This window comes from Mustelus asterias, chromosome 17 (assembly GCF_964213995.1).
Source record: "Mustelus asterias chromosome 17, sMusAst1.hap1.1, whole genome shotgun sequence".
NCBI lineage: Eukaryota > Metazoa > Chordata > Chondrichthyes > Carcharhiniformes > Triakidae > Mustelus > Mustelus asterias.
In genome coordinates, this window is record NC_135817.1 from 27,896,824 (window position 1) to 28,041,002 (window position 144,179).

The following is a 144,179-nucleotide window of genomic DNA, read 5'->3' on the forward strand; positions in this document are numbered from 1 at the left end:
TTGAACTACATAGCTGAGAGCTGCGAAAGCAGTCTCTTTCTTGGTACACAATAAAAGATACTGGTGATGGGAAACTAGTGTTCAGCTGGAACGGTGATGAGCAAAAAAATTTTTTTTTACCCCATTGCCCTCCTCCGGACAACCTGCTTAAGTTAAGAACTTTCTCTGGTAAGAAGAAGCCATTATATGCCCCTTCTTGGGAAACTTGAATCCTATGACACCAGCAATGAAAGCTGGGCCCAGTATACTGAGTGCATGCATTACTTCTTCCGTGCTACTAATAGTAAAAGAGACAAAAAACAAAAAGCGATATTGTTGACGGCACGCATGATTAAAAAAAGTCTTACCTATCTGGATGCACCGATTCAAAAACATTTTATTAACGGGTAGACCTGGTTTAAAAAAAACACTACAACCCAAAGCCCTCTGTAAATCTCCAGAGGTACTAATTCAACATGATTGGGAGAATTCCTGGGAAACCTGTCACTGAGTTCTTGGAGAGGTTATAGAGTAATAGAGGTTTACAGCATGGAAACAGGCCTTTCGGCCCAACTTGTTCATGCCGCCCCTTTTTTAACCACTAAGCTAATCCCAATTGCTCGCACTTGGCCCATAGCCCTCTGTACCCATCTTACCCATGTAACTGTCTAAATGCTTTTTAAAAGACAAAATTGTACCCGCCTCTACTACTGCCTCTGGCAGCTTGTTCCAGACACTCACCACCCTCTGTGTGAAAAAATTGTTCCTCTGAATCCTTTTGTATCTCTCCTCTCTCTCCTTAAACCTATGCCCTCTAGTTTTAGATTCCCCTACCTTTGGGAAAATATATTGACTATCTAGCTGATCTATGCCCCTCATTATTTTACAGTTATTTGTAAGATCACCCCTAAGCCTCCTACGCTCCAGAGCATAAAATCCCAGTCTATCCAGCCTCTCCTTATAACTCAAACCATCAAGTCCTGGTAGCATCCTGGTAAATCTTTTCTGCACTCTTTCTAATTTAATAATATCCTTTCTATAATAGGATGAACAGACCTGTACACAGTATTCCAAGTGTGGCCTTACCAATGTCTTGTACAACTTCAACAAGATGTCCCAACTCCTGTATTCAATGTTCTGACCAATGAAACCAAGCATGCCGAATGCCTGTGACTCCACTTTCAAGGAACTATGACCTGTACCCCTAGATCTCTTTGTTCTATAACTCTCCGCAACACTCTACCATTAACTGAGTAAGTCCTGCTCTGGTTCGATCGGCCAAAATGTATCACCTCGCATTTATCTAAATTAAACTCCATCTGCCATTCGTCAGCCCACTGGCCCAATTGATCAAGGTCCCGTTGCAATCCTAGATAACCTTCTTCACTGTCCACTATGTCACCAATCTTGGTGTCATCTGCAAACTTACTAACCATGTCTCCTAAATTCTTATCCAAATCATTCATATAAATGACAAATAATAGTGGACCCAGCACCGATCCCTGAGGAAGTTGGTTAAAAATTGCCAAAGACCACAGATGTGTGGGTTAAATGGATTGGCCATGCTAAATTGCCCCATAGTGTCAGGGGGATTAGTGAGGTAATTACATGGAGTTACAGGGATAGGGCTTGGGTGGGATTGGTGTCAGTGCAGACTCAATGGGCCGATTGGCCTCTTTCTGCACTATAGGGATTCTATGGATTCCAAATTTGGACCACTTATTAAAGAAATGTTGCGAGACAGATTGGTATGCGGCATAAATGACCTAACCAGCCAAAAGAAGCTGTAAGCAGAAACCGATTTGAATTTAAAGAAACCATTGAAATAGCCTGATCATTTGAAAATGCTGAAAAAGGGGCTCAGGAACTACAGGGAGCATCAGGCAGCAATGTCTTCCAACTAGGGGAAGGGACCTTGTGGAATCAGCTGTCAAAGGAGAGTGCTTGTGTAAACCAGGTGATAAAGGGGCCCTGTCAATATAGGAACCCTAATGTCACCACCTGACAGTCAAGGAAAGGCAGTGACAACCCCAGGAGTATTAGAGAATATACCCCAGAAAGATGCAATTGCCAGATGGTGGATTGTTGCAAGCAGTGTCAAAGGAGGTGAAGTTTCAGGAACAGGTAAAATGCATACTGCCTCGGGATAAAGCCAAGGCCAGTACTTGCCTGTACCATGCAGGTAACCTCTCCTCCAGGGACAGGGACACTACAACTGAATCATATCATCACAACAAAAGTTGCTCTGATAATGGCAGAATTACGAGTGAATGGTCATCCTTTGAAGATGGAAGTGGACACGGGAACTGCAGTATCCATTATCAGGGAACAAACATACAAGCATCTCCAAGGTGGCATCCAACTCCTGAGTTTGGAAAAGACAAAGCCTCAACTAGCCACCTATACAGGGGGACCTTTACAAGTAAAATGCACAATGGCCCCAGTAACTTACAGGCAGCAATCGGCTTACCTCCGACTCATTGTTGTAGGGGACCGCAGGCCAAGCCTAATAGAGAAGAGATTGGCTCTAGCAGATCTAGCTGAACTGGTTGGAAATATCCAGGCTAGGCACGGGGGAAATTGCACAAAGTAATTAGTAGATATCCTGGAGTTTGGCACGAAGGCTTGGGAAAACTAAAAGGAGCAAAGCCAAGACCTACGTTGACCCTGACGCTACCCTAGGTATTTTGAGCAAGACCAGTCCCACACTCTATGCTCGAGAAGGTGGAAACTGAATTGGGGCACTTTGAAAGCCTAGATATAAGGCCCAAGCAATTTGCAGAATGGGCTGCCCCTGTTGTCCCTGTTCTTAAGCCCGACACATCAGTTAGTCTCTGTGGGGACCATAAACTAACAGTCAATTGGGCCTCCAAACTCAATAGGTATCCCTTGCCCTAAATCCAAGATTTGTGTGCCAAGTTATCAGGTAGCAAAATATTCTCCAAGTTGGACATGAGCCATGCCCATCTTCAGTTTGAGCTGGACGAGTCCTTCCAGGAATATGTGTCAGTCAACACACGTAAGAGACTCGCTTGTCTTTTGGGATCTTGTCAGCGTGTGGCATTTTTCAAAGAGTAATGGAGAAGATCCTCCAAGTTTGCAGTCAACGTCTTGGTCGGGGCGGGGTGGCTTCAGAACAGGAACAGCTGGCCAACTTAGAAGAAGGCTTGCAGAGATTTTCGGAGCAGGAGTTTGCTTAAAGAGGGAGAAATGCATTTTCCAAGTGGCTGAAGTAACCTATTTAGGCTACCGAATAGATGTCAAGGGGTTACATCCAGTAGAGCATAAGATAAAGGCCATCCTCACCTGGTCTGGCCTACATGCGACTCTCAAATGCCTTCTGAAATGGAGGGCAGTTAGGGATGTTGAAGTCCTGTAAACATGCATACTGGTTACTAACACTAGAGTCAAAACTACTACTCCCATGTTATATTGCTCTCAGATACAGAATTTATCAACCCAAGCTGGAATTCCACACCCCTGCTGAAACGATGTTTGTTATATTGTAATTCCACGGGGTGGCGAAGTACAAATACGTGATGTATCTATCCCCCAAAGTAGCAACAACTTTCCTCTCCAATTGCCCTGATTTCAAGTCTGGACTCAAATATGGTAGACTTTTTGGAAGTGTTTCCAACTTTATGGCTCTTTTTCTTTCCCAGGATTATGCCATTGACACGAAAATGTATTTGATGCCAAATGATGATTTTTAATCCACCGGCTGGAAAACCGAACTGAACTTTTAAAAATAAATACTCTTTAAAACACATACCACAGGCCAATGTATTTACTGTGCAATTTTTAAATATATATTTTTATTGAAGATTTTCCATTTTTACAAACAACGCAACACACCCTCAAGGATGGGTACAATACAGCAAAATCATTTTTCCACATATACGTACAGAACGAGACAAGAGAGCACCAATACAGTACAAAACTTACATTCCAGAGTTTTCAAAGTAGCTACTGCCACTGCGTATTCAGCCTATGAGAATATAGGATATTGACCCAGCATTGAAAAGGCTGATCAGCTGAAGATTTTCTAACTGTGCTTACGCACGCACATCTTCAGCAATATCAGGGGCACTATTGATACAAAACAATGTTATTCCCAGGTTATGTGCTCTGTCCATACCTTTACAGGAGTCCGTCAGAGATTCTTTGACCCAAAATAACAAATACAGAAACAAACTACATGGCACCAATGGTTCTAAGGGTGTTTGCCTCGCCAGCTGTGAGGACTAGTTGGGCCATATCCACAATCCCTACACCAAACCACCCATCCACCTCCGTGCAGTGGCTCTACTCTTATTAGCATGACAAGAGTAAAGGATGCCATATATTATATACCAGCATTATTAATGCAAGGATTGTGAGAAAAAAAACATTTAAATATTGCACAGCCATAGTGCCATGCAATCTACCCAGCATGCTCCCCAACACTCTCAAGCTCTTTAAGGTGATTAAATCACTAGGATTCAATTTTGATACAGTAATGCAGGTAGCCTTCCATACCACCTTGCACCCTTGGCACAATGAGGATACAGTAGAATCAAATCTGCATCTTAAGCTTGGAGTAATTAAAGAAACATGCTGATGGATGCATTCCACTATAAGCAAATGGCGCCTCTGGTTTCCAAAGAATAACAGCCAAAATCTGCCTCAGTACTCATATACTAGATCACCCTTGTCAACATGATAAATAATATCACAAAATCAAATAGGAGTGTAATATCAAGCGGTAAAGGCCAGGATCAGTGATGAACTGCAGATTATGACTCCAAATTATTGCCATCCACTGAGTTCAGAGAGGCCAAAGCCTTAGTAGAATCGTCAAAAAGCCTAAAAGATCCACCAGGTGTCACCCTCAGGATAGCAGGATAAAGCAAGGCAAACTGCATTCAAGTAGCTTTCACTTTCCAGCTTCATCAAAACTCTGCAACTGTAGCTCTGAAAACGCATAATTACCGGCTGGGGGGTCAGGCCTCAAAAGCAGAATAGAATGTGCCTCTTCCAAGATTAATAGGCCCAACTTTCATGTCAAGATTAAGAAAACATGGTAGTCAGTTACCAATAAATGTAGTTAGGAGCTCATCCTCAGCCCCTTCTGGAAAGCTGGTCACATGGACACTCCTCCTCCAGGCCCAGCTCTCCAGATTGATCAGGATATCTGACATACAATTTAGCTGATTTTCCAAGGTTTGAAAGCAGGCCTCAACTGAGGAAGCTGCATTCTCGACAATAAGGATTGTTTCCTCTGCTTCATCAAGCTTATCAGTACTCGGCAGTTCACTGAACACTGAAATAGTGTGCCAAAAAGTTGAGTTTATTTTCTATAATCTTAATCATATTGGCAGTCATCATCTACAATGCCTTTGACATCATTGGGTCGAGATCCCCGCTCACTGACCAAATTGTCACGTTGAGTGCTCAGCTCCACCCAGCTGCCTCCGACTGCTTCTTTCCATCTCGAATTTTCATGACTTTACTGAACACTTTGTCCAAATACTTAACCAGAAATTTTCCAAGGACATGGTATGGAATTTTCACTCCAGGATTAGGGACCTCTGGGTTACATCAGGATAAATGAAAGGTTTAAAAGATAAGCAGTGCCTGGGCTCAAAGAAACACAGCTGCTCCCATCATGTGACCCCCCCCCCCCCCCCCCCACCTACTGTGGTAGCTTAATTTTCATGTTTGTGAAGAAACATAGTTGCTGAAAGGATTTGAGGAGCATTGAACGATTTACTGGAATTCATTTTGCAGTACTTGCTGGCTGATTTACACCTGCTCAAACAAATCAGGAGCAGGCCACTCAAGCTTGCTCCACCATTCTATAAGATCATAGCTGTTTTGACTGGAACCTAAACCCCACATTCCTGCCTTCCCCGATAACCCACTGCTTATCAAGAACCTATCGAGCTCTGCCTTAAAATCTTTTAAAGATTCCACTTTCACTCTCTTTTTAGGGCGAGTTCCAGAGACTCCCAACCCTCAGAAAAAAATTCTCATCTCTGTCTTAAATGAGTGACCCCTTATTTTTAAAGTGATTTTGTGTTGAAAGCCAATTGTTGATTCCTAACTTTTCCTATTTGGCCTACTCATGATGGTCATTACCAAAAGTTAGGAAACAGGGTTCCAAATGGGATGCCCTGGACATCTCATCGATCGTAGAAAGTTTAATCTGTTGTGTAAAATTTTTTGATAAGGAAGATGTCAAGGTTAGCATTGGCAGCAAGGTTAGCATTGGCAGCATAAAGAGGTAGTGCTTGGTAGGCTAATGGGACTAAAGGTAGACAAGTCCCTGGGCCCGGATGGAATGCATCCCAGGGTACTGAAAAAAATGGCAGAAGTAATAGCAGATGCGTTGGTTGTAATTTATCAAAATTTGCTGGACTCTGGGGAAGTGCCGTCTGATTGGAAAACAGCTAATGTGACGCCACTGTTTAAAAAAGGAGGTAGACAAAAGGCGGGTAACTACAGGCCGGTTAGCTTAACGTCCGTAGTTGGGAAATTGCTGGAATCCATCATTAAAGAAGAAATAGCAGGACACCTGGAAAAAAATGATTCGATCAAGCAGACGCAGCATGGATTCATGAAGGGAAAGTCGTGTTTGACGAATTTACTGGATTTTTATGAAGATGTAACGAGTGCAGTTGACAGAGGGGAACCGGTGGATGTGGTGTTTTTGGATTTCCAGAAGGTGTCCGATAAGGTGCCTCACAAAAGGTTGCTGCAGAAGATTAAGGTACACGGAGTTGGGGGTAAAGTGATTGCGTGGATTGAGGATTGGCTATCTAACAGGATGTGGAGATGCCGGCGTTGGACGACGGTAAACATAGTAAGAAGTTTAACAACACCAGGTTAAAGTCCAACAGGTTTATTTGGTAGCAAAAGCCACAAGCTTTCGGAGCCTTAAGTTCCTTCTTCAGGTGAGTGGGAATTCTGTTCACAAACAGGGCATATAAAGACACAAACTCAATTTACAGAATAATGGTTGGAATGCGAAGCCTTACAGCTAATCAAGTCTTAAAGGTACAAACAATGTAAGTGGAGAGAGCATTAAGACAAGTTAAAGAAATGTGTATTGTCTCCAGACAGGACAGCCAGTGAGATTCTGCAAGTCCAGGCAAGCTGTGGGGGTTACAGATAGTGTGACATGAACCCAATATCCTGGTTGAGGCCGTCCTCATGTGTGCGGAACTTGGCTATCAGTTTCTGCTCAGCGACTCTGCACCATCATGTGTCGTGAAGGCCGCCTTGGAGAACGCTTACCCGAATATCAGAGGCTGAATGCCCGTAACCGCTGAAGTGCTCCCCAACAGGAACAGAAGTCTTCTCCAAGGCGGCCTTCACGACACACGACGGCGCAGAGTCGCTGAGCAGAAACTGATAGCCAAGTTCTGCACACATGAGGACAGGGCCTCAACCGGGATATTGGGTTCATGTCACACTATCTGTAACCCCCACAGCTTGCCTGGACTTGCAGAATCTCACTGGCTGTCCTGTCTGGAGACAATACACATCTCTTTAACCTGTCTTAATACTCTCTCCACTTACATTGTTTGTACCTTTAAGACTTGATTAGCTGTAAGGCTTCGCATTCCAACCATTATTCTGTAAATTGAGTTTGTGTCTTTATATGCCCTGTTTGTGAACAGAATTTCCACTCACCTGAAGAAGGAGCTTAAGGCTCCGAAAGCTTGTGGCTTTTGCTACCAAATAAACCTGTTGGGCTTTAACCTGGTGTTGTTAAACTTCTTACTGTATCTAACAGGAAGCAGAGAGTTGGAATAAATGGGTGCTTTTCTGGTTGGCAGTTGGTGACTAGTGGCGTGCTGCAGGGATCGGTGCTGGGGCCTCAACTGTTTACCATATACATAGACGATCTGGAGGAGGGGACCGAGTGTAGGGTAACAAAGTTTGCGGATGACACAAAGATGAGTGGGAAAGCGAATTGCGTGGAGGATGCAGGAAGTCTGCAGAGATTTGGATAGGCTAAGTGAGTGCGCGAGGACCTGGCAGATGGAGTATAACGTTGACAAGTGTGAGGTTATTCACTTTGGAAGGAATAATAGTAAAATGGACTATTATTTAAATGGTGAAAAATTACAACATGCTACTGTGCAGAGGGACCTGGGGGTCCTTGTGCATGAATCGCAAAAACTCTGTTTGCACGTGCAGCAGGTGATCAAGAAGGCAAATGGAATGTTGGCCTTTATCGCGAAGGGGATGGAGTATAAAAGCAGGGAGGTCTTGCTGCAATTGTACAAGGTACTGGTAAGGCCGCAACTAGAGTACTGTGTGCAATTTTGGTCCCCTTATTTGCGGAAGGATATATTGGCCTTGGAGTGAGTACAGAGGTTCACCAGGTTGATACCGGAGATGAAGGGGTTAGCTTATGAGGAGAGATTGAGTAGATTGGGCCTGTACTCGGAGTTTAGAAGGCTGAGGGGAGATCTTATAGAGACATATAAGATAATGAAGGAGCTAGACAGGGTAGAGGCAGAGAGATTCTTTCCACTTAGAAAGGAAACAAGAACTAGAGGACACAGCCTCAAAATAAGGGGGAGTCAGTTTAGAACAGAGTTGAAGAGGAACTTCTTCTCTCAGAGGGTAGTGAATCTCTGGAATTCTCTGCCCATTGAAGCAGTGGAGGCTATCTCATTAAATATGTTTAAGTCACAGGTAGATAGATTTCTGATCAATAAGGGAATTAAGGGTTATGGGGAGCGGGCAGGTAAGTGGAACTAAACCACTATCAGATCAGCCATGATCTTATTGAATGGCGGCCGGCAGGCCCGAGGGGCTAGATGGCCTACCCCAGCTCCTATTTCTTATGTTCTTATGTTCAGCTGAATCATAAGACAGCTTCATCCATCCCTACCCCCATCTTCCCAAGACTTGAGCACAGAATCACATCTGACACTACAGCATTACTAAGCAGTACTGAGAAAGTCTATGATATTAAGGGTACTATTGATTGAATATTGAACAGACCTGGTAGATGTTAAAGATTGCACGAATGAAAGACAAGCAAGCTTTACCAATATCATAGGAGAACATTCCTCACTCAAATTACCATAAACGCTGCTGAATACAAAGTGCCGACCAAATCTGCCAACGTAGTAGTTACAAACACATCAGAAGTAATTCTTTATTTCTCTGAAAATGTAGAACTTGTTAGGGAAAGGAACTCATGAGTAAAAAGTGGATAACAATGCTTTCTAGCTAAGTTTGCTCATGTTCTTGCAGTCGTAGTACAATGAGACTGATGCTGCCCAAAGGAAGAATACATGCTTGCGTTTATTTTTTTGTAATTGGACAGGTTCAGGTTCTTTGTTAGATAAAAGTTTAACTTTAAAAAAAATCAACAATCACAATTATTTAGTAGAATTTAGTTAGCTACATTTGACAAAAGAACACCTTAGGCTAAATACAATTCTGCATGGAATGAACATCCTTGAGCTACAAAATTACTCTAGGATTAACGATTTGTCAAACACCTCTATGAACAGTGCTCATATTCTCTACATTTAAATATATCCAAGATAATATGACCAGTGATAATTTCCATATTGGTCGCAGACAAATCTAAAATTTTGACCATAACTCAGGTTATGAGATATAATTATTCATAGTTCACTAAGACACAAAACAATTTCATTCTGATTAAATGTAACAACATTGTCATTTTTCATCTGTTTCCTTGTCAAAGAATGACTTGTGTGATAAGGCTCACCAAGGTAAACCATAAAAGCATCAGGACCATTCCAATGATTATATGTAGTCTATAAGATCATAAAAATTTGTATTCTGCTGGTATTAAACTGCTTACAATGAAGCAATGAACTTAATGCTGATTAGTCAGTTCATTTCAAATTCACATCAAGTTATACCATCAAATGTCCAAGGAAATTGAGAAATACAGAAAATGTTTTACACTTGCAAAGCTAGTGTGAAGCAATTTTTCCTTAGGAATTCTCACTGCTTTCAGACAAAAGTTGATGCTCCAATAATGAGAAGCAGCTGACAAGAAACTTTGCTTTATACATGCATTTTTTGCCTACAACCAATTAAGCAGCTACATAAATTCAATTTTGAGAAGATATGCAAGGTTCTGATTTATTCATTGTTTCAATTAGAAATTCCCAGCCAACTTGATTAGTTCGACATACTTTCACCCACCAATCTGGCTTTAGATTAGACCAGACAGACTGATATACTGAACAGAAGAGACACTCAATCTGAGGATTGTAAGTGAAACTGAGCATGGTAAATCATTTAATAAGAAATGCAAGTAGGCCATTTTGCCCATCAAGCCTGCTCCACCATTCAATAAGGCCATGGTTGATTTGATTGAGGCCTCAATTCCTCTTTTTTGCTGAAACTACATTAACCCTTCACTTCATGTCAATCAAAACTCTGTCCTACTCAACTCTGAATATATTTAATGGCAGCCGACACTGCTCTCTGTGGAAGAGAATTCCAAAGACGAAAGATCCTCCAAGAGAAGAAGTTCTTTCTTATCCCCACCTTTAACGGAAGTCCCCTTGGGCTTGATTCTCCAACCTCTTCAGACAGAAGGTGGGAATCCCGCCTTCCTGGTGAATGGGGCGTTGGCCAAAAATCAGGATTCCTGAAGGGCTTGAGGGCTCTTGGGATTTACCCGACCTGTCTCACTGGCCTCGATTGGATTCCCATCCAAAGTGGGCGGCAAGCCGATAATTATGTAAATCCACTAAATTGAATGTCATTAGTGAGTTTGACAAGCCATTCACCAGCCTTCCGCTATTCACCCAGCCCACCAGCTGGTACAGCACCAAGATTTACATCGTCTGCCCACAAGCAGAAATATGGCAGCTGGACCCCAAGAGTCCAGGGGAACACCACTAAGACCACCCACACAACCCCTTTCCCCGAGACCCCCCTACATACCCCCTTTCCCCAAGAACCCCCCACACATTCTCTTTCCCCCTCAGACCGCCCACACAGCCTCCCTCAGACCGCCCATACAACCCCCTTCCCCCTCAGACCGCCCACACAGCCCCTTCTCCGTCAGACTGCCCCACTCAACTTCCCTTCAGTCCACACACTTTGGCAGTGCCAACAGTGCACTGTCCCCTGGCACTGATACCCAGCCTGGTGCTTCTGGCCCCGAGGGGACTCAAGGAGGTCAGCAAGGGGCTACTTGCCCCTCTGCTGCTGCCAGGTTGCAGAGGAAAGGTCCCTCAAGGATCCTGGAGGTTGGGTGGGCTTGCGTTTGAGGCAATGGGTTGACTTCTTCATTCCCCGCCAGGATGGGAGTGCCATGGCTAGACTGCCCCTTCTGGACTTGCACTTCCTCCTTTGCAAACCACAATCGTTTTAAAGAAATCACAGGCTATCAATCAGGCTTAGACTCTGTCAACATTGCAGTCAGAGTCAATGAGGTACTTGAGATCCATTCAAGCATGAAGGGAAAGGAACAAAAACACAGGTAGCTGGAGGATGATAGAAATGCGTTGAGTTGGCAATCTCGCAGAGCAATGTTGAATTTTTAGAGATCAAAGGATTCCATTGGAATGGAATGGTTCAAAAATTTCAGCATCTTTCAGGTGTGTGAAAGACGTGGCCAGCGCCAGCGGAAAACACTCCCATTTTCCTGCTGGCATGGACACTTAGCTTCAAAACGGGAGAATTTGGCCCTTTATTTATAAACTGTCCTCCCAAGATCAAGATTCCACCACAAGGGGAAATATTTTTTCAGCGTCTTCCCTGTCAAGCCCCTCAGAATCTTATGTTTCAAGAAGATCAACTCTTTCTTCTAAACTGCAGTGAATACAGGCCCAACCTTCCCACATAAGGCAACCACTACATCCCAGGAATCAGCCTAGTCTCTGAACTGTTTCCAAAGCAAGTAAGTCTCTCTTTAAGTGAGACCAAAATTGTACACAACACTCTAAGTGCAGTCTTACTAATAACCTATACAATTGTAGCAAGACTCCCCTACTTTTGCACTCCAGTCCCTTGCAATAAAGGCCAATATACCTTTTGTTTTCCTAATAATATGCTGTACCTGCATACTAACTTTTAGTGATTCATTTACAAGGCCATCACGATCCCTTTGTACTGTAGCATTCTGCATTCTCTCTTCATTTAAATATTCAACTTTTCTTTCTGCCATAGTGGAGAAGTTCGCATTTTCCACATTATACTCCATCTGCCATTTTCTTGCATACTAGTTTCTCCATTTTTAAACATTTTGTATCCTCCTCACAACATTCTCTCCCATCTATCTTTGTATCATCAGCAAATTTGTAAACAATGCAGTTAGTCCTTTCATCCAGGTCATTAATATAGATTGTAAATAGTTGAGAGCCCATGGCACTCCCATCCTGGTGGAGAATGAAGAAGTCAACCCATTGCCTCAAACCCAAGCCCACCCAACCTCCAGGATCGTTGAGGGACTTTTCCTCTGCAACCTGGCAGCACTCCACTAGTTACAGTTTGCCAACCTGAAAATGACCCACTTATCCCGACTGTTTCCTGTTAGTTAGCCAATCCGCTATACATGTTGATATATTACCCCCAATCCCATGACTTTTACTTTGCATAGTAACCTTTTATGTGGAACCTTATCAAATGCCTTTTGGAATACACTACATGCACCGGTTCCCTTTTATCCATCCTGCTTGTTACATCCTCAAAGAACGCAAACACATTTATTGAAGCAACTTCTTTCACAAAACCATTTGACTCTGCCTGTTTTATTATGATTTTCTAAATGCTTTGCTTCTACTTTCTTAATAATGGGATTCTAGCTTTTCCCAATGACAGATGGCCTAAGATTTCCCAGTGTCTCCTTTCTTTAATAATAACATGACACTTAGTTTTCCCATCCACTGGGTTCTTTCCAAAATTTAGAGAATTTGGGAAGATTACAACCAATGCATCAATTATTTCTGCAACCATTTCTCAAGACCGTAGGATGCAAGCCATTAGATCCACATGACTTGTTAGCTTTTAGACCCATTAATTTTTCTAGCACTTTTTCTCTACTAATCGTGATTGTTTTGCGTTCCTTCCTCCCTCTCTTTTTCTCCCTGCTTTCCTATCATTCTACTAATCTCCACTGGGTAAAATTCAACAGTACAATTCTCTCACATGGGTACTCTCAGAGCTCACAAAGCTGGCACGAATATTAAACACCTAGAAATGTAGACATTGGTACAGTTATAAAATAATTACTAACTGCTTTCAAAAAAATCAAATGTTAACATTTGAACTATACAGCATAAAATGGTAATGGCTTTCCAGAGTTATCATTTTCTTCATTGTTTTCAAAGGTCAACCTTGGCATAAAAAAAATTTAACTGATAGCAGTTGGAAGAAAGAGTCAGCAGGAGCAGAATAACTTTTGGACTCATTCTTAAGTTACAACAGTATGTATGAAGCCAGAAGAGTGAGGAGAAAAGAAATTCGTATAGATGATAACTAGAGAACATCAGACTTAAAAAGAGTGTCTCACTTGCGTATCTTGCAGTATATGTTTTTCACAACTTGAGAGCCTATTATACTTAGGGGTTGAGGCCACAGAATGTAATTAATCTCTGACAGACATGGTTGAAGAATGTGATCAGAAATTTAAAAGCCACAAGCAATTGACACCATTTAGCCCAGCACCTCAGAACGGTTGCAAAATTACTTTATGATGCTAAATGACATAAAAAACAAAATAGGGCCTCAAATAAATGCTCCAAGCTTTTGGTCGGTTTTCCAAATATTTCTTTAGATGGACTGGTATCTAATTCAATCTGATATTGCTTCCTTGGGATATTTTTACTACGTTAAAGGCACTCTGTTGTAAGCTGAGCTTACGACCAGGCAAAGCTCTTGGTTTTCCAATATTTTACTGGTTATATATTAGTTTTCTTTTTTAAAAAAAATGCTCGTACCCCTAATTTTCAACTGCAGGTAGAGAAGGGAGGAGCTATCAGATTGAAGTTCAAATAAAGATGGAGAATAGGAAGACAAATAGGGTATAATCAGTGACCTCTACATCTAACCTGGTAAATTTAAAAATTGCACTCTTGACACATGGACTCCTAATTAACCTACACTTATGTGGCAGTGCATTGTGCTTTATCCAAATTTAACTGCTCCAGTACGACTATGTTAAGTAGGCAGCCAATAGATTTTTCTTCCCTGACCTAATGGCTTTGGGCATTGAGGATGGCAGACCCATTTATTACAATTCAAATCCATTTTCTATGTTCTATGTATATTTGTAATGATCATTCTTTTTTCTTTCTTTTGTTTCCCAGTACCTCAATAATCCAAATTTCAAATTAAAAGACCTTTACCTGGATTAATGCAGTTTTATTTACCTATTTTCCAGCTAAGAGATAAATTGAGGCAACAGACCACTGCTGAACTTGATCCAGAATTCTCTAACCACCCACTGATACCATTTTAAATTTGTTTAACTAAATACTACTCCTTAAAATAAAACAACAATGTTTTCGAAACAACTAAATATATTAAACTAAACAAAGTCGAACTGAGGATCAGGTTTCCTGCCAACTATTAAATATTAGTCTGAAATGGCAGTCTAAAATAGTGTAGTGTCATGCTGATGGATATGATGGTAGATGGAGGATTGTATCGCTGGCATATTTTGTTTCAAGAAAAACACTTTTCACTCTGCTAAAGCAACATACCTTCAAGTAATCATGCAGCCACACAAAAGAAACCCAGACTCTGTTCATTTTCCTGCCAATAAAGAAAACGTGACTCCAAAGTGTAAAGCAAAACTTCTACAAAACACAACTGTCTCAAGTGTTCAGTCCTAAAAGACTGCCAATACTATTCTATTGCATAAAATACCACTTACCGAAACATAATAGCATTCGACTTTGAACAGGCATAAACCATCAACATTAAAAAATATTACAATACAGAGAATTTATTTTCAAATGGGTAAGCAAGTACTACTGCAAATTATACAATGTATTTTTCTTCAACTTGCAACTATTCAGAACATCTCTGAAACATGGTTTTCCATTACTTTAATCTGAACATCCAAAAACACTTTGTACAGTATTAAGTCTTGTTTAATAAATGCAGTCTGCCTTTCAGAAGGCATTTAGTCTATTTGCAGAAGCGATTTTTGGTTGCATATAGTCAATGCTTTCATACTTGACACAACCACAGAAGAACAAAACGTGTGCACACAACATCAAGCAGAGTTGAAGGTGGAAACAGCAGAGTTCAACCAAAAAGTGGTCCATCTCCACAACAGATTTCCAACAGGCAGCATGACATAAGAGAACATTAGTGCTCTTTTGTTCTCAGCTGCTGAAGATTATTTACATGCCTTTGACGAACAACCACTGGGGTAATAGCAACAATGAGTCTGCAGCTCTGCTAATGCTTCAGTAGATAGCCTGAGGACGTTTGGTACAATAGTAAGCTTCAGATGCAGCTACATAAGCAGATTCTGGAAAAAAGTCCTCTTGGTATTCAGCCAAAAACCTGCAGATTTAAAGATACAAAATAAGCTGTAGTTCATTAAAATGTTGGTGGTGAAAATGGTTGGAACATATATCGAATACTGAAAAGATTTCTACCTTGCCTAGCAACCGATCACCTTCTTCAAATGCAGCTTTGTAACTAGCTGCTGGAAGACCATAACTTCAACCTTAGGAAAAGCGCAGCATGCATGCCCAGGCTAAGACTGGGAAATTACTACAAACATGATATATTAACATGCAATCACCAGATGCAATCTGGTTCATGAGGTGCAAAATACAAGGGATAATTTAATAACAAATTACATCAGGATTATTTTAAAATTGGTCATTTGAAAGGTGCAGTTTAATAACATACTCATTACGTCCTCCTTCATCAGAATAGAACTGAATGCACCAGCAGTTTGCTCAAATGAAGGACCTGCACCTAACAATTCAATCCTCACCCCACCATGAATAAGTAGAGCCATCCATCATAACCAACTGTGGTTGAAGAAAATGGGGGATATAGCCAAGGGGCCGAATTCTCCCATTTTGAGGTTGAGTCCACCTGAAATATGCTAATAAGCTAATTTTACGCAACCTGTCGGCTAGCCCAGCTTTTCCGAGACTGCATTTAGAGACAAGCCCCCCCCACTCCCCAAAAAATGAAATAGTGACCCCCTCCTCGGACCAGGGGAGCAGCATCAACCCATCACCAAACAGGGGCATCCTCCCCCCCCTTCCCTCCTCCAGCACAATGCATACATGAAGGTGACCCAACTCAACACCCCACTCAGGCTCCTCTCCTCCTCAGACCTCCTACTCAGCGCCCCATTCAGTCCACACGCCTTGTAGTGCCAATGATGCACTGCCACCCGGCACCCTGGCACTGACACCCTAGGCCCCGAGGAGGCGCTAGCAGGTCAGTCCAGTGCCTCTCTATTGCTTCCAGGTCCCTCAGGGGTCCTGGGGGTTGGGTGGATTTGAGCTGGAGGCAAGGTGTTGACCTCACCACTCTCCCTGGCCTAAAGATCACCCGTGGCATGATGATTTCCAACAAACCACCAGATGTGAAAAATAAAGAACAGTTGTTATATCAGGAAGTGAGAGTGTAAAGTTCTTTTCTTCAAATGATTATTAACCAGAAATGCGAGCAATTAATTCTTCATGTTGTCAATGCACAGCTAAATACACATTTGGTCTAAACATTTTGAGTTAATACTTTTTATTGCTCCCATAAGAGGCCAATGCATAAGGATAATTTCTTGACAAAGTGGTTAGTTATTTTTTTTTACTGCATTTGCACTGGCAGCAATAAAATCTGGCCTGTTATTGAATTGTATAAGTTGGCAAAGACCCAGCAAAGAGATTACAAACTAATTCAATTATTGTAAATAAATGTATACAATAAAGAACTACAAGAGCTGCTTTCTGGATGGTTCCGTCATATGTAAAATATTAAGTATTACTGACAACATTCAAGGACAGACCATGCTTCTTGTATGCAGAATTGAAGAGATTGAGAGCTGTTTGTGAAACTCATACATCAATAAACAGCTGGTCTGCCATAGTTTGTTTCTACCTCCCATATATGTTGATGGAGAGGCTCTGGAATATGTTGAGAACTTACCATACCTTGGCAGCCACCTCTCTCAAAAGGCCTACTGACAAGGAGGTCCAACACCTGATCAGCTGTGCCAGCTCAGCCTTCTACAAACTATGGCAGTGAGCATTTGGCAACAAATTTCCCTGCAAGTCATCAAAAGTTCTAGTGTACACACAATCATTATCACCAGACTACTGCACTGCCGTGAGACCTGGACTGTGTATCGCCAACATATAATAGTGTGAGAGAAATTCCATCAGCAATGCCTCTGCCGCATCTTCTGGATTCATCACCCTTCAAAGACAATCTAAAGCTCTACATGAACTGGAGTAGCATTGACATTAATAACTGGGAGAAGCAATTGTTCAAAATAGCGAAAACTCGGTTTTTCCATTCGTTCATGGGATATGGGCGACGTAGGCTAGGGCAGCATTTATTGCCCTAGAGAAAGTGGTGTTGCGCTGCCTTTTTAAATCCACACGTTGTAGAAACACCCACAGTGCTGTCAGGAAGAGTTCCAGGATTTTGACCCAGTGACAGTGAGGGAACGGTGATATACTTTAAAGTCAGGGATAGTTTGTAACGGAGAACTTGCAAATGTTGGTGTTCCCAAGCATCTGCGGCCCGTGTCCTTCTAGATGGTAGAGGGCTTAGAAAGTGCTGTCAAAGAAGTGAGTTGCTGCAGTGCACCTTGTAGCCGGTACACAATGCTGCTACTGTGCGTTGTTGGTGGAGGGAATGAACATTGAAGGTGGTGGATAAGGTGCCAATCAAGTGGGCTGCTTTGCCTTGGATGGTGTTAAGCTTCTTGAGTGTTGTCGGAGCTGTGCTCATTCAGGCAAGCGGAGAGTATTCCATCACACTCCTGACTTGTGCCTTGTAACATGCTTTGCGGAGCCAGGAAGTGAGTTACTCTCCACAGAATTCCCAGCCTCTGACTTGCTCACGTAGCCACAGTATTCATATAGTGATAGTGGGGAATTAAGTGATGGTAATGCCAGTGAATGTCATGGGGCGACAATTAGATCCTCTCTTGCCGGAGGTGGTCATTGCTGGCAATTGTGTTCATAGGATCCCCATAGTGCAGAATGAAGTCATTCAGCCCATCGAGTCTGCACCAACTCTTACCCAGGCTTACCCATAACCCCATGTATTTACCCCGTTAATCCCCCTAACCTATATACTTTTGGACACTAAGAGGAAATTTAACATGACCAATCCACTTAACCTGCACATCTTTGGACTGTGGGAGGGAACTGGAGCACCTGGAGGAAACTCACGCAAACATGGGAAGAATGTGCAAACTCCACAAGGCCGGAATTGAACTCTGGTCTCTGGCGCTGTGAGGCAGCAGTAGTAAGCACTGCCGTGTTGCACGAATGTTACTTGTTCACTTGTCAACCCAAGCCTGAATACTGTCCAGATCTTGTTGCATATGGACGTGGACTGCTTCAACATCTGAGGAGTCACGAATGGTGCTGAGCATTTTGTAATCAGCTTTGAACATCCCCACTTCCAACTCTTCAATATGAAGCCGTTGAAGATGACTGACCTTTGGACATTGCCCCGAGGAACTCTTGCAGAGGTGTCCTAGGACTGAGTTGACTGACCTACAAAAACTACAACCATCTTCCTTTGTGCTAGGTATGCTTCCAACTTGTGGAGACTGCCCTTGCCCTCGGTTCCATTTTTCAATTTTGCTAGGGTGCCTTGATGCCACATTCAGTGAAATGCTGCCTTGATGTAAGAGGCAGTTACTCTCACTCATCCATCAAGCTGTATTATGCTTTGAGTCCAAATGCCTTAATGATGAGGCAGAGCGGCAGCAGAGAAGGAAAAAATGGAAGCAAACTCTGCACTCCATGTCCTAACACTTCATGAGATATCTTGTCTCCTGTGCACAAATATTTGCGGGTTGAGAACTGGCCTATTCAGTCACATGTAGGCCCAAGAAGAAACTGAGTAGATGTCATCCTTGAGTTGAGGGACAAGCCCTGGACGACAATTAAGTTATTATTAAAGCTAACGTTGCAAGTTCCTCAGAAATAATTCCTTCTTCTTCTTTCCCAACAGAACTGTGGATAAGAAGTTTATTGATTACCAAGGCACTACCAGGGGCAATTGACATGATTCCCAAGGCTAGCGTGAATGACAATTGAATAAACTGGAGTAAAGCACAGAAGTTTCAGTTTATCTATTTAATACAGTCCTTTCCAATTCCACTTTATTTCTTCCATTATATGGATGCCTTTATCTATTGAAGAGGTTTAAGATTAAGGAAATTCCAGCTCAATTTGATTTGAGCTGATGAAGCAATTTAATTGCTCTACACATGAGTAAATAGTGAATGCAAAACTGCATGGTGAAAAGAGCGCAAGCTAAGGCATGTGCAGCAAGGCAGATGCTGGAAGCACAAAATTAACTTGGACCCAATGAGGAAGTCACAGATTTTGCATATCTAGAGCATGATTCACTGAATCTGGATAGTTAACTATATATTTAAAATTCAGTATAGAAGCAAATTTCAGCAAATAATGTTGTCTGGAAAGCAGCTCCAAAGACAGAAGTAGTGGGTTGTGCTTCATTGCTGTTTGTGATACACCTATTTGCTTAATACTTAATGTTAAAGTGTAGCTGCTAAGTTCTTGCACATTTGACATAACTAGGCAGCAACTCATAGTGTAAGTGAGTGGGCAAGGGTCTGTCAGATGGAGTACAATGTTGGTAAATGTGAGGTCATCCATTTTGGTAGGAATAACAGCAAAATGGACTATTATTTAAATGGTAAAAAATTGCAGCATGCTGCTGTACAGAGGGACCTGGTGTCCTTGTGCATGAATCACAAAATGTTGGTTTGCAGGTGCAGCAGGTAATTAAGAAAACAAATGGAATTTTGTCCTTCATTGCTGGAGGGATGGAGTTTAAAAACTGGGAGGTTATGTTGCAGCTGTATAAAGTGCTGGTGAGGCCACACCTGGAGCTTTGGTCCTTTACTTGAGAAAGGATATACTGGCACTGGAGGGGGAGCAAAGGAGATTCACTAGGTTGATTCTGGAGTTGAGAGTGTTGGCTTATGAGGAGACACTGAGTAGACTGGGACTATATTCATTGCAATTCAGAAGAATGAGGGGAGATCTTATAGAAACATACAAGATTATAAAGGGAATAAATAAGGTAGAAACAGGGAGCTTATTTCCACTGGCAGGTGAAACTAGAACTAGGGGGCATGGCTTCAAAATAAGGGGGAGCAGATTTAGGACTGAGTTGAAGAGGAACTTCTTCACCCAAAGGGTTGTGAACCTGTGGAATTCCCTGCCCAGTGAAGCAGTTGAGGCTGCCTCATTGAATGTTTTTAAGGCAAGGATAGATACATTTTTGAACAGTAAAGGAATTAAGGGTTATGATGAGCGGGCGGGTAAGTGGAGCTGAGTCCACGAAAAGATCAGCCATGATCTTACTGAATGGCAGAGCAGGCTCGAAGAGCCAGATGGCCTACTCCTGCTCCTAGTTCTTATGTTCTCATACGAATAGTCATATATTTCAGAAACTCAGACAAATTTCTTTAATGGTGAAGTGTTGATTCTGTCAGGAAATGGATCATCCTCTCAGATTTGCTTGGCATTTAGCCAAAAATCAAGGGAAGTAACACTCTGAGATAATAGGTAGGAACTGAGATTTGTCTGAAATGGCTTCCTTTAGTTGTTTTAAGTAAATGGTTTAACAGTGCTGCTTAAACAGCCGAGAAAAGCAATTACAGATGCACACACTCCTCATTTAAATCCATTATCTTACCACAGAATTTCAAAGCCAGAATTTGTAAAACACAGGTTGACAGATGTCAGCTTTTAGTTTTTACACCTAGCAATTAACATTTGCTTTTCCAGAGTAGATCAGAAAAGATCAAGAAAGAAGCTGAACAGAACTGAAGAAGTAGAAAATTAGAGTGGGAAAGTTAAAAAGCCTTTGTTTTAACATTATCTAATCAGTATTTTTAAAAAAACAATGGTCCATAACTTCTGATTTCCTGGGCCTCATAAATAGGGGGTACCCCAAAGATACCCTGAGGGACCACACTGTATCCCTGAAGTCTCCAGGTAAGGATTGCTTGGCAATCACCCAGGATGTTCAAACTTCCCTTGGGCAATTAGCTTGCCCTGAAAATCATCTGATGCTAATTATCCTGCCCCAAAAACTAGCTGATACTCTAATTTAAATCGCAGACTTCAGATAGTTCCCACCGTCTTATAGGAAGTTACCTAGGAAAGGTTAAAAGAATCAAAACCACATCTAACTCCTGGGCAACTATAGCACTAGCATCCCCCGACCAATCTCTTAATGGACCTCCCACCATCACTCCCCCATCCTATCCCCCAAACACCTGACAATCCGACTGCTCCCCCAACCACCCAAGTCCCCTGACCACCGACACCTCCTCATCCTATGCCTCCAACTTCCTCTATGCCCCCACCCTAATCATCCCACCCACTTACCCTACATATTTACCTTCTCCCTGACTTTGCAAAGTGGTTGGACTTTTAAATATACCTACCTTACTGCCGTCAGTGCTGTGTAAAAGGAGATGTGTCCTCCTTCCCCCAACTCCACTGGACTCGACAAAAGGGCTAAGGAGCCCACTGCACTGCACTATTCCCACTTAGCCTGAATTGGAAGGTTGGGCAGGAAAGGTGCAGATGCATTTTAGGAAAAAGAAGAGGAGTGGAAATCGAACTGTGAAGTTATGGTTCACGGAAGTCACGGTCCATTATTTGGCTGCTTGCTATCCAATAAATATCGGTTGCTGACATTTTTTATATTCTTGGACTTTATTTTAAAATGTATTTCCTGACATTTGATGGGTCTTCAATGAATCACTTGTAACATTTTGCATTTGGTAATGAAACAAGAGAGGGGAGTGGTCACCAGCAATAAATAATAGGCGAACAAATAAACATTTTAAAATTAACAAATTGAAAATAAGCATGGTTCATCTAATCTGTCCCATTTAGTGCATCAGAATACAGATTCTCCCCATCTGCCTGAAGCCTTGGGGGAATCAAATATAAACACAAAAAAGACAGGTCAATTCAGGGAAACTTATTCTTTGATCTCTTTAGGTGACTGAAATTAGTTTCGTATGAGTTGATCTCCACCCCAGGCAGAGGTAGATCCAAATCTCTCTTGGATTAATAGATGTTCACCTCATGAGCCAGCAACCTGTTTCACGGGTCCACTATTTTCTGTGGGGTGCTGGGGGGGGGGGGGGTTGTGTGTGGATAAAAATCCATGTTAAGTTGGACTAACAAAGAATCTAGTTCTGCACTGAAATAACTTGTGGACGTGATCCTGTTCAGTTGAAATAACTAGGCCACATTAACACAACCAAATCCCTTTATTATTTTAGAAACCTTGATTAAATGTCCAAATCTATGCTTTGCTAAAGTATGTAGATCTATGTATTAAATGGGAATTTATCACGTGCATGTGAAGGGACCAAAGGTAAACGGAATGGGGGCGATTCTCCCAGAAAAATTCTAAATGTTGAATTTGCATGAAAACTGGAGTAAATCATACTTTTTTTTCAGTGAGAGTTTGAAAATGAATTGACCACACTCTGTGCAGTGCAGAGTGCACTAGTGTAAATCATGTTGGAAATCAGTGGGCGGGGCCGATTCCTGAGAGGCCGGCAACATAGCACTGAGCGGTGCACTGTGCATGCGCTGATCTGTCAGTGCCAAAATCGTGTGAACGCAGTGGTCCCTGCCTGCTGGCCTCCCGATCGCTGGTCAGTCCTGCGACCCTGCATCCCACCCTGGCCCGATCGCTGGCTGCCCCCCCCGCCCCCCCCACCCAAATCGCTGGCTTCCCTCCCTCCCCCACCGATTCCAACTCCAGGGTGGCAGTAGGACCCCCGAACTCCACCGATCGCCCCCATGGCACTGCCCCATGCCCAATGGGCAGTGCCAAGGTGCCCCCTGGGCATTGGCACTTTGCCACTTGGGCAGTGCTAGGGTGCCCAGGCTGGCACTGTCAAGGTTCCAATGCTCAGGGGATACCCTCCCCCCCGCCATCGCCCGACCCTAATGGTGGGGCTTCGATTGCTCCCCACTTCACTCCAGCGGTAATCCGGCCCTGCTTAAATCTCCCATCCCTCTGTGCTAAAACGTCAGTGCAGCAGGATGGGAGAATCACCTCCAATATTTTTAACCCTAACCAAAATCTACAAGGACAAAATTGCATGCTTTATTTTACAATGAATTCCCCTATGAATACAACATAGAACATTACTTTAGCATTAACTTTAGCCAATTTTCAACCTACTGCAGCTGATTCCACTGATTTCATGAATACATTTCAATTTCTTACCGAAGGAACAATGCAAGGTGCTTTACCAAGACCTTCAGATTCCGGTCAGTAATTTGCATCTTTCCCAACAGCTCTGGTAGTTTCACTGCAAGAAATTGATAAAAGTAAAATACAATTCTGTTAAAAAAGACTTAGATGGGATCCTTTTGAAGCTCTTTTCATCACCCATTTTATACCTTGGTAACTAGGAGCATTTGACCATATTTTTGATACCATTTGTCTTTTCTGGAACTGGAAGAGCAAATGACCAAAGCCTCTTATTTATATTTCCCCCTCCGCACCCCAATATGCATTTGCAGCATTTACTGAGGATGCAAATCTGTATTTATTCTGTATTCTTCCCTGATCAAATCATTACACTGGGTTTCAATTTTCTTCTTGCATTCCATGGTGGTTTTACATTATTTCTCCTGCCAAAGGAATCCCAATCTCACTCATCCCTTGACGCTCCCAACATAACGAGTGTTCAATAATCAGCACAAGAACAGGCAAATATTTCCTGACTGGTGGTTGGCTGATCACTTGATAAACCTTGGCCACTATCCAAGGTCAGCACCAGAATTCCTCCGACACTTCCCTTTGATCTCACTGCAAACATTAACACACCTCAGCATTACAAAAACAACCTCTTGTTACAGCATTGCAATCAGAATTCTAATATAAATGGTTCAATCTGTATTAAAAGGTGAATCAAAATTCAATCTTAATATTTTACCTGCCACTTAAGCTTAGTTACATGTGCATTTTCAATATTGGTTACATATCAACAGAACAAATTCAAGACTATATCATAATGCAGTTGTGTCACTCTTGCAATTTTGGGGGATTTCTGCCCACACAGAAGAGCAGTCTGTTTCATGTGACATTACTTCATATTTCTACACAGCAAATAATGGTTAACTTCGACAGATATATTTTGCATTAATATTCAAAACCAATTAGATTAATTAAAACATTTCCCAGATAAATTATAAAATTATACTGCAAAGCCAGCAATCATTCGAACTATGATGCCTGTGCAAGCTCTTTGAAAGACCTATTCAATTAATTTTACTCACTTGCTGTTTCTCCATAACATTGCAAAATATGGTATGATAGGTTTAATCAGAGATTTAGCTGCCATCTTTGGAAATTCCTTACTAAGATTGAAACGTCATTTGATATTCAGATTTTGAATTGTTTTCCACTTAACAATTACATGGAACCTATATGATTCCTATAATTTCTTCTGTTTCTTCCACTGAAAATAAAAATGTGCAAAGACTTACCAAACAGTCGCAAAAGATGCTGAGCTCCATAGATATACGAGGGTGCAGGAGGCTGTTCAATCAGTGGGTAATTATCTGGCATCATTTTCCAAGATAAAACCTGTTAAACCAGCACCAAAATCAGTTTTCAGTGACATATATTTGCTATTAAAGTAGTCAGTGCAACAACATTTCAACAGTTGATTCCAATCCATTCCTGGATTCATAATCCAATCAACAGCACATTATTATATTTTATACTTAAATACCTCTCAATCTAATTAGTCCCGTTCAACATTCCGTTTGCTAAATCTTAATATATCAATCTACTGCCAAATCCATCTTAGTAGCAAACTTTTGGTCTCAATTGTTTTTGCAAAAGTGCATTTAAGTGAAATGTATTATGATAAGCTATCACGATTACACTTTTTTTAATGACAAGCCCATTTTATGCTAATACGAAGACATGTTCTCTTTCCTGTACAATTCCCAAGCTTAAAAAAGGAATCTTTTACTTAGAATTACATGGAAGTTCCAAAATAGTAAAAAGGGTATCTTGCTATTTCCTTTGACCCTCCAAATGATCTACTTAACCCTATTTTAACATAATCTGCAAATCAAGACACCATTCTCACTAGCCCGTTATCCAGGAGGAGCATAGTAAATAGAAATAATTACAGAATAAAACCTTATGGAACACCACAATTCTCCTCGATCGACACAGAACTTGTGCTTAAACCTTCTTGCCTTCCTTCTAACCGGTATTTAATTTACATTACTAATCTCTTAATTCTCTCTAATAGTCTACTGTATAGTACCTTATCATAGGCTTTCGCAAAGTGCCCAGTGCACTACACAAGCTACATTCTTATCAGGTATGGTAAGAGTGATCCTGTTGGCTGCTTCTAATGATCATCTCTTATTCTTCATATTTAGCAATTTCATCTTTATTTAAATATATCAACATTTTCCCTGTTACAGATGTTAATTAACTGAACTGTGAATACTGAGGTTCACTATGCTTCTCTTTTTGAAAATGATCATCACCTTGATCATTCTTCCCTCATTGGGCTTATATCCACTTTGAAGAGTCTGGCAATAAAATTCTTATGGTTTCTGCTATTGTATCACACAAGGTGCCAGCATTTTCATCCCTTTTCTTTAATAAATAAAAGAACAGTGAGAAATTTTGGTGTTTCATTTCTAATCAATTTCAGTGTTTACCTCCTTCCCAATACTGTTGTCTTTTAGTAAACCTGAAGCAATATACTTGTTAAATATGCTTAAAGTCCATTTATCCTCTACTAACGTAATGTCCAATCCTCTCAGGAGCCACACTGCATACTTACCAATTCTCTTTTTACTAATATATTTGTAAAATACTACATTTTTTGGATTCCCTCATCAGATTCCATTCTTGCTTTCTAACTCTTTTAACAATAACAAGTTGTATTTATATAGCACTTTTAACATAGGATTGTGCAATTGAGGGTAGAAGATAGAGACTAGAAATCAAACAACAAATGGGAATTGGGTGCAATTCAAATCAATGGAATATTTCAATCTGGTACTGATGTATATTCTAGCGAAAGGAAAGTATAAAGGGGGCAGCAGAGTGAAACAACACCATTAAATGATCAAGGTACTGATACATACTCCATAGAGAAACCGATTTCAAAACAACTGGGATAGAATTAAACAAACTGGTACCTGTCAAAAAGGAACAAATTATAGTGATGGGAACAATTAAGGGGCTAGTAGCAAGTAAACCTGCTGAAGAATATCCATAAAAGATGGATACAGATAAATGGAGAACTGGAAAATATTTTAAGTCCATGCATGATGTTATTTTGAATAAGATTGAGTGAGGTGATATGCAGGTGGGGAGAGTCGGGGAGAAAGAGCATCAATTTAATTATTCAAGAGATCACGTTCAAGTTAATATTAATGGAACTTAACATAAAATTTTGTGAAGAGGAAGCTAAAAATAAGGGAAGTGGATTTTCTTGTTGCACAGATTGCCCCTCTGAAGAGCTAAAGAGAAAGAAAATGATCAAGAATAATAATGAGAGAAGATGTGAAGGAGTAAGACAGCATAGTCCAAACAAAAAGTCAGAGACTGACAGGCAGTGCAGGATTTAGAGAGAGATGAGCAATTCAGCGAGAGGGTAAATGAAGGCGAGACCAAAGTGTATCGATCTCCAACCACAGTGGCATGGAGGTAATTATGACAGGTGGTATGTGAACACTCTTTGATACAAAGATGGGAAGTCAGTGGAAGCATTATAGTCAACTAACAATGGATGAGAACCCGAAGGGATCTAACAACCACCCGACTGGTGGGAATCAACATTAATGTTTTAACAGGTTCCTACTATTGTGGAATCGTGGGAGGCACCAACAGTGAAGGTGAGGAACAGCATATGCCTGCATTCATACAGTATGTTCAGCTACCAACTGGAGGAACAGGAGAATGGATCAAGAAACCTAATGTCTGGATCTTGGATCGAGTGACCAGTCATCGGATACAAGTATCAGGCCGTCAGGGGGAGGAATTAAGACAGAATGCAAGGTTGTGTCCTGTGAAAGACCAGGCATGCCAATTCGAATCACCGACGCAGGATGTGGAAGGGTTGAAAAGGGATGGGACAGAGTTTAGCTTGGAAACCCAGTACTATATACTCCCCCATAGGATGGCGATTTAAAAGGAGTTTAAGAAAGGGAAGCCTGTTCGTCAAACCCTCTGAGTTGGGACCACGAGTTGAGATAGACTCAGAGGGTAATTTACGTACGAAAGGGATGTATGATTCAAACACAGGACTGGATTTGTGGACATACTCCAGAAATGTCACTGAATCTCAAGTCATACTGGGTGGTTGGTCCTCAGTTAAATTCGATGACAGGCTGGACTCAATTATCCCCATTTGTGTGGGAACCAGGTCTTGATGGCCAGTACTGTCAAGAACTATGCAAACATGTAATAGATAGATTTTATTGTCGAGATGTTAGATGTTATAATCTTAGTACACGTGGCTATCAAAAACCTACCCAATGTCCAAAAAGAGTAGAATCTCCCCCAGATGGGTTATTTAGGATTGGGAAAGCTAAAATTCTATAACATGATGTGACAATGATATCCCCATGGGTAACCTATAATATTTCAGGTTTATTAACGAAATTACATTCAACGTGCCATGATCATCCCAATGCAATTAAATGGATTGAAGGCCAACTGCAGAGAATCATTGATGTTTATAGTTACAGAATAAAAGAAGTACTCTGGGAAATATCGGGGGATTATTTGGAAGTGCAAACTCGGTCTTCAATTCAGTACAACTATCGAAACTGAATAGCTAGTCCACCTGGGTTGTCACAGAAATTGGGAATGATCAGCACTATGGAGCTTATGGAATTGAATATGCATTAACTGCTGTAGACCTACAGAGTGAGGATCTTTGAAAAACAGTTAACCAAGTAGCTGTAGAGATAATTAAGACTATTGAGGCCCAAGTGAAAGGACAGGCGTGCGATAATCTCACCAGAGATCTGATAGAGGTTAGGTTTGACATTGAAGATTTGAAATTTGGAACCATTCCCCGTCATTCCTTGTGTAAACTTTCTTAATATTCACCGAGACAGACATGAATTAGCGATCACTCAACCAAATGGACGTCTAGTAAAGGGGGCTATAAAATTTATTATGACAGTCCCACAGGAGAATATATCCATGGGGTCTTTAAGGACAGTTACAGAATTTAGAATCACTAGGGACAGAGTAGGGGGCTGGGTACACCTTTACTTTGTAAAAGCAATCACAGCTTTTGTCTGTAAGTGACAGACTGTGGGAGAGTTCCACCTGCCTGGAAAATATCCAGATTACTTGTTGGTGGGATGACTCTTATACATTGACAGGACACTTGGGAAAGTGACTGACAGGTCATGTGGGAGGTCATGGAAATTGCCCATGTCAGGTGCTCCAAAGAACAGACCCACAAGGAGCGAATACAGGTGAACCTAGCTACCCAGACTGCCACCGGATTGAAACAATCGGGGACACATCATTGGTGAGACATATTTGTTCCAGGAACAGCAGGAAATCGCTTAATTGGCGAGTGGGAGATAATCAGGATGGAGATGACCAAAGGACGGGGGTAATATTATTATAGGCCATCATGATGTGCTGTTATCAAAGATCTGCCAAATTGCCAGATATGGCAGTGCCTCACTATGCTCCCATGGCAACCTGCATAAAAAGGAAGAAGGGGGAAAATTAGAAGATGAGATTTACAGCAGGATAGTTACATCTGGACGACTGGCCACCCAAAGGATTCGGAGAGGTATTCTCAACATCATATTTGCCTTTTTTTGGTTGTCACCTAATGGCCAAAGAAGGGAAATTGAAGGAGGCTAGTAACCATATTAATAATCATATTCACTGAAATGGTTAAAAGATTCAGCTTAGTGAAAAGTCATACACATTGCTAGCTGTAAGTACCCAAGGGTACAAACTGTAGGCTGTTAGTTCTCAGGCAGAAACATCACAGGTATCAACCCTCACAAGACTGTAAAACAACGTGGAGCTATTCTTCAATTTTAGACAATCAAATGATCCAAGGATAACATAGGGCCGCAACATTTGTTTACAGCTTGAACATAGGGTTTGTTCATCTATCGAACCTCCCTAGTAGGAGAGAATTCATCAAATACTAGAGGTCTTGGACATGGGCAAGATAACTGATATCTACAAGTCAGACACAAGTTGTTATGTTAAGGACAAATTGTCGCCAGTGGTAAATCAGACGAGATAGCATATTTGAATCTTTTCACTGATTGGATATTATAATCAAATAGATGTGCACGCATTGTGACTGGTTAGTAATCGTACCTTATGCATGATGGAAACCTAATCAATAATTGAGAGTGGGTATAGATATCTTCTATACAAATGTACATCTCTAATTGATATATGTTAATTACTTATAATCCAATCTGGAAGTATATCTATTTGTCTGACTCTGTATCCAGGGATCTGTACTGTGCTACCAGCTAGCATACCGGAGCCCTATCTATAGCTTGTTAAAAAAAGGCCGATTTTAAAACTCCAAAATTCTTCGCCTGGTCACTTGAATGGAACAAAGTCTCTTAGTAGCTGACCACCAGCAGTTCCACTATAATTACACAGGATGTTCTTTCAAAATTGCAATGCAGCTACGTATTTCTTGCCACAAACCTTCTGGAAAATTTGTACACATTTTAAGGAAGTGAATTCATGACACACACAATACTTTTATTTCTCTTCGTGTTCTAGGAATAACTGATATACCAATCTCTACTGAATTTTCAACCAAACAACTATTAGATCTTCTTGGAGGCACTAAGCATCTTCTCCTAAAGAATTTTATGTTAAATATTTGGGGTGGAAATCTCCCCCCAAAATTCTAAGTGTCAAATTTATGTGAAAACTGGAGAAATTCACGCTAGTTTTTTTCAGTGGGAGTTCAGACAAGAATCTCCCACACCCTGTGTACTGCAGAGGCCACCAGCGTGAATATCATTAACTTTCAGGGGCCGGGGCTATTCCTGCTGGAGAGGCTGAACTCAGTGTGCTGAGTGGGCCACTGTGCACGTGCCAATTGGTGCATGCTCAGTGGCCCCGCACTGACGGCCTCCCTCTTCGCTAGCCAGCTCAATCACCGGCCAGCTCCGCAATGCTGGACCTTTGCCCCCACATCAACCCAATCGTTGGCACCCCGACCATTCCTGGGCCCAGTCCCAACCCTCCTCCCCGATCTCCCCAGCCTCTCCCTCCCCGATCTCCCCAGCCCCCCCACCCAATAGTTAAACTCCCTTCGCAGTTCCGACCCCCCCCCATCCGTTGTTCTGGTCCCCCAGCAGGGTGATTCTTCCCCCCCCCCACCTCAGCCCGCCCTAATCACTGACCTTCCTCCTTCCCCAACTGATCCCTAGGCAGAGTTGCAGTGGGACCCTCACCACCACGTATCACCCCCTGGGCTCCGCCCCATCAGCTCCCACCCCTAACTCCCCAATGGGCACTGCCCCACGCCCAATCACTTTGCACGTTGTGTAGTGTCAGGGGGCACAGGCTGGCAATGCCAGGGTCCCCATGCCCAGGGAGCAACACCCCCCCACCACCTGACCCTCTGGGGGCCCCGATTGACCCCCTCACTCCAGCGGGGTGGGGCTGCTAGCTCCCAGAAAGAACATAAGAACATAAGAACTAGGAGCAAGAGTAGGCCATCTGGCTCCTCGAGCCTGCTCCGCCATTCAATGCGATCATGGCTGATCTTTTCATGGACTCAGCTCCACTTACCCGCCCGCTCACCATAATCTTTAATTCCTTTACTGTTCAAAAATTTATCTATCCTTGCCTTAAAAACATTCAGTGAGGTAGCCTCAACTGCTTCACTGGGCAGGGAATTCCACAGATTCACAACCCTGTGTGTGAAGAAGTTCCTCCTCAACTCAGTCCTAAATCTGCTTCCCCTTATTTTGAGGCTATGCTCCCTAGTTCTAGTTTCACCCGCCAGTGGAAACAATTTCCCTGCTTCTATCTTATCTATTCCCTTCATAATCTCATATGTTTCTATAAGATCTCCCCTCATTCTTCTGAATTCCAATGAGTATAGCCCCAGTTTACTCAGTCTCTCCTCATAAGCCAACCCTCTCAACTCCAGAATCAACCTAGTGAATCTCCTCTGCACCCACTCCAGTGCCAGTTTATCCTTTCTCAAGTAAGGAGACCAAAACTGTACACAGTACTCCAGGTGTGGCCTCACCAGCACCTTATACAGCTGCAACATAACCTCACTGTTTTTAAATTCCATCCCTCTAGCAATAAAGGACAAAATTCCATTTGCCTTCTTAATTACCTGCTGCACCTGCAAACCCACTCCTTGAGATTCCTGCACAAGGACACCTAGGTCCCTCTGCACAGCAGCATGATGCAATTTTTTTACCATTTAAAAATAGTCCATTTTGCTGTTATTCCTACCAAAAATGGATGACCTCACATTTACCAACATTGTACCCCATCTGCCAGACCCTAGCCCACTCACTTAGACTATCTATATCCCTTTGCAGACTTTCAGCGTCCTCTGCACACTTTGCTCTGCCACCCATCTTCGTGTCATCTGCGAATTTTGACACACTACATTTGGTCCCCAACTCCAAATCATCTATGTAAATGGTAAACAATTGCAGTCCCAACACTGATCCCTGAGGCACACCACAAGTCACTGATCGCCAACCAGAAAAACACCCATTTAACCCCACTCTGCTTTCTGTTAGTTAGCCAATCCTCTATCCATGCTAATACATTACCCGTAACACCGTGCATCTTGATCTTATGCAGCAGTCTTTGGTGTGGCACCTTGTCAAATGCCTTCTGGAAATCCAGATACACCACATCCACAGGTTCCCCATTGTCCACTGCGCATGTAATGTTCTCAAAGAATTCCACCAAATTAGTCAAACATGACCTTCCCTTCATGAACCCACGCTGCGTCTTACCAATGGGACAATTTATATCCAGATGTCTCGCTATTTCTTCCTTGATGATAGATTCAAGCATTTTCCCTACTACAGAAGTTAAGCTAACCGGCCTATAGTTACCTGCCTTTTGTCCACCTCTTTTTAAACAGTGGCGTCACATGTGCTTATTTCCAATCTGCGGGAACCACCCCAGAGTCCAGCGAATTTTGGTAAATTACCACTAGTGCATTTTCCATTTCTCCCACCATCTCTTTTAGTACCCTGGGATGCATTCCATCCGGACCAGGAGACTTGTCTACCTTTAGCCCCATTAACTTGCCGAACACTACCTCTTTCGTGGTAATTATAGTTTCTAGGTGCTCACCTGCCATAGCCTTCCTGTCATCAATTTTTGGAATGTTATTCCACTGTGAAGACTGACACAAAATACCTGTTCAATGCCTCAGCCATTTTCTCATTTCCAGTTATTACATCGGCCTTCTCGTCCTCTAAAGGACCAATGTTTACTTTAGCCACTCTTTTTCGTTTTATATATTTGTAGAAACATTTGCTATCTGTTTTTATATTCTGAGCTAGTTTACTCTCATAATCCATTTACTTTTCTTTATAGCTTTTTTCGTGGCTTTCTGCTGACCTTTAAAGATTTCCCAATCCTCTAGGTTCCCACTAATCTTTGCCACTTTATATGCATTTTCTTTCAATTTGATACCTTTATTCCCTTCGATATCCATGGCTGATTATTTCCTTTTCTTAGTCCTTTCTTATCACTGGTATATACTTTTGCTGAGCACTGTGAAAGATCGTTTTGAAAGTCCTCCACTGCTCCTCAAGTGTCCCACCATAAAGTTTTTGCTCCCAGTCTACCTTAACCTACTCCTCCCTCATCCCTTTGTAGTCTCCTTTGTTTAAGCACAAGACACTGGTATTGGATTTTACCTTCTCACGCTCCATCTGTATTTTAAATTCAACCATACTGTGATCACTTCTTCCAAGAGGATCCATAATGCAAGATCATTAATTATTCCCATCTCATTACACAGGACCAGATCTAGGATAGCTTGCTCCCTTGTCGGTTCCATTACATACTGTTCAAGGAAGCTATCGTGGATACATTCTATGAATTCCTCCTCAAGGCTGCCCTCATCGACCTGGTTTGACCAATTGATATGTAGATTAAAATCCCCCATGATAATTGCTGTACCATTTTTACATGCATCAGTTATTTCTTTGTTTATTTCTCGCCCCACCATGATATCATTATTTGGTGGCCTACAGACTACACCTATCAGTGACTTTTTCTCCTTACTATTTCTAATTTCCACCAAAATGGATTCAACCTTTTTTTCCCATAGAACCTATATCATCTCTCACTACTGCCCTGATGTCATCTTTAAATATCAGAGCTACACCACCTCCCTTACCTTCCTGTCTGTCCCTCCGAACAGTTTGATACCCCTGGATATTCAACTCCCAGTCGTGACCATCGTGCAACCATGTCTCTGTAGTGGCCACCAAATCATACTCATTCGCAATGATTTGTGCCATCAACTCATTTACCTTGTTTCGAATGCTACGAGCAATAAGATAAAGATCCCTTATGCTAATTTTTGTACCTTCTTTTTGAATTCTAACACTTCCATTAATAACATCTCCTGCGTTCCCCTTCCTTTTATAACTTTTTCCTCAGTTTTGATGTAGTTGGAACCTTCTCCCCACATTTTGTCCTTGCTCCCTCCTTCTTGGGACTCCTTACATAGGTTCCCACCCCCCTGGCATATTAGTTTAAACCCTCCTCAACCGCTCTAGCAAACACTCCCCCTAGGACATCAGTCCCAGTCCTGCGCAGGTGTAACCCGTCCAATTTGTACAGGTCCCACCTCCCCCAGAATCGGTCCCAATGCCCCAGGAATCTGAAACCCTCCCCCCGACACCATCTCTTCAGCCATGTATTTATTCGAAATATCCTCTCATTTCTACTCTGACTAGCACGTGGCACCGGTAGTAATCCTGAGATCACCACCTTTGCGCTCCGATTTCTTAACTTTCTTCCTAGTTCCCTGTATTCTGCTTTTAGGACCTCATCCCTTTTTTTATCTATGTCATTTGTACCAACGTGTACTACGACCACTGGCTGTTCGCCCTCCCCCTTCAGAATGTCCTGCAGCCACTCCGAGACATCCTCAACCCTAGCACCAGGGAGGCAACATACCATCCTGGAGTCTCGTTTGCGGCCACAGAAACGCCTGTCTATTCCCCTTACAATTGAATCCCCTGTAACTATTGCACTGGCACACTTTTTAGCCCTCCCTTCTGCAGCAGAACCAACCATGGTGCAACGGGTTTGGCTGCTGCTGCTTTCCCTAGAGAGGTAATTCCCCTCAGTATCCAAAGTGGTAAATCGGTTTTGCAGGGGAATGGTCACAGGAGATTCCTGCACGACCTGCCTATCTCTCTTGCTCTGTCTGGTGGTCACCCATTCCCTTCCTGCCTGCGGAGTCTGAGCCTGCGGTGTGACTAACTTTTTATACATGCTATCCACGATACTCTGACTCGTGGATGCTCCATAGTGTCTCCAGCCGCCACTCCAGTTCTGAAACTTGAGCTTCCAGGAGCTGTAGCTGGAGACACTTCCCGCATATCCTGACCCAGGGGATTGGAACTGTCCCCAGCCTGCCACATGGAGCAAGAGGAGCAAACCACAGCTTGGAGCTCTCCTGTCACGTCTTACCCCTTTAAATTAAACTTTTGAAAGATGTTTTGTTTCAGATATTTACAATTTTCTAGGGCCCTTCTTTCCTGCTCCTTGTTACTACTGAGTATAACCTTTTCAAACTATAAACCACAGAAATTACACAAAAACAGTATAGTAGTGTACAACAACAACTACAATGCCAAGAGCAAAAAGAAAAAATTACGCTTACCAATCAGCACTCTTGCTCGTAGCCTCTGCTGCCTAACTCCCTGTGTTTATCCAACTCCAAAAGCACTCTGGAAGCACTAAAATGGGGAGCTCTCTGCTAGAGTGAAACACTCTGGCTGGGTGGGAGAGGCAGCGGGCCCAGAGACTTCAGTCCTGGGCCCGCTAATCTCATTTAAATTGTAGGGAAATTATTATTTAAATCATTTCCGCGTCTCCCCGCCGATTTCCTGCGTGGAGCAGATGCCACCGGAAATCCAATGCTGGGAGGCGCAAGCAGGGCACGAACGCTAGCGCAAACCCCGCGAATCAGCCACCGCAGGATTCTCCCGGCCTGCTGTGCTAAAATATTAGCGTAGCGGAAGGGGAGAATCGCAGCCATGGTGTCCCAGAAACAAATTCATAGTATGGTTTACATAAAGTTTTCAAAGTAGTTCTGTCATTAAAGCAGTCTGTCTTCTTCATAAAGTAATTGAACCATGGCTTCAGAGTTTTTCACATTATTGTTCATTTTGCTATTTGACATTCAATCTACAACATTTTTGAAAAAGATTAGTTTGGAAATTGTAATTTGACCCGAGGTTAATGTAATATCTCCAGTACAAAAAACGATCAAACGAACATTCTAAAAATTATGCTGTTGATCTACAGTTCATCTTAAAGATGCAGATAAAACCATATCAACAAACTTAATAGATAGTTTGCTACAATCCCATCATAGTCCTATTAACTGCTGTGCTTCTCAACCTCCAGAGGCTTCCTACAAACCGTCCACAAATCCATTTCAAAATTCTTATCCCCATCTATAAATTGCTCCATTTCCTTGCCCCTCCTTACTTATATGACCTCATTTCATTCTTCTATGCACCCTCTACTCTTCTAACTCTGACCTCTTTCAGACACCACAACGCCCACTCCCCCCTTCTCTCTATTCCGCTATTGGCTCCAGAATCATAGGTCATCTCAGCCCACATTCCAGAATGCTCTGCATGATTTTCTCCATCTTCCAAGTTCTCTCCCCTAGTTTGTGGTGATAAGCCACGCTATCCAGCTGCACAATCAAAACTTTTAAGAGCAAGCCTCCATTCACTTTGAACAGAGTGTTCTTGTGAAGCGCCTGTCACCTTTAACCCATTGTGCAGTAGATTCAAGTTTGTAGGAAGGCTAAATGAATATAGATGGAACATAAAATAACAAATTTTAGATGCTTCTCATTATCTCCGAATCTCAATTTAAATGTATAAAATTGTTGACTTGGAATGAGGCATTTTATTAAAGGATGGATTGTTTATCTGGAAGAAAATACATGATCCACATTAAGAGAATGCCAAGTTAGCAACTTGTACAAGTGTTTTTAAATAATATTCACACATACTGAGCCCATAAAGGTAGAAACACGCACCTCATTCAATTCATTGCTCCTTCTGCGATCAAACACTGCAGCCCCTTCTTTACTGGGTGTGAGGGTGACAGGAGAGGAGGAGCCACTATGGACAGGTGTTTCTTTAAAAAAAAAATTTGAATGAAATGACTATTAACTTTCATTTTACAGTTACCAAAAGTAAAATGGAGAAAACATGATGGGCTACTATCAAGCACAATTCTTAAATGCCTTAACACCTTAAACAGCCTAAATGTGCCATTTATTTTCACATTTACTTGTTTGCCCACAAGAAAAACTAGGGGGGTGGGGGGAGAAAAAAGAAATCACACAATGCAATCTCCATAATATTGAAGAAAATCATTAAAACTTCACGTTATGAAAACAGAATTTGACATATTGATGATTTCCTTCAAGCAAAATTTCCCATGTAAGCATTTCCCAAGAATTTGGTGGAGTTCCTACTATACCTAATTTATATTAATGGCTAAGATACAGAAACCTATTTCTATCTGGTCAAGTTCACAGAGAAGACTATTCAACTGGACAAAACAATTAGCAACCTACAAAAGGAGTTAGATAAAATCTTCAATTGGGCAATTTGGTCACAGGTGAAGTTCAATACAGATACGTTTATGGTATAACACATTGTTGGAGAAATAGATTTCACAAATATATCATTTGGAAATAGCTAATGCAGAAAGGATCTGGGAGTCATTGTGGAGCAGCAATTAGCAAGCAATCAGAATACCAAACTCTTCAACTAACTTGAACATATCACAATAAAGTATTACAATGATGTGATCTGACCTTTCTCACATGAGGCATCTGAGTGAAATTGACAGTTTAATGCTATAGGACCATGACCAGTTGGAATTAAGTAGACAATCCAAATTTATAGGACACTACAGCAGACAAGGAAGATTTCCATTCTATCAGGCAGGACTGGATTTAAATTCAGGTTGTGGAGATGCCGGCGTTGGACTGGGGTAAACACAGCAAGAAGTCTAACAACACTAGGTTAAAGTCCAACAGGTTTATTTGGTAGCAAATGCTGCTAGCTTTCGGAGCACTGCCCCTTCGTCAGGTGGAGTGGGAGATGTGCTTGTAAGTTAGCATGATGTGCACGAGCACATCTCCCACTTCACCTGACGAAGGGGCAGCGCTCTGAAAGCTAGTGGCATTTGCTACCAAATAAACCTGTTGGACTTTAACCTGGTGTTGTTAGACTTCTTACTTTAAATTCAGGTCCCAGAGTTGCCAGGATATTAATAATTAACTCCACCAAGTCTTGTATACTTGGCCCGACCTGAAATGTTACTTCACTACATAGGTGAAAGTTTAAACCATTGTATCAAACAAATAGCAGTTTTCCATTATTAAGTTTTTATGTCACCACTTAGCTCCAATAATAAATATTTGACAATTAAAAAGGTGATCACCTCAAAAAGAATGTCAGAATGTGCAAACTTGGAATATAATTTTTGTCAATTAAGGTCATCACTAATTTACAACTAAAGTCTTAAACACCTACTTTTCTCCAAGTGTAAAAGTAATCTGGGCATTTGGGCAGCAGACTCATAAAACCGGCGCTTTGACTGGGGGGAGGCACTGCTTTCAGACAGTCTGTCACAGCCTGATGCATGCCGTGTAGATCGCCTCAATGACTGAACAGATTCAGGATCAATCTTTCGTCGCTTTGGTGTCGCGGGGTCTCCTGACAATGGCTGGCTGTCTGTGGATTGGGGTGTTGATGGGTTCAGAAGAGGAGGAGGACTTGGTGAATGCTCCTTTTGAGCTCTAAAGAAGTAAACAGAGTAAACACTTACGTGCAATTCTTCAGCATGAATAGATTTAGTAGTACACAGTCAGACATGCTAAAAACAGAAACACAAAACTAAAAGGCCCAAAGTTAACAACAATCCTTGTGAGGAGTATCAAAGTAATCTGGACAGGGATGACAATGGCCTGTCCATGTGTCTGAGTCACAATTTCCCAGAGGTTTCCCAGTCAGTCAATCTCCCCACCGAATAACACTTTAAGTTTTGATGAGTAGCAGGTTTTAAAGTACTCATGCCCTGATGCTGGAATGATATTAATTAGAACCAGGGGAAAACTCTCCGCTAATTGGAGTCGTACCGAGCACAAAGGTTGTAGCTGTTGGAAGCCAATCATCTCAGTTCCTGGATATCACCGCAGGAGTTCCTATGGACAATGTCATAGGCCCAATCATCTTCAGGTGTTTCAATAACCTTCCTTCCATTATGAAGTCAGAAGTGGGGACATTTGCTGATGATTACACAATGTTTGGCACCATTCATGATTCCTCAGATATGAAGCAGTCCACATCCAAAAGCAGCAAGACCTGGACAAAATCTAGGCTTGGGCTAACAAGTGGCAAGTCTGCACCACATAAATGCCCAGTCAATGACGAGCTTCAAAAGGAGGGAATCTAACCACAGCCCTTAGCATTCAATTGCATTACTATTGCTGAAACCTCCACTATCAACATCCTGGGGATTACCATTGTCCAGAACCTGAACTGGACTATCTATATAAACACTGTGGCTACTAGAGCAGGTTAAAGGCTAGGAATCCTATGGTGAGTAACTCACCTCCTGATTCTTCAAAACCTGTCCACCACTTACAAGGCACAAGTCAGGAGTGTGATGAAATACTCTCCACTTGCCTGGATGAGCTCAGCTCCAACAACACTCAACAAGTTTCATACCATCTGGAACAAAACAGCCCACTGGACAACCCATCCATAAACATTCACTCCCTTCACCACTGTAGCATGGTGGCAATAGTGTGTACCATCGACAAGATGCACTGCAGAAACTCACCAAGGCTCCTTCGAGTTATCGCAGAAGTGCAAGAATGATGCAACCATGTAAAATATACCTTCACCAAATAGAATTTTACTAACTAGATTGGTACTTAGAAAGCAAACATTGATCTATTTCATCAAGGTAGTAAAAGCCATTAAAATTTATATCCTTGGAAGTTACTTATACGAGCAAAATACTATTTGATTAGATAGAACATTTATCATCAGTTTCATTTACCCAATTCATTGATTTCTGTCAAAAGATATTTAATAATCCCTTATTCACTTATGTGAGTATATCAAAGCTAAGTTTGTGTCTGAGTTTGCAACTAAAAGATGTTTTAAGGTGAGGTTTTCAATAAGAATTTTTAAAAACTCCAATTCTGAAGCTGAATGTGGAATTAGCAAATCAGCGTTTTCTTAAAAGGGCAGTAATTAATGTTGTATTGGACTGTACGCATGCATTAAATCCTTGTTTGAAAGTTGAAAATTTTATCATGCAATATTTTGATACAGATGAAGAATAAATGACTACAGATTTTCAAATTAGAGATGCTTTTGTTAAAACCACAATCCTGGTTGTCCATACATTGGGGCCATCTACTTCAGTAGACTGTAAAGACTACCACAAAATATTAACTCATGTTCTGGTACGAAAGGCCAAATAGCCTCCTTCTGCACTGTAACATTTCTGTAAATTCTGTGATTCAGAGAAGTAACCCAGATTAAAGTATATTTTAGATTTTAAAATCTTCCTTAATTAGGGGCATTGCTTAGCACTGCTGCCTCACAATGCTAGGTACCTGGGTTCGATTCCAGCCTTGGGTGATTATGTGCAGTTTGCATGTTCTCCCCATGTCTGCATGGGTTTCCTCCGGGTGCTCTGGTTTCATCCCCAGTTGAAAGATGTGTAGGGTAGGTGGATTGGCCATGCTAAATTGCCCCTCAGTGTCCCAAGATGTGTAGGTTAGGGGATTAGTGGGTTAAATATGTGGGGTTACGGGGAAAGGTGGGCCTGGGTAAAGATACTCTGCCGGAGAGTCGGTGCAAGACCGGTGGGCTGAATGGCCTCCTTTTGCACTGTAAAGATTCAATGATTCCATAAGCAACATCTCCCGGTCACAAAATATGCATAACCTTTCAGGAAAAATAATAAAGACATGACGAAAAAAAGTGCAGAGCTGTACCTTCCTGCGCCATAAAGTGCTGTTGTCGAAATTAATAATGGTGTTCAGAAAGTAATGTTTTGAAGCAGTATAAATAATACAAACGATTAAAACTGCAATTCAACCACATCAACAGCATATAATGATACATCCGAGCATCTATTTAGGAGTATCACAAATGCAAATATAAACTTTCCAACAATACATACCCTTCCTGCTACATAATGTAATGCTGAAGTAGGAGTAGATGAAAGACAAAATCATAGGACCATAAGGACACAAATAGGCTATTTAGTCCCTCAAACTTGTTCTATTATTCAATGAATTTTTACAAGTACTTATAACATGGGCCATCTTGGCTCATCCAAGTCAGATGATTCCGGATTCCAACACATAAGCTAGTGTAGTAATGCTACAGTGAGTTGTCAGAGGTACTATTGTTGGGATGAAATGTTGAACAATTCAGGACAAAAATATTCCACAGCAGTATTTAAAGATCTCTGAAAAAATATCCATTGCTCAATTTACACCACCTAATTAGATGAATTCATTCTTTACCTTATTTGCTGCTTCTAGTATCTTGCTGGCCATTGCATTAGTCAACAAAAGTGATCACATCTCAAAAATAATTAATGAGATGTGAAGTGCATTGCCATTAATGATATGAAAGGTATGATAAAAATTTAAATATTTTTTCTGTAATGTATATATACATTTTTCAGATGGGGCTATGAAATATGACGACCATAAATATCATACTTTGATATAGGTACAAATGTAAATTATTTAAATCAGCCTTGAAATAAATAAAAGAGCATGGATTTTACATTGCCACAATTACATGACTTTTGATAATTTCATAACCTTAGGCAAGAGGCAACTTACCGAACATGTGACAATGTTTCCTTGATGGGAACAAAGAATTTAGATGAAGTAACTTTCTTGAACTGAGCATGTTCATATTGGTAGAGCAAAATCATGGGTAGTGTAAAATCAAACGTAATTCTTAAACCATCCACCATTTCTTTACAAAGCTCAACACTGCAGAAACAAAAAGGACGAAGTATTTCATTGCTCAAGTAGTGCCTGGTTTATTTGATGGACCCAAACTTTGCAGTAAAACATAATGGTGAAGCAATCAACTTTGAATATTTCTAAGGACTAAATTAGGACAACATTTTCTGGCTGTCTTCCTCCAGAAGCTTCACTCTAACAGTATCTTGAGAAAGACATAGTTTTGAAATATATGATGGGAGTGAATTTGGAGTATTTACATGAAATAGGCCAGAAAATATTAGGACTTATCTATTCAATTGTAATTAATTTTAATGGTTCAATAAGACTTAACAACTACCAAATCATTTCACTAGCACTGAAATTTAATTTTTACAAATACAAAGTCTCATTCTATTAGATTTTATTCATTGCTACAAAATTTAAAAACTGTTCAGATTCTACACGTCTCAGTAAAGATTCTTCACTCTGATTGTTTTTTGCATTGTTTGCACAGACCCTCATTCCCCTGGAGAGGGCAAGTTCCAATGCAAAAGCCCAAAGAAAGTCTGAGGGCAAATGTAATGAATGGCTAGTACCTTTTATTTGATGCTGAGCAACATCCTTTCCTATTGCCAAAAGTCATCAGGCACACTTACTTTTTCTCAGGTGGAATGTAGTGAGGATTCATTGGGATCTGCGAATTACTTTGATGATGTCGAGATCTTTCATTGGCTGAAAAGGCTGCATTAATTGCGAAATGTTTCACATAGGATTCCAAAATATTAATAATGTTCGTCTGGCACGGGAGCTTCACCAACTGAAAAAAAAAATCACCCTTTTTTTTACCTTGAACTGCAGGTTTTAAAATGATAAGCATTTGAAAATGTAGTTAAAGGCTAATTCAAGAAATTTATAACTTGAAAATATCATTAAGTAATAAGAACAAACGATAATACTGTAAACCAATTAAAATATTCAGGTAACTGCGGAATCCAAATTAGCATGTAGGAAAGAATGAAGTCAACGAAAATTGAAAGAGGTGTATCAGAGACTATCACCCAAAGTCAAAATTACACCAGTTTCAGGTTGTTATTGTTGCAACTGTAACGGTTGTCGCAACTTAGAACTGTGAATTTTTCTTTCACTGGGTGGCTTGCAACAATTAGGCATCTAATTGTCTCGTGTACTAGTGTCATTGCTAGCAATGCACATTATGAGACAAAATTATGTTTCATTATTAGCAAAAAACAGCATTAACTGGTGATTTTTTTTTACTGTTTGAGGGACACATCATAGAATGGATGCTATACTTGCCTACACATCAGCTCAATGCAATTAATAAGTAATGAATTATGAGGCAATTTGAGATGCTCCACAGTGTGACAAAGGTAATATTTAGTCAGATTTTTAGTCTACATGACCAACAGAAACTTAGAGCACTTAAGGTTTACGTGCCTGGGTTCATATCCAATTTAGATGATAAGGAATGCACAATGTGTTAACATAGAAAATAGGAGCAAGCCATTCGACCCTTTGAGTTGTTCTTCTATTTAACAAGATCATGTGATCATGGCTGTTCCTCGATCTCAATGTGAAACTCTTGCTCTCTCCCCATACCCCTTGACTCCTTTCATGTCTAGAAATCTATTTACTTCTTCAACATATTCAGTGACTTGGCCTCCATAACCTCTGTGGTAGGGAATTACACAGGTTCACCACCTCCTTAGGAAGAAATATTTCCTCATCTCAGTTCTAAATGGACTACTCTGTATCCTGAAAATGTGACCCCTTATTCGAGATCCCCCAGCTAGAGGAAACATCATCCCTGCATCCAGTCTGTCCAGTTCTGGCAGAATTTTTTGTGTTTCCAAATTCCAGTGAATACAAGTCTAGTCAACCCAATCTCTCCTCACATGACAATTTTTCATTCCCAGGAATCAGTCTGGTGAACCTTTGCTGCACTCTCTCTAAAACAAGTATATCATTTCTCAAGTAAGATGATCAAAACTGCAAGGGTCCTGTACAGTTACAGTAAAACATCCTTGCTCCAGCACTTAAATCCTCTTGCAATCAAGGTCAACATATCATTTGCCTTCCTAACTACTTGCTGCATCTACATGCTTGTTTTCCGTGACTGGTGTACAAGGACAACCAGGTTCCTTTGTACATCAACATTTCCCAATCTATCACTATTTAAATAACACTACCATTCCGTTTTTCACGCTTATCCAAATTATACTGCATCTCCTATGCATATGCCCACTCATTCAACTTGTCTAAATTGTCTTGAAGCTCATTTAACATCCTCCTAAACATAAACATAGTAATACAAATTGAGTAAATTATAGTATACATTCCACCAAGCATAGGTCATATAGATATGATTTGCAGAAATGTCTGTCAGATTTAGTATTTTTTAAAAAAGGTTTGGGACGTGAACTATATTAAAATTTGCCTGTTATTCAAAAGCTTACTGCTATACAAGTTGGCATAGGACACTGGGAGACAACTTCTGTAAGAAGGCACTTCGATTGCTTAATCACAGAAAGTGCTTACAGCAGCTTCCTTTGTAGCACAAGTCCTTTCATTATTGGCAAACATGCTTAACAGATGAAAACCCTTAAAAAAAAAGCTCTCTAATAGTGCAACAGAATTTATACCTTTTTTCTTTTGTTGATGTAATAGCAATCATCCTCAAGTTTCTTCTTCAGAATTTCTGGAATTTCTATGTTTATGCTTTTCTCTTCCATTTCCTTTTTAGAGCAAGTCTCTTGATCATCCTTCTAGATTGTGAAGAAAATTGGTCATCTGGGAGCATTTAAACACAAGATACTAACTAACGTTGTTAAATCCTCTTTTTTTTTGCATTTTCCTGGTGCTGTTATGCCTGCTGGGGTGGAAGTGTTTAGTCATGATGGTCCAGCAATAGTAATGTTGAGGGGGAGGGTTGATGGGCTTTTCCCATCATCAATTCTGTATATTTGTAACATTTTATAGAAAGCTTATCGTTGGAAAATCTAAATGCAAGGGCAATAACAGATGCAAATCTTTATGGATAAATTTAAAGTAACTAGGATAGTGTTACAGATGCCAGACTTCATAAAACGGTTAAGTTTAAAACTGCCTCCTGTAATTTAAGGCAAGGTTGAGTAGCAAAAACAGAAAATGTGGGAAAATCTCAGCAGGTCTGACAGCATCTGTGGGGAGAGAATAGAGCCAACAAATAGAGCTCTGACGAAGGGTCATCCAGACTCGAAACATTGGCTCTATTCTCTCCTCACAGATGCGGTCAGACCTGCTGAGATTTTCCAACATTTTCTATTTTTGTTTCAGATTCCAACATCCGCAGTATTTTGCTTTTATTTTATGATCGGAAAGTTGAGTAGTTTGGAGAGGGGAATGGGACTTCCTATGGAAATTGTCTGGAGACAAGTCGATGTGACCTCGTACTAAGTCTGCCTGGTGACAAACCGGTGTGACCTGCTTGTTATGGAGACAGAAGCTCAAACAGAAGCTTATTGAAAGTCAAGTTCAAGTTTTAACACCTGGCCACAATAGAGGAGGCAGCTGGCCATAATGAAGCCCATTACCTCAGAGACAGTTTAGAATGGAAATTTGGGGGAAGATCAAAAGCCAGACAGAAGGGAAGCAATGCTTTTGGGTTAACTGAATGGAGTACTGATGAGATGGAACCCCTGTTCAAAGTTAAAAGGATTGTGCAGAGTTAACAACCAAGGAAATTGCCAGGGAATTCATTCTTAAGTCAATTATGCTCAGGAGATTAAGTGAAAGGAACTTTGTTTAGAAAGACATTCGTAAATTCACCCTGGATAGGACAGGGAGAAGCGACCTTAAGCAAGCCGGGGGAAGCATGGGAATTTTAAACATAAGTCTACATTTTTCTCGAGAGTGTACCACATGACATGTGGTTTTCGGTTTTGTTATGAAGTTAAGGAACACTTTTTCTTTATTTTAATATATTACCATAGATCACGGCGTGGAAGTCAAACTTTGAATCCTCCAAAGGTCCTTCCAAAAACAGATGTCAACTTTAAAATATGAACTGCTAATTAGGGTTGCCTAGTAGCTATTTAGAAATGTGGAAAAAAGCGCTGGTAATTCATACTAAATTGGTGTGTCATGGTTTGCTGAATGAATGAATTGTGTAAACATACCTTTTACTACAACCAAACCACCAAATTCATTCTCTTCAGCATCCAACAAAAAGAGTTAATCAAATTCACTCTGAGTTACTTTGACAATGAGTCATAATAAGGATTCCACTTTGGATTAGACGGAGCATTTTCACTTTAAGAATCATCCTTCTGCAACAAACCATCTTCATTGCATCCACGGAATTGGATTTTTGAATGATCTGATGACACTTGGTCTGCAAATAACAATGATTTGATAATGAAACCCCACAAACATCAAGTGGGGCAGCATGCATATGTCCCTTCTTTACGATGGTTTTCCTTTATTAACCATCTACCTATTCCATTTGGCACAAACATGCTCCTTGAATGAATTGCTGAGGCACATATCCAAAAACTGAACTATGGACATTAGATTCCCTGGTATAACTACAATGTGATGTTATTTCTTTGCAGGCATCTTTTGGTCTCATTGGTTCTATGAGGTCTGAACATGTCTCACACTAATAAGCTGCATTCTTTACATGTGCCATCTGGATACCTATTCTGCACATTACTTATCAATGACATCATTCCATCCTTATTCACCCAATCCTCATCATAGGCACACACAAAAACTCTTGCAGGAAACTTAATATCCAACATTACCATGTGTACATTACCAAAGGCTTTAATTTCCTTCCTTCAGCCATACAGGCTGGTATCACTGTGAATCTTTTCTTCTTATGTCTTGTCGTTTTCATTAAAATGGTTTTAAATCTTTCTGTTTCCGTTTGGTTGCTGGGCATATTGAAATTCAGGGGCATATTGTCAAGTGAGTTAATGGAGTCCTCATGTTTTTGCCACTGATGATGAATTGCTGGAAACTGGTCATTTTGGCAGTCTCTGAGCAACCTTAGTCTTCGGCTACAAAATTAGACATTTTCATTCCATAAAGCTTTTGGCCTAAAATCTTTGCTGGACTCACAATTTAATTTGGCCCATTAAAGTGCATTTTTACACATTATGGATGAACTCTTACCAAAAAATGGCAGTGTTGCTTCTGGTGAGAAAACCTGTGTTTCTCTCCAGAGAAACTGGTAGGTTTTGTCTCCAGGTTCTATCACACACTGCCAGAAAAAAAAACCAAGGCGGCACGATTCATATCATCATACCGGGGGCTGGGGCTTAAACACACCGGCAAAACCCAGCTGCTCAAAGATTGGAGTGACATCTTTAAAGGGCGCTCTGATCAGAACTGCAATAAACTTCCCCCCACCCCACCACTGGGGCCTCATGGGCGTGAACCTGACGATGTCACCGGCGGTGGGCAGGGATGATCCAAAGTCACGTTCCCGCTGCTAAAACTGGGACTTTGAAATCTTGAGACCCCGCCAGGCACCTCGCAGATGGCGAACACAGGCTCAAGATTTTGCCTGCTATTTCTTGTGACGGGATAACCATTCCAATGATCAAGGACCTATTCTAATACATGCTTCTCAAGATCAGACCAGTGGTTAGTCTCTGTTCCAATGGCACATTTGGTCTTGGGCTTCTTCTTCCGGGCAGATTCCTTCTTCCATTCTTGGACCAGTTTTCATTAACACCAAATTCCCTCATGGCAGCAGTTATTGACAAGTTAGCAAACATTATGACTTTTAGCTTGAAAGTAGCTTCATATCTCATTCTTTTTACTGGAGAACCTATTTCCATTCATCAATCACCATGCTACACACAGGTTGCTGTGTGGATGTGTCTTCAGCTCCCACTCATCATCTTCACAACACAGCCTGTATAGCCTGCCTGATCCTATGTGGTGACTTACAGTATAACACGCATTTCTGGGGGTGGAATATCAAGGCTGACTACTCACGCGTGTATAGCATTCCACAGCTGAAAGGGGGATGGGGTGGGTCGATTTATGTGCAGTATATGCAAAAGCATGATTTTTTTATTGCCAAAAAAAAGGGTTGACTTATACGCCGTGATCGGTGGTAGTTGCCCGCTAAGTAATGTTTAGTATGTTACAGTAAAAGTCTTAAAACACGAATCCCATCATATGACTCTGTGTTACTGGGAAATTCACATGTCTTTAAACACTTTCCGTCTCTACAGGGATCGTAATAGGCAATTAGGAACCAAAAGAGAGGTGATGTGTTAAATGGAACAATACTTGAGTGCAGACTAGGAAAGAAACTTGTGTTTTCAGCAAATAAGTTCTAAAAAATCAGCACAGTGCTATAAACATGCAAATGAGGGTATTCTGCCTTAGCAAACAGATAAATTACACTGAGACTGTATGATGTTGAATAGTATGTTTGTCAGACCTTGACTGCAGCACTATGTAGTGCTAGGCAGCTAATTTGCTAGAATATTCTCGGCCTTGTGCAGGTACAGAAGTGAGCCAAGATTATTCTGGAGATCAGAAATTTAAACTGTGAGCTAAAATGAAGTATATCAGGCTCATTTTCTTGAGAGAAAAGGGCAACTACTCAAGGCAATCTAAATTAAAATTCTTATCATATACAGACCTTACAAATGGAAGGAAAGAGAAGCTCAAACGTTGATAATTTGAAAAGAATAACATTTCTCTTAGTCAATGGACAATAGAGTTGAGGAATAAATTACAAGGGAAAACCAGTGAAACAGATAATATAAATGACATCACGAAACAAACTGGTGTGTTCCTGGAAAAAGGAGGGATTGAGAAAACGTGATTTAAAAACAAACTGGTAGGTAGTTGTCCTTTTCTTGTATATTTAAATTCTTATGTTCTATCATGCATTTTTCCTTTGTATTATGCTTTCAAATTATTGATACTGCAGTTCGGATCAGTATTGCATCCATATTAAGAACTATTTCTAAACATCTGAATCAGCATTGCTGTGATGTCATCATGCACAACAGGGAGGTTTGGTATAACACACAGTCACCAGGCTTTTAAGATATAAATAACATATTTTTAACCATTTACATTTCAATTTTTTTGGTTTTATTTTAGTTTTATTTGTTCTTAGAATGTGCATGTCACCAACAAGGCTGAATGTATTATCAATCTAGTACCATAATCACGACACAGATATCTACCTTTCCTCGGGTCCAAATCCCTCAAACTTTGGGATGACATGTGAGTGCCACAAGTGTCAGCAGGGAGATTCAGAGAGCAATTTTGAGGGAGATGGCCAATTAGCTGGTTGTCTCCATGAGATCTGTCCAATTGAGGTCGATGAACAGGGTCTAGAGGGTCAATAGGAGACTATCCAGCACTAACAGATTAGCAGTCTCACAATCAAAAGTGCTACTGAAATAGAAAGGGGGGTATGAGGGCACTTCCATTCCCAATTACTAACCACAAATTAGGTACAGTGATAGCCAACAAGATTAGGGCCTTCAGAGACGCCTGGGGAAAGCCCCCAAACCCCTAGTGGTTGCTGTCAATATTCGAAGTGGCGCCATCCAAATAGATTGAAGCTTCTAGCTCCATTGTCTACCAACGCTGCAGCTGGGAGTCCGCCATGGTTTCATTGACAGCCTAGAGGCTTGCCAGTTACCTTCAAGGGACTTCATTGATTGTCTGCCACATTTCAACAAGTAGCCGGTGTACAACACCTACCACGTCGGTTTAGGAACAGGACCTTGTTGGAAAGCCAGCATGTCTCTTGGGAACGCACAACTGAAAGTGTCCCCCACCCCCCAACTTCAATCCGACCACCTCAGCCAAGCAAACATTAATCCCAATACTTATGTGGCTCAGTGTCATATTTTGTTTGATAATGCTCCTGTGAACCACCTTGGGACATTTTACTACATTAAAGGAATTATACATTTGCTGCTGTGCTGCTTGTGATAGTGAGTGAGAGGTAGTGGTTGCATTTAAGGAATTTTAAGTTTAACTGTTTTAAACAAAAGAAAATCTATAAATTCTTAATATGCTGTATCATCTGTGGGAGCAGCTAAAATAAACCAATCCACAAACAAGAGAAATTATGCTTAGATCATGGTGGATTTGGCAAATTATCCTGGGAAGGTTTGGGATAATTAATTTGGTTGCATTCACTTAAACTTTAAATTTGACTTACGATGGATATAGAAATGAGGTGTACCAAATAGCCTACAACTGCATGTGGAGAAATATATTTGTAACTTTGAGAAAGTTTACACAAAATATATTTTCATTTTGGCAATTTGTCTTATTGGAGTAGATGGTCGTCAGGAACTATCATGCTCACAGAAAGCATTTAATTGGCATCAATCTTGCTTGAGGATAATATTCAAGCATTTTCAAACAGGATGTTTTCAGCCAAAGGAAAATTTACCATTTCTCGACCAGTTCTGATGAAAAATCATTGATCTGAGGGAGAAGGGAGGGCGATGGCACGAAGCAATTTGCTAATTCGGAGAGCTGGTACAGACACAATGGGTCAAATGGCCTCCTTCTGCGCCAAAACAATTCTGTGATTCTGTGAAACTTTCTCTCTTGGCATGTGGTGCCTGACCTGCTTTACAACATTTTCTGTTTTATTTACCATTTCGATTATTTCTTCTGGTTCACTGTCATCTTCACACTCTAATGATTCTTCATCTGTACCATCTATATCGTTGTCTTCGTCATCATCATCATCCACCTCATCATTAGAAGTAGCACTTAAAGCTTCAAAAAGGGAAGAAAAGGGAAAAGGTTCTTAATATTACTGCTGAAAATGTGATTCATTCACAATCTCAGGAGTAAACAGAATTTTAAATTCTGAAATCTAACAAAGAAGCACCATTTACAGTATTCAAAATTTTCAACATTGCTTTTTAAGAGCTTTCCCCTCATTAATTGTTATAGTCTATTTTTGTGAGGAAAACATCCTTCACTAGTCATACAGGCATCACACCAGTTTTCCTTTGGTTTTCAAGAACTTCAGATCTTCAAGTGTTTCGATTCAAACTTCAATCTTGGGAAATATCTTTAGTTTGCGTAAAGCAACTCGAGTTTCTGCCACTAACCTTAGTCCATTGAAGATGATTCTGGCCCATTATGTTTAACTTAGGTGCAGCAAGCAATTAGGAAGGCAAATGGTTGGCCTTTATTGCAAGAGAATTTGAAAACAGGGGTAAAGACATTTTGCTGCAATTGTATTGAGCTATGGTGAGATTACACCTGAAGTATGATGTACAGCTTTGGTCTCCTTACAAATGAAGGATGTACTTGCCATAGAGGGAGTGCAATAAAGGTTCACTAGACTAATTCTTGGGATGGCGGGATTGTCCCATTAGGGGAGATTGAGGAGACTGGGACTGTATTCTTGAGAGTTTCAAAGAATGAGAGATGATCTCATTGAAACATACAAAATCCTTACAGGATTTGATAGGGTAGATGCAGGATGAATGCTTCTCCTGGCTGAGGGGTCTCTAGAATCAGGGGACATGGTCTTAAAACAAGCAGTACTAGGGGATTTTCACAGTAAGTACATTGCAGTGTTAATGTAAGCCTACTTGTGACACTAATAAATAAGGTTTAAACTTCGGTCATCTTAGAACTACAATGAGGAGGAATTTCTTCATTCAGAGGATGAAGAATCTTTGAAATTCTCTACCGCAGAGAGCCATGGAGCTTCAATCTTTGAATATGCTCAAGGCAGAGTTCGGTAGATTTCTAGATATTAAAGACATCAAGGGGATAGTACAGGAAAATGCCATTGAGATATATCATCAGCCATGATCTGGTTGAATGTCAGAGCAGGTCCCGCCTACCTCTGCTCCTATATCTTACATTTATGAAGAAATAGTAAATAAAGGTAATGGTAAATAAAGGATGATGGTCCATAATCAGTATATACAAAATGAACTTTCAGGAGCAAACACCATTGAAATTAAGTGATACTTAAATCATGAGCAAGATCTCTATTCGGGAATTGAACGAACGCAGTCAAAACAAAAATAGCTTCATTGGTGTTTTTGAAGGAGGTTAAATGCTTAGTACAATATCAACTCGGTTAAATCTTTTTAAAACTAAAAATACAAAGCCATCTATATTTTTCTTTAGTTACACCAATATTCCCATTTTTGTCGAAACAAAGTAATTAAGAGTTAGGCAGTAATCTTCGCACTCCCTCCATCCACCAGAAACAAAATAATGCTAGCAGCGTAATTTATTCAATGTAATACAGTATATTAACATTAAAAAGCACATTGTTTTCCATAACCTAATGCAAAGAGCAGTGGACCACACTATAAATTATAACATACGGAGACATTTGACCCATTCTGTTGTGTTCTCCTTGCACAAGTCAGTACCTATATGGTATATCCATTAGATGATTACTTGAATAGAAATAATGTGAAGGGGCACAGGGAAAAGGCAGGGGAATGGCACTCAGTCATGTTGCTCGTTTGGAGAGCCGGTACAGACACAATGGGCCAAATGGCCTCTTTCTGCGCTGCATTAATTCCATGATTCTGTGATTTTTAATCCGTTTGCTATATGGATTTTAAAACATGAATACTTAGATAAAGGCACAATATGTAACTTTTGCATGATAAATTTTTGCAAAACTATGTCAGAAAATGTCAGGAGAAATGTTTTCTCAAAGAGTCTTAAGTCTTTGCAACACTTCCTGATAAGGCAGTGGAAGCAGAATCTTTGAATATTTTTAAGGCAGAGGTGGACTGATTCTTGGTAAGCAAAGGGGTGATAGGTTATCAAGGATAGGCAGGTTGCAGATTTGAGTTTACCATCAGAACAACCATGATCTTATTAAATGGCAGCGCAGGCTCAAAGGGCTGAATGGCCTACTCTTGCCCCTTGTTTGTATATCGCCTGGACTTTTTCCCTCTGACATTTTCTGATAATATTACATTTTTCAGGTTGCTGTGGGAGGGGAAGAATGTGTCTTTCTTCTTGTAACATCAAAACAATTTTGGAAACAAAAGCACCAACAGCATTTTGTACCAGACTATCTCATCTGTGTTTTGTTCATAATTTTAAAACAAGGGTCAATATTAATGGCTTGTAATTGGGGCACAAGATTCCAATTTTTAAATCCATAACATGAAACTCCAGGACCTCTACATGAGTGCAACAAAAGCTGAGGACCATTCCACATGAAAATGTCATTCATATAGATTTTCTTTGAATAGTTGTGGATTTCTGTTCCCAAAGCGCCAGTAGAAATCCCACATGGAATTACAGATAAAATAGGAGCAGAAGTAGACCACTTGGCCCCTAAAACCTGTCATTCAACTCACTCATTCCAGGTATTGACCTAGTAAACATCCTTTGCATGGCTTCTAACACATTTATATCCTTCCTTAAATATGGAGACCAAAACTGCACATTATATTCGAGATGCCAGTCTCACCAATGCCCTATATAAGTGAAACTTAACATCCTTACTTTAATTTTCAATTCCTCCCATAATAAAAGGATAGCATTCCATTAGCCTGCTTGATTATATGCTACACCTGCACACAAACTTGTGTCTCATGCACAAGAACACCTAGATCTCTGCACCGTGGCATTCTGTAGTTAAATTCCATTCAAGTAGTACTTTCTTTTATTCTTCCTGCCAAAGTGAACAACTTCGCACTTTCGCACTTTATTCTCCATCTGTCAGATTTTTGCCCACTCACTCAACCTATCTTCATCCATCTGCAAATTGTGCACGTCTTTTTCGCAACATACTTCCCTACCCATCTTTGCGTTGTGCAAATTTAGCTACCAGGTCTTTGCTCTCTTCATCTAAGTCACTGATGTAAATTGTAAAATGTTGAAGGCTCAGCACAGATTCCTTGGGACTCCACTTGTCACATCCTGCCCATGACAAAGACCCATGACCCTTCTGTAAAAGGATTATTTGGACTCGAAACATTAACTCTGTTTCTCTCCACAGATGCAGCCATACCTGCTGGGTTTATCCAGAATTTTATGTTTTTATTTCAGATTTCCAGCATCTGAAGTTTTTTGCTTTTATCCCATTATGTATACTCTGTTTTCTGCCAGCTATTCTTCAGTCCAAGCTAATGCGTTACCCAATACACCATGAGCTTCTATTTATTGCAATAATCTTTGCTGTGGCACCTTATCAAATGTTTTTTATAAATCCAAGCGCAGTATGTCTACAGGCTCTCCTCTATCCACAGGACGTTGTTCCTTCAAAGGCCTCAAGTAAATTGGTTTAACAGGATTTCCTTTTCATAAACCATGCTGACCATGCCCACCCCTCCCCCGCCATCTACCCTTTTTGAATAGAAAAGTTATATCTGCCACTTTCCAGCTGATGGAACCGTTCTAGAATCTAACAAATTTTGGAAAATTAACACCAACCATCTAATCAGCCACCTTTTTTGTGACCCTAAGATGAAGTCCATCAGGACATGGAGACTTGTCAGCCCGCATCTCCATTAGTTTTCTCAGTATGGTTTCCCCATGATTGTAATTTCACCAAGTTCCTCTCTCCTCTCCACATTCTGATTTACAGCTGTTACTGGAATGTTTATATCTTCTAGTGAATACAGAAGCAAAACATCTGCCATTTTTCTATTATCTACTATCAACTCTCCATTCTCACTCTCAAGAGGACCAACAATCTACTTACTCTCCTCCTGTTTAAATATCTGCAGACTCTTGCTATCCATTTTTAAATTTATAGCTAGCTTTCTCTTATACTCGAATTTCTTCCTCCTAATTAGTCATTCCTTGTTGTTCTTTATATTCTGACCAATCATCTGACGTGCTACTCATCTTTGCGAAGTTATAAGTTTTTTTCCCTTAAGTTTGATGCCTCCCTTAACTTCTTTAGTTAACCATGGATAATGGCCCTCCCCTTATAAGTTTTCTTTACAGTAGGAATATACCTACATCCCCTTAAATGTCTGCCACTGCTTCTCTGTTATATCTCCTAGCTTAGTGTCCCAGTTCTCTTCTGCTAGCTCAGTTTCCATGTCCACATAGTTGTACTTATTTAAGTTTGAAACACTAGTCTTAGATCCATATTTTCCCTTTCAAACTGGACGTAAAATTCAATCATGTTGTGGTCACTGTTAGCTAGGAGTGCCTTCAATCTGAGGTCATTAATTAATTAATCTTGTCACATTACTCAATAGTAAGTCTAATGTAGCCTGCTCTCTGGCTAGTGCTTTAAGAAATTATCTCAAAAGCATTCTATAAACTCCTCATCCAGGCTATGACAGCCAATCTGATTTTTCCAGTGTATACTTAGATTAAAGGCAGCCATGATAATTGCTGTTCTTTTATCACAAGCACCCAATATTTCTTCTTGTATACTTTGTCCTACATTGTGGTTAGGGGACTGTAGATCACTCTTACTAATGACTTCTTTTCTTTACTATTCTTCAGCTCCACCCAAACTGATTCTACATCCTAATCGTCTGAAACAAGCATTTTTAACAATTGCAACAATACCATCATTGATCAACAGTGTACCCCTTCACCTTTACCTAGCTTCCTACTCTTCTTGAATGTCACATACCCCTCAATAATCAGGACCTAAATCCTTGTCCTCCTGCAATCTTCAGAATAACCATCAGATATTAATTTACTCAATCTGTGCTATTAATTTGTTTACTTTACAAATGCTGTGTGCATTTAGATAGAGCCTTTAGTTTAATCTTTTTTCTATATTTGTAACTTGTACCCTAGATTTTTTGTGCATTCTTATGTTTATTTGCTCGCTCTCTTCCTTCCTGCCATTCTTTAAACCTTATTTCCCATATTACAATTTTCCTCTTGAATAAACCACATCATTCCACATTTGATCTCTTGACACCTCTATTTAGTTTAAAGCTCTCTCTACCTCCCTAGATACGCAGTTGGCAAGAACACTATACCCAGCATGGTTCAGGTGTGGACCGTTCCAACGGCACAGCCCCACATTCTCCAATACTGGGGCCAGTCTCTCACAAACTGGAACCCACTTCTCCAACACCAGTCTTTGAACTATTATTCACCTCTAACTTTACGTACCCTATACCAATTTGCACATAGATTTGGTCACCGTAAACCTGCATCTGACGTAATTTACATGACATCAATATTGCCAATATTTAAGAATCTGAATCATTTTTAGTCTCCGTTTGCACTCAATTCAGAACATCTCCAAAGCTCCTCAGCAAAAGGGATGGGAATTCTATTTCTAATATCACTAAAAACGTTGGGCCTGTATGCATCTAGATAGATTATGATTGTCAAAAAAAGACATGGGACACGATCTTACGACCTCGTCCCACCTGACTTTCAGCGAAGAAAAGTGGTAACATCGGAGGAGGCGAAAGGTCAGGTTAGCAACCAGTTTTTACCTCATCGGATCGTACTGGCCTTGTTTTGCCAGTGAAATCCCAGAAAGGGCACAAAGCCGATTTAGATATTAATGACATAGTTTACAGGTGTATGGTCACCATTAGCAGGAACCAGGCATGATGGTCTCACCAGGGGGATCGGAGGCCATTGAAGCTCCCAGATGATCAGGGGCAAGGGCAGACAGTACCCATGGGGCAGTGCCAGTCTGGCAGTCCTGGCGCCAGAGTGGGATGGAGTTATGACCTATGACAGGATGGGAGGGAAGGGAGGGGGGGGAAACTCTGCCAGGGTTTTTGCGGGTGGGAGGGGGGGGGGGGGGTGGATTAGCAGGGGTGGGAGGAAACTCTTCAAGGGTTCAATCGGCAGGGTGCGGGTGGCAGCAGATCTCCCAGTGTACTGGGAAAATCGGGGCACCTGTGCAATGGCACCCCTACAGCTCAGCAGCCGGCTTCTCGGTTGAGCTGAGGCTCCACCCCCGCCCCTTCCATTGCTGGCGAGATTTGCATCCTGTCTCTTTTTATGCACTAATTGCCATAAGACTGCATTTTCAAACTCTTCCAAAAAATGAGTCTGAAACTCTCCCGTTTTCTCACTCATTCACCGCTTAGAATTTTCTTCATAGAATTCCGCAAATGATTTAAACAGTACCGTTGGTTAGTCCAATCTCCCAATTTAGTTTGAGAGTTTAAGAAGCAATGGCTTGCTTTATCAAGATTTCATAAATTTTTTCATGATTAATTTACATTTATCTTCACTAATTTACAAGATGATGTAACCTTACTTTACAATAATGGAATTGTTTAGCACATGGTGGTATTGTGACATAGCTTAGACAATTGCAAAAGGCTACACAAGCACTCTAATAGTTATGGGACTGTATCTATTTCTAATACCTTTCTCCAAATTAATCATGCAAAAACTAAGAAAGAATATTAGCGGCGGAAAAAAATAAAAGTTGTGACATTACAGGTTCAGTGTCTCAACACTGGCAACCTCGGGACAAAATCTGTGCCATGTATGTCGTTCATGTAGGGATTGTAAAGTGGAGTTTTGAAAGAAAAAGAAACAATGCTGCTTGATAAGCCAAGGAAATTCTTTGGAGTTGCTTCAGATCTGTCAGCATTACTTTGCCAGAAGCTCTACTCATGCATGTAAATTGGGTCCCTGCTGCACATCAACGAAGTAGGAGCAGTTCCAAGCATGTTCCCAGCCATACAGTTAGACCAAAGATGTCAGACTGTAAAAAAAAAGCCTACTTTTCAGATAGCCGGATCTTTTTACTTCACATGACTCATGGCTTCTGCAGACTTGTTTAGGTGCTAACCTATAAACTTAAAACACTTTTTCATCATCAAAAGCACAAGGGAGAGTTTAAAGAAACTAATTTTATGCATAGGGTTCTCAGAATATTGAATGGGTAAGAAAGGAAAATTTCTGAATGTGTTCAGCAGAACTTCCTAGACTAGCGTGTTCTGGGTCCAACTTGGAAGGAGGTATTGCTGGACCTGGTGCTGGAAATCAGTGAGAAAAGTAAACTATGTATCTGTGGGGGAACACTTGGATAAATGTCATAAGATTTAGATTATCAATGGAGAAGAACAAGGAAGAATCTAAATTAGAACTTTGAATCTAACCATCTTCTACATTCAATGTGATGAATGGGGATCCAGCCAAGGAATTGACAGGCAAAATTGTAATGGAACAACCAGTGATCTTTTAAAAAGTTTTGTTTCAGGTTTAAGCTAGTAAGGTAACCAGAATTAGGGCTCCTTAGGTGGCTTGGCAAGTAGAAAGTATGATGAAACAAGTGGGCATAGAATGCATGCCAGGTGAATTCTTCATGAGAACCAGACCAAGTACAATGGCCCAGATGCATCCACCACTGACTTAAGTGTGCAGATTAAATTGCAGTGAGTGCTGGATGCACCCTCTCTGTTGCTAAATGGCTGATCTGGGCCATTGTACTTGGTCTGGTTCTCATTGAAGAATTCACCTGGCATGCAACCTAAGCCCACTTGTTTCATTTTACACTGGAACTGTTGCATCTTCCAGTGTGAGCTTTAACGGGGATGCAGTGACTAAGCATCAGGAGACCAAATGGCAAGTGTAATTCCAGTAAAGCCACAACCCCTTTTTCGAAATGATGAGGCATCCCTTAGGGTCAGTCTTTAGTTTTATTTGGTTTTATGTTTCTAGCCAACTTTTTTCTCGTACTCTAATTTTTCCCTTTTTTTAACGTCAGTCTTTGCTGGTCCTTAAAATCTGCCCAATCATCTCACCTACCATTAATGTTCACAGACTTGTACAGTTTTTTTCCCCAACTTGATATTATCCTTAACTTCCTTATTCAGCCACAGATGATGCATCCTTTTCAAAAAAGTCTTTCATTCTCACTGGGATAAATCTTTGCTGAGAACTATTCAATATCTCCTCAAATGTCTATTATCGCATTTCTATTGTCATACCTTTTAACCTAATCTCCCAGTTCACTTTGGCCAACTCTGCCTTCATACAGTTATAATTAAATTTAGTTAGGTTTAAAACACTAGTCTTAGACCCACTCATTTCACTTTCAAACTGAACATGAAATATTATGATCGCTGTCATTCAGGGGCTCCTCTGCTTTGAGGATATTGATTAATCCATTTTATTGCAAGTTAGTGGGGCTAGAAAAGCCTGCTCCCGAGCTTACATTAGAACATACTGCTAAGAAATTATCCCAAATACACTCCATGAGCTTGTAGGCTATTTTTTGAACTGGAGGGTGATAGTAGTCTGTCTATTGCCAAGGGGCTGGGACACTACCTTTTTTTGCTATGTATGAATGTCTTGGATCTTACAATACAAGAGTAAAATTTCAAAATTTGCTGATGATACCAAACTTGGAGTTGTGGTTGACAGTGAGCATGATTCCATTCGACTGCAAAAGGACAGAGATAAGCAGGCCATCAGAATAAGCAGACAAGTGGCAAATAAAATTTAACACAGAGAGATGTGAGGTGATGCACTTTGGCAGAAGAAATGGAAAAGGCAATATAGTCTAAATGATACAGTTCGAAAAAGAGTACAATGATAGAAGAACCTGGAGGTTCACATCTTTGAAGGTCAGCGGACGTAATGAGAGAGTAGTTAGCAAAGCATGTGGGATCTTGGCTTCATAACTAGAGATACTGAGTAAAGAGCAGGTTAGCAAAGCATATGAGATTTTGGACTTCATTAAATAAAACACCGGGAGGGTGGGGGGGTGGGAGGGGGGTGGGGGGGGGGAGAGAGAGAGAGATGACGTCAATAGCATAGTGGTAATGGCCACTGGACTAGTAATCCAGAGACCCAGGATAATGCCCTAGGGACCTACATTTGAATCATACCACAGTAGATGATGAAATTTGAATTCAATTAAAATCTGGAATTAAAAATCCAATGATGACCATGAAACCATTTTTTGATTGTCATAAAAACCATCTGATTCAGTACTGACCTATAGGGAAGGAAATCTGCCATCCTTACTGGTTTGGCCTCCATGTGATTCCAGACCACAGCAATGTGATTTACTCTTAAATGTCTCTACATTCAAGAGCAATTAGGTATGGGCAACAAATGCTGGCCCAGCCAGCAACACCCATACCCCATTAATGATTTTTTAAAAAGAGGTACTAAGTACAAAAGCAAGTTTGCAATGATGGAATTTTGGGCCTTATTACGAGATATTGAGTAAAAAAACAGGAAAATGTTAAAAGCTCTGGTAAGGCCATGATAGAGTATTGTATCCAGTTTTAGTCATCACATCTTTGAAAGGATGAGAACAGGTGCAGATGTGATTTGCCAGGTCATTCCCCTGGAACAAAGAAGATTGAAGGGAGATTTAACAGAGGTGTAGAAGCTTATTGCAGGTTTAGAGAAGGTAGTCAAAGAAAAGCTGTTTCCATTAGCTGATTGGTACATGCATTAGGGGACACAGGTTTAAGGTTTTGGGCAAGAGGTACAGGGGAATGTGAGGAACAGTTTTTTTTTTAAACAGTGAGTGGTAATGACCTGGAATTCACTATCCAAGGGGGTGGCAGAAGCGTTGATAATAAGAGATTTGATGAGTGCTTGAGCTAAATAACCTTACAGGCCTAAGGAAATACAACTCAGAAATGGGACTGATTGAGTTCCAGTTTCTATCTAGATCAAACCAATGAGACGATAGCCTTCCTCAGCGCCATAGTTTCTCTATGACCCAATAAAAATACTCACAGTTTTCATCCTTCTCTTCCTTTTCATCCACAGGAAGACTTTTTAGCACCGAGTCAACACCTGGTAGCCGACAACGACGCTTCTTTTTCCCTTTGTTTTTCCTAATCACATGAAAGTTAGTATGAAACCAATCAATCCTTTGTGAATTTATTCCACGAGATAAGAGTTTGAATAATTTCCAAAAAATATATTTGCTACAACACTGTCCCAAGACATGAAATACACAGGTTTGAAGTAATAAAAAAGTTCAGCTACTGAAATCGTCACTTCAGAAGTTAAGAAAACAGTAAAACATTTATCAGTATACATATAGTAATGAAACAGTAACTTTTAAACCCTTAAACTGCATATACCATTTTGCGTTAATATTTATTTATTTACCAACCGGCCAGTAATATTATTCAATAGTTTTCACAATTTAAGTTTCATTGAACCTATTTATTTTTAATCCAGCTAGGAACACTTCAGCACCAGCACAAAGAAAACTACAGAAATGAAGTGAACACTTGTACATGTGTTGCTGGATTTGGTTTTAAATTGGGTAAGTTGCAAGTGGTCCATGGTACTCCTTTCACAACACTGCAGATAGGAAGCTCTGAGGCAACTTCAATCAATGGACCTTTGTGGAGTTCCTGCCCGACATTGCACTGCTTGCGATTTCTGCAATTTTACTCTTATTTGGGACACAAATGGTACTTCATAGTCAATCACAGCATTTTTTGCATGAAGGCAACTCATATTGAACATTTTGGAAGACTCCTGTTGTGACTTTGCACTTTGACTCCAGCCACTACAAGAGAATGTTTACTCACCTTTTAAACCTGTTCCTATTGGGACCCCATTCCATTTGTGCATTAGCTATGCCCTGGCAGCATATTGTATTGAAAATAAACACAACTCATTTGTTTCTCAAACTTCAGTTCATCAGTCCTGAAGAACGTCTTTCTTGCCAGATTTCAGATAAAAGATTTATGCATTTATCTGACCAAGCTGCCAAGCATTTTTATATAATTATTATTTTGTAAATACTTTGGGGTATGTAATGATGCTTACATCACGTAAATTATTCTTACATGCGAGCCACAGCTTTCTTGGCCAATTTACGCTGTAATCTGCGATTTTCATCCGTGTCACGAAGTACATGATCTTCTGCTGCCCATCTATCCCAGCTGGAGATAGGAGGATAAAGACAGGTAAAAATAAAGGGCAACAAAAAAAAAAAGAACTCAAAAATAAAGCTTACAAACCAAAAATAAAGCCATTAACCCATTCAATAGCACAAATCCACTTTTTCAAAATGAAATTCTAATTAATTTGTCAGTGAAAGGGTTAAAAGTGTGTTTAGGGAAAGGACTGACCCACTAAAATCAAAAGCTTAAAAACACCACAATATAGCAATATTTGAAGAAATAAAATTTTTTGCAATATAGAAATACGTATTCACCACGGTGTACATACTAAGCACAGAAAAACGGAATCCGAAAAGCTGACGAGTATAAGGTTTAAAGTGAATCAGGTCCTCGAATTTTCATTTTGAAAAGCAGCACGGGCTCAATTCAAAATACCAGGTGATGCCAAAATTAACATTCTAATATCATAAATCGTGGCCTTTATTTCAGAGTGTGCTTTTCACAAAAAGAGTCTTGTGTCATTAGCTCTTCCCAGTTGTGCAACATAATTGTCAGACTTTAAAGCAACTTTTGCAATATTGTCCTAGAATTTATTAATTTTAATCGCATTTTGTGTCTAATTATTCAAAGTCACTTTCAAAGATATCATTCAAAAATATACAAGAGCATAACAATGGTGCTACAATATAAAATGATTAGCAGCCACAATCATTGTTTATTAAAGACAGCAAATTGTATTGAGGCGGTTGACAAATATGATACTACCACGTTGTATTAGTGACACAAATATAAAACATTTCAATTTCCATCACACAAAGTCCATTAATTGCCAAAGTTTACTTCAGAGGGAACATTTTAAAAGTCTAATCAATAAAATGGATCGATATACGAGTGAACATTGTTACAAATAATTGAAAATCTACTATTTTCATCAATAGCTCCTAAATTCTTTGAAAAGTAACATGCTACATGGAATTGTAAATGGTGGAATCAAGACTCCTTGTTTTACTGAAGTATTGAAATTAAACTGTTACAGGTTTAGAGACTGCTCTTTATCAATCTTCTAAAAGGCATAAGGACTGGTAAAATCCTACATTCTTATAACTGATGGCAGCAATTCAACAAATCACAACCAAACATCAATGTGGCGATTCTCCCAGGAGACTCAAGTGGAGGCCGTGTAGTGGGCTTCCGCTGGGTGCCCTGGCCTCTGTGCATCACCAGCCGCCGGATTTCTGGCATTGTCAACTCAGTGCGGAACTGAATAAATTATTAAAATGAGCATTAACATATTATTAGAGGGACCGGGACTGAAGTCTCCAGGCCTGCTAGCCTCTCCTCCCACCCCGTCAGGAGTGTTTCACTGAAGTGGGGTTTACAACAGTTCCTCACTAGCGGGGAGCTGTCAGCATGACCCTGCTGGCGTGAAGGGGGGGCCATGGATGCCACTCAGGAGGTTGGGGGGAGGTGCCTGCTGGGCACTGCCAGCTTGGCAGTGCCAGCCTGGCCCCCGGCACTGTCCAAGGGGCAAAGTGGCAATGCCAAGAGGCACCTTGACACCACCCACCAGACACTGGGCTGTGCCAAGGAGATGGGGCTAGATGGGGCCAGGATCGGTGGAGGTGGGGGGGGTCCCACTGCCACTCTGCAGCTGGGCTTGGTAACACAGGGAGGGAGGCCTGTGGTCGGGGCGTTGGTGGGGGGGTGGTTTTGCACAAGAGTGTGGGAGGTTCATTTTGAAAAGCCCGTTGAAAAAAAAACAACAGGATTTACTCCAGTTTTTACGCAAATTCGACACTTTGCATTTTTTTGGGAGAACCGCCCCCCAAATATTTGCTAGGGTAACACCAAAAACATTACTGAAGAAACATAAATTGGACTTTACAACCAATGTATTAAACTATCAGAAATCACGGAAATGTTTGTTCCTTTATTTATAACTCTTGTTCAAGACAGAAGTTAGAGGACATGATAATCAAAAGATGGAGTAGATTCCAGAAAGGCCTGATTCTTAAAACAACCTCAAATGTCAACCATCTGTTAGTAAACCATTCTTTTTGATTAATATTCGCATTTACCTAAAACAATGGCTGGAATTGCCTCAAGCTGAGAATAGGAATGAGCTTGCAATTAGAACTAAATATATGATGCTGGTTGTACATTGCATCTGGCAGCTCAGATTTTAAACATGCAAAATATGTGTCTTTTCCCTAACGTACACGATATACAACTTTTAAAATTAAAGCAATGTAGTTCAGAATTAAATAAATGAAATAACATCAACCAGAACTTCACAACAATCAGATTTATTTGGGATAATTGCCCTTGGATGGTACTGTAACAAAGTTGTACATAAGAACACGACGACTTATCAGGACTGTGTCTAAACAAATGAAGGCTAATTAACAAAAGCAGCATAAGGTTAAATAATAAAGAGAGTGCATGCCCATAAACCTACAAGCATATAAATATTCAGTAAGACAAATCATATACTAAACAATGTGAAGATCAAAACAGCAAGTAGTTGGTTTGTTTTCAATTGACATTATTATTACGATCAAATCATGGTTTCTGCACCTGGATGGACTAATATTACAACCTCAACAAAGATTTTTTGAGGCTTTCAATAAAGTGAAATAGAAGTCAATAAATGTAAAACTGCTAAAATAAAAAAAAACAATGAACTCAAACAGTAGCAGTGAATTTGTCAATTCAAATGGGATGCCAAGGGAGGTGATTAACTGGCAGATGTTACAAGTACCTCAAAAGGACTCTTTAGTTAAGTTTGAAAATACAGTGTTCAGATAACCTACACATATAAATGGTGGTTGAATGTATATTTAGTGCCAAAAACCCATCTGTTTGCATACTTTCAGTGATTTGCCCTTCAATTCACCTGTAGCATTAGTAAAGATGTGCCAATCAGAGTTTGTATAGGTCTTGGTTGTTTTGATATCTGCAAATTCTGATCTGAACTCCCCACCATCAGAGTGGATAGGGGAAAGTGAAAAGTATTTGCATCTGTACGATGCACACACAACATTTTTTTTTATTTTGGATAATCCAGGTGCAATATATGTGATGCATGAAATATGGCAAGATTCAGGTTACATGCATCTCTGATTATGCAATTCCAAAGACACAGGGACACTTGAAAGGGTACAAAGATACAAGGACAATTTCACATTGTTGAGTTATGAGCAGAAAATGAAAATAACTCATTATTTTCAATGGGAAAGATGACAAGGCAAGAATCATGAATCAAGATAGAAACGTCTTTATGAAGAATCAGAAACAAAGATCCAGCAGAAATAACACCAGCTAAATGGAAATAAAATTTCTTCACAACAAGTTAAAACTTGCTGACTAAATAGGTAAATACACAATGTAAATTTGTCGAATCAGCCCAGCACAGGAAACTGAATGGATTCGAAGATAATGAAGGAGTGTTGGAATACAGACTTGGATTAAAATACAAAGATAGGACACTATTAAGGTGTGTTTTACTTGCCTAGTCCTCTTATGCACAGTATACAGATGCCTTCCCTATTCAGAAGACAATCTGACCAACACAAAAGTATTCTGCATCCATCAATGTGCAAAACGTCATGCAATAACAGCACAAGTGCTCAGGGAAATAATCTTAGCAATCAATGTGTGGCCTAGCAACTTTTACCAATGCATAACCATACAAAGCAGTTTGGAGATAATGGGGATTTCCTGCCAGGAAAATTATGCATTGTTTTTCCACAAAACACAAATCTTGGAATTGGTAAATACTAGACAAATATAACGAGAAATGAACAGAAGCTGGTGAAAATGTGATCAAATTCAATACATGGCAACTGATTTGGTTGAGTTTGTTTGGTGGTGCATACTGCATTCTTGCCCAAAATATCTGGAACTTAAAAAAAAAGACAAAACTAGACAGCCACATTCCACTAGAAATTTCATATCTTCCAATATTAGAACATAGAACATAGAAAGCCACAGCACAAACAGGCCCTTCGGCCCACAGGTTGCGCCGATCACATCCCCACCTCTAGGCCTATCTATAGCCCTCAATCCCATTAAATCCCATGTACTCATCCAGAAGTCTCTTAAAAGACCCCAACGGGTTTGCCTCCACCACCACCGACGTCAGCCGATTCCACTCACCCACCACCCTCTGAGTGAAAAACTTACCCCTGACATCTCCTCTGTACCTACCCCCCAGCACCTTAAACCTGTGTCCTCTCGTAGCAACCATTTCAGCCCTTGGAAATAGCCTCTGAGAGTCTACCCTATCCAGACCTCTCAACATCTTGTAAACCTCTATCAGGTCACCTCTTATCCTTCGTCTCTCCAGGGAGAAGAGACCAAGCTCCCTCAACCTATCCTCATAAGGCATGCCCCCCAATCCAGGCAACATCCTTGTAAATCTCCTCTGCACCCTTTCAATGGCTTCAACATCTTTCCTGTAATGAGGTGACCAGAACTGCGCGCAGTACTCCAAGTGGGGTCTAACCAGGGTCCTATAAAGCTGCAGCATTATCTCCCGACTCCTAAACTCAATCCCTCGATTAATGAAGGCCAGTACGCCGTACGCCTTCTTGACCGCATCCTCCACCTGCGAGGCCGATTTAAGAGTCCTATGGACCCGGACCCCAAGGTCCTTCTGATCCTCTACACTGCTAAGAATGGTACCCTTCATATTATATTGCTGCTTCATCCCATTGGATTTGCCAGAATGGATCACCACACACTTATCCGGGTTGAAGTCCATCTGCCACTTCTCCGCCCAGTCTTGCATTCTATCTATGTCTCGCTGCAACTTCTGACATCCCTCCAAACTATCCACAACACCACCTACCTTGGTGTCGTCAGCAAACTTACCAACCCATCCCTCCACTTCCTCATCCAGGTCATTTATGAAAATGACAAACAGCAAGGGTCCCAGAACAGATCCCTGGGGCACTCCACTGGTCACTGACCGCCATGCAGAGAAAGACCCCTCCACAGCCACTCTCTGCCTTCTGCAGGCAAGCCAGTTCTGGATCCACAAGGCAACAGCCCCTTGGATCCCATGCCCTCTCACTTTCTCAAGAAGTCTTGCATGGGGGACCTTATCGAACGCCTTGCTGAAGTCCATATAGACCACATCCACCGCTCTTCCTTCGTCAATGTGTTTGGTCACATTTTCAAAGAACTCAACCAGGCTCGTAAGGCACGACCTGCCCTTGACAAAGCCGTGCTGACTACTTTTGATCATACTAAACTTCTCTAGATGATCATAAATCCTGTCTCTCAGGATCCTCTCCATCAACTTACCAACCACTGAGGTTAGACTCACCGGTCGGTAATTTCCCGGGCTGTCCCTCTTCCCTTTCTTGAATATAGGGACCACATCTGCAATCCTCCAATCCTCCGGAACCTCTCCCGTCTCCATCGACGATGCAAAGATCATCGCCAAAGGCTCCGCAATCTCCTCCCTCGCCTCCCACAGTAACCTGGGGTACATCCCATCCGGTCCCGGCGACTTACCAACCTTGATGCCATTCAATAGTTCCAACACATCCTCTTTCTTTATGTCCACATGCTCGATCCTTTCTGTCCACCGCAAACCAGCAGTACAACCACCCAGATCCCTTTCCACCGTGAATACCGAGGTAAAGTATTCATTAAGCAGCTCCGCCATTTCTAACGGTTCCGCACAAACTTTTCCCCCTTCACCTTTTAAGGGTCCTATGCCTTCACATCTCATCCTTTTACTCTTGACATATTTGTAGAAAGCCTTGGGGTTCTCCTTAATCTTACCCGCCAAGGCCTTCTCATGACCCCTTCTCGCTCTCCTAATTTCCTTCTTAAGCTCCTTCCTACATCCCGTATACTCCTCTAAATCCTTAACACCTCCTAGCTCTCTGAACCTTCTGTACGCCTCTCTTTTCTTATTCACCAGGTTCATCACAACCTTCGTGCACCACGGTTCCCGTACCCTACCAACACCCCCCTGTCTCATCGGAACGTTGTCATGCAGAGCTCCAGACAAATATTCCTTGAAAATCCTCCACTTTCCTTCGGTACTTTTCCCCAAGAATGCCTCCTTCCAATTTACCCGTCTAATTTCCTCCCTGATGACACTGCATTTCCCTTTACTCCAGAGAAACACTTTCCTAGCCTGCCTGATCCTATCTCTTTCCAATGCTATCGTGAAGGAGATAGAATTATGATCGCTATCCCCAAGATGCTCACCCACCGAGAGATCCTCCACCTGTCCAGGTTCATTAGCCAGCACCAGATCAAGTACAGCCTCTCCTCTAGTAGGCTTATCCACATACTGTGTCAGGAAACTCTCCTGGACACACCTAACAAACTCCTCTCCATCCAAACCCCTAGCCCTAGGGATATTCCAATCTATGTTTGGGAAATTAAAATCTCCCATCACGACAACTCTGTTATTCCTACATCTCTCCAGGATCTGTTTCCCCATCTGCTCCTCAACATCTCTGTTACTATTGGGCGGCCTATAGAAAACACCCAGCAACGTTACCGACCCCTTCCTGTTCCTAACCTCCACCCACAGAGACTCCGTCGTCAATCCCTCCACGGCGTCCACCTTCTCTACAGCCGTGACACTATCCCTGATCAACAGTGCCACTCCCCCCCCTCTCTTGCCTCCCTCCCTGTCCTTCCTGAAACATCTAAAACCCGGCACCTGAAGCACCCAGTCCTGTCCCTGAGACATCCAAGTCTCCGTAATGGCCACCACATCACAATTCGAAGCAGCAATCCACGCTCTAAGCTCATCCACTTTATTCACTACACTCCTGGCATTAAAATAGACACATCTCAGACCTTCAGCCTGAGCACTTCCCTTCTCCATCACTCGTCTAACCTCCCTCCTACCCTGTTTACATTCCTTATCTATTTGCGAGCTAACCTCCTCACTCTCAGTCCCCTCATTTCGATTCCCTCCCCCCAACCTTTCTAGTTTAAAGTCTCTCCAGTAGCCTTAGCCAACCTTCCCGCCAGGATATTGGTCCCCCTGGGATTCAAGTGCCACCCGTCTTTTTTAAACAGGTCACACCTGCCCCAAAAGAGGTCCCAATGATCCAAGTACCCAAATCCTTGTCCCTTGCTCCAGTCCCTCAGCCACGCATTCATTCTCCACCGATTCCTGTTCTCACTCTCCCGCGGCACAGGCAGCAATCCCGAGATTACTACCTTTGCATTCCTCTTTCTCAGCTGTCTACCTAACTCCCTATATTCTCTTTTCATGACCCCTTCCCTCTTCCTACCTATGTCAGCAGTACCTATATGCATCACGACCTTCGGCTCCTCTCCCTCCCCCTTCAGGATTTCTGGGACTCGACCAGAGACATCCCGGACCCCTGCACCAGGGAGGCAAACCACCATCCGAGAGCCCCGTCTTTGTCCGCAAAAACGCCTATCTGACCCCCTCACCGTAGAGTCCCCAATTAGCACTATTGATGCAGAAACCAAATTGAGTTATGATTGGAATTAGTGAAAAAACTGGTTCAATCTGAACGATACTTAATTTTCTTGTTGCTACTTCAATAGCTGTCCTTTTCTGTTTTCCCACATCTTATGTCTTTTCTCCATTCAATGCTCCTTTTTACATGTTAATACATTACAATGCAAGAACAAATTCTATGCACCAAATCTACACTTTTCTCGACAAGACTTCTAGTTTAATTCTACTTTCTGCTTTTATGAAGCAACTAATTCCTTTTCAAAATAATTTATGGACTCTACTTCAACAATAGTTTGTCTCAGGTTGAGGTTGTCAAGTCCAAGAGGCAAATATTGACCATAAGATTTCGGTGCAGAATTAGGCCATTTAGCCCATCGAGTCTGCTCCGCCATTCAATCACAGCTGATTGATCTCAACCCCATTCTCCTGTCTTTTCCCCATAACCTTTGATCCCCTTTCCAATCAAGAACCTATCTATCTTTGTCTGAAATATACTCAATGACCTGGCCTCCACCGCCTTCTGTGGCAATGAATTCCATAGATTCACCACCCTCCGGCTGAAGAAATTCCTCCTCATCTCGGTTCTAAAGGGTCTTCCCTTTATTCTGAGGCTGTGCCCTTGAATATTAATCTCTCCTATTAATGGAAACATCTTCCCCACAGTGCGGCACAGTGGTTAGCACTGCTGCCTCACATCTCCAGGGACCTGGGTCACTGTCTGTGTGGAGTTTGCACATTCTTCCCATGTCTGCGTGGGCTTTATCCGGGTGCTCCGGTTTCCTCCCACAGTCCAAAGATGTGCGGGTTAGGTGCAATGGCCATGCTAAATTGCCCCTTAGTGTCCTGGGATGCTTAGGTTAGAGGGATTAGCGGGGTAAATATGTGAGACTATGGGGATAGGGCCTGGGTGGGATTATTGTTGATACAGAGTCGATGGGCCGAATGGTCTCCTCCTGGATTGTAGGGATTCTATGATTCTACATCCAGTCTATCCAGGCCATTAGGTATTCTCTAAGTTTCAATGAGATCCCCCCTCATCCTTCCAACCTCCATCGAGTACAGACGCAGAGTCCTCAAATGCACCTCATACATCAAGCTTTTCATTCCTGGGATCATTCTCATAAATGCGTTAGACACCAACGCATTTGCATGCAACTGATTTAGATGGACATCATTAGGTCCAGCTAATTCACATCACTCACAATCTGCCCTCAATCTACTGCCAAAAGTCTCACTATTCCAGAATAATTAGAAAAGCAAAACACCTCCTTAAATTCCTCTCCTTGACCTCCTTCATCTTCACTTCTAAAAATTGTGAGCAGCTGATCAGTCGATTGAAGCTCTGTTCAGCCACCATGCTACTTCCTCAATGTTCCTTTGCCAGGTGAGCAAATTCTGCATTTGCACCAATCCTGCATCCTTCTTGAGTTTCTCTCTCATCTCTCCTGACACTGCCTTCAAGTTCAATTTGTCCATGAAATCCAAACCATGCTACTTTCACCGCATTCCCACTTAACTTTTGAGCACCTAAGTTTCCTTTCTGCTCCTCAGTGCAAATTGATGTTGCAAATCCAGTGTCTTCTGCAAGACTTTCCTTAAAACTTTTATTAAAGAAACAATCAGTAAATCAAGTTGTTGTTTTCTGCAGTCCTAATTCAATAAAGCCATTTATTTGCCAGTATGTTTTTCCAATCTCCCACTCTAATTTTGGTGAAAGATTGGTAGAATCATAGATTAACTGCATAAACATTTATGCCATTTCTCTGGAATTTCCAAATTAAACTGAGGGATCGATAAACCGCTGTAGAAATTCCTGTAATGCTGTCCTGGAATCAGAATGGAGTATTGGACCTTTTCAGGTCCTTGGTTGAAGTACTCTGCTCTCTGCTTGTTATCAAGTTCATTGTGGTTTGATCATTTTATTTCATTTAAACTTGCCAGGACTAATTATACACTCACAGAGATACACAGTAGAGGATTAACTTCTGAGAAATTCTTACCTTCTGTTCCAACCGTTAAAATGAATCAGATATTCTGGGATCTTTCGACCTTTTTCATCTCTACCGACCTCTACATCAACAATCTATTCGAAGAGAAGACCACATACTCAAAAAATAATGCCACAGTGTACATTTATAAATGAAATAATTATATTTTTACACATCTAACTTCAAAAAGTCATTAGAAGTAACATTTTTTAAATCATTAATACATCCACATCTCTCATTTAGAGAAAAAGTGCCAAAAAAAAGGGCAATTTTCTTGTCTGCAAGGTTACTTTCTAGTGAATCAAATCATTTAACCATATTATGCTTGGAATAAATTGAATCCAAATTACAGCAAAGAAGGCCATCTAGCCCATCAAACCTACACTGTCTCTCAAAAAGCTATCCAATTAGTCTCCTTCACTGAACCATATTTTTCATTTTTAAAAATATTTATCCACTTACTTTTGAAAGGGAGAATTTGGTTTATTATTGTCACATGTATTAGTACACAGTGAAAAGCATTGTTTCTTGCATGCTATACAAAGCATACCGTACATAGAGAAGGAAAGGAGAGAGTGCAGAAAGTAGTGCTACAGTCATAGCTGGGGTGTAGAGAAAGATCAACTTAATGTGAGATAGGCCCATTCAAAAGTCTGATTGCAGCAGGGAAGAAGCTGTTCTTGAGTAATTGGTACGTGTCCTCAGACTTTTGTATCTTTTTCCTGACAGGTGGTGGTGGGAGAGAGTATGTCCAGGATACGTGGGGGTCCTTAATTATGCTGGCTGCTTTTCGGAGGCAGCATAAAATGTCGACAGAGTCAATGGGTGGGTGGCTGGTTTGAGTGATGGACTGGGCTTCGTAGTTTCTTGCGGTCCTGGACAGAGCAGGAGCCATGCCAAGCTGTGACACAACCAGAAGAAATGCTTTCTGTGGTGCATCTGTAAAAGTTGGTGAGAGTCGTAGCCGACATGCCAAATTTCCTGAGTCTGCTGAAAAAGTAGAGGCGTTGGTGGGCTTTCTTAACTATAGTGTCGGCATGGAGGGACCAGGACAGGTTGTTGGTGATCTGGACACCTAAAAACTTGAAGCTCTCGACCATTTACTTACAATTTTGTCATATTTCATTGGTGTAAATGCTGTTAACCATCTTTCTGAGATTCAGTAATTAGGCAAATGTCAAAATATTATCAGCCATTTTGACTGTGGCATCAAATTCAGGAACAAAAATAAGCCATGATTTTTATTTTGTTGCCATACATTTTTTTTTGGTGACCTGGTCACCAGAAAATAATATTCTGGTTTTGTCACATAGGATAAAATATAGCTCTATACAAAACCAGAGAACATAATACTTCGTGGAAATTCCTCTGCTGCTGAACTGCTTAATAACTATTAATGAACTGTAAGTGCAGGAACTCCTGGAGCTCAGTGTGAGGAGCATTTCCTTGCCATGCGACCTTTACCACCATTTCATCAATTTTAATAAGGTTTGTAACCCAGTCCTTTATGATGCATGCCCAAAACTCTTTTATCTAAATTTCAAAATAAGTATAAAATGTCATTGATACACTCATTAGAATTAATTTTCAACAGAAGAGCAAAGCAACAACATCTGCTGCCATCTAACCTATCTGATAGCTCTGATGCTAACTGATCCACCATTGCATTCATAGAATATCTATTCCAAACTTAAGAAAGAATGTACTGGCTCATTTTCATATCTGTTATTGTGTGATTGACAGAGTGCCCAAGATCTAATGGCCTCCCTATCCATCTTGAACAAAGAGCTCATCTCTTTGGAAGAAGGAACAGGACAAAGGCGTATTTAATGAATGGCAGGACACTAGGAAGCTCAGAGGAACAGATCTATCTTGGTGCACTTATTCATATAATCCCTGAAGGCAGCAGAGCAAATGAACAGGGTATTTGAGAAGGCAGATGGAACACTTGCTTTTCTCAGTTGTGGCATAGAGTATAGGAGTAGGGAGGTTATTTTGGAGCTGTACAGGACATGCTAGGCCACAGCTGGAATATTGTATACAGCTCTGGTCACCTCACTATAGGAAGGATGTGATTACACTAGAGGGGTTACAGACGCAATTCACCAGAATGTTGCCTGGGATAGAGCATTTGAGCTACAAGGAGAGACCAGATAGGCTTGGATTGTTTTCTTTAGAGCAGAGAGAGCTGAGTGGGACATGATTGAGGCGTATAAGGTTATGAGGGGTTTGGACAGGGTGAATAGGGAACAGCTGTTCCCCTTGGTTCAGGGATCAATCACGAAGGGCATAGTTTCAGGGTGAGGGGCAGGCGACTGAGAGAGGAATTGAGAAAAAAAAAATTCACTCAGAGGGTAGTGAGAATCTGGAATGCACCGTCTGGGAAGGTAGTGGAGGCTGGATACCTTACAACCTTTAAAAAATATTTGGATGAGCACCTGAAATATAACATTCAAGAATATGGGACAAGTGCTAGAAAATGGGATTAGCGTGACTTTAGTGGTCATTATGGTCAGTGCAGACTTGATGGGCCAAAGGGCCTTTCTTGCGCTATATGACTCTATTATGGTGCACATGTCCAAATCAAGCTGGCACACGACTTGAAGGGGAACCTGTAGGTGATGCTATGATACTGCTCCTGTCCCTCACGATAGTAAAAGTTGTGAGACAAGAAGGTGTGCCTCAAACTAAGTCCCAGGAGTTGCTGCACAAGGGGTGGAATGGTGGCACAGTGATTAGCACTGTTGCTTCATAGCGCCGGAGACTTGTGTTCAATTCCAGCCTTGGGTGACTATGTGGAGTTTGCACATTCTCCTCGTGTCTGCGTGGGTTTCATAGAACAGAAGAATCTCTACAGTGCAGGAGTAGGCCATTCGGCCCATTGAGTCTGTACCAACCACAATCCCACCCAGGCCCTATTCCCGTAACCCCATGCATTTACCCTAGCTAGTCCCCCTGACACTAAGGGGCATTTTGCATGGCCAATCCACCGAATCCGCACATCTTTGGACTGTGGGAGGAAACCGGAGCACCCGGAGGAAACCCACGCAGACACGGGGAGAACGTGCAAACTCCACACAGACAGTGACCTAAGCTGGGAATTGAACCCGGGTCCTTGGTGCTGTGAGGCCATGATGTGGAGATGCCGGCGTTGGACCGGGGTAAACACAGTAAGAAGTCTCACAACACCAGGTTAAAGTCCAACAGGTTTATTTGGTAGCACAAGCCACTAGCACTGCTCCTTCATCAGGTAAGTGGGAGTTCTGTTCACAAACAGGGCATATAAAGATTGTGAGGCAACAGTGCTAACCACTGTGCCACCGTGCTGTTTCGTCCGGAAGCTCTGGTTTTCTAGCACATCCAAAGATATACAGGTTAGGTGGATTGGCTATGCTAAATTACCCCTTAGTGTCCAAAGATGGGTAGATCAGGGGGATTAGAGGGGTAATTGTGTGGGTTAAGGTGGATGTATAGGTTAGGGGGAAGAGTGTATGGTGGCTAAAATGCTCTTTTGGAGAGTCAGTGCAGACTTGATGGGCCAATCTGTAGGAATTCTACAATGATATTAATGTAGTGCATTGATGGTTAATACACAGGCCAGCAGCAAAGAAATGAATCGCTTTGTCCAAGGTGGTATTGAGTTTCTTGAGCACAGCTATGGTTTCACCGTGAGCTGAAATTCTTCCCACATCCAGATAATTCTGCAAGCTAATATTTAAAGGGAGGTTGGTCCTGAATAGATAAGTGACTGGACCCTCACCAGTGTTATGTGGTATTAGTTAGAACGTCTGCAGTAACGCTGCAGGGCTCTCCAAGTCATACCTATAATACATAGGTAAGTGGGACCTGTCCTTATTAGGAGTGAAATTATTCCATAATGGGCAAATGGAAGTCATGCTTGTGTCAAGCTCCCAGTAGTTTGGTTTGGGACTCCTGATCATGGTGATGAGTTCCCTCATGTATTAAAAACTTAAGACAAATAGTGGACTAAAATACATCAATGCAATTTCCCTTCTTGTCGTAGCAAATTTCACATTCTGATCACCCTTGGGATAAAATAACTTTTTCCTGAATTCTCTTTTGGGTTTATTAGTCACTATCTTATATTTATGGCTCCTCATTACAGTCTCAACAGCAATTGGAAAAAGCTGCTCTACATCTAATCTATCAAACCCTTTCATATTATTGAAATTCTCCATTAGGTCTGCCCTCAAATTTAGAAATCCTGCTTGTCCAATCTTTTCCTGAAAAGTGCAAACTCTCAATTCTGCTGCATATTCCACATGTGTTTTGTAGCTAACCTTTGGCCTAACAAAATGTAAAGAAGTAATTCAAGCATTATTCTGCCAGGGGCATCCTACAAATCAACCATTCAGTATCCTGTTGTAAAGCAGGATCAGGGCACAAAATGAGGCAAGTTGGGTAAGCAGTTAAATGCTGCGGGTACTGGAAATAAAAACAGAAAATGTTGATAGATTAGATGTCCAAGGTGGTATTGAGTTTCTTGAGCATTGCTATGGCTTCACCGTGAGCTGAAATTCTTCCCACTTGGTACCAGATAATTCTGCAAGCCAATGTTTAAAGGGAGGTAGGTTCTGAATAGATAAGCGGCTGGACCCGCTTGTTGAAGAAGGGCTTCACCCAAAACATTTATGGCCCAGAATTTTCTGAACAACACATTGTTATTAATGTGCAGGAGTAGAGTTAAAAGAGAAATCAGGAGGGCAAAAAGGGGTGTGGTAATATAATCAGGGCCTAGTTTTAAGGCTGATTACATTGGATATCCTAAATTAAAGAATTGGGCATATTAAAATCAAACAGTCAAACCTCAGGCAGGCCAGACTTGATGGAAGTCAAATATACAAAGACACAGGAACATGCCTGGGCCTGGCCTACCAATCACCCATCAAGGATCACTGCACTCTACTGAGATCCAGTAGGAGATCATCGCACCCCATTGAAATGCACTGGTCTATTGTTAGAAGCCCAGATCGGGCCAGACTTTCTGTCACCTAAAGTTACCTTATCTGGCAACAAGTTGCATGAAAGCAACACCATGGAGATGGACACCTGGGCGTGGGCCCCAGTGTCCTGTCAGGCAGACATCAAGAAACCCACTGGCTATTGGGACTCCCTCCCAGGATCTCATTGGCCAGAAACCAGAAAAGTTTCTGGAAAGGCAGGCAGGGGGATAAAGTTACGCATCTCAGACACACCAGCAACGAAGACTTGACAAGGAAGGCGACCTTGACCATCCCCTGATTATATTACCACACTCCCTCCTCTTGCTCCAGTGAGTGTCAGCAAACCGGATCACACAATCCTTACCAAACCATCTCAACAAGCAAGTACCCCGAATCCAGGGTTGACGGTATCATCCCTAACCCACAATAGTAACAACAAATTTAAATGAAGTAAAATAATAGAAGTCCTTCGTGGAGAAATGTTTTCAGAAACACACATTTGACCACATGGCGATCAAGCAGTGGTCAGCGCGTAATGTCTTTGAGGCCCTGAGAGAAAAGGAGATGGGTGATCGTGTCGGATGGTTCCCTGAGCAGACTGTCAGTGTCATCTGGCAGAATGCCTCATCACCAGAGCTTACAAACAAGCACCAAGACCTGGCTTGGCTGGTGGTGAGGAGGACACCACCTCCCGTCAGATCCTTCAGCACGTTCGAGGTCTCAACACCGCCGCACGCTGCCCTCGAAGCGGCTGCAGTGTTGATGAGACAGTCGCACACCTCCTTGTGGAATGTGCCTTTGCAAAGAAGATCTGGAGTGAGATGCAATGGTATTTGTCGAGGTTTATCCCTAGCAGCTCAGTGATGCAGGACTCTGTGCTCTACGGGCTGTTTCCAGGGGCGCACACCGAGAGAAATATCAACGGCTGCTGGAGGGTCATCAACTCGATGAAAGACTGACTTTGGTCCGCCCAAAACTTGCTGATCTTCCAGGGCAAAGATTTGTCCTCAACTGAGTGTTGCAGACTGGCACATTCCAAGGCCCAGGACTACGCGCTGAGAGACGCTCTCAAGCTTGGGGCAGCCGCCGCAAAAGCACAATGGGGAAAGGCCACCATTTAAAGCCTTTCAATCAAGACAGACCGAGGGGCCAGTAACTGTAAAAAACCCTTGAACTGCGTAACTGTGTGCAACTCTGTAAAAACAACAGGACACAGTGAAATATGATGAATGTATATAGTTTTTGTTGAAGAACTGAACTGTAATGAATGTAACATCTTGGAACTGAGCATCATTAAGTATTGTAAATATGACTGATTTTTTTTGCACTGTTTGTAATTATTGGAAATGTTGTTTTGCAATGGTTTATTTCAGAGTATTTATGAATAAAGTATATTTTTGAAATAAAAAAAACTGACCCAAGAAGGAAGGAAGGAAGAAGCTTTCATCGAGACTCACCTTTGTGACGACGGACCAGAGGGACTCAGAGAATCAGGCCTGCAGTTTAACCAAACCATCTTTGCGGGTAGTATACTTGAATCTCTTGTTTTATGTGGGTAATTTAAGGGTTAATAGTATTATTATTAATAAACTTATTGAACCTTTACTTGTGTTTGTCCTTTGTCCATCTTGCAAATAAGGGCACCGGGGTAAAACCTTTGACTAAGCAAACTGGTCGAGAGTATCTAAGAATTACAGGTACAACAGGGGACACGAGATTGTTTTGGCAGATAAGGCAAAAGAGAATCCAAAGAGCTTCTATAAATGCATAAAGGCCAGAAGAGTAACTAGGGAGAGAGTAGGGCCTCTTAAGGATCAATAAGGTCATCATTTTGCGGATCCACAAGAGGTGAGTGAGATCCTAAATGAATATTTTTCATCAGTATTTACTGTTGAGAACAGCATGGATGTTAGGGAACTTGGGGAAATAAATAGTGATGTCTTGAGGAGTGTAGATATTACAGAGAAAGAGGTGCTGGAAGTCTTAAAGCGCATCAAGGTAGATAAATCCCCGGGACCTGATGAGTTGTATCCCAGGACATTGAGAGGCTAGGGAGGAAATTGCGGGTCCCCGAGCAGAGATATTTGGATCATCGCTAGTCACAGGTGAGGTGCCTGAAGATTGGTGGCAAATGTTGTGTCTTTGTTTAAAAACGGGGCTGCAAGGAAAAGCCTGGGAACTAAAGGCAGTGAGCCTCAGGTCAGTGGTAGGTATGTTATTGGAAGGTATTTTGAGAGACAGGAACTACAGGCATTTAGAGATGCAAGGATTGATTAGGGACAGTCAGCATGGCTTTGTGAGTGGAAAATCATATCTCACAAATTTGATTGAGTTTTCTGAAGGGGTAACCAAGAAGGTAGATGAGGGCAGTGCAGTTGATGTTGTCTACATGGACTTTAGCAAGGCCTTTAACAAGGTGCCGCATGGTAGGTTGTTGCATAAGGTTAAATTTCACAGGATCCAAGATGAGGTAGCCAAATGGATAGAAAATTGGCTTGATAACATAAGCCAGAGGGTGGTTGTAGAGGGCTGTTTTTCAAACTGGAGGCCTGTGACTAGCGGTGTGCCTCAGGAATCAGTGCTTGGTCCACTGTTATTTGTCATTTATATGAATGATTTGGATGAGAATATAGGAGGCATGGTTAGTAAGTTGCAGATGACATTACGATTGGTGGCATAGTGGACAGTGAAGAAGGTTATCTCGGATTGCAACGGGATCTTGATCAATTAGGCCAGTAGGCTGACGAATGGCAGATGGAGTTTAATTTAGATAAATGCGAGGTGATGCATTTTGGTAGATTGAACCAGGGCAGGACTTACTCAGTTAATGGTAGGGCGTTGGGGAGAGTTACAGAACAAAGAGATCTAGGGGTACAGGTTCATAGCTCTTTGAAAGTGGAGTCACAGGTGGACAGAGTGGTGAAGAAGGCATTCAGCATGCTTGGTTTCATTGGTCAGATCATTGAATACAGGAGTTGTATTCTTGTTGAAGTTATAAGAACATAAGAAATAGGAGCAGGAGGAGGCCATCTAGCCCCTCAAGCCTGCCCCGCCATTCAATAAGATCATGGCTGATCTGATAGTGGTTTAGTTCCACTTACCCACCCGCTCCCCATAACCCTTAATTCCCTTATTGATCAGAAATCTATCTACCTGTGACTTAAACATATTTAACGAGGTAGCCTCCACTGCTTCAATGCGCAGAGAATTCCAGAGATTCACTACCCTCTGAGAGAAGAAGTTCCTCCTCAACTCTGTTCTAAACTGACTCCCCCTTATTTTGAGGCTGTGTCCTCTAGTTCTTGTTTCCTTTCTAAGTGGAAAGAATCTCTCTGCCTCTACCCTGTCTAGCCCCTTCATTATCTTATATGTCTCTATAAGATCTCCCCATAGCCTTCTAAACTCCAACGAGTATAGGCCCAATCTACTCAATCTCTCCTCATAAGCCAATCCCCTCATCTCCGGTATCAACCTGGTGAACCTTCTCTGTACTCCCTCCAAGGCCAATATGTCCTTTCGCAAATATATCCTTTCGCAAGTTGTACCAGACATTGGTACAGCCACACTTGGAATACTGTGTACAGTTCTGGTTACCCTATTAGCGAAAGGATATTATTAAACTAGAAAAAGAGTGCAGAAAAGATTTACTAGGGTGCTACCGGGACTTGATGATTTGAGTTATAAGGAGATACTGGATAGACTGGGACTTTTTTCTCTGGGGCATAAAAGGTTGAGGGGTGATTTTAGAGGTCTATAAAATAATGAGGGGCATAGATCAGCTAGATGGTCAATATGTTTTCCCAAAGGTAGGGGAGTCTAAATCTAGAGGGCATAGGTTTCAGGCGAGAGGAGAGAGATACAAAAGTGTCCAGAGGTTCAATTATTTCACCCAGAGGGTGGTGTCTGGAACAAGCTGCCAGAGGTAGTAGTAGAGGCAGGTACAATTTTGTCTTTTAAAAAGCATTTAGACAGTTACATGGGTAAGATGGCATAGACGGATATGGGCCAAATGCAGGCAATTGGGACTAGCTTAGGGGTTTAAAAAAAAGGGCACCATCGACAAGTTGTGCCGAAGGGCCTGTTTCCATGCTGTAAACCTCTATGACTCTATTTAAGTCAGTCAGTAACTTGTGGCAAGGAAGTGATATCCCGTGAATTGTGACATTCAAGTGAGCTTCGTGAAAACAGCATCTCGCCTTCAATGTCCCTGTGAGTTACGTGATATTGGGCATTTAAACATTAATTGCCCATTAAACTCACCAGAGAAAATTTAGTAATTAATCTCACAAAGTACCCTTCCAATGAATTATATTATATGTCAATCAACCACCACTGCCCAGAAACTGAACAATTAAAAGCATGGAATCTTATTCCTTCAGTTCAGGTTGTGGATTGTTTCAAGAGATTGCAAAATTGTAATGTATTTTTTTAAAAATCTTATCTTTTGCCCCTTTTAAAAAAAATCTCTCTTTTACTCAAACCTTCATTTCCCTCTATTTCAGTACCCGATTTGACATTGAATTCACCAACCTATTCACCACTCACCTTTTTCCTGTTTGTCGCTCAATCCTTCAATCACATCAGTTAACAATATACTCGTTGGCTGCCCCATTCATCCAGATCAAAAATGCCCTATTTCCATTTCTGTACCAATTTAACCTCTCTTTTCCAGCAACCTTATGGACAAAATTTGGTAAATTGCATCCTTCAGGGCAAACATTAGAACATCCTGCTTCAGCAAATTTTAGCTGATCCAAAACTTGCCATTTCCCTCTACAGATGCTAAGTGACTTGCTATTTATTTCCAGCAATTTCCAATTTTTGCTCCTGGAGGCGGTGGGAGAAGGAGAGTCTCAGTTTCAAAGAGAACCAGCCCAGAAATCAAATGTCCAAAATTCTTGAACAGATGTTTTAGTATGCGTATTATACATTGTGACACAAGATGAAATAGAACAGCAAAAATGATCTTGGTTTCTTGGGAATGGTGATTGCAGACAGTACACCCAGGCAAAGACGACTTGCTTGGAACCTCCACAAGATCTCAACGTCACTCCCCTGTTACCAAGATTTCACAGTAACTTCATTGCAGTATGACTAGTCTTGTGACTAATAAATAATCTTTAAAAATTTAAAGATGTCAACATCCTACGAGACCTCACCTACTCCACTCAGGTTCTTGCCCCCAATCCCAAAACTCGAATCTCTCCCCCCGCCCCCCCCAACACGCCCACATCCCAGGATCTCACCCCAATCCCCCCCTCATTCTGGGATCTCACCATCAAACACCAACTCCTCCTCCCTTCATGACAGGATCACGCTCCCAATTTGCAACCCTCCACCCAGGGATTTTGACCTAATTCCTCCACCCAGGATATCGCGAGCAATCAACACCCCCCCCTCCCCCCAGGATCTCACTCCCAATCTGCTCCACCCCAGGATCTCACTCCAATCCACTCCACCCCAGGATTTCACCCCAAATCCACAGCCCCCCTACCCCAGGATCGCACTCCCCATCGTATCCTGGGATCACAGCTTCAATCCCCCCGCCCCGCCCTGGGATTTCACCCCCAAATCCCATCCAAGGATCCCATGCTCAATCCCCACACACCCCACCCCCGGCGATCTCGCCCCCAATCCCCCTCCCACCCCGGGTATCTCGCACTTAATTCCCCACTGGGGAACTTGCCCCCAATTCCCCCTTCCGGGATCTCAACCCCAATCCTCCCCCCCCGGGATCTCACCCCCAAGGATCCCAACCAATTTTCCGCCCGGGTTCTCACCCCCAATTCTCCCCCCCAGGAACTCACCCCCCCCCCCCCCCACAGGATCTCACCCCCAATTCTCCTTCCCCTCCCCTCCCGGGGATCTCACCCCCAATTCTTCCTCCCCTTCTGGGGATCTCACCCCCAATTCTTCCTCCCCTCCTGGGGATCTCACCCCCAATTCTCCTCCCCCTCCCCTCCCGGGGATCTCACCCCCAATTCTTCCTCCCCTTCTGGGGATCTCACCCCCAATTCTCCCCCCCCCCCTCCCAGGGATCTCACCCCAATTCTTCCCCCTCCCGGGGATCTAACCCCAATTCTTCCCCCTCCCGGGGATCTAACCCCAATTCTCCCCCCCCCCGCCCCCCTTCTGGGGATCTCACCCCAAATTGTCTTCCCCCCCCCCCCCCTCGGAGATCTCCCCCCCAATTCCTCCCCCCCAATTCCTCCCCCTCCTGCCCCAGGGGGCTGATTTTCGGCGAGATCGGGAGAAGGGCGCGGGCGCTGAGCCCATGACAAAGGAAGAGGGAGCCGGTACCTTGGCATCGTATAAAACCTTGGCCTTTGTCGGGTCTGGCTCGAAGCAGAGGACTCGTTCTCCTTTCCGAAATTTAAATTTCATTCCCCGAGTGTTCATTTGGTCATGATGGAGCAGGAGGAGGGGAAGGGGGAGGGGGGGGGGGCGTGTGGGAGAAGCCGAAACCGTTAACCCTTTCACTGCCGCTGGCTCGGTCGCACAAAGCGTTTCCACTCGGCAGCGGACACCGGCACCTGCCGGGACAGCTATTTAAACACAGGACCCCGACATGTCAGGCACCGGCCTGGACAGCCCAGTTAGGGGTCTTCGCATGACTGTTAGCGCAGGATTCAAATTGCCAGCGTCTCTTATCGAGTGTGTTAATATATCTATAGGGCCGAGTGTGAGTGAGCAGGAACAGCTTTCCTCCCTCGGAGAAACAATGTTCATTGACCTCAGAGAGAGATAATGTAGTGACGGGTTTCGGGAGTTGTAGTTATCAGGCATCTCAAGCTCGAACCCCCTCCGGACAACAACTCCCAGAAACCCGTGCGCAGAGGCAACTCGGTGGTGATCAGAGTGTCTGGCGTGCAGAGCAATTGTCTTTGTTACTAAAGCTGTTCATTGGCAGAAAAGAACAGACTATTCAGTTTTTCCCTTCTTGCGTGCCACCGAGCCAGCCCCGTTACACAACTGAGGGTCATGATGTGGGGATGCCAGCGTTGGACTGGGGTAAACACAGTAAGAAGTCTCACAACACCAGGTTAAAGTTCAACAGGTTTATTTGGTAGCAAAAGCCACTGGCTTTCGGAGCGCTGCTCCTTCGTCAGGTAAGTAGGAGTTCTGTTCACAAACTGGACATATAAAACACACGAACTCAATTTACAAAATAATGGTTGGAATGTGAGTCTTTACAGGTAATCAAGTCTTAAAGGTACAGACAATGTGAGTGGAGAGAGTGTTAAGCACAGGTTAAAGAGATGTGTATTGTCTCCAGCCAGGACAGTTAGTGAGATTTTGCAAGTCATGGGGGTTACAGGTAGTGTGACATGAACCCAAGATCCCAGTTGAGGCCGTCCTCATGTGTGCGGAACTTGGCTTTTACCCGGGTCGCAAGAATGGGAATCTTGCATGATACCACTACACCAGCCAAGTTCCGAACAAAGAACAGTACAGCAGAGGAAACAGGCCCTTCGGCCCTCCAAGCCTGTGCCGCTCCTTGGTCCAACCAGACCAATCGTTTGTATCGTTCCATTCCCAGGCTGCTCATGTGACTATCTAGGTAAGTCTTAAACGATGTCACCGTGCCTGCCTCCACCACCCTACTTGGCAGCGCATTCCAGGCCCCCACCACCCTCTGTGTAAAAAACATCCCTCTAATATCTGAGTTATACTTTGCGCCTCTCACCTTGAGCCCGTGACCCCTCGTGAACGTCACTTCTGATCTGGGAAAAAGCTTCCCACCGTTCACCCTATCTATCCCCTTCATAATCTTGTACACCTCTATTAGATCTCCCCTCATTCTCCGTCTTTCCAGGGAGAACAACCCCAGTTTACCCAATCTCTCCTCATAGCTTAGACCCTCCATACCAGGCAACATCCTGGTAAACCTTCTCTGCACTCTAACGCCTCCACGTCCTTCTGGTAGTGTGGCGACCAGAACTGGACGCAGTACTCCAAATGTGGCCTAACCAGCGTTCTATACAGCTGCATCATCAGACTCCAGCTTTTATACTCTATACCCCGTCCTATAAAGGCAAGCATACCATATGCCTTCTTCACCACCTTCTCCACCTGTGTTGCCACCTTCAAGGATTTGTGGACTTGCATACCTAGGTCCCTCTGTGTTTCTATACTCCTGATGACTCTGCCATTTATTGTATAACTCCTCCCTACATTATTTCTTCCAAAATGCATCACTTCGCATTTATCCGGATTAAACTCCATCTGCCACCTCTCCGCCCAATTTTCCAGCCTATCTATATCCTGCTGTATTGCCCGACAATGCTCTTCGCTATCCGCAAGTCCAGTCATCTTCGTGTCATCCGCAAACTTGCTGATTACACCAGTTACACCTTCTTCCAAATCATTTATATATATCACAAATAGCAGAGGTCCCAGTACAGAGCCCTGCGGAACACCACTGGTCACAGACCTCCAGCCGGAAAAAGACCCTTCGACCACTACCCTCTGTCTCCTATGGCCAAGCCAGTTCTCCACCCATCTAGCCACTTCTCCTTGTATCCCATGAGCCTTAACCTTCTTAACCAACCTGCCATGTGGGACTTTGTCAAATGCCTTACTGAAATCCATATAGACGACATCCACGGCCCTTCCTTCATCAACCGTTTTTGTCACTTCCTCAAAAAACTCCACCAAATTTGTAAGGCACGACCTCCCTCTTACAAAACCATGCTGTCTGTCACTAATGAGATTGTTCCCTTCTAAATGCACATACATCCTGTCTCTAAGAATCCTCTCCAACAACTTCCTTACCACGGACGTCAAGCTCACCGGCCTATAATTTCCTGGATTATCCCTGCTACCCTTCTTAAACAACGGGACCACATTCGCTATCCTCCAATCCTCCGGGTCCTCACCCGTGTCCAAAGAAGCGACAAAGATTTCCGTCAGAGGCCCAGCAATTTCATCTCTCGTCTCCCTGAGCAGTCGAGGATAGATGCCATCAGGCCCTGGGGCTTTGTCAGTTTTAATGTTCCCTAAAAAACCTAACACTTCCTCTCTTGTAATGGAGATTTTCTCTAACGGGTCAACACCTCCCTCCGAGACACTCCCGGTTAACACGCCCCTCTCCTTCGTGAATACCGATGCAAAGTATTCATTTAGGATCTCCCCTATTCCCTTGGGTTCTAAGCATAATTCCCCTCCTTTGTCCCCGAGAGGTCCGATTTTCTCCCTGACAACTCTTTTGTTCCTAACATATGAATAGAATGCCTTAGGATTCTCCTTAATCCTGCCTGCCAAGAACATCTCGTGACCTCTTTTTGCCCTTCTAACTCCCCGTTTGAGTTCTTTCCTACTCTCTCTGTATTCCTCCAGAGCTCCATCTGTTTTCAGTTGCCTGGACTTAACGTACGCCTCCCTTTTCATTTTAATCAGATCCTCAATTTCCCTGGTTATCCACGGCTCTCGAATCCTACCTTTCCTATCTTTCCTTTTTACAGGCACATGCCTATCCTGCAGCCTTATCAATAGTTCCTTAAAAGACTCCCACATGCCAGACGCGGACTTACCCTCGAACATCCTCTCCCAATCAACATCCACCAATTCCTGCCTAATCCGGCTATAGTTAGCCTTCCCCCAATTTAGCACCCTGCCCGTAGGACAGCACTCATCCTTGTCCATTACTATCCTAAAGTTAACAGAGTTGTGGTCACTATTTGCCACATGTTCCCCTACCGAAACTTTGACGACCTGACCGGGCTCATTTCCCAGAACTAGGTCCAGTATAGCCCCCTCTCTAGTCGAACTATCTACATACTGTTCCAAAGAACCTTCCAGTATACATTTTACAAATTCCTCCCCGGCCGGACCCCCAGCTCTAAGCACTTTCCAGTCTGTGCCAGGGAAATTAAAGTCCCCCACTACAACAATCCTATTTTTTCTGCACCTATCCAGAATCTCCTGACATATCCTTTCCTCCACTTCCCGTGGGCTGTTGGGTGGTCTGTAGTACACCCCCAGCATAGTGACTGCACCCTTCCTGTTTCTGAGTTCCACCCACAGCGACTCAGTACATGACCCCTCTAAGTTGTCTACCCTCTGCACCGCGGTAATATGCTCCTTAACTAATATCGCTACTCCCCCACCTTTTTTAGCCCCTCCTCTGTCTCGCCTAAAACACTTATACCCCGGAATATTCAGCTGCCAGTCCTGTCCTTTTAACCAAGTTTCCGTCACCGCAACCACATCCAAATTCCGCATAAGCATTAAGGCCCCAAGTTCGTCTGTTTTACCCGTTACGCTCCTCTCATTGAAGCAGATGCACTCCAGACCTCCAGGCCCAATCAGGTCATCCTCCTCCAGAGTGCTCCTCTTCTTAGCTAGCCTTGCCCTGGCCCCCAGCTCAACCCCAGCCTCAGTATTTACTGACCTACTGTTTTGTTCCCCACCCCCCTGCCACACGAGTTTAAATCCTGCCGAAACACTCTAGCAAAACTCCCAGCCAGGATATTTGCTCCCTTCCAGTTAAGGTGTAACCCATCCTTTCTGTACAGTTGCCATCCTAACTTGAAGATTTCCCAGTTATCTATGAATTTAAAACCCTCCCTCTTGCACCAGTCCTTTAGCCACGCGTTCAACTGTAGAATCTCCCTGTTCCGAGCCTCACTTGCACTAGACACCGGGAGCAGTCCAGAGATTGCTACCCTGGAGGCCTTACTTTTTAGCCTAGCACTCAACTCCCTGAATTTCTCTCTTCCTACCTACATCATTTTCACCAATGTGTATAATCACATCCTTTTGACTACCTTCCTTTTAAAATATGCTTCCTACCCTCTCGGAGACATCCAGTACCCCGGCACCAGGGAGGCAGACTACCATCCTGGATTCTCGTTCACTCCCACAGAACCGCCTGTCCGTGCCTCTAACCATTGTTTCCCTCACAACTATCGCTCTCCTAAACCCCTTCTTTCCCTTCCAGACCCCTGAGCCTGTCTCCGTGGAGGCGATCTGGTCCTCGTGGCTTACCCCTGGAGGGTCATCCCCCTCCACAGAATCCAAAACAATATACCTATTTTGGAGGGGGACAACCACAGGGGATCCCTCCACAGACTGCTCACTCCCTTCCCTTCTCCCATCTGTTGCCCATCCCTTTCTTTTATGGAGACTGCCACTGGGGTACTTTCTGGCACATCACCCTTCTGACTATTACCCCTCCTAACTGTGACCCATGTGTCTTCCTTCCGAGACCCTGGTGTCACTACCTGACTATAACTTTTATCTATTAATCTCTCATTTTCCCTAACTAAACTGAGTTCATCGAGCCTCAGCTCCAGCTCCCTTACATGATCCTTCACGAGTTGCAGTTCCACGCATCTGGGACAGATATGGACTTCCGGGAGGCAAGTTGTCTCCAGGAACTCCCACATCCCACACCGAATGCAGTATACTGGCCTCCCACTCATACCAGCCATGTCCTTTTTAGTTTTTGGGAGATAAAACAAAAAAGGGGGTGTAACAGAAGAAAAACAAACAACCTTCCTCGCCTTCGCCGAAGCCCTGTGAGCCAAAGCCCTTACAGCTCACACTCTGCTCCCTGCTCACTCCGCTGCCCGCTCAAAAGTGCGGCCTGCTTTTAAACCCTCCAAAAAACCTCCCCAGGCTGCTCCTGGGCCTACTTCCTGTTTTGAAAAAAAACCTCCGATTTTTAAGCCAAATTTAACTGAAAAATAAATAAATAAATTGCAGACACAATCTCTCTTACCCTCAGCCTGCTTCTGTGGAATAATGAGGCTGAAACCTCCAAGGTAAGCCCTTTTTAAACCTTCCCCAGGCTGCTCCTGGGCCTACTTCCTGTTTTGAAAAAAACCTTTTAAAATTAGCCCTTTTTAAACCTTCCCCAGGCTGCTCCTGGGCCTACTTCCTGTTTTGAAAAAAAACCTCCTTTTTAAATTAGCCCTTTTTAAACCTTCCCCAGGCTGCTCCTGGGCCTATTTCCTGTTTTGAAAAAAAACCTCCTTTTTAAATTAGCCCTTTTTAAACCTTCCCCAGGCTGCTCCTGGGCCTACTTCCTGTTTTGAAAAAAAACCTCCTTTTTAAATTAGCCCTTTTTAAACCTTCCTCAGGCTGCTCCTGGGCCTACTTCCTGTTTTGAAAAAAAACCTCCTTTTTAAATTAGCCCTTTTTAAACCTTCCTCAGGCTGCTCCTGGGCCTACTTCCTGTTTTGAAAAAAAACCTACTTTTTAAATTAGCCCTTTTTAAACCTTCCCCAGGCTGCTCCTGGGCCTACTTCCTGTTTTGAAAAAAAACCTCCTTTTTAAATTAGCCCTTTTTAAACCTTCCTCAGGCTGCTCCTGGGCCTACTTCCTGTTTTGAAAAAAACCTCCAATTTTTAAGCCAAATGTAACTGAAAAATAAATAAATAAAATGCAGACACAATCTCTCTTACCCTCAGCCTGCTCCTGTGGAACAATGAGGACGGCCTCAACCGGGATCTTGGGTTCATGTCACACTATCTGTAACCCCCACGACTTGTCTGGGCTTGCAAAATCTCACTAACTCTCCTGTCTGGAGACAATACACATCTCTTTAACCTGTGCTTAATGCTCTCTCCACTCACATTGTCTGTATCTTTAAGACTTGATTACCTGTAAAGACTTGCATTCCAACCATTATTTTGTAAATTGAGTTTGTGTCTTTATATGCCCTGCTTGTGAACAGAACTCCCACTTACCTGACGAAGGAGCAGTGCTCCGAAAGCTAGTGGCTTTTGCTACCAAATAAACCTGTTGGACTTTAACCTGGTGTTGTGAGACTTCTTACGTAACTGAGGGGGTATTGAATTTGATTTATTATTGTCATATGTATTGGTATTCAGTGAAATGTATTGTTTCTTGTGCCCTACAGACAACGCATACTGTTTGTGGAGTGCATAGGGGAGAAGGAAAGGATAGGGTGCCAAATATGGTTTTAGTTACAGGTAGGTGGAGAGAAAGATCAGCCTAATATATATGATGGCCATTCAAAAGTCAGATGGCAGCAGGGAAGAAGCTGTTTTTGAGTCAGTTAGTGCGTGTTTTCAGAAGATTTCCAAATCACATTAGGAAATTGAAGCATGCAGTCAGATTAGACATGAGGAGGAAGAACAAAGTCATTGTTGCAGATTTTAATTGTACTGTTTACCAGGACAGGTAAGGAAGAAGTTCATGGAATGTTTGCTTGCAAATTTTTTAAAAGTTTATTTATGTCACAAGTAGACTTGCATTAACACTGCAATGAAGTTACTATGAAAGTCCCTCCAGTCACCATAGACTGGTGACTATTCGGGTACAGTAAGGGAGAATTTAGCATAGCCAATGCACTTAACCAGCATGCCTTTCAGACTGGGAGGAAACTAGAGCACCCGGAGGAAACCCATGCAGACATGGTGAGAATGTGCAGGCTCCATACAGGCTGGGAATTGAACTCAGGTCCCTGATGCTGTGAGACAGCAGTGCTAACCACTTTGCCACCGTGCTGCATTACATCTTACTGCATAGATGATCACAAGGGTCACACTGATTAGCACTGCTGTCTCACAGCGGTGGGGACCCAGGTTTGACTCTGGCCTTGGGTGACTGGGTGCATGTCCTTCCCATGTCTGTGTGGGTTTCCTCCAGGTGTTCCAGTTTCCTTCCACACTGCAAAGGTGTGCTGGTTAGGCAGATTGGCAATGCTAACTTACCTCCTAATGTCCAAAGATGTGTAGGTTAGGTAGATTAGCCATGGTAAATCAAGTAGATATTATGGTATCCTATCAAGTAATTTTGAAGTAGTCAATGTGGCAGCCAATCTACCCACAGAAAACCTCTACAAACAGCAGTTTGACCATATCCTAATGACCATATCCTAATGGTGTTGATTGACCAGTATGCTGTGCATAATTCCTGTGCTCTTTGGAACCTACCTGAGAACAGAAGGGACCTCGGTTTAATGCCTTATCTGAGAAATGGCATCTACAACAGTGGAACACTCCCTCAGTGCTGTGTTGCATTGTGAGCCCAGATATTTATGCTCAAATGTGGAGTGTAAGTAGACCTCACAATCTACTGGCTCAGAGGTGAGAGCATTACCTACTGAGACAGGGGCTACTGCTGCAAGGCAGCCGACGGTCACAAACCTGTACATAGTTTCTCTTAATCAATAAATACCTTTTGTTCCTAATGAAGCCTGAAGCATCTTGACGATGCCTGAAGTGCCACTCCTGGTCAAGCTACCATTGTTTCAGTATTTTTCAGACATGAAAAACAGGCATTTTTCATTAAAACATGGAGTGATGTGATAGAAGTGTTCAAAATCATGAAGTTTAGGCAGGATTAAAAAGCGGCAGCATGGTGGCATAGTGGTGAGCACTGCTGCCTCAGAGCGTCAGGGACCTGGGTTCAAATCCAGCCTTGGGTCACTGTCTTTGGAGTTTGCATGTTCTCCCTGTGTCTCTGGGTTTCCTCCCACAGTCCAAAGATGTCTGGGTTAAGTTGATTGGCCATGCTAAATTGCCCCTCAGTGGGGTAAATACGTGGGTTTGCAGGGATAGAGCCTGGGTGAAATTGTGGTTGCCGCAGACTCGATGGGCCAAATGGTCTCCTTCTGTACTGTCAGGATTGTATTGGGGGCAACACGGTGGCATAGTGGTTAGCACTGCTGCCTCACAGCGCCAGGGACCCGGATTCAATTCTGGCCTCGGGTTGCTGTCTGTGCAGAGTTTTCATGTTCTCCCTGTGTCTGCGTGGGTTTCCTCTGGGTGCTCCGATTTCCCCTCTCACTCAAAAGATGTGCGGGTTAGGTTGATTGGCCATGCTAAATTGACCATTAGTATCAGGGCGATTAGCAGAGTAAATATGTGGGGTTACAGGGATAGGGTCTGGGTGGGATTGTGGTCGGTGCTGACTTGATGGGCCGAATGACCTCTTTCTGCACTGTATGATTCTCTGATTCAATAATTAATAGCAGACTCTTTCCAATGGCAGAGAAGTCAAGAATGAGGAACCAGATACAAGATTAATTACAAACAATATGGGTCAGTAAAGATGGGGGTGATGGGTGAGCTGGGTATGATCCTGGATAAGAATTTTGGAAGAGCTGGAGAGTGTAAGATGGGAGATCAGAAGAACAGTATCAGCGTAATCACTGCTCAATATGGCAAACACAGTAAGAAGTCTCACAACAGCAGGTTAAAGTTCAACAGGTTTATTTGGTAGCAAAAGCCACTAGCTTTCGGAGCGCTGCTCCTTCGTCAGGTAAGTGGGAGTTCTGTTCACAAGCAGGGCATATAAAGACACAAACTCAATTTACAAAATAATGGTTGGAATGCAAGTCTTTACAGGTAATCAAGTCTTAAAGATACAGACAATGTGAGTGGAGAGAGCGTTAAGCACAGGTTAAAGAGATGTGTATTGTCTCCAGACAGGACAGTTAGTGAGATTTTGCAAGCCCAGGGCAAATCGTGGGGGTTACAGATAGTGTGACATCAACCCAAGATCCCGGTTGAGGACGACCTCATGTGTGCAGAACTTGGCTATCAGTCTCTGCTCAGCGACTCTGCGTTGTCATGTGTCGTGAAGGCCGCCTTGGAGAACACTTACCCGAAGATCAGAGGCTGAATGCCCGTGACCGCTCAAGTGTTCCCCAACACTTCAACTACCCAGCCTTCAGGAGAACAGTGACCACGACATCACACAACCCTGCCACAGCAACCTCTGCAAGACGTGCCGGATCATCGACACGGATGCCATCATCTCACGTGAGAATACCATCCACCAGGTACACGGTACATACTCTTGCAACTCGGCCAACGTTGTCTACCTAATACGCTGCAGGAAAGGATGTCCCAAGGCATGGTACATTGGGGAGACCATGCAGATGCTACGACAACGGATGAATGAACACCGCTCGACAATCACCAGGCAAGAGTGTTCCCTTCCTGTTGGGGAACACTTCAGCGGTCACGAGCATTCAGCCTCTGATCTTCAGGTAAGCGTTCTCCAAGGCGGCCTTCACGACAACGCAGAGTCGCTGAACAGAGACTGATAGCCAAGTTCCGCACACATGAGGACGGCCTCAACCGGGATCTTGGGTTCATGTCACACTATCTGTAACCCCCACTCTTTGTCTGGGCTTGCAAAATCTCACTAAATCTCCTGTCTGGAGACAATACACATCTCTTTAACCTGTGCCTAATGCTCTCTCCATTCACATTGTCTGTACCTTTTAAGACTTGACTACCTGGAAAGACTCATTCCAACCATTATTTTGTAAATTGAGTTTGTGTCTTTATATGCCCTGTTTGTGAACAGAACTCCCACTTACCTGACGAAGGAGCAGCGCTCCGAAAGCTTGTGGCTTTTGCTACCAAATAAACCTGTTGAACTTTAACCTGGTGTTGTGAGACTTCTTACTGTGTTTACCCCAGTCCAACGCCGGCATCTCCACAATATGGCAAAGGCTGGGATGAGCCAGAGGCAGGCCATGTGGGTAATTGTAACATGTTATGGGATCAAATAGGACACCAAGATTGCAAACAATCTAAGACACTGGCGAGGAGGGGGTAGAATTGATGGGAAGGATAGGTAGTGGGATGGCAATGGGTAACACAATGGTTTCACAACTGTGGACTCAGTCTGTCCCACCAGTAGGCAATTTCTGTTTGTCTTTGTGTTGAAATGCTCATTTGTTAGGATGTAAATGCACTGAGTATAAACCTGACTCAACAGTAACCTTTTGTTCTCTCAGACTAGCTGGCATTATGCTGTTGACCTTTAAAGGCAAAATGGAAGCACCTAAGGAGTAATCCAGCAATTTATTTCTGCTGTCTTGGTAAGGTGCTAATTACAAATGAGCCAAACAAGCTGATTTGACGTCTAACGGTAACCATGGTAATGGGCTTTGACTCAGTTAATAATGTAAGAAGGACTGCTCATTGGTTGTCTTTCTGATAAAGGTTGATGACACAGAAAGGTGCAACTTCCAGTCTGTGGGTGAAAAGTCAATCATGGTCACAGTGGAGAAAGTGATGAAATAGCCTTTTTGTTGCTCGGCAAATTCTCATTTGTCCACTTCCTCTTTGTTTCTTGTTCTGTCGCTGAAACCATTTGATAGGACAACATCATGTTTTCAAGTCTGGGAGGCAGTTTGACAATTGACACATCAATACTGAGCCTCGCAAACTGCTATTTCTCCTGAATACTTATTATGATACATAAAGTTAAAATATTTACATGACTCATATAGCTTTGCAAGACTGTAAATGAAAAGCAGCTCGTAAAAACCCTGGCTATATTTACAATCTACTCCTGATAATTCAGTTATTTCCCACACTAAGTATATTTGATTATTCCAGATACTTGAATTAAATAATATAAATGATGGTAAAATGGGAATGTAGTGCTTAGAAAATCAAATTACTGGATAATTTGAATTAAGCAACATTGAATTGAGAGTAGAATATTCATGAAAAAATGTTAAGCATGATTGAACTGACTCATTTGCAGCTGCCATATATTATGCCAGCTTGGCATAAACTGATCATTTGTTTCTTATGCTTACCAATACCCTGGCTTTCTTATCAATTACCAAATGCTAGCATTTTTAAATGTACTTTACTCACTGATGTAAATGGAAAAGTCCTCCATTGAACTGTGGAAGCAGCCTGTTATAACATCCATTTCTAATATATTTTTAAAATTTCAGCTGCGCAAATCTCATGTCTATTCTGCTTGACCTTTTCAGAAGCCATAAACTTGAATCCAGGGAAAAGTTTGCTATTATGATCATGCTTTATTTTGCACTGCCTTTGACACTATAATTCCAGAATCGGTCAATACCACAATTGTGCTGGGATGATCAATGGTACTGAGAGACTAGATTACTATTTATACTAATAATGGCTTTATAATAATGATAACCATCATTTATGCCTTCAGACCTTGAGACCCCATAGAGACTGAAAATTTAGAAATATGTTCAAATTTCTAATGACTGACTGGAAGGATCACATAATAAGATTTCAAGTTTTAAGACTTGAAATAATCGTAATAGCAATATTGAATAAACACTTCACGAGGCAACGTATATTCTAAGCTACAGAACGAACCTCCCCCATTTAACTTCACAGATCTGAAAATCTGATGTTACTGTTGTATTTTTACATAATCTCTTCAGTCCGAAGTGATTTGTAGCTCCTGATGTCTTACTTTCTTTTTTGTCCAGATAATTTTCAGCCCCTGAACTGACATTCGCAGTGAGGGTTAGCCTGGAGATTCCTCACTCCAGCTAAAGCTCGATTAATCTTCCAGCATCCTTCACATCCTAATGATTTTGATTGGTTCAATCCAAGCACAGGTTCCCACAAGCATTCTGTGTGATGAACAAGAGACCAGCTGGCTCTATCTCTCTGCTCTTTCTCTCATATTATTGTAGACTGATGTTTCTGTCAGGTTCAGTGATACCTTAGAAAATCCAATACTGCAGTGGCTTGCTATGGCCTGTTCCTCTCTCAAAGCCCAGCCCCATGGCGACATGAATCATATTGGTCTTCATATTTGTATCCAGGGAGAAATGCTCATTAGCTATCCTTTAGGCCCCCAACTCCATTCTATCTTGAAATTAAATAGACAATTAAAAGTATAACTGTTCATAAAACCTGACATGCCCAAAACCACCTTCTGTGACTTGGAAACTAAGTCTATCCATCAGCAGTGCAGCTCCTCAGGTCATTGTTTACAGATGTGAACATCTTGCACATTCTTCCCAGTAAAATAATCTGCCCCTCCCCCATCCCTTTTGAACCTTAACAACCAAGTGACCCAAGCTTGTTGTCAGGCATGATTCAGAGCTGTTCATATGACTCAATTCCTCCATTTTACCCTAAAGGGACCATGTCAAAACATTACAAACTTATAAGCTTTGTGTTTGTAACATTGTTAATGGTGCAGCACTTACATTAGAAGTAATGTGCTTGAAGAGCTATCAGTGCATGCTCAACAAACCTGGCTTTGATATGGAAGACAGGGCTCCGTATGTGTACTCTGGCACCCAAATGGAATGCTGTTCACCATCTCCAATTCTAATTGAACTGATTAATGCCAGCTTTGGAAGGTGGTTCACTGTATCACAAGAGTTTTACAAAGATATTAAAGATAATACATTAAAGTTAAAAATGGTATCTTTATAATAAGGTCAACAGTAGGTAGATTCCAGTTCCTAGTGGTTTGTATGGAGACATCAATCTTGACCATAGTGATGGTGAAGTACTACTTGGTGGCTACATTGATCCCAGTGTGGAGAACAAAAATAAATGAAAATACTTTTGAAGACGATCCAATGACCTCTGTTAGAATTATGTTTGTGTTGGCTTTGAGGAGGAGCTTGCTCATCAATTATGGCACATTATAGATGAATATTGCATTCGTATATGATCTCCAGGCTACAGGATCAGATACTCCAGAGCCAGACACGCTATGGAGGTGTATGACGTGTCACATATTCATATTCTCTTCCTTTCTTCCTATGTTATCAAATGTGATAATGTCAAAAGCAGGTTGCAGAACTGCTGCTCTAGCACACTCAGCTTATTTTGTCCGTAAGACCCACCTCTTGCACCCTGGACCTTATTCCCATTAAATTGCTGACCATCCAACTTGCCTTTCTGGCCCCCATGATAGATGATAATTGTTAACATTTGCCTCTCCTCGGGCATTGTCACTTGCCACTTTAACCTGGTGTTATAACCTCCTCCACAGATAAACCTACCTACAGCTCCTCTGATTTTGCAAACTACCATCCCATCCTCACTTTACTCTCCTAAGTCCCTGTTTCCACCTCCCAAAAACATGCCTATCTTTGCCACAGCTTCATGCTCAAACTCTTCCAATTGGCCCTTTATATAAAGTCACAAATGCCACTCTATGCTGCTGTGACCATAATAAAATATCCTTCTTGTCCTTTGACATGGTTAAACATACAGTCCTCATTCAACACCGCTCCTTCATTATCAAACTAGATGGGACTGCCTTGGTCAGATTCCATATCTAGTCATAATCAGAGAATCATCTTGTGATGGTTTCTTTTCCCACTCCAGCAACATTACCCTTGGGATCTCCAAGAATCTTTGGCACCTCCCTTTTTCATCTACATGCTTCCCCTCAGCGATATCATTTAATGTGGTAACTTGGCCCCTTTGAGAGTCACTAAGGGTCATATGGTCGGGTCGGACTCTAAAGAGTGTCTAGGTGCGAAGCTGAGCCAATTAAGTGCGAGGGCGCGTATCCTGGGTCGGGGACGGATTTGTAGTGGGAGCCAGGAAGGAGTAATGTACAATTGTATAGTTATTCTGTCTGACCCTGTTGAAAACATTTTGCTCTTTAGCCTCATCGAGCCGCCCTTGATTTGTTACACTGATTACATGCAGCTCTACTTCAGCGCAACATCGGTGAAATCTTTCACTGTCAATGATTTTCAAGCTAGCTGTCTGACATCCAGTATCGGATCAACGGAAATTTCCTCAAACTAAATTTTGGGAAGATTGAAGCTATTGTCTCAGTCCCCGTCACATTCTTTAGCTAAGTCCTCTTCCGTGGCAAATGTCTGAAGTGAGCTAGATTGTTCGCTAGCTTGGCATTTTACTTGAACCTGAGCGGATCTTTCAACCTCATTTTCATTTCATCACCAACACGACCACCTTTCATCTCCATAAGGTTGCTCATAGTTGACTCTCTAGGACACAACTCTTTGTCTCAGCTCATCTGCTCTTAAAATCCTCATCTATGCCTTTATTAGAACTGGATTTAATTATTCCACCCTCCATCAGCTTGAGCTCATTGAAAACACCGTTACTTGCATCCTAACTTGCAACAAATCTTATTCAAATACTGCTGTGTTCAAGGACCAACACCAGCTCTTAGTCTTTAAAATTCTCATCCCTGTTTTAAAATTTATCTTTTGAAATTTGCATAATCCAGGTTTTGCAGCATAAATTGAGCCAGAAAGTACAATGTTTTCTGTGTAGGTTGATCTGCTTATGTGACTTAATGTCAAAGTTTATTTGATAAGCTCCTGTCAAATATCTTGGAACATTTTACAACATTAAGCGTGCTAAAAAAATGCAAGTTGCTGCTGTGTGACAGGAAGCAAAACCAAATCTTAACATTGTGCTGGTGTAACTCAATGGTCATGTATGCCACTTTGATAATAGTGTTGATACAGCTCTCGTTTCAACGATGCAGAATAAAAACAGCATGAAATGTGCAACTCAGTTGGCTATATGTTAAAATATTTTCCACAATATTCCTAGATACTTTGAGAGCAAGTTTCTTGTGGCTAAAATAATTCCATAGATCTCGGATAGTAGATATTTCCTTATGATTATACTTCAAAATTAAACTTCAATGATTTTCTCATATTCCTCTATTAATTAGTGCTTTTTGAAAATAATTGAGTTTTTCAATTGAAAACTAAAACATTAATCAGCCTCTAATTCCTTGGTTCTCAAAGTTATTTTGGTTGAAAGAGTCCTTTTCAAATACTCACGGCCACCCAATCAAATTATGTTACTATACTACAGAATAGACCTAGGAGCTCAAAAATGTACATCCATGAGGCACTGTGGACAAACAGCAGCAGAATTATATTCAACCACAATCTTACCTCATGGCTAGGCAATCCCTCATTTTATGATTACCATCAAGTCAGGGGATCAACCCTGGTTCAATGAAGAATGCAGGAGAGCATGCCAGGAATAGCACCAGGAATACCTAGAATGAGGTGTCAACATGGTGGTGACAGTACATGACTACTTGCACGCTAAACAGCAGGAGCAGCACACAATAGGCAGAACTAAGTGATTCTACAACCAACAGATAAGATCAGAGCTCTGCGGTCCTGCCACATTCAATTAATAGTGGTGGACGATTAAAGTAACAAGAGGAGGATGCTCCACTAAAATCTCCAAACCCAAAGGGGAAGTCCAGCACATTAGTTGAAAAGACAAGGGTGAAGCACTTGCAACCATCTTCAGTCAAAAGTGCTGAGTTGTTGACCCCAGTCCCCAGCATCACATATGTTAGTCTTCAGCCAATTTGATTGACTCCACATAATATCAAGAAATGGCTGAAAGCACTGGATTCTGCAAAGGGTATGGGCTCTGACAACACTCCAACAATCATATTGAAGATGTGCTCCAAAACTAGCCATGTCCTATTCCAGTATAGCTACAACACTGGCATCTACCCACCAATGTGGACAATTGCCCAGGTATGTCCTTTCTACAAAAAAACAGGACAAATCCAACCTGGCCAAATACTGCTTCACCAGCCTCCACTTGATCAATAGCAAAGTGGCAGAAGGTATTGTCAAAGTACAATCAAACAGCACTTATAGAGCTGCTCCCTGAATCTCAGTTTGGGTTGTGCCAGGGTCACTGAACTCCTGGATCAATAATGGACAAAAGAGCTGAACTCGAGAGGAGAAATGAAAATGACTACCTTTGACATGTGATGGGAATAAGGGAGAAAATGGGTGGGAGTCATATTGAGCACAAAGGTAGATAGTTGTGTTTGTCGGAGGCCAACCATTTCAGTCCCAGCACATTGCTGCAGGAGATCCTCAGGACAATGTCATGGGCCCAACCATCTTCAACTGCTTCATCAATGATCTTCCTCCATCTTAATGGTCAGAAGTTGGGATATTCACTGACGATTGCACAATGTTTAGTTTGCAACTCCTCAGATACTGCGCCAATATGAAGAAGACACAGTCAACATTCAGGTTTAGGCTGATAAGTAACATTCACACTACATAGATGCCAGACAATGATCATCTCCAACAGGAGAGAATCTAACCATCTCTCCTGGAAATTTAATGTCATTACCATTGCTGAAAACCCCACTAGCAACTTCCTGGAGGTTAATATTGATCAGAAACTGAACTGGACCAGTCATATAAATACTGTGACTCTGAAGAATGAAGTGGGTCAGACACTGGGAATTCTGCAGAAACTACCTCATCTCCTAATTCCCCAACATCTGTCCACCATCTGCAAAGCATAAATTAGGAATATGAGGAATATTCTCCACTTCCCCAGATGACTGTAGCTCCAACACTCGAAGCTTGACACCGTACAGGACAAATCAACCCACTTGATTGGCACCTCATCCACCAATGTAAACATTCACTCCTTCCACCACCAATACGCAGCAGTATGTGCTAGATACAAGATGCACTGACTCAATTCCCCAAGCATCCTTTGACAGCACCTTCCGAACTCATGACCTCTACCACCTAGAAGGACAAGGACAGTAAGCACTTGGAAACACCATCAGCTGCAAGTTCCATTCCAAGCCACAGATCCTCAATTGGAACTAGATCACCATTGTCACATGATCAAAATCCTGGAACTCCCCAGCAGCACTGTGGGTTTCCCAACACCACGTTAACTGCACCGATTCAAGAAGGTGGTGCACTACCATCTTTTTGAGGGCAATTAGGAATGGACAACAAATGTTGGCCTTATCAGCGACACCCACATCCCTTGAAAAAAGGTATACCATATAATATTCATAATATGAAAATGCTGCATAAGGCATCTTTCAATAGTGGTTTTAAGAAAACAGGTATTTACTTACAGATATCAGTGAGATGGGTGTGTTTCTCTCTGCACAGTATGAAACACCTAAATATTAAATAAAAACTCCCTCCCTTGAACAAGGTTGAACCCACCAGGTGCCCAACACAACTGTGACTGTGGATCTATCTGGTACTTTTATACTGCTCTCTGTGTTACCTAATGCAATCTCCCCTCCTCAGCAACATAGAAAACCCACTCTGCGCTGCACAGGTGCTGGCCAACTCCATTCCTACATCCTGGCTTGTAACAAGCCACCTCTACTCACTGCTCAATTGTTTTTTTCCATAGCCCCCTGTGTAATATCCACTGATTTAATTAAGTCAATGCCCTCCGTGCTATAATGTCACTTTGCTCATTGCCCATTAACTTGATTGCATTTTCCATAAGAATAACTGTCCTCTTATAATTAATAGATCTCGCAGTGTTCACTGGTGTGTTGTAGATTTGACAGATTATATGAATGTCCAACTGATTCGGCAATGGCATTCTCCAGGTTTTGAGAAAGAAAGGACTATATTCAAATTCGACTCTGATTTTGGAGTGGGTAGAGTGAGAGAAAATAGAGTAGGCTGGAAATTAGGACAATAATTCTAATTCTGAATAAATCCCTACTGGCATTCACCTTATTTTAACGTGCAGTTTATGGATAGTGATTCTTGTTTTTGTTCCCCTGTGCACAAGGTTATTTAGTATTGTATTTTTTCAGAAAGACAAGTATATAGAGTGGTATTAGATTAAGAGTCTAATGAATTCTGGGAAAAGTAATCTTTTAATTGAATATTCTTGGCCTCGCAGATGCTGACATTTTCTGGCATTTACCCGAAGGACAGACTTACAGAAAGGAGACTTGAATCCTAGACAAACAAAGAAGCAAACTTAACAATGAGAGAAAGTACAGAAATGGGAAAGAGACAATGGACGGGATTTATTTGGGCCCTTGGGAGTGAATGGGAGGCAAGGAGGAGTGCAGAGAATTCAGAGGGGACATGGTTCCTTGTTCAATACAGCATGGTGATCACACCACAGATAAGATTGCACAAGCAGAAAAGGAATGGGTGACCATGAGACAGAGCAAAAGCACTAGATAGGTAGTGCAGGAATCCCATGGATCTATATCCCTCTCTAACAGGTTTTTCATTTTAGATACTGCTGGGAGAGGTAATTTCTTAGGGGAATGCAGTAAGAACCAAATCTATGGCTGCATGAGTGGTGGGTATGTTGCCTCCTTGGTAGCGGGGTTAATAATATCATTGATAAGCACAGGACATTCTGAAGGGGGAAGGTGAATACCCAAATGTTGTGGTCCATATTGGTACAAATGACATAGGTGACACTTTTCCGCATTGAACTCCATTTGCCACCTCTCAGCCCAGCTCTGCAGCTTATCTATGTCCCTCTGTAACCTGCAACAACCTTCCACACTGTCCTCAACTCCACCAACTTTAGTGTCATCTGCAAATTTACTAACCCATCCTTCTCCGCCCTCATCCAGGTCATTTATAAAAATGACAAACAGCAGTGGCCCCAAAACAGATCCTTGCGGTACACCACTAGTAACTGAACTCCAGGATGAACATTTCCCATCAACCACCACCCTCTGTCTTCTTACAGCTAGCCAATTTCTGATCAAACCGCAAAATCACCCTCAATACCATGCCTCCGTATTTTCTGCAATAGCCTACCGTGGGGAACCTTATCAAACGCTTTACTGAAATCCATATACACCACATCAACTGCTTTACCCTCATCCACCTCTTTGGTCACCTTCTCAAAGACCTCAATAAGGTTTGTAAGGCACGTCCTACCTTTCACAAAACAGTATTAACTATCCTTAATTAAATTGTTCCTTTCTAGATGATTATAAATCCTATCTCTTATAATCCTTTCCAAAACTTTGCCCACAACAGATGTAAGGCTCACTGGTCTATAATTACCAGGGTTGTCTCTACTCCCCTTCTTGAACAAGGGTCAACATTTGCTATCCTCCAGTCTTCTGGCACTATTCCTGTAGACAATGATGACATAAAGATCAAAGCCAAAGGCTCTGCCATCTCTTCCCTAGCTTCCCAGAGAATCTTAGGATAAATCCCATCCGGCCCAGGGGACTTATCTATTTTTACACTTTCCAGAATTGCTAACACCTCCTCCTTATGAACCTCAATCCCGTCTAGTCTAATAGCCTGTATCTCAGTATTCTCTTCGACAACATTGTCTTTTTCCTGTGTGAATACTGATGAAAAATATTCATTTAGCGCCTCTCCTATCTCTTCGGACTCCACGCACAACTTCCCACTACTGTCCTTGACTGGCCTTAATCTTACCCTAGTCATTCTTTTATTCCTGACATACCTATAGAAAGCTTTAGGGTTTTCCTTGATCCTACTTGCCCAAGACTTCTCATGTCCCCTCCTGGCACTTCTTAGCTCTCTCTTCAGGTCCTTCCTGGCTAACTTGTAACTCTCAAGCACCCTAACTGAGCCTTCACGTCTCATCTTTACATGAGTCCCCTTCTTCCTCTTCACAAGAGATTCAACTTCTTTAGTAAACCACGGTTCCCTCGCTCGACCACTTTCTCCCTGCCTGACAGGTACATACTTATCAAGGACACGCAGTAGCTGTTCCTTGAACAAGCTCCACATTTCAATTGTGCCCATCCCCTGCAGATTTCTTCCCCATCCTATGCATCCTAAATCTTGCCTAATCGCATCATAATTTCCTGTCCCCCAGCTATAACACTTGCCCTGCGGTATATACCTATCCCTTTCCATCACTAAAGTAAACGTAACCGAATTGTGGTCACTATCACCAAAGTGCTCACCTACCTAGATGGTGCAGGAGGGAGGGATTTGGATTCCTGAGGCATTGGGAAGGATTCTGGGAAAGAGACCTGTACAAATTGGATAGGTTGCACCCCAGTAACAGTGGGATGAATATCCTCAAATGGATATTTGCTGGTGTTATTGGGGAGGGTTTAAACTTGAGTGGCAGAGGGGCAAGATCCTGAACAGGGAAACACAAGCAAGAAAATAAAAAATAGAAATGAAAGATGAAAAGTAGAAAGCAAAAGCTGAAGGCAGAGAAAACAAGGCTGAGCAGCAAATAGGGCCAGAGTACAAAAAAAAGTAAAATGTTAAAATAGAAGTTTAAAAGCACTGTATCTGAATGCACAGAGCATTTGCAATAAAATAGATGAATTAACAGTGCAAATTGATATAAACGAGTATGATATGATTATGATTATGGAGAAATGGCTCCAGGGTGACCAAGGCTGGGAACTGAATATCCAAGAGTACTTGATGTTAGAAAAGGCAAAAAAGCAAAGGAGGTGGGGTGACATTGTTAGTTAAGGATAAAATCAGTGCAACAGTGAGAGAGTGGATATTGATTCAGAAAATCTAGATGTAGAATCAGTCTGGGAGGGGTTAAAAAGCAACAAGGGGAGGAAAACATCAGTGGGAGTTGTCTATAGGCCTCCAAACTGTAATAGTTAGGTAGGGGATGGCACTAAACAGGAATTTAAAGATGCATGTAACAAGGGTGCTCGTAATCATGGGTAACGTTAATCTACATATAGATTGGGCAAAGCAAATTAAGAATAGTACTGTGGCAGATGAATTCCTGGAGTATGTACGAGATGGTTTTTGAGATCAGTATGTTGAGCAACCAACTAGTGAACACACTATTCTAGATTTTGTATTATGCAATTAAAAGGGGTCAATTAATAACCTTGTTGTGTGGGGTCCTTTGGGAAACAGTGATCATAACATGATTGAGTTCTTCATTAGGAGGAAAATGAAGAAATTTGAAACTAGGGCCATAAATCTAAACAAAATAATTGATGAAGGTATGTGGTGTGAGTTGGCTAAGATAGATTGAGAACTTTGTTAAAAGGCATGTTGGTCGATAAGTAAGGGCTAATATTTAAGGAACAAATACATGCATTACAATAGTTATACATTCCTTTCTGGTGCAAAAACACACAAGAAAAGCAGACCAACTGTGGCTAAGATTCTGTAGATTCTGGAACAGTCCAGGCAGATTGAAGGATGGTGAATGTACCCACTATTTAAAAAAGGAGGGAGGGAGAAAACAAGAAATTACAGACACAACAGCAGTAGGGAAAATGCTAGAGTCTATTATAAAGACTGTGATAACAGGACACTTTGGGCACGATCTTATAACCTTGTCCTGCCTGACTTTCAGTGAGCTGAGGCGGTAAGATCAGGTGAGAGGTGAAAAATCATGTTTGCACCTGATTTCTCTCCTCCCCCAATCATACCAACCCTGTTTTGCCGGCGATATTGGCTTCGCATCCAGAAAGGGCGTTGGGGGGTAGACTGGCACAGGGGGCAATCAGTGGCTTGGAGGGGGTGGTCTGATGTCCGTGCAATGGGTGGGGGGGAGGCAGCAGGAGAACGCTGGGAGATTGGGGCACCTGCGCAATGGCACCCGAAGAGTTCAGCAGCTGGCTTCCCTGTCGAGCGCAGGTCCCCCCCTCTCTCCCCCACCCACCTCTCCCCCCCACCCCCCCAATTCTCCCCCCGATTCTCCCGCTGGTGAGAATCACATCCTGGCACTTTTTTTGCATAAAGTGCCAGAAGATTGCGACTCACAGCTTGCTCAAAACAAAACGACGCAATTCTATCCTGTTTTCTTGCTCATTTGCCACTTGGAATACTTTTCATTAAATTGTGTAATTAGAAGATGTCAATGGGATTAGACAAAGTTAACTTGGATTTATGAAAGGAAAATTACATTTGGCAAGCCTACTGGAGTTATTTGAGAACGCAACTAGTAGAATAGATAAGGAAGAACCAATGGATATGGTGTGTAAGGGGATAGGGTGAGTGAGGTAAGTGTGTAAGGGGATAGGCTAGGTCAGGTTGGGGGCGGGTGCGTAAAGTCAGAATGGTAGTTGGGAGTGGGGTCAGCTGTACAGTTACTCAATGGTTTGACTTCAATTTTTCTGTCTAACATTTCCTGGGTAACAATTCAGGTAAGTGAGTCAGAACTGTTCCGAGTCTCTGACTCTAAATCAGAGTTAAAGGTTTTTTCAGAGAAGCGATCTGGAGACAGCAAGATCTAAGCCCTCATGTTTAGTTGTAGTCCATTTTTTTTGTATAACATTGGACCTCACAACAGCAGTGTGAAAGAAGTAACTAGTAAAATTAACAAGAACTAATGTACCCTAAATGACACTATGATGATACTGTGGGCACAGAACGATTAAGCCTTCTGATGTTAGTTATTGATTTTTTTTTTGCACATCACATTATTTACATGTATAATGATGTTATGATCATTTGACCCCCATCCTAAAGGTAATAATATCTGATCTTTTTGACTAATGTTTTAATGTTAAATTAAACTGTAGTGGGGAATCACAGATTCATGCCTCTAGCTTAGGTGCATATTAATCATTAAATACTATTATTCTATTAAATTATAGTACATAGTTTCAGGTTATAAATTGGATCCCAAATCTTTATTTTTAAATTCCTTTTCAACCCTATCAGAAATGTACTTATTACCTAATGGCAACACTGCTTCACCCTCTGAATTTCTATGAAACTAAAGTTTAATACTTTGGTAAGCTTACCTGGTCATTGTTAATTAATTCTGGCGGTACTATTTCCAACTCCTTGCTAAAACCTTACTTCTGTTTTATAATTAATGCAAACCAAGAACCTACAAAATGCAATCAGTATTTTTTTAATTTATGTGTACACAAGAGGGCACTGTTGTCCCCAAGATTTTTGTAAAATAGTTACAAGAAAGTTAGATCCAATTGGTTAGAAATGTTTAATGAAAGCAACTGAGTATCTCATCAATTACTTATTGAATTACTTATTGAATTAGTGAAAGTGTTTTCAAATCGAGAAGTTGTAATCCTGTTGGTTGACTTTACACTGAAGGTTGAAAGATTTATTTAATGTGACTGAATAGTGTATTTTAATCTTCCTTTGAGTTCGGCAACCTGGACTGGATCAGTTGTTGCCTACAGAGCTGAAAATGATCTCACTTTTATTTTGACGACTTTACCTGCAACATACAGAATTCTGTGTATCATGATCTTCTCCAACCCCCAACAGCCACACTCCAGATCCTCCTCTTGATCCCACAGTCGTTCTCAGTTGTTACCTGATAATTAACACAGGAACCAGGACAAGCTCCTACAGCTGTATCATCTGTATGATGCTGAGATACGAGGCCAAAAATCCTGGGCTCTTTGGACCTCCCTATTTGAGCATAGGCTGTCAGCACTCTGCTCACTAACGAATTTCTAATCCTCAATATCTTAAACACTGTACAGAAAAATGAATGGTAAAATCTACTTCTGCTCTGGATAGAGATGTAACCATCATCAACTCTCTTGTTCTTATCCCTGTAAATTGTGAAGGAAAAAAGAAAGAGCTACATTTGTATGGTACCTTTCTCAACTACAACTGAAGAACCGTTGAAATGTACTCACTGTTGTGATGTAGGAAACATGACAACAAATTTGTGCACTGCAAATTCCCACAAACAGTTATGGGATATTGACTATGTCATCTGTTTTTGATGCTCATTAATGGATGGGTGTTTGCCAAGAAATTACAGATAAATCTCCCTTTTCTTCGAAAAGAGTTCTATTGGACATTTAAATTCACTTGAGAAGGCAAACAAAGCCTTGGTTTGATGTCTCATTCGAAAGACTGCACATGCAACAGTGAGCGTTGCTAAATATGATTAAATGTATTCCTGAACATTTCATTGTATGACTTGCCCCCACGCACCAGCCACTTTTTTGGCCAAAATATCCATCCTCGTGATTTTTATATCTGATAAAGAGAAATGTACAAAAAAAAGGCAAAAAAATCCCTTTTAAAGTCCTAATGATTTTTCACCAGGATTGTACACACCAGTGTCCTGGTGAATGATCTTCAATTCCTGGAGGCTCCAGACCAATCCTGGAGGATTGGCAACCCTACCGAGAATGCAGCATCCCTCAGTACTGCTCTGGAGTGTCAGCCTTATTTTTGTGCTCAAGTCCCACAAGGTTTGTGACTCAGAGGTGAGAGCCATAAGGCTAAGTCACGGACCAAGGATCCGTTAGACCTCTAATCACTTACACTAATCCTTTTAAACTTGATGATTCAGTACAACGTGATAGGAGTGTTTTTCAATTTAGATGTTTTTCAGTTTTCCTGACTAATCTGTTGTTCATTGCCTTGTTTGTCTCTGAGATAGATTACCCTCTTATTTGGAAGACTTTTTACCTCCTTATTTGTCATTTCATGTTAACAGGAAAAGACTCACCTTGCTAACAAAGCTTGAACTTGCTTCATGTCTTCCATATCCTGAACCATTCTGGGAATGAGCAACATGAACATTTTATTATTTCTAGCTACAGTACAAGCTACAGTACAAGCCTACAAGTTACAAAAGAAAACAAAAAACCTAATCATATGTTAAACCAAATCCTAATTCTGCAAATACATTTATATGAGAATACATTGGGAATCTTACAAACTCTTTCATTCTTTCTCCATATTCATCATTTACTTATGCTCCTTTTGTACTTAAAATAAATGTTCTTCCTGCAAGTTATATTTAAGGGAATATTGGATAAACAATTTTCCCTTAAATATGAGTTTCACATTTCACCATTATCAAAACAGATTCTTTAATTTCTAAAACATTTGTTCATTTTCCCAACTTAAATGTTAAGATAAAATTGGTGTCTGACATTAACATTGGAGAAAATGTAGCTTCCATCTGGTTGATTGAAGGTTTTTAGCTTTGTAGGAATTAAAGGTATATTATCTGATATGATGCAATAAATTACAAGGAAGAACAAATAAATAACTTTTTTTCTTCATTCTTTCATGGGATATGGGCGTCGCTGACAAGGCTAACAATCCCAAATTGTTTCCAATCCCAAATTGCTCTTGAACTAAGTGGCTTGTTAGGCCATTTCAGTGGACAGTTAAAAATCAACCATAGTGCTGCTGGTCTTGAATCAGATGTAGGCCAGAACAGGTAAGGATGGCATTTCTTTTTCTAAAGGGCAGATGGGTTTTTAATGACACTTGATGATAATTTCATGCTCCCCACTACTAAGACTAGTTTTCAATTCCAGATTTATTTATTGAATTCAAATTCCACCAGCTGTCTTGGTGAGACCGACATTTCCCCTTGGGCCTGTGTGTAATTTCGATATAAAACACAGAAGCTGGAGGTGTCTATCTCTCTCTCTCTCCTCCTAGAGGTGACTTTGTTGTCCATGGAAAAGAGAAGAATGCCACTGATTGCGTAGTGCTGTGTTTGGGTGATCTGCTTGAAATAGCTAAATAGCTAGAGGAATGTGGAAACCGCAAAACGTGGGTGTGAGGTTGACATAATGGAAGGTGTGTGACGGTGAGGTGAAGTATGTGAAAATTAGGCATCAGTTCTGAGTGTTACTTCTATTGGGTGAATGATGGGACTGTGGTCTATTGAGCAGGATGCGATGCTGGTTTTTTTTGGTAAGACAGGGGATGTGAGGATGCACTCACTAATCTTGGCGACACATTTAAGGTTACTGAACTACTTCCAACACTGTTACTAAGTCCTCAGGCATTTATCTCCCTTGCCAACTGTTCCCGGACTCTTTGAATGTTCTGACAATAAAGTCTCTGGCCTCTCACAAGAAATATAGCCCATCTCTTTGAATCCATCTCCAACATTCATGCATCCAGCATGGCATCTGAAAATCTTGGAACCCTCTTCCTGATGGGTTGTTCCATATTTCTTCACTTTGACTATGAGTTATGAGTTATTTGCAGCCTTCAGTAAACTAATGCAACTTCCCTTTAAGAGGGACACACTGCCTTCATGAGCTGATGGCTTGATAATATATATGCTCCCCTTCATGACATCTTGATGATCCATTTAAGTACCAGTGAAGTGTTGTCACTGTTATACCATAAGACGTAGGAGCTGAAATAGGCCATTCAGCCCATGGAATCTCTTCCTACTTTCAATGAGATCATGATTGATGTGATAATCCACAACTACTTTCCCGCCTTATGCCCATAATGCTTAATTCCCTTACTGATTAAAAATCTGTCTATCTCAGCTTGAACATTCTTAATAATTCAGCCTCTACCCCAGTCTGAGGTAAAGAATCCCACAGATTCACCACCCTCATCTCTGCCTTAAATGGGCAATGCCTTAACCTGAGGTTGTGCCCTTGGTCTTAGACTCTCCCACAGCAGGAAACAACCTCTCAGTATCTACCCAAGTCCTCTGAGAATGCTACATGTCTCAATGAGGTCACTTCTCCTTCTTCTAAACTCCAATGAGTACAGGCCCAATCTACTCAACCCTTCCTCAGAAAAAAATCCTTCCATACCTGGGATCAACCAAGTGAATCTTCTCTGGACTGCCACCAGTGCCACTATATCCTTCCTTAGATAAGGGAACCAAAATTGTTCACAGTATTCCTGGTGTGGTTTAACTATTGTTGTGTAAGGAATACAGAAGCAAAGTCCGACAAACAAAAATGATATAAATGACTAGGTAATCTACTTGTGATGTTGGTTATGAGGAACGTTGGCCAGGATACAAACAGAAATCCCCAGCTCTACTTAAAAATTATTCCATAGTCATCCTGAAAGGTCCAATGAGATTTTTGCTTATCTCATCCAAAAGCACTTATGCTAGTGCAGCTCAGTATAAGCATAGATTATTTGCTTAAGTAGCTATAGAGTGGGGCTTCAAACCAAAACCTTTTGGCTCAGTAACAAGAATTCTGAATTGAGCCAAGGCTGGCGTAGTCCATAATTTATTATTGGTTAGCCAAAATGTAGTTCATATATGAATGACTGACTGACTGACAATGCTGTATCGAGGAGCAATAAAGTAATCCAGGTGAATTGGACCTAATACTGTAGTTTCCAAAATCAATAAGATGTCCTCCAGTCAACGTAAAATTATCTCTGCAAGCTTTCATTCTAGGAAAATTATTAATGACAGTTTGTCTAAAATAATATCCTCAGCTTTTTTTTGTCTATTAACATGACATTTTTTCAATGATCCTATTGCAAAATATATTGGACAGACTGAGAAAAAACAGATTAAAAATAGTGGAAGAGTAGGTATTAGCTATAGTTAGGTACACTTTCCATTAATAGCAATGAATCTACTTTAAGCATCTAATTGTATAACAGAGTTCCTTTATTGTTCCATAATTCCCGCTGTTATGAGGGCAAATTCTATCATTCCATGCCCAACTAGGTCTTTCATTTAGCTTCATTGCTTCCAATTAGGTTAAATGGATTTATAACAGCAATACAATGACACAACTTGTTTTCTTCAAACATTGCACAATTTTGTGTTATCTACTTGGTTGAAACATCCATATTCCAGGATAGTGGGGTATTGGTGATGTCAATACATTGACCAGGTTTTTTTGTAATTGATTTCCTTTCCCCATCAGTCTCAATTAATTTCAACATACTCCAAATCCATTGGATGAGATTTTACGGCCTCACTCGAGAGAAATCGGAAATTCCCGCCCGAGGTCAACGGAGATTTCTGTTGTTGGATCCTCGCCCACTCCAATTCCGTGGCAGGTGAGGTGGTAGAGTTCCAACCATTGTATTTAAAAAGGAAGTAGGTTTTATTGCACTTAACCCTAATTATTATAAAGAAACATTTAAAATTTTTAACAATATCTTTAATTTCTTCCAGGTTCCTATCATTTAAGATTCAAAGGTGGCATGGGAGAAGACATTTATGCACCATGCTCTGTTTTGGCAGCATGACTGATTTAAATAAAAAATCATTTATGGGATGTGGGCATCACTGGCCAGACCAGCATTTATATTGCCAATCCCTAGTTGCCCTTGAGAAGGTGTTGGTGAGCTGCCTTCTTGACTTCTTGAGTTGTAGGTATGCCAACAGTGCTGTTAGGTAGGAAGTTCCAGGGTTTTGGCCCAGCCACATTGAAGGAACGGCAATATACTTCCAAGTCAGGATGGTGAGTGGCTTGGAGGGGAGCTTCCAGGTGGTGGTTTCCCAGTTGTCTGCTGCTCTTGTCCTTCTAGATGAGAGTGGCTATGGGTTTGGAAGGTGCTGCCTAAGCAGCCTTGATGAGTTCCTGCCGTGCATGTTGTAAATGGTACACACTGCTGCCACTATTTGTCAATGGTGGAGGGATTGAATGTTTGTGGAAGGGATAGCAATCAAGCCGGCTACTTTGCTTTTTAAATTTATTTATTAGTGTCACAAGTAGGCTTACATTAAGACTGCAATGAAGCTACTGTGAAAATCCCCTAGTTGCCAGCACCTTGTCTTGGATGGTGTCAAGCTTCTTGAGTGTTGTTGGAGCTGCACTCATCAAGGCAACTGGAGAGTATTTCATTACATTTCTGACTTGTGTCTTATAGATGGTGGACAGGCTTGGAGAATCAGGAAGTGAGTTACTCACTGCAGGATTCCTGACCTTCAACCTGCTCTGATATTCAGTCTTTATATGGCTATTCCAGTTCAGTTTCTGGTCAATGGTAACCCCCAGGATATTGACAGTGGGGAATTCAGTGATCGTAATGCCAGTTAATGTCAAGGGACGATGGTTAAATCCTCTCTTGTTGGAGATGGTCATTGCCTGGCACTTGTGTGACATGAATGTTACTTGCCATTTGTCAGCCCAAGCCTGGATATTGTCCAGATCTTGCTTCATTTGGACATGGACTGATTTTGTATCTGAGAAGTCACGAATAATTTGATTTAATTTAACTTATTATTGTCACATATATTGTTATACAGTGAAAAGTATTGTTTATTGCGCTATACAGACATAGCATACCATTCATAGAGAAGGAAAGGAGATTGAAGTGTTACAGTCATAGCCGGGTGTAGAAAAAGATAAACTTAATATAAGGTAGGTCCATTCAACATTGTACAGTCATCAGCAAACATCCCCACTTTTGACTTTATGGTGGAAAGAAAGCCATTGATGAAGCAGCTGAAGAAGATTGAGCCTAGGACATTACCCTGAGGAACTTCAGCAATGATGTCCTGGAGATGAGATGATTTACCTCCAACCATAACAGCCATCTTCCTTTGAGCCAGGTATGACTCCAAACAGGGTTTTGGTGCTCAATTCCCATTGACTTCAGTTTTGCTAAGGCTCCTTGTTGCCACATTCGGTCAAATGCTGCCTTTAGGTCAGGGGCAGTCACTCTCACCTCACCTCTGGCATTCAGCTCTTTTGTCCATATTTGAACCAAAGCTGTCATGAGGTCAAAACCTGGTGGAACCCAAGCTGAATGTCCGTGAATAGGTTACTGCTAAACAAGTGCCACTTGATAATGCTGTTGATGACCCTTTCCATAAATTCACTGATGATCGATAGTAGACTAATGGGGTGATAACTAGCCAGGTTGGATTTGTCCTGCTTCTTGTGCACAGGACATACCTGGACAATTTTCCACATTGCTGGGTAGATGCCCATTTTTTAGCTGTACTGGAACAGCTTGGCTATGAGCACGGCAAGTCCGAGAGTACAAGTCTTCAGTACTACTGCTGGAATATTATCAGGGCCTTTGCAGTATCCAGTGCCTTCAGATGTTTCTTGATATCACGTGGAGTGAATCGATTTGGCTGAAGATCGACATCTGTGATGCTTGGGACCTCAGGAGGCAGCCGAGATGGATCATCCACTTGACCTTCTGGCTGAAGCTGGTTGCGAGTGTAGAGTGGGGAAATGCTGAGCGATGAGATTACAGATTGTGGTTGAGTTGTGGTTGTGGTCATGGTTGTGCTGCTGCTGATGGCTCACAGTGCCTCATGGATGCTCAGTCTATCCCATTTAGCACGGTGGTAGAGCCACAGAACACAATGTAGGTTATCTTCAATGTTAAGATGGAACTTAGTCTCTACAAGGATTGAGTAGTGGTCACTCCTACTGATACTATCATGGACAGACACCTCTTTGGCAGGAAGGGTGGTGTGGATGAGATCAGGTATGTTTGTCTCTCTTGTCAGTTCCCTCACCACCTGCTGCAGTTACAGTCCAGAAGCTATGTTCTTTAGGACAGATTTTTTTTACACAGAGAGTAGTGGGTGCCTGGAACTCATTGCCGGGGGAGGTAGTGGAAGTGGATACGGTAGTGACTTTTAAGGGGCGTCTTGACAAATACATGAATAGGATGAGAATAGAGGGATATGGTCCCCGGAAGGGTAGGGGGTTTTAGTTCAGTCGGGTAGCATGGCCGGTGCAGGCTTCGAGGGCTGAAGGGCCTGTTCCTGTGCTGTAATTTTCTTTGTTCTTTGACCCAGCCAGTTCAGTCTGTGGTGGTACTATCAAGCCACTCTTGGTGATGGACATCAATGTCCCCCAACCAGAGTGCATTATGCACCCTTGCCACCCTGAGTGTTACCTCCACGCGGTGTTCAATATGGAGGAGTACTGATTGATCAGAGGGGGGACTGTACGTGGTAACCAGTAGTAAGCTTCCTTGCCCCCGTTTGACCTGGTGCCATGAGAGTTCATGGGGTCTGGAGTGGATGTTGAGGACTCCCAGGGCAACTCCCTCTCAACAGTGTACTACTGTGCCGCCACCTCTGCTGGGTCTGTCCTGCTATGGACAGGACACACCCAGGAATGGTGATGGTGGTGTCTGGGACATTGTAAGGTATGATTCCGTGAGTATGATTATGTCAGGCTGTTGTTTGACTAGTCTGTGGAATAGCAATCCCAATTTTGGCACAAGTCCCCAGATGTTAGTAAACACGACTTTGCAGGGTCAACAGGGCTCGGTTTGCCATTGTCATTTCAGGTGCCTAGGTTGATACTAGGTGGTCTATCTAGTTTCATTCCTTTTTAATTATTTTGTTGTGTTTGAATACAACTGAGTGGCTTGCTAGGCCATTTCAGAGGGCATTTAAGAGTCAATTACATTGTTGTGGGTCTGGAGTCACATGCAGTCCAGACCAAGTAAGAACAGCAGATTTCCTTCCCGAAAGGACATGAGTAAACCATTTAGGTTTTCTTTTACGACATTCAACATTGATTTCATGATCATTATTAGACTTTTCATTCCAGATTTTTTTTTCAGTTTAAATTCCACCATCTGCCATGGTGGGATTTGAACCCGAGTCCCCGATGATATTATGATTGAAGATATTAAGCTGTGAGAAGTATCCCTATCCATAATGAAGGACAGGAGGGTTCTGCTTGAAATGCCTACTGGTGTTCAGTTCTGAAGAAAAGTCATATTAAATTTGAAGCTGTTCATCACTCCACAGATGCTGCAAGACCTGTTGAGTTTTTCCAACACCTCCCAGTGTTCAACCAGGTTTAAATGAATTTTTAGCACCATGTGATTAATAAAATTGGATGAACAACAGAATTATCCCTGAGAAAGTCATTTCATAAACGGGGAGTGCTAACCGATCAATTGGTAGATTTTTAAAGCTAATTTTTAAATCATAATTTATTACAGGATTTTTTCTAAATACTTTAGTTTCACCCCATATGTATGTCCCAATCTTTAATTTGCTCTCTGTAAATATTTTTTAAAAGCAATTTCATTTTATTGCTTTTGGTTTCCTTCTTGAGGCTCTATGAAAATCCTTGAATTTGCTTGGCTGTTGGAAATCGCTCCAACTCCACACTGGGAATACCTGGTAAGGAACTTTGCAATAGATAGAGTATCACTGCATGGTGATGATGGAGGTGAAACTTTCACAGGAGAAATTGCTGGTTGTCTCAGCAAGACTTGCTTTGAAGTCAGCAGCGAGTGCCCTTACTTTACCATTGACCACAAACTCTAGGACACTGAGTAAGCGTATTCCTGTGTTTTATTGCAATCAATAATTCCAGATGCTGAAATTTTTAGTTTCTAAAAATATTTCTCCCTTGTCTCGTTTCACTTTCTTTTGCTTTTTATTTGTCTCTGCTTCTGCAGTTCTTTCCACAATTTCCTTTTTGCCGTTCTATTTTTGTTTTATTCCTTTTTTTCAATTTCTCTTCATGGCTCAGCCATTCTCAGATAATATTCAATCTGTCTGGAAACAAACTGTGGCGTTTTGGCTCTATAACTGGCTGGTAGGAGATGCACAATGGTAGTTCAGAACATTATGTTCTTTCTCTGTGCTTCCTGGAGTTAAAAAGGATGCTTTGCACTTTGAAAGTAAATATAAAATCTCTAATTACGACCTGTCTTTTGGAGATAATTTTTAAAAATGTATACCATCTAATTACTAACAACTGTGAGACAAACACAGGCATAGAGATACGTTTAGGAGCAAATCACAAACCACAAAATTACTTGAATCGTGTGGAAAGTTTTAAATCCATGCTGTTTATCCAGGATGTCTTTACCACCAACCCTGCTTCTCCCTGCCACACCCTTCCCATCACATTCCTTAGATGTCATATTCCAGAAAGTCAATTGGTGAAGTATAGAACCAGAACCAATCCTTGTACACTTCTAAAAGCATTTATTTACAGAATTCACATTACAGCCACGAATCTCCTAATTTAACAACAAGAGTTTCAGTCTGAGTCCATTTTTGGGACACAGGTGAATCCCAGTTACCAGCCACCACCTGCATCCAAATAAACATAATTAACAAGCAACCAGCAAATAGCTGTCAGTCATGGCTCAATGGGTAGCATTCTTGCTTCCTGGAACAGGAGGTTTAAGTCCCATTCCAGGACTTGAGCACAAAAATCACCACTGACATAATACAGTACTGAGGGAGGGCACAATAGTGTTGAACTGTGCCTTTTGGATGACAAGCCAAACTTAAACCCTGTCTGCCCTCTTAATCATAGAAATCATAGAAACCCTACAGTGTAGAAAGAGGCCATTCAGCCCATCGAGTCTACACCGACCACAATCCCACCCAGGCCCTACCCCCATATCCCTACATATTTACCCGCTAATCCCTCTAACCTACCCATCTCAAGACACTAAGGGGCAATTTTAGCATGGCCAATCAACCTAACCCGCACATCTTTGGACTGTGGGAGGAAACCGGAGCACCCGGAGGAAACCCACACTGACATGAGGAGAATGTGCAAACTCCACACAGACAGTGACCCAAGCCGGGAATCGAACCCAGGTCCCTGGAGCTGTGAAGCAGCAGTGCTAACCACTGTGCTACCGTGCCGCTCAGGTGGTGGTGTCCATGTCATTATTTTGAAATAGAGCGAGAGGAGTTATCTTTGATATCCTGACCAATATTTGGTCCTCAATCAATATCACAAAAACAGATAATCTGTTCATTAACAGATTGCTATTTGTGGGAGCTGGCTGTGCTCAAATTGATTACAGTAAGAAGCCTCACAACACCAGGTTAAAGTCCAACAGGTTTATTTGGTAGCACAAGCCACTAGCTTTTGGAGCGCTGCCCATTCATCATTACCTGATGAAGGGGCAGTGCTCCGAAAGCTAGTGGCTTGTGCTACCAAATAAACCTGTTAGACTTTACCCTGGTGTTGTGAGATTTCTTACTGTGTTTACCCTAGTCCAATGCCGGCATCTTCACATTATCTCAAATTGATTGCCATCTTTCCTAATTTTCAGCTATGGCCACACTTAAAAGCACTTTGTTGGCTGTCAACCACTTCGAATGTTTATTGGTCATGAAAGCTACTATCTAACTGCAAGTCTATATTTATCTTTTATTCTGTCAGGCTGATTGCCTCTGCCCCTCCTTATTGCTGAAAAGACACCAGAAATTATGGAATTCTTCACTTTAAACTATCCACCATTCTCTCCTCCTTTAAGATGTTTCTTAAAACCTGCACCTATGATCAAGCTTTTGGCCATCTGTCCTAATATCTCCTTAAATGGCTTGTTTCAAATTTTGATTGAATTTTATAAGCATTTTGGAGTATTTTACTATATTAAAGTTCTATATAAATTCAAGTTGGTATTGTTGAAATCTGCTGGTGAGTGAACCCCAACATTCCAACCCTCAAATATCAGGTTCCCCTTTCATGGTTTTCCAAGGTTAAAGGATATTTGCACAATGCTAGGATCATACCCAGTTTTTCCAAACCTCAGTGCCATCCTCCATTGCAACAGAAGCCCAGCCACAGTATCACTCACTATGTGCCAGGCTAATTAGCATACTACTATGGTGCAGGGCCATAAATCATTTGGGAAATAAACCCCACCCACCACCCTTTTCCCTATCCCCCTCTATGCTAACTCATCTAGTATCCTTTGGCAGCTTTCACAGTTCCATCGTGATGGGGGCCGGGGGGTTTTGCGATCTTGTTGTTAGGGGTAGGCCGGGCAAGGGTAGGTGGGCTGGAAGTCTGAGGTTCCTGAGAGGAAGGCATCCCGAATCAGAAGGGGCCTTCCAATTGTGGTGCCGCCCCCCTTCCTCCCTGTCACCTCCCCCACCACCCCCCCCCCCCCCACAATCTGCCCGAGATTAAGGGCAGAACCCTTTCCTGTTTCACACCCTGACTGAGCCAGCACCCACCCATCTGAGTCCCTGCCCATGTCACCTGTTTTTTGCAAAAGTATACTTTATTCATAAAATAGCTGAAAGAAATGTGGTGAACTACTGTTACTACATGTATGTACCTGGACACACCCATGCTGCACCTGGCCCGAGACTCCTCCCTTTCCACCTAAGACCCCTCCCTTTCCACCCAGAGTGGGGTATAAAGGTGATGGTCCCTCCTCCTTGCCTCAGTTCAGACCAGGTCAGCTACAAGGGTGTGCTCCTGTTCTCAGTGAATAAAAGCCTATTAGTTTTCCCTCACTCTCAGAAGTCTTCGTGTCGTAATTGATAGTGCATCAATTTTATTCACTGAGAAAAACAAAACAGGATGGAGCAGCTTTTAAAGCCTGACACCCTAAATTTGGATCCGGGGCAGCCAACAGCTTTAATCACTGGCTGAAGTGCTTCGAAGCCTTCCTCAGAGCCTCCACGGTCGTCCGGTCCGATGCAGACAAGCTACACGTGCTCAACGCCCGGGTAAGCGACGCAGTTTTTGCCACCATCTGTGACGCAGAAACGTACGCTGATGCGCTAGTGCTCTTAAAGAGCCAATAAGCCAACAGACGAACGAAGTCTACGCCAGGCATCTGCTAGCTACCCGTAAACAACGGCCGGGGGAATCAAATGCACAGTTCCTCCGCGAACTCCGTGCGCTCGGCAGGGCTTGTAACTGCAAGGCTGTATCTGCTGCGCAGTATACGGAGGACTTGATCCGCGATGCCTACGTTACGGGCATCGCATCCAACTGCATTCGACAGCGCCTGCTAGAACAAGGTGGGCTAGATCTTCCAAAAACTGTAGCGCCCACTGAGTCCCTCGTGGTAGCATCACGTAACCTCGAGGCGTACACGCCCGACCACGTGACATCGTGGGCCTCACGGCCAATATCATCCCAGTACCTAGGAGGGCCTCCGACTTATGCCACACAGCGCCCCACCAATGACTCAACGGCCGCGGCAGCCCCGAAGTGTTACTTCTGCGGCCTAGCGAAACACCCCCAACAACGCTGCCTGGCAAGGGAGGCGTTCTGCTCAGGGTGTGGAAAGAAAGGCCACTACGCGAAAGTCTGCAAGGCAAAGTCGAAACCCAATAGCGCTGCATGCGACCCAAGGGAACAGAAAACACGATCGCTATCAGCCGCGTGGGAGTCAAGGGGGCTGCCATCGTGGACACCAGCGACCACGTGTGAGCCCGGGGAGCTGCCATTTTGGACGCCATCGGCCGTGTGGGAGTCAAGGGGGCCGCCATCTTGGACGCAGCTGACCGCATGCGAGACAGGGGAGCCGCCATGTTGGACGCCGGCTGATGACTCTTCGGGATCTACAGTGGCAGCAATCCAGCTGGACCAGTCTCGTCCACATCAACTCGCCAGGTCTATGATGGACATACAGGTAAACGGCCGTGCAGGAAATTGTTTGTTTGACAGGGGGAGTACGGGGAGCTTTATCCACCCTGATACTGTGCGTCGCTATGCCCTTTTGGTACAGCCAGTCAAACAAACCATTTCCTTGGCCTCAAAGTCCCGCTCCGTGGATGTCATCGGGTACTGTGTGGTGACTCTTACGGTTCGGGGGACCGATTACGCAAATTTTAAGCTCCTGGTGCTCCCACACCTCTGCGCTCCCGTACTCTTAGGCCTCGATTTCATGACACATCTTAAGAGCACTACAGTACAACGGGCCCCTTTCCCCGATCTCGGTCTGCAACCCTCAGTTACTGGACTACCCACCGCGCACCACCGCACCTTTCGACCCTCCAAGTCACCCCCCCCATCGCTGTTCGAACACATCACCCCCGAGTGTAAGCCCATTGCCACTAAGAGCAGACGGTACAGTGCGGGGGACAGGACCTTCATTAGGTCCGCGGTCCAGCGGCTCCTGAAGGAAGGGATCATTGAGGCGAGCACCAGCCCTTGGAGAGCGCAGGTGGTAGTGGTCAAAACTGGGGAGAAACACCGGATGGTCATCGATTATAGTCAGACCATCAACCGGTACACGCAGCTGGATGCGTATCCCCTTCCGCGCATATCCGACATGGTCAATCGGATTGCGCAATACCGGGTGTTCTCCACGATCGACCTCAAATCGGCTTACCACCAGCTCCCCATCCGCCCAGAGGACCGCAAATATACGGCTTTCAAGGCGGATGGCCGCCTCTACCACTTTCTTAGGGTTCCCTTCGGCGTCACCAACGGGGTCTCGGTCTTCCAGCGCGAAATGGACCGAATGGTGGACCAGAACGGGCTGCGAGCTACCTTTCCGTCACCATCTGTGGCCATGATCAGCAGGACCACGACGCCAACCTTAACAAATTCCGCCGTACGGCCGCTCTCCTAAATCTGACCTATAATAAAGGAGAAGTGTGTCTTCCGCACTCACCGCCTCACCATCCTGCGATATGTGGTGGAAAACGGGGTCACTGGCCCCGATCCCAACCGCATGCGCCCCCTTATGGAACTCCCCCTCCCGACCACGCTTAAAGCACTGAGGAGATGCCTGGGCTTCTTCTCATACTACGCCCAGTGGGTCCCTAATTACACGGATAATGCCCGTCCACTTATCAAATCCACCCTTTTTCCCCTGTCGGGAGAGGCCCGCTCGGCCTTCAACCGCATCAAGGTGGACATCGCAAAGGCCATGATGCACACTGTGGACGAGTCAATCCCCTTTCAGGTGGAGAGTGATGCGTCTGACTTCGCCCTGGCCGCCACCCTCAACCAGGCGGGCAGACCCGTAGCCTTCTTCTCACAAACCCTTCAGGGCTCGGAAATCCGACACTCCTCAGTCGAGAAGGAGGCTCAGGCCATCGTCGAAGCAGTGCGACACTGGCGCCGCTACCTAGCTGGCCGACGGTTCACCTTGCTCACAGACCAACGTTCAGTGGCTTTCATGCTCAACAACGCGCAGAGGGGCAAGATTAAGAATGATAAGATACTGAGGTGGAGGATTGAGCTCTCCACCTACAATTATGATATCTTATACCGGCCCGGGAAGCTCAATGAGCCTCCAGACGCCCTGTCTCGCGGAACATGTGCTAGCGCGCAGGTGAACCAATTACAGACTCTCCACAATGACCTCTGTCACCCGGGGGTCACCAGGCTCTACCATTTTATTAAAGCTCGTAATCTGCCCTATTCTGTTGAGGACATCCGGTCTATAACCGGACACTGTCCGGTCTGCGCAGAATGTAAGCCGCACTTCTATCGGGCGGATCGGGCACACCTCATAAAAGCCACCCGCCCTTTTGAACGCCTCAGCGTCGATTTCAAAGGGCCCCTTCCTTCTTCTGACCATAATATCTATTTCCTCAACGTGATAGATGAGTACTCCCGATTCCCCTTTGCCATCCCCTGCTCAGACATGACCTCGACCACGGTCGTCAAGGCCCTGCAGGGCCTCTTCATCCTGTTCGGGTACCCCAACTATATCCACAGTGACCGGGGATCCTCATTCATGAGCGATGAGCTGCGTTAGTACCTGATCTCCAAGGGCATGGCCTCGAGTAGGACTGCTAGCTGCAACCCCAGGGGTAACGGACAGGTGGAGAGGGAGAACGCGACAGTCTGGAAGGCCGTTCTACTAGCGCTACGGTCTAAAGGCCTTCCAGTCTCCCACTGGCAAGAAGTACTCCCTGAAGAAGTACACTCAATCCGGTCCCTCCTGTGTACAGCCACCAACGCCACCCCCCACGAGCGGATGTTTGCTTTCCCGAGGAAGTCCTCCTCGGGAATCGCACTACCGTCGTGGCTGGCGTACCCAGGCCCAGTTCTGCTCCAGAGGCATGTACGACCCCATAAGTCGGATCCACTAGTGGAAAAAGTCCAGCTCCTCCACGCCAACCCCCAATATGCCTTGTGGCATACCACGATGGGCGGGAGGACACGGTCTCTATCTGGGACCTGGCGCCTCTGGGTGCCCCGGAGTCCACGATGACACCCCACACCCCTAAACCCCTCTGCTCAGGTAGCACCAGGTCTGCTTACATCTTTGCCCCTTGTATGCAGCTCGCCTGAGCCCCCGGAGTCACCACGCAGGACCTGACCAGAAGGGACGATGGCGGATTTGAACGGCTCCACCCTGCCACCAGCAGCAACCCCCCAACCGGTACTGCGGCGGTCACAACGACTGGTCAAGCCGCCTGACTGGCTGAACCTGTGAAGGGACGACGCCTCACCTCAGCTTGTACATATGGTTCCACCCACCCCGCCGGACACTTTTTAAAGGAGGGGTGAATGTGGTGAACCACTGTTACTACAGCTGCACCTGGCCCGAGACTCCTCCCTTTCCACCCGAGACCCCTCCCTTTCCACCCAGAGTGGGGTATAAAGGTGATAGTCCCTCCTCCTTGCCTCAGTTCAGACCAGGTCAGCTACAAGGGTGTGCTCCTGTTCTCAGTGAATAAAAGCCTATTAGTTTTCCCTCACTCTCAGAAGTCTTCGTGTCGTAATTGATAGTGCATCAAGAACATTACAAACATTCGAGAATGGCCATCACACACAGTGCAATTATATTCAGGTTAATAAGAACATAAGAACTAGGAGCAGGAGTAGGCCATCTGGCCCCTCGAGCATGCTCCGCCATTCAATAAGATCATGGCTGATCTTTTTGTGGACTCAGCTCCACTTACCCGCCCGCTCACCATAACCTTTAATTCCTTTACTGTTTAAAAATGTATCTATCCTTGCCTTAAAAACATTCAATGAGGTAGCCTCAACTGCTTCACTGGGCAGGGAATTCCACAGATTCACAACCCTTTGTGTGAAGAAGTTCCTCCTCAACTCAGTCCTAAATCTGCTTCCCCTTATTTTGAGGCTATGCCCCCTATCACCCGCCAGTGGAAACAACTTCCCTGCTTCTATCTTATCTATTCCCTTCATAATCTCATATGTTTCTATAAGATCTCCCCTCATTCTTCTGAATTACAATGAGTATAGCCGCAGTCTACTCAGTCTCTCCTCATAAGCCAACCCTCTCAACTCCGGAATCAATCTAGTGAATCTCCTCTGCACCCCCTCCAGTGCCAGTATATCCTTTCTCAAGTAAGGAGACCAAAACTGTACACAGTACTCCAGGTGTGGCCTCACCAGCACCTTATACAGCTGCAACACAACCTCACTGTTTTTAAACTCCATCCCTCTAGCAATGAAGGACAAAATTCCATTAATAATTACCTGCTGTACGTGCAAACCAACTCCTTGAGATTCCTGCACGAGAACACCCAGGTCCCTGTGCACAGCAGCATGCTGCAATTTTTTACCTTTTAAATAATAATCCATTTTGCTGTTATTCCTACCAAAAATGGATGACATCACATTTACCAACGTCGTACTCCACCTGCCAGACCCTCGCCCATTCACTTAGACTATACATATCCCTTTGTAGACTTTGTGTTCTCTGCACACTTTGCTCTGCCACCCATCTTAGTGTCATCTGCGAATTTTGACACACTACACTTGGTCCCCAACTCCAAATCATCTATGTAAATCATAAACAATTGCGGTCCCAACACTGATCCCGGAGGCACACCATTAGTCACTGATCGCCAACCAGAAAAACACCCATTTACCTCCACTCTTTGCTTTCTGTTAGTTAACCAATCCTCTATTCATATTCTCTGCATGTATCAAGTTACACTTGACTTGCTTCAATACAGTCAAAGAAACATTACGGACATTTCAAAATGGTCCTTACAAATGGTGCAAGTGTATTTAAAAGTTGTCAAGTTGAACTCCGATGTGCTTCAATACAATTCATTGTATACATTCAGTGAATCCTTCAGCCCAAGTGGATTCCACTCCCATCAGTTCACTATGGCTGAAAGGTCTTAGACAGCGACCTTCCCCATTGCACTTCTGCGGCGGCTGCCACAAGCTTTAGCGAATCACTCAGTATGTAGTCCTGGTCTTTGGAATGCAGCAGTCTGCAACACTCAGTTGGGGACAACTCCTTGTACTGGAAGACCAACAAGTTACGGGCAGACCAAAGAGCGTCTTTCACTGAGTTGATGATCCTCCAGCAACACCGGATTTTTATCTTGGTTTGTGTCCCTGGGAACAGCCCATAGAACACAGAGTCCGGCGTCACGAAACTGCTCAGGATGAACCTCAAAAGAAAACACCTCAGGCAGAATTTTCCAGCCACGCTCATCTGAAAACCAGAAAATTCTTAAATTGTGTCTAGGTCATGGTGGACGGGATCCCAGAGGGAAGCTCATCCATGCAATTGCTTCACTCTCACCACCCCACCGCAGAATGCATCTGAGGGCAGGCAAAATTCTGGCTCATGTATATTTTGTGTATTAGAATGTATAAAATAGCAATGATAAATAAATTAAATAGCTTTGTATCAAGTGAATGTGCTTTTAATGCATTCAAATATGTTCATACTCCTTATATCTGATTAAAAAGGTAGTCATTGGGCCTTAATTTCTAAACTGTTTCTGAGCACGAGCATGGATTAGATATTTTCTTTCCAGAAAAGATTCTTTGCCCATGATCTATGGTACAATGTGTGCTCAGAGGCTGTACATTCTATGCTCTGGATTATTGCTGAGATGATTCAAAAGAAAAAGCATGTGCTTTATTTATTTAGACCTAAGTGGTGATTCAGCAAGCTATTCTTGCTTGTTAATACCCTAGTGTTGGGAAGAACGACAATGTACTATATGTTTAGGAGGAAAAATACTAATAAAATAAAATATACTAGTTTCCTCCCATAGATCAGATTTGTATTGTATTCTGCCCTTTCAATCATCCGACCATATTTCGAAGTCCCTGATGATGGGATGATAATAGAAACAGGGTTGAGCACATGCTGTTTCATAGTTATTCCTCTGCTTATATCTGGATCTTCCACTTTACATCCGGAATCCGAACAAGGAGTAGGAGTAGGTCAATCGGCTCTATGGGTTTGCTCCACCATTTCATAAGATCATAGAATTCCTACAGTGCAGAAGAGGCCATTCAGCCCATTGAGTCTGCACCAACTCCCTGACAGAGTATCTTACCCAGATCCTCTCCCCTGCCCTATCCCCTTAATCTCACATATTTCCCATGGCTAATCACCGTAATCTACACATCTTCAGAAACTAAGGGGTAATTTAGCATGACTAATCCACCTAACTTCCACATTTTGGACTATGGGAGGAAACCCGCACAGACACGGGGAGAACATGGAGCTGTGAAGCAGCAGTGCTCTACTGTGCCACCATGCTGCCCTAATGCCACCTTATGGCAGTTCTGATAGTAACCTCAAATCTGCATCCCACCTACCCCCAAAAACCTGTAAGTCTTAGCCATCCAGTGGCAAAACCCTGGTGAAAAAGTTCCTAGTTGTGCCATCTGTTATCTTGCTGTGCTCAACTCCATCGTGCTTTGGTAGGGACTGATTGTAGCATAATTTCCTCAACTGTAGAAAAACTAAGTGGTCCATTAAGACAGAAACATTTGGACACCCACAACTTAAAAATAAATGAAGATTGCACATCCATGCATTCAGCATTCAATGGTGGGACTCAAAATTATTGCTGCAAGCAATAAAACCCAACTACAACAGCAGCAGTTATATAGTCTTTATGCAATGTACCAAGGCTTTTCACAGGACTGTGAAAATTTGAGACAGTCACATTAAGGAGAAGCAAAATACTGCAGATGCTGGAAGGGTTCTGTAGAAGGGTCAATGAACTCAAAATGTTAACTGTGTTTTTCTCTCTGCAGATGCTACCAGGCCTGTCGAATTTATCCAGCATTTTCTGCTTTTAAGTCACATTTTAAAAAATGCCTTAAAGGATGCAAGAGAAATGTAGAAAGACAGAGAAATTTAGGGAAGATATTCTAGAGGTTATAGCACAAGGAGTAAATCAAATGGGAGAATCTGGAGAGATTAGAATTGGAGGAGTACTGAGATCTTGGAGGGTTGTCTGGCTGGAAGATTTAACAGAGATAGAAAGGAGTGAAGCCATTGAAGGGTTTGAAAATAGGGATGAGAATTTTAAAAATCAATTTTTAAAATGAAGAAACTGCTTTCAGTTAAATCAGACAATAGAAATATTTATTGTACATAACGTAGCCAATAAATCACTGTCGGTTGAAAAATGATCAGTCCATCAATGATGCATTACATATCAATTTTCACAAAGAAACCTACACAGAAAAAAAGTTATTTTTGTTTAACTTTATACTACCAAATACATATTTTTCACCAAAATAAGCAAAATACTGCAGATGTGGGAATCTGAAACAAGAAAAGAGAGCACTGGAAAAACTCAGCAGGTCTGTCAGCATCTGTCAGGAGAGAAACAGAGTTAACATTTTTAGTCATGGACCCTTCATTGGAACTGAAAGGAGGAAGAATAATAGAGCAAAAGAAACTGCAATAAAAAGTAGCAACTTTATGAACAGATGGCGATAGACGGACTCGTATGAGGGGGGAGGGGGTGTTTTGCATTGAGGCAATAAGTGTATGGAATATTAAAAAAGAGAAAAAAGGGGGGTTCCAAGATTGGAGGAGAAAGTCCAAAATCTAAAGTTGCTGAACTCAACATTGAGTCTTGAGAAACAGATTCTGAGAACTGAACTGAGAACTCTCATCATATTTCAGATGATAAAAATGTAAGGGGCACAGCAGTACTTCTTGTGCTGTAGGTCCTTTCTGAAGCAAATAACAATTGTATTAGTTTCTTGCTTCATAGCATCACAATTAAAGGTCCAATAAAGTTCTTTGTAACTGATTAAGATATCTTTCCAATTAACCAATAAAGTCAAAATTGTGAATTCAAGCACCATTGGCACTAACTGGAAGGAATACTTGTTTTTCAAGCTGCATGAAGCTGATTAATGAAGATTGTAAAAGCAGAAACAGCTCAAAAGGAAATTGTAAGTGTTTGGGATTTAAATGATCAAAAATTGAAGTACTTTTTAATCAAATTACTACCTTACTATATACAAAAAACAACATGGAAACAATCCTTAAAAAAAAACAGAAGTCTCAGCTTTTGAAATTCTTTCTTAATACCACTTGAGAATGCCTCACCCTGTTTTGCTGAAAATTTTCAACTCTATTTTAATACAACCCATGTAGCTTCAGAAGCAGGGAGGCTAACCTGGAAAAAGGGGTTCTAAGGAGGAGGGTGGGGGAATCAACACCTGTGCCTGGATTGCAGTATTTATGTGCAATCAGGGGGAGCATTCTTCCGCTCTTATTTCCACAAAAATAACAGTTAAAACATTTCTTTGGGCTATGTTCAGCATTGTCTCAAGGGATCACTTTAAATGTATGCTCCGTGCATTTGTACCTCAAAATTGCAATCTAGTTCCAAGGGATACCATAGCAGTCTTGTTTACATGCTAAAAGCAGCCTCCTACCTTAAACAACCTATCCTGCTCAGGGCCCTATTGAAATGATAATGCCAATATAACTGAGACAGTAATTGGCCCAACATCCTTTTCAGGCTACCACCAGTTATACCAGGTTGGTCATAATAAAAATTAAACCAGTGCCATATTGCATCTAAAATTCAAATCCCCCCAAAACATAACAACATTAATACTGATCTTGTTTGATCATCAATTTGGTGTCTCCATGCAAGAACAGACCATATTTTTGCCTACCTATATGAGTCTACCTATTTGGGGAAACAAATGGAAAGAGCAGATAACGGTGCATTAGTCGTAATTTTAAAAAATGTTTTGTTTAAATTTAAACCTAGACCTTTAACATTTGGCCATTTACAGAATTTGAGTATTGCTGAAAAAAGATATTTTGTTGAAGCTTTTCATCTTGCATTCATCAGGAAAATTGCAGGAATACTAATTTCAGGGGAAACAGCAACTTTATACTATATGCGAAGAGGATGCTGATTGGTTGTCAAGTGAACTCAGATTGTGAGAGGTATTGCCATGGAGAATACTTGTTGATGATGGTGACTGATAGTTAACAGTCAAGTATTGTTTTGAGATTTAAACCAGGCAACTTGACTCTGATTGGCCAAGGCATTTCTCTGTGGAATGAACCAGTGAATGACTATCATTTATTTTGTTCAGCTGAAATAGGCACAGTGTGTGTGCATGTTCTTTCTGCCTGCAAAGAAAAGGTTCTTGTTAATTAGTATATGTCTTTTATCAGCAGTACTTTTAACATCATGATTTTAATTGCAAAAGATTTGGGCTTTTTAAACAAGAATTAAGTTCACTGCTGAACACTACTCAGATTATTAAAATGTCACTTTACAATGATTATGAATTTAACTGGCTTTAGGAATATAACTCATCAATAACATTGAAGTTCTGCATGAAATCCAAAACAGCATTTGTTCAGATCTGCATTCTCTCACAGACATAATCACAATGCAAAGGTACAGATAACTTACATTGTCTACAGAAATTAAATAGAATAATGATGTTCCTGGATTCATAACAAACTATATTAGTAATTGATCCCATGCTTATCACTACAATATAACATCAATTAACCAATTAGGACTCAATGGTCTTTATTTGCTTCATTAAAAATGCCAGCAGTGCAGATTTGCGTTGAATTATACTTAGACATTGAGGAAAACATAAAGCGGGATTCTCCGGCCATTCATGCCAGCAAAATTCTGCTGCAGTGAACTGAGATTTGGCTGAGCGCCAATTTTCCGACCTCTCTGGCAGCAACGGCAGGGCGTGAACGGCCGGAGAATTCCAGCCATATATTTCAGATTTCCAGCATTCGCTTCAAAAGTTCAAATAAAACTTTTAAAAGTTTGCTGAGTGGTGAAAGCAAAATCATGAAAATATAAATCTCAAGCACATACACCTGTGGTAACTATTGAAAATTAGTCTCATTGTGGCTTAGTGGCTGCTTCCAGGACCACCCACTATTGCCCTATCCTGACATTTCATTTCCCACACTGTTCTCAAGATTCCTCTGAGTATGATTGCCTAATTAGTACAGCATAATAAACAGATTTGTACTGCTAACACAGGTTCATTGGTGACTGACTATTCAAAAATCAGTCTGCAGCAGAAAGATAAAGCAAACATGGAGATAAATCTTTGAGCCCATCTATTTGAGTTGATTTTAATTTTGGTCTTAAAGTGCAAATGGTAGTATACTCACCAACTACTCTACATAATAATCAGTTTGGAGTAACTCGACTCATCTTGTTTACCTGACTTTCAATAATAATATTATTAGATCAATTGAAATAAGTTCAAAGATATTGGATGGCACAAATTGCAAAGTGCAATTGGAGGTTGCAATGGTTATTTTCTAAACAACGTCATTGAGATGATTCTTTTTTTTCACTTCCATTCAAGTCAAATAATGGATTTCAATCCAAGAAAATAAATGTGACCTTTTATCTTTGTAATAGCCTCACAACCCATTTTATAAAATCACGCACTACGTGATACAATTAATAACTTCTATGCCAGGATTTCTGCTGCAGTGGGCATGCATCCTGTTTGCATCACAGCTCAGAATCCATAGCATAACTAAGTACACAAAAATAACTGCATAGATCACCACATTGCTAGACCGCACCGGAGAAACCCTGGTAGCAGTGGTGGTGGCAACCATTTTATATTGATTTCGTTCTACTTTCCCCATTATGGGGAAAGGTACCTCTTGAGGTGGGTTCTGTATTTCTAGAAGCAACAGCGCTGCTTGGTTTCACTTACATTGAAGCTCTGTCTGCTGTCAATGACAATGATGTGATGGAAATGCAGTTTAAAAATACATCAGCGTATGTCAAACATAAATATACGATGATGTACTGTATGCAGTGCAGCATAAAACAATATAGCCTTTTCCCCAATCTGTAAACATCAGAGGTGGAATTGTTCAGCGTAAATCAGAACGCAATGGTCCCACACTTAATGCACTGAAAGAACCACCATGTGAATAATGCCAATTTGGAATCCTGAAGTGTGTGATTTGCCCGAACTGGCTTGTAGCTGTGCACTGTTAACAAAGGGGATCTGCATTTAAACGCTCCCCCTGTACTCACAGCCAGTCAAGGCAGGAGGGTGGCAGCGCGGAGAGCAGCTCCATGCTTCAAGGAGGTAGATCTTGCTAGGCTTCTGGATGGAATAGAGGGGAGGCGGGCAACCCAGTACTTCGGAGGGGTAGAAGACCCAGAAGTAGTGAAGCCAGTGCAGTTTGGGATGCAGTGGCTGCGGTGGTCAGTGCCCATGGCCTGACACTGAGGAGTGCTGCCAATGCTGAAAGGAAGTGAAGACCTTGTTCAGGCTGCAAGGGTAAGTTTCCACTGGTCACGTCCTTGCATCAGTCCCGTCTATCACGCCATTCATTCCCTGACATCCCGCAGTCTTCCAGCACCCGACCCCACCCCCTCCCCCCCTTCAGCATCTTCCTCAAGTCCCACTGGACTCCTCTTCACAACCCCTTCCTGTCTAGGAAAGGTGGCAACAAATGCCACCTTCTACTCCCACCTCCAACAATAAATCACAGAGCCTTTCATGCAGACAGAGAGCAGAGTAACTGGTGCAACATTAGTGAGTTTTGAATTCAATCTCTTATGAAATCTCTCAAAGGTCTTTCGGCAACCAGAGAGAGTACTCACTACATGAGCCCCAAACCAGTGGCGACCTCAAGCCTGAAGACCTCCAGCCCAGCCCAGACCCCCTCAAGCCCCAGAAATCTTGAAGGCCCCTGTACCAGGGCAGCAGTTGACTTGCCCTTTTGCATCCTGGAGATTAGTGCTGAGTGGTACTCACCTCCTCACTTGCCCTCGCAATCCATAGTGTCTGGTCCACACTTTAAGGGACCAGTAGTGCCTGTGTGACTCCTGCTGGGAGATTAGGAACATTCTGGGAAGGGGTAATGCCTGCAGTTGACTTGAAGTTGACAAGGCAGAATAGAATGCAAAATTTAAGGAAATAGTGAGGTTGCACAGCAAACCATGTGAAAAGTTGAAACATCAGCCAAAGCAGGCAGGATAATCAAAAAGTTAAGATAATATCAAATGACTACACATATGACTGCTATGTTGCTATTTCAATTGAAACGCAGCAACTCAGGAGAAAGCAAATAATGAAGAATTTGCAATGAGCATTCAACCATTGATCTATGGGTCCATTTTGTTTACTGATTGAAGGCAGGGGTCCACTTTATTAAAATTAACCATGAAAGTTTGTTTTGGGTAAGTCACAACTGAATGTAACCATTTAATGCAATTGTCTTTGAGGCCCAAGTGTTAAAAGTTATCAGCTCTTTAAAAAGAACACACGTCAACAAAAATAGAACAACCTTTTATTATTTTGAGTTTTTTAATTTTGGAAATACTCTTGATCAAATTGTAAATACTAATGCATGATTGGAGAAAACTGTTTTTGAAAAAATATTGACATGGACAATTGAAATGGTGTTACCAAAATATCACGAGTTGACTCCAAATAAGTTAATTTTTCCTTTCAATGCCATCAGTGCTCATTGTTCAAACTCAAAAGCAATCAAGGAATACAAGTAAAGGTGCAAATTAAATTTGGAACTTTCTTTCATCATAATTGCCTAATTTAAAAGGGTTTATTGATGGTAAGCCTCATTTTTCTCTTTTTCAAAGCTTTGCTATAATAATGAAAGTGATGTGAAAAATTAAAAAAATGCAGAAACCTTATGTCACTGATTGTCCCTAGTTCATACTCTAAATTTGGCATGACAAAATATTTCCCTAGTTCTAAAAAGGGTGTACAAGTGTTCTGGAAGCATAGACAATGATTCTAGAAGGGTAGGCAAGGGTTCTGGAAGAGTGGACAAGGGTTCTGGAAGGGTGGACAAGAGTCTGAAAGGATAGGCAAGGGTTCTGGAGGGGTGGATAGGGGTTCTGGAAAGGTTGACGGGATTCTGGAAGTGTGGACATGGGTTCTAGTAGGGTAGGCAGTGGTTCTGCAAGCGTAGACATGGGTTCTTTTAGGATGGACAAGGGTTCTAGAAAGGTTGACAGGGATTCTGGAAGGGTGGGCAAGGGTTCTGGAAGTGTAGACATGAGTTCTATAAGAGTGGACAAATGTTCTGGAAGGATTGACAGGGATTCAGGAAAGCTGAACAATGGTTCTGGAAGCATAGACATGGGTTCTGGAAGGGTTGACAGGGGTTCAGGAAGGCTGAAAAATGGTTCTGGAAGCATAGACATGGGTTCTAGAAGGATGGACAAGGGTTCTGGAAGCATAGACGTGGGTTCTAGAAGGATGGACAAGGGTTCTGGCAGGGTGGACAAGGGTTCCGGAAGGATGGACAAGGGTTCTGGAAGGATGGATAAGAGGTCTGGAAGGATGGACAAGAGGTCTGGAAGGGTGGACATGGGTTCTGTAAGGATGGACAAGGGTTCTGGAAATGTTGACAGGGATTCTAGAAGGGTGGGCAAGGGTTCTGGAAGTGTAGACACGGGTTCTATAAGAGTGGACAAGGGTTCTGTAAGGGTTGACAGGAGTTCAGGAAGGCTGAACAATGGTTCTGGAAGCATAGACATGGGTTCTGAAAGGTTGACAGGGGTTCAGGAAGGCTGAACAATGGTTCTGGAAGCATAGGCATGGGTTCTAGAAGGATGGAAAAGGGTTCTGGAAGCATAGACGTGGGTTCTAGAAGGATGGACAAGGGTTCTGGCAGGGTGGACAAGGGTTCTGGCAGGGTGGACAAGGGTTCTGGAAGGATGGACAAGGGTTCTGGAAGGATGGACAAGAGGTCTGGAAGGATGGACAAGAGGTCTGGAAGGGTGGACATGGGTTCTGTAAGGATGGACAAGGGTTCTGGAAATGTTGACAGGGATTCTGGAAGGGTGGGCAAGGGTTCTGGCCGTGTAGACACGGGTTCTATAAGAGTGGACAAGGGTTCTGGAAGGGTTGACAGGAGTTCAGGAAGGCTGAACAATGGTTCTGGAAGCATAGACATGGGTTCTAGAAGGATGGACAATGGTCCTGGAAGCATAGACGTGGGTTCTAGAAGGATGGACAAGGGTTCTGGAAGGGTTGACAAGCGTTCTGGCAGGGTGGACAAGGGTTCTGGAAGGGTGGACAAGCGTTCTGGCAGGGTGGACAAGGGTTCTGGAAGGGTTGACAAGCGTTCTGGCAGGGTGGACAAGGGTTCTGGAAGGGTGGGTGAGGGTTCTGGAAGGTTGGACAAGGGTTCTGGAAGCATAGATGTGGGTTCTAGAAGGATGGACAAGGGTTCTGGAAGGGTTGACAAGCGTTCTGGCAGGGTGGACAAGGGTTCTGGAAGGGTGGACAAGCGTTCTGGCAGGGTGGACAAGGGTTCTGGAAGGGTTGACAAGCGTTCTGGCAGGGTGGACAAGGGTTCTGGAAGGGTGGGTGAGGGTTCTGGAAGGTTGGACAAGGGTTCTGGAAGCATAGATGTGGGTTCTAGAAGGGTGGACAAGGGTTCTGGAAGGGTTGACAAGCGTTCTGGCAGGGTGGACAAGGGTTCTGGAAGGGTGGACAAGCGTTCTGGCAGGGTGGACAAGGGTTCTGGAAGGGTTGACAAGCGTTCTGGCAGGGTGGACAAGGGTTCTGGAAGGGTGGGTGAGGGTTCTGGAAGGATGGACAAAGGTTCTGGAAGGTTGGACAAGGGTTCTGGAAGGTTGGACAAGGGTTCTGGAAGGATGGACAAGGGTTCCAGAAGAGTGGACAAGGGTCAAAATATTTCCCTGATGGGATGAAAGAAGATCGAATAAAAATGGCATCTTGGCAAAATGATAGTGGCCATATTAGATATTCATTGTAGTGCCTCAGTTCCACCATTTTACTTCATGTCACTTTCTGAAACAGCAAAGAAATTAAATCAGTATCTCTAATGACTGAAAGCACAACCTTTCAAATCTGACTTTTGGCCAGAATTCTCTGATCTCGCACACCCTAGCACCCCTGCCAGCAAAAACAGAGAATTTGATGCTTGTTCACAGCATTGGGATTGGATCATCCCTGACACAGGCGAGGTTAGAGAATTCCAACCTTCATCTTTTCAGATGTATTATAAAGCTATGTATTTTAAAGCTCACCATGTAGTCAAGTGGAAATGGCAATACCAATGCACTATCAAGACAGTACTTACAGCTGGGTTTGCAAATGAAGAATTGCCACCAGGCCCAAATATCAGCAGACTGCTAACTCTCACGCAGCCATCCCAAAGTGGTTTCCCACTATTTTCTCTGTCCATTTTGTATCTGAAGTGAAACGGCACCATGGCTGAAGACAAGAAAGCAGCACCTCCTATGAAGGGTTCCAAAAAACATCAAGAAAATGGCCCTGAAGGGTGGGAAGAAGAGGAGGAAATCCAGGAAGGAGCATTTCTACATCTACAAAGTGACAAAACAGGTTCGCCCCAACATCGGCAGCTCCTCCAAGACCATGAGCATCATGAACTCATTCATCAACGACATCTTCGAGTGCATTGTGGATGAGGCTTCCTGCCTAGCCCATTACAATAAGTGGCAGACCATCAGCTCCTGGGAGATCCTGACCAGGTGCTTGCTGCTGTCTGGGGAACTGTCCAAGCATGCTGTGTTGGAGGAGACAAAGGTGGTGACCAAGTACACCAGCTCCATATAAACCGTGCCATGTAGTGAAAAACACACCCCTCCAGTTTCACCTCATCTGCTAATGCCACAGAGCCAGGGAATATCCCACCCGTTATAACTCCTCTGCTCACCTTCACTATACCAGTGCTTAGGTAATGAGTCACAGTTTCTGAAGAGGTAAAGACATGTCAAAAATTGGGAGAAGAAAGCTCTAATAGAAGTTCTTAAAATTGTCAACTAAAACTCATGAATGAACAAGTGAAGTTTTCCACAATTCTGGAGGCAAGTAAATTACAAAAATCCAGATCTGCTATACAACTCGAAGATAGGAGAGCAGCATGAGAGCAGTAATTAATACTGGAGTTTCTTAAATGCAACATGAATGCAAAGGTAATTGGTGGACCAGCGGAATTGGATTAGACAAACTTTTACAGGCTTTGCTGACATTTTTTAGGGCTTTTGTGAGACCAGATCTGGAGTTCTGTGCACAATTTTAGCATCCATTTCCAAGGAAGGATATCCTTTCCTTGGAATTGATAAAGTGGAGGTTCATTGACTACAGGAGAGATCACAGAGGATTGGAGAATAGCCAATGTTTTTCCTTTGTTTAGGAAGGATAGCAAGAATAATCCAGGTAATTACAGGCCAGTGAGCCTAAACTCAGTTGTAGGGAAATTATTGGAGAGGATTCTTTGAGACAGGCTTTACTCCCGCTTGTAAATAACTGGACATTTAGCGAGAGGCAACATGGTTTTGTGAAGGGGAGGTCATGCCTCACTAACTTGACCGAGTTTTTCGAGGAAGTGATGAAGATGATTGATGAGGATAGGGCAGTGGATGTTGTCTACATGGACTTCAGTAAGGTCTTTGACAAGGTCCCTCATGGCAGACTGGTGCAGAAGGTGAAGTCGCATGGGATCAGAGGTGAGCTGGCAAGATGGATACAGAACTGGCTCGATCATAGAATAGTAAGAGTTTTAACAACACCAGGTTAAAGTCCAACAGGTTTATTTGGTAGCAAATGTCATTAGCTTTCGGAGCGCTGCTCCTTCATCAGTGGAGTGGAAATTTGATCTCAAACAGGGCACAGAGACACAAAATCAAGTTACAGAATACTGATTAGAATGCAAATCACTACAGCCAACCAGGTCTTAAAGATACAGACAATGTGAGTGGAGGGAGCATTAAGCACAGGTTAAAGAGATGTGTATTGTCTCCAGACAGGACAGCCAGTGAGATTCTGCAAATCCAGGAGGCAAGCTGTGGGGGTTACTGATAATGTGACATAAACCCAACATCCCGGTTTAGGCCGTCCTCATGTGTGCGGAACTTGGCTATCAGTTTCTGCTCAGCGACTCTGCGCTGTCATGTGTCGTGAAGGCAACCTTGGAGAACGCTTACCCGAAGATCAGAGGCTGAATGCCCGTGACCGCTGAAGTGCTCCCCCTCAGGAAGAGAACAGTCTTGCCTGGTGATTGTCGAGCGGTGTTCATTCATCCGTTGTCGTAGCATCTACATGGTTTCCCCAGTGTACCATGCCTCGGGACATCCTTTCCTGCAGCGTATCAGGTAGACAACGTTGGCCGAGTTGCAAGAGTAGGTACTGTGTACCTGGTAGATGTTCCTCTCACGTAAGATGATGGCATCTGTGTAGATGATCCGGCACGTCTTGCAGAGGTTCCTGTGGCAGGGTTGTGTGGTGTCATGGTCACTGTTCTCCTGAAGGCTGGGTAGTTTGCTACGGACAATGGTCTGTTTGAGGTTGTGCGGTTGTTTGAAGGCAAGAAGTGGGGGTGTGGGGATGGCCTTGGTGAGATGTTCGTCTTCATCAATGACATGTTGAAAGCTCCGGAGGAGATGCCGTAGCTTATCTGCTCTGGGGAAGTACTGGACGACGAAGGGTACTCTGTCCACCGTGTCCCGTGTCTGTCTTCTGAGGAGGTCGGTGCGGTTTTTCGCTGTGGCGCGTCAGAACTGTCGATCGATGAGTCGAGCGCCATATCCTGTTCTTATGAGGGCATCTTTCAGCGTCTGGAGGTGTCTGTTGCGATCCTCCTCATCTGAGCAGATCCTGTGTATATGGAGGGTTTGTCCGTAAGGGATGGCTTCTTTAACGTGTTTAGGGTGGAAGCTGGAGAAGTGGAGGATCGTGAGGTTATCCGTGGGCTTGCGGTACAGTGAGGTGCTGAGGTGACCATCCTTAATGGAGATGCGTGTGTCCAAGAATGCAACCGATTCTGGAGAGTAGTCCATGGTGAGTCTGATGGTGGGATGGAACTTGTTGATGTCATCATATAGTTGTTTCAGTGATTGTTCACCATGACTCCAAAGGAAACTTGATTTCCTTTGGAGTCATGGTGAACAATCACTGAAACAACTACATGATGACATCAACAAGTTCCATCCCACCATCAGACTCACCATGGACTACTCTCCGGAATCGGTTGCATTCTTGGACACACGCATCTCCATTAGAACGGTCACCTCAGCACCTCACTGTACCGCAAGCCCACGGATAACCTCACGAGCCTCCACTTCTCCAGCTTCCACCCTAAACAAGTTAAAGAAGCCATCCCTTACGGACAAACCCTCCATATACACAGGATCTGCTCAGATGAGGAGGATCGCAACAGACACCGCCAGACACTGAAAGATGCCCTCATAAGAACAGGATATGGCACTCGACTCATCGATTGACAGTTCTGACGCGCCACAGCGAAAAACTGCACTGACCTCCTCAGAAGACAGACACGGGACACGGTGGACAGAGTACCCTTCGTTGTCCAGTACTTCCCCGGAGCGGAGAAGCTATGACATCTTCTCCGAGCCTTCAGCATGTCATTGATGAAGACGAACATCTCACCAAGGCCATCCCCACACCCCCACTTCTTGCCTTCAAACAACCGCACAACCTCAAACAGACCATTGTCCGTAGCAAACTACCCAGCCTTCAGGAGAACAGTGACCACGACTCCGCACAACCCTGCCACATCAACCTCTGCAAGACGTGCCGGATCATCAACACGGATGCCATCATCTCACGTGAGAGCACCATCTACCAGGTACACGGTACCTACTCTTGCAACTCGGCCAACGTTGTCTACCTGATACGCTGCAGGAAAGGATGTCCCGAGGCATGGTATATTGGGGAAACCATGTAGACGCTACGACAACGGATGAATGAACACCGCTCGACAATGTTCTCTTCCTGTGGGGGAGCACTTCAGCGGTCACGGGCATTCAGCCTCTGATCTTCGGGTAAGCGTTCTCCAAGGTGGCCTTCATGACACACGACAGCGCAGAGTCGCTGAGCAGAAACTGATAGCCAAGTTCCGCACACATGAGGACGGCCTAAACCGGGATGTTGGGTTTATGTCACACTATCATTAACCCCCGCAGCTTGCCTCCTGGACTTGCAGAATCTCACTGGCTGTCCTGTCTGGAGACAATACACATCTCTTTAACCTGTGCTTAATGCTCGGTCCACCCACATTGTCTGTATCTTTTAAGACCTGGTTGGCTGTAGAGATTTGCATTCTAATCAGTATTCTGTGCCCTGTTTGAGAGCAGATTTCCACTCCATCTGACGAAGGAGCAGCGCTCCGAAAGCTCATGGCATTTGCTACCAAATAAACCTGTTGGACTTTAACCTGGTGTTGTTAAAACTCTTTTTTTTCCCCCAGTCCAACGCCGGCATCTCCATCATGTCGATCATAGAAGACAGAGGGTAGCAGTGGAAGGGTATGTTTCTGAATGAAGGGCTGTGACAACTGGCATTCCTCAGGGATCAATGCTGGGACATTTGCTCTTTGTGATATATATAAATGATTTGGAGGAAAATGGAACTTGTTTGATTGGTAAGTTTGCAGACAACACAAAAATTAGTGGATTTGTGGATAGTGATGAGGACCATCAGAGGATACAGCAGGATATAGACTGGTTGGAGACTTGGGCAAATGGAGTTTAATCCGGACAAATGTGAAATAATGCATTTTGGAAGGTCTAATACAGATAGGAAATATACAGTAAATGGCAGAACCCTTAAGAGTATTGATAGACAGAGGGATCTGGGTGTACAGGTACACACAGGTTACTGAAAGTGGCAACGCATGTGGAGAAGGTAGTCAGGAAGGCATATGGCATGCCTTCATCGGCTGGGGCATTGAGTTTTAAAAATTGGCAAGTCATGTTGCAGCTTTATAGAACCTTAGTTCGGCCGCACTTGGAATATAGTGTTCAGTTCTGGTCGCCACACTACCAGAAGGATGTGGAGGCTTTGGAGAGGGTACAGAAAAGATTTACCAGGATGTTGCCTGGTATGGAGGGCATTAGCTATGAGGAGAGGTTGGAGAAACTTGGTTTGTTCCCACTGGAACGATGGAGGATGAGGGGCGACCTGATAGAAGTCTACAAGATTATGAGGGGCATGGACAGAGTGGATAGTCAGGAGCTTTTTCCTAGGGTGGAAGTGTCAATTACTAGGGGGCATAGGTTTAAGGTGCGAGGGGCAAGGTTTAAAGGAGAAGCAAGTTTTTTCTATACAGAGGGTGGTGGGTGCCTGGAACTCGCTGCCAGGGGAGGTAGTGGAAGCAGATACGGTAGTGACTTTTAAGGGGCATCTTGAGAAATACATGAATAGGATGGGAACAGAGGGATACAGTCCCCGGAAGGATAGGGGGTTTTGGTTCAGTCGGGCAGCATGGTTGGTGGAGGCTTGGAGGGCCGAAGGACCTGTTCCTGTGCTGTAATTTTCTTTCTTCTTGTTCTCTTTGTTCTAGATCCTGGGATTGACGAGGACTATCTTATAATGAGAGGCTGAGTAAATTAAGCTTCAATTAAATTAAGTTTGGAAGAAAGTGTATTCATTGAAGAAGGGACTTCAGGCACATCGGGCAGGCACAAAGAGTATACTTTCCTCTGGCTGTGGAATCTAGAACACAGGGGTACGGGATAAGTGGTTGATCATTTGGGACTGAGTTAGAAAGATTTCTTCACCCCGAGAGTTATGAATCTTTGAATTCTCTGTCCTAAGGTTTGTGAATGCTCCATCATTCAGTATATTCAAGGCTGAGAGAGAATTTTGATCTCTCAGAGATCGAAGGGTACGGGGAGTGGGCAGGAAAGCAAGCTGAGACACAGTTCAGCCTTGGTCATATTAAATGGTAGAGAAGGTTCAAGGGGCGCATTCAGTTCATGTCTTTCAGAAAACCTGGCTGCTTGTAAGGCCATAGATAACAAAATGTGAGTCATTCATTTACAAAGGACAGCTGTACAATTGCATTATGTGCAGTGCCCAGAGGGAATTTGCCATGTTTATTGATCATTTTACAGGCAGCAGAAGATGAACAGACCATTCCAAAATCAGTAAAATGCACTCTTTGTCTCAGTATGCAAAGCCAGCCTGTTCTTCTCAATGCTGACACTTGAATTATTAGTGACACATTCCTCCAGTTTGTATGTATAGAGAGAAGTCACTGGCATGATTTCAGAGGGGCACTAATGTATTATCTCTGGATACCTAATTTCTTTTAAACACCGAACTGTTTTTGATTTACAATTTCATCGAGGAATGAAAGAAGCTGAGATGAGTGGAGGGATTGCGAAGTACTCAGCTTATTCAATTCAGATGTGACTTCAATGGTTAAATATTCCTCACAGGATAAACTTGGTGTTTTATTGCTCTTCACTGTTCATTAACTCATCTTTTTTATCATTGAAAGGCCAATGAACAATCTGAAGTTGTTGATCTTCAGATAGGCTAGAAATTACTGTAAATTTAGCAACAGAAAACATCCAGCAGAGACATCAATATAAGACAAAGGCACCAATTACTAAGTAACAGACATTTTACAAAATGCAAAGACATGATCTGATCAATGTAATTCTTTCAATAAACCACACTTAACTGGTCTCAAGAGAAACAAAGGAGACCTGGGACACATCACAGCTTACCTCACAATTTGATATGGGTCTTTGATACAGTGAACGTTCAAATGAGCACTGTGAATGGAAAATCTTTATTTTTAGTTTGCACAGTAGTCCTGCGAATGCTGAATTTGTAATTTGTAACTTCCCAAATAAATTGATGCAAAAACAATATAACAATAATATAATTCTGCGCAACCATTTCCTATTTTCTCAGGGTATCTAAGAAAACACATATGATCATATTTATTTCAGGAATGGGGCACACTACATGCATGAAATGAACATAAATGCAGGATGGACCCAGAAGCTCTAAGCTCCAAGAGAGAGCAGGACACCCAACAAGAACCACAAGGAACTGAGACCATTACCCCAGCCAGTGTTTCTGTGGATCCCATCTGTAATGCATTGAGGGATCTGGAGCAAGTTACTGGCCTTAGAATCATAGAATCCCTGCAGTGCAGATCGACCCATCGAGCCTGCACTGACAACAATCCCATCCAGTCCTATCCCCGTACTCTCATGTATTTACCCTGCTAACCCTCTGACACTAAGGGGCAATTGAGCATATCAAATCAATCTAACCCACACATCTTTGGACTGTGGGAGGAAACTGGAGCACCCGTAGGAAACCCACGCAGATACAGGGAGAACGTCCAAACTCCACACAGTCACCCGAGGCCAGAATTGAACCCGGATCCCTGATGCTGTGAGGCAGTAGTGCTAGCCACTGTGCCACCTTGCCCTCAAGTAAGTGGATTGACAAAAGACCCACCAGTGCACACCAGAATATTTCAAACTAGATCAAGCAAATTTACCCTCTTGATAGCCAATTATTTGGCAATTGTGTCTGTTTTGTTGGCTGTTGCTCCCCTAGCTCACTAGTGTCTTTAGCTGGTGCCCAAATTAGGTGCATACTGGCATGGTGCCTGTGCCAGCAGTATTTAAGTTTATTGACACATGCCTGAGCTTGAATGCTCCAGAGAAACAAAGGTCAGCATTGTAGTAGAAGGCTTACTCTGTCACACATATGGTAGTGGAGCAGGTCCAAGCACCTTCAAGCGCATAGAACATATCATCCCATATTTTTACTATTCTACATGTATCTCCTTAGAAGATACCCCCTCTCCTTTCCTGACCCCGATCCCAGCAACACAGGAAATTCCTGTTCAACTCATTTTATTAAGTTATATTTATAGTTAAATCCTTCCACAATATGCTTTAATATTTTCCTAGTTTTTTTGTTAATAGCTTCATTTTAACTAGATACTTTCAGTGAATGGTCAATAACAAAATAAAATCCTCTTCCTATTATTTATAGACAGAAGTTAAGTTGAACAATTAACATTCATTCAATTTCCGGTGGACAATGGCATTAGTTTAAGACAAGCTGAAAGGGCACCCATCACAAGTGTTAGTGTTGGAAATGCAGTATCCAAGCGAAGATGATTGCTTGTCTTACTTGGATCAGGCTGGGTTTATTGTTGGAACCTGTGACCAGCAAGCCATTTGTTTGTGTTTGAAGTCAATTTGCGGATTCAAATTTCCTGTACTCCAGGGAGCTGCTGCATCCGTTGCCATGGCACCCAGAAACACTGGCAATTTGTATCTGCTACTTTTAGTACATGCACACACTGATGTTCGCTCCCTGATGCGAATCTGTGTCCCTTGATACCTATCCAATTTAGTGGTGTGAGAGGTTTATTCATTGACAGATGTGTGCAAATGGAGAAATTTCACTTATTACCAGACATTTTGGATGACCTCTGATTATGCTGTATAAACTAGCTGTGATTAAACAAATTTTGAACCCTTTGAAAGAACAGGTGGAAAGATATGTTTGCCTTTAGGAAATACCTGATCAATGGATATATCGAATAGATGTTTTATAAAAACCATGTGATTCTCGATCCTACTACTAGTATTCTGAGATTTATCATAGTATCATAGGATCCTTACAGTACAGAAGGAGGCCATCTGGTCCATCAAGTCTGCACCGACCATAATCCCACCCAAGCCCTATTCCTGTAACCTGGGTGTCCTTATGCATGAATCATAAAAAGTTGGTTTGCAGGTGCGGCAGGTAATTAAGAAGGCAAATGGAATTTTGTCCTTCATTGCTAGAGGGATGGAGTTTAAAAACAGCGAGGTTATGTTGCAGCTGTTTCAGGTGCTGGTGAGGCCACACCTGGAGTACTGTGTACAGTTTTGGTCTCCTTACTTGAGAAAGGATATACTGGCACTGGAGGGGGTACAGAGGAGATTCACTAGGTTGATTTGGAGTTGAGAGGATTGGCTTATGAGGAGAGACTGAGTAGACGGTGGCTATACTCATTGGAATTCGGAAGAATGAGGGGAGATCTTATGGAAACATATAAGATTATGAAGGGAATAGATAAAATAGAAGGAGAGAAGTTGTTTCCACTGGCAGGTGGAAACCAGAACTAGGGGCATGGCCTCAAAATAAGGGGGAGCAGATTTAGGATTGAGTTGAGGAAGAACTTCTTCACACAAAGGGTTGTGAATCTGTGGAATTCCCTACCCAGTGAAGCAGTTGAGGCTACCTCATTGAATGTTTTTAAAGCAACGATAGATAAATTTGTGAACAGTAAAGGAATTAAAGGTTATGGTGAGCGGGTGGGTAAGTGGAGCTGAGTCCACGAAAAGATCAGCCGTGATCTTATTGAAAGGCGGAGCAGGCTCAAGGGGCCAGATGGCCTACTCCTGCTCCTAGTTCATATGTTCTTACGTAACACCACGTATTTACCCTGCTAACCCCCCCTGACACTAGGGTCAATTTAGCATGTTGGACTGTGGGAGGAAACTGGAGCACCCGGAAGAAACCCATGCAGACACAAGGCGAATGTGCCAACTCCGTACAGACAATGACTCAAGGCTGGAATTGAACCCGGGTCCCTGGCACTGTGAGGCAGCAGTGCTAACCAGTGTGCTACCATGCCGCCTTATTATGTGGTCTTCATAGATTGCACCATGCGCCTTGATTATGTGGAATTAATAGATTGAAAGAATTCAATGTAGTACAAAAGGAATGGAAATAAGGATGGAGCAAAAGGGTAGGCACACTGAGAATAAGAGTAAGAAATGAGAGTGACAGTGCATGAAGACAAAATTATGTCCAGGGCACCTCCCCAGTTGTTCCATGTTTGGTAGTGGAACCAAACACAATGCACAAAAGTATATGTAATTCACCTCAAGGTGACAGTAACTTGTAATCTGACTCAAAAACCAAAGGAATTGTTAGTATTGTAAATGAAGGTTGTAATTGAAATGCAATGTTTGTACCAGTGTAAAGGAAAAATTTATCTTGCATATAACCCATGTTGTAAGTCATCTGGTATTGCTTAATCCTTACACCACATGGCTCAGACAGAAATGGGAACAGAAAATGCTGCCAGTGGATGGCAATTCCATCAGCAGCGAGAATGCGAGTAGACAGGTTCACATTGCAGTTGAGAATTCACAACAGATCACTGCTCGAAAGGAGTACAGGATAAAGGTACAGTCGGAGCATTGTAGCTCTGTTTCAGTTCCCCCACTTAGTGGAGCAGCATAATTTATGCCTTTCTGATTGTAGGTTCGTTCAATCTGGAAATTGGAAGATAAGCAAATCTTGAGGAAGGACTAAACTAAACAAAGGGAGCACCAGAGATATGTGAAGAATGTTGACTGAAAAGCAATTAACGAGTTGATTGTTGAGAAATCAATTTTGTGGAAAGAGATGAAAAGAACAAACTCACAATGGAAAAACAAGGAATTCACATTAAAGTACAAGGAGCATGGAAATAAGGCGGTGAAAATGCAAAGAAAAGATACACATTCCAAAAAAAAATTTCTAAAATAAAGGCAACTGGTAAGATGAAGACAAATTGTAAAAAAAATACATTATTCTGTAAAACTACTAACTCCCACTTGGATGAAAACAAAATTAAGTAAACATTTAATTTTGACACCAGAGAGCAACTGTTGGACTTCATCCATATTTCAGCTGGGATGGTAGGTCTGTTATATGAGGAGCGATTGGATTAGGATCATAATCATTGGAGTTTGGAAGAGTAAGAGGGGATCTCATAGAAACTTATGAATTCTAACAGGATTAGGCAGGGCGGATTCAGAAAAACTGTTCCCGATGGTGGGGGAGTCTAGAACTAGGGGTCTTAGTTTGAAGATAAGGGGTAAACCCTTAAGACTGAGATTAGGAGAAATTTCTTCACCCAGAGAGTGGTGAATGTGTGAATGTTGCGTGATTTCAAGAAGGAGTTAAATGTAGTTCTTGGGACTGGAGATATGGGAGGAAAGTAGGGTCAGGATATTGAATTTGATGATCAGCCATGATCAAAATGAATGACGGAGTAGGCTTGAAGGGCCAAAATGCCTGGTCCTGCTTTTATTTTCCATGCTTCTATGTAATGCCACTTGCTGAAGACTCAATTTTAAAAATTGAAAAATATCAGTGCAAGAGCAAGACTCATTGCAGAGAGCTCCCACATGTCAAAACAGTAGGATAAATATTGCATAAATCAGAAAGTGGTGTCTACATGATGCAAGTCTATTTTAAAGCTTTTTAGATTGTAAGAGATGATGAAGGTTCAAGTTAGCAAGGGAGCTCTGGGAACCATTGAGTAGAACAAGAAGTCGTGCAATGAGTCCTGCTTTCAAAATCTTAACAGGAGAGTGATGGAGTTGTTGAAACAATTCAACAAACTTTGATAAAATCTTGCTAGTGCTTTTCCACAAACACGATTATCTTGCAATCTTCTTATCTTTTTTCAGAAGGACAGCGTTCAAATGATCCTTTTTGAAGAGTTTTATTTTCTAAATTTGTATTTGTTTTCCCAACCAAAAAAAATAATTCTATTGGTTACTTGTACAGCCAAATTATTAG

At 42.5% G+C, this 144,179-nt stretch overlaps 1 protein-coding gene and 1 pseudogene across 3 annotated transcripts; one reads left to right on the forward strand and one right to left on the reverse strand.

Moving 5' to 3' along the window:
• Positions 1-14,913: 14,913 nt before the first annotated feature.
• Positions 14,914-82,279, reverse strand: LOC144506391 (MSL complex subunit 3-like). Of its 3 annotated transcripts, none has more exons than XM_078232427.1 (13): positions 82,023-82,279; positions 70,771-70,853; positions 61,240-61,335; positions 60,167-60,267; positions 50,154-50,278; positions 44,155-44,277; positions 42,151-42,311; positions 41,384-41,539; positions 38,037-38,302; positions 36,524-36,624; positions 24,714-24,813; positions 23,446-23,530; positions 14,914-15,498 (listed from the first exon to the last, which is right to left on the reverse strand). In XM_078232427.1, exons 1-13 carry the CDS (start codon positions 82,119-82,121, stop codon positions 15,399-15,401), a joined length of 1,596 nt encoding a protein of 531 aa, XP_078088553.1. In that variant the 5' UTR covers positions 82,122-82,279; the 3' UTR covers positions 14,914-15,398. The 3 variants fall into 3 exon arrangements, with proteins under 3 accessions (XP_078088553.1, XP_078088555.1, XP_078088554.1); XM_078232429.1 differs by having other exon boundaries at positions 61,220-61,335; positions 82,023-82,266; XM_078232428.1 differs by lacking the exon at positions 61,240-61,335 and having other exon boundaries at positions 82,023-82,257.
• Positions 82,280-133,015: 50,736 nt separating this feature from the next.
• LOC144506049 (histone H2B 1.1-like) lies at positions 133,016-133,382 on the forward strand (annotated as a pseudogene).
• The last annotated feature ends 10,797 nt before the right edge of the window (positions 133,383-144,179 follow it).

Excerpts from the sequence above, each read along its gene's own strand:
- LOC144506391 (XM_078232427.1), bottom strand. The coding sequence starts at position 82,121 with ATGAACACTCGGGGAATGAAATTTAAATTTCGGAAAGGAGAACGAGTC. Across the intron at positions 38,303-41,383 it reads GAAACATTGTCACATGTTCG|AGCTCAAAAGGAGCATTCAC; the intron begins GTAAGTTGCCTC and ends TTACTTCTTTAG. Across the intron at positions 36,625-38,036 it reads ACTTTTACACTTGGAGAAAA|AAACACCTGTCCATAGTGGC; the intron begins GTAGGTGTTTAA and ends TTTTTTTTAAAG.